The sequence below is a fragment of the Bufo gargarizans genome, chromosome 3, assembly GCF_014858855.1.
Source record: "Bufo gargarizans isolate SCDJY-AF-19 chromosome 3, ASM1485885v1, whole genome shotgun sequence".
In the NCBI taxonomy this organism is placed as follows: Eukaryota; Metazoa; Chordata; class Amphibia; order Anura; family Bufonidae; genus Bufo; species Bufo gargarizans.
In genome coordinates, this window is record NC_058082.1 from 618,464,289 (window position 1) to 618,608,467 (window position 144,179).

Below are 144,179 nucleotides of genomic sequence, written 5' to 3' on the forward strand. Positions count from 1 at the left end.
CACAGAGTCCCATGTAAATAACATCACCTCCTCCCCAGTCGCCTTCAACATACAGTCCCAAGTAAATAACACTCCCTCCCACCGCCCCCATCAACATACAGTCCCATGTAAATAACGTCACTCCCTCCCCCAGCCCCTCCATCATACAGTCCCATGTAAAAAACATACCTCCCTCCCATAGCTGCCATCAACATACAGTCCCATGTAAACAACATCCCACCCTCCCCCAGCCTCATGTAAATAACATAACTTCCTCCTACTGCCCCCATCCTACATTCTGTCCCATATTAATAACATGACCCCCTCCACAGCCACCTCTAACACACAGTTCCATAAATAACATCCCTCCCTTCAGCCCTAACATGCAGTCCCAGTTAAATAACCACAACTCCCAGCATTGCTCTGCCTCTCCCTTCACTTACCTCTCCTCCTGTAGCAGACATTACCACAGCTTCTTCCCCCAAGACTTCTACTCTTCACTTCCGTCCTCTCCTGCACTGGTCACATGATGGTGACATCATCACAGGTCCTTCTCAACTACTTCCTGGTTTACTGGTCACATGACCTGGGATGTCACCACGGGTCCTTAAGATCTTCCACTGCATTAGATTCAATTGTATTGCCCTCCTGAGGAGGGCAATACAGTTACCGTATTTTTCACCCCATAAGACGCACTTTTTCCCCCCAAAAAATGGGGGGGGGGGAAATGCCCCTGCGTCTTATGGGGCGAATGCTGACATTTTTACATCGCAGGCTGCGATGTATGAGCGAGCGGGGAGGGACTGGGAGGAGGAGCTGGGGGCCGGCAATTGCGGCGGGGCGGTGCAGTCACTGTACTGTAGCCCCGCCGCTCCAGTGCTGCACTATACAAATATAAAATGTCTCATTCAGTTAAAAGTGATTAAACATGCCCCCCCACTCCTAATATTACTGTGCACCCTAACAGCTTCTGTAGAATGCAGGCAGGCAGTCCGGGCGGCCGGCAGCGTAACTCCCTGATGTCACGTGCCTGCACCACCTACTTTATGAATGAAGTAGGCGGCGCAGGCACGTGATGTCAGTGAGTGACGCGCCAGCCGTCCTGCTTGCCTGCCTGCCTTGTACAGAAGCTGTTAGGGTGTACGGTAATATTAGGAGTGAGGGGGCATGTTTAATCACTTTTAATTGAATGAGACATTTTATATTTGTATACTGCAGCACTGGAGCGGTGGGGGGGGAATCTGTGGATGACAGTTTTATGGGGGACATCTGTGGATGGCACTGTTATGGGCTGGGGGTCTGTGGATGGCACTGTTATGGGGTGGGGGGTCTGTGGATGGCACATATATAACAGTGTCATCCACAGATCCCCCATAACAGTGCCATCCACAGATCCCCCATAACAGTGCCATCCACAGATCCCCCATAACAGTGCCATCCACAGATCCCCCATAACAGTGCCATCCACAGATCCCCCTATAACAGTGCCATCCACAGATCCCCCTATAACAGTGCCATCCACAGATCCCCCTATAACAGTGCCATCCACAGATCCCCCTATAACAGTGCCATCCACAGATCCCCCCCGTAACAGGAAATTCGGGGCCTGGGACAAAACATCAGGGGCCCAGGCCCCTAATGTTTTGACCTAGCAATGCCCCTGGGTAGCAGTCTCACCCAGGTGCCTCTGGGGTATTCCGTGTGTGTGATGGCACATTACCTATTTTACTTATAAGGCCTCATGCACACGAACATATTTTCTGCGGACCGTATGCGGAGCGATTAACTTCAATGGGTCTGCAAAAAAAAACGTAAGTTACTCCATGCACATTCTGTCCTATTATTGTCCGCATTACGAACAAGGATACGACTGTTCTATTAGGGGCCAGCTGTTCCGTTCCGCAAAATATGGAATGTACACTGACGTCATCTGTATTTTTTGCGGATCCGTTTTTTGCGGACTGCAAAATACACATGGTCGTGTATATGAGCCCTAAATATCAGTTTTTATTTCTATTTGTAATTTTTCTGCACTTTATTACACATAATGCACCGATTATTATTGAGTGCACACATTTATAAAGAACTCTGCCGATGGCGTCACCTGCCTGAGCCGCAGGATCATTTCTCATTGGTGAATAACGGATCCTCACTTTTTCACCTTGAGCTCAGAGTGCAGTTTATTAGATTATATTGTTGGGGGTTCCAGGATTTGTACAGCTGTTTTAGGAAGGGTGCTGACTTCTTGTATTGTTTAATTTTAGAGAAGACAGAGAGTAGATAGATAGACACATCCAAGTGTGTGTGTTCTTCCGCTGCCCCCTGTGTGTAGGCACTGACCCCTCAGGCTGGCGGCACGGCTGGGTGGCAGTGGTGCTGTGTGTGGGCAATGACCCCTCAGGCTGGGTGGTAATGCAGTGGGCTCCTCCTCAGGCTGGCAGCACGGCTGGGTGGCAGTGGACCTCTTCCAGTGCTGTGTGTGGGCACTGACCCCTCAGGTTGAGTGGCAGTGCAGTGGGCTCTCTTCCTCAGGCTGGCAGCACGGCTGGGTGGCAGTGGGCCTCCTCCTCCTCCAGTGCTGTAGGTGGGCACTGATCCCTCAGTGCAGTGGGCTCTCTTCCTCAGGCTGGGAGCAGGGCTGGGTGGCAGTGGGTCTCCTCCTCCAGTGCTGTGTGTGGGCACTGATCCCTCAGTGCAGTGGGCTCTCTTCCTCAGGCTGGCAGCACGGCTGGGTGGCAGTGGGCCGCCTCCTCCTCCTGTGCTGTGTGTGGGCACTGATCCCTCAGTGCAGTGGGCTCTCCTGCTCAGGCTGGCAGCACGGTTGGGTGGCAGTGGGCCTCCTCCAGTGCTGTGTGTGGGCACTGATCCCTCAGTGCAGTGGGCTCCCCTGCTCAGGCTGGCAGCACGGCTGGGTGGCAGTGCAGTGGGCTCTCTTCCTCAGGCTGGCAGCACGGCTGGGTGGCAGTGGTGCTGTGTGTGGGCACTGATCCCTCAGTGCAGTGGGCTCTCCTCGTCAGGCTGGCAGCACGGCTGGGTGGCAGTGGGCCTCCTCCTCCTCCAGTGCTGTGTGTGGGCACTGATCCCTCAGTGCAGTGGGCTCTCCTCGTCAGGCTGGCAGTGGGCTCTCCTCGTCAGGCTGGCAGTGGGCCGCCTCCTCCTCCAGTGCTGTGGGTGGAAGGTTGAGCGCCGTGTGCTGAGTGGCAGGCGGTGGGAGGGCCTGTGTGCGGTGCCGGGTGAGCTGGAGGAGGACACTCAGACATTGCAGCAGAGCCCTGAGCCTCACACAGGAGGAGGACTCTGCAGCCGCTGCTCCCTGCAGGTCGCACTCTGGGATTTGGGGGACAATGTGGATGCTTGGTGTGCTGTTCCCTGGACATGTGAAGACCTGAGGCCTGGCTCTGGGGTGAGTAGTAGTCCTCCTGCTGTATTGTTACCAGGGAATGGCCGTGACTGTGGTGCTTCTCCTGCAGCCCAGTGTCTGGCTCAGGAGGAAGGAAGGGGCGGCCGGGGCTGCCAGCATTATGCCCCCGGAGCACCCCCTATGTCCCCGGAGCATCCCCCCTATTGTCCCCCGGGGCTGGGGCAGGAGCCCGTGTCACCAGCAGATTTCTGGGTTTGTCATCAGACCTCTGGCTATGAGGTAATGCTCCACCTTGGGATCTGGCACAGTGACATGACACCGGCCCCCCAGGATTAGGCTCACACTGGAGGGGCTTCTGCTGGTTACTTACAGGAAACAGGGGGGAGAGCAGTAGCCTCAGGGCCACCTACCTGAGCTGTCACAATGGACACTGGCTGGGCAGGGTGGGGGAGTAAACTAGGCTGCAGACTTTGTTATTGGCAGGATGTGAGACTTGTGTGTTATACATTGTATCTCCAGTAACTGAGCAGTACCCCGGGGCGCCGACATAGGCGGCAGCGCTGTACAACGTGGAAGGGACATCGTGTAGACATGGCGCCAACATAGACCGGAGCGGTTTATATCCAGAAGGAGCGATGACAGTGATTGTGTATATTAATGTGTCACCGTCATAGTAATACCAGTATGTTGTGATGGCACCAACATATACTGGAGAGCTTTATATCAAGAGCGGCCAGTGATAGTAATATGGTGTAGTAACGTAATACTAGAGTATTGCTATGGCACAACATATACCGGAGCGGTTTATATCAAGAGAAAGCAATGACAGTGATTATGTAACTATATATTAATGTATCACCGTCAAAGTAATACCAGTATATTCATATGGCACCGGCATATACCCGCGGGCAATAATAGTAATATTGTATATTATATAAAACCGGTGTATTGATATGGCACCAACATATACCAGAGAGTTTCCCTATCAAGAGGGAGCAGTAATAGAAATATTATACATTAATGTATCACCGTCATAGTAATACCAGTATATTCATGGCACCAACATATATTAAGGAGCTTCTCTATCAAGAGGAAGAAATGATAGTAGTATTGTATATTAATGTAATACCAGTATATATATATGGCACCAACATAGCCCAGAGAGCTGTACTATCAAGAGAGAGCAATAGTAGTAATATTGTATATAGCACCAGCACAGTAATACCAGAATATATATATGGCTCCAACATATACCAGAGAGCTGTACTATCAAGAAGGAGCAGTGATAGTAATATTGTATATTGCACCAACATATACAGCAGAGCTTAACCCTCTGGCGACATAACTGTATTGATATGGCACCTACATATACCAGAAAGCGTCGCCATCAGGAGTAATGTCAATCATATTGTGTAGACACTGTAGTGCCGTACCATCGAGGGAAGTAATAACCCTATAGTGATATGGCACCAACCTATACCAGACAGCCTTACTGTCGTACATGTGAGAGTCGGCACTGACAGAATGTGGCCGATCAATCCTCCGGCAGATGGTTCCTACTAGTAACTGACCGATCAAACCTATCAATGCGCTTGCGCAGAGATGATCGGCCGCATTTGAGCAATCATGCCATAAATGTGTCGTTTCAGCCAACTACTTCCAAACTTTTCAGCCTGACAGATCACATCTTCATCTGCCATCGCCCATCATGGACAATTTGCATACAATTTTCAACCGATGGTCAGCCGGAATGGGCAAAATAAGCCAGTCTGGCCAACCTTATCTACTAGGTCTATGCATCTCAAGAGGGAGCCATGACAGTAGTCATATATATTAATTAAGCAGCGATGTATACTGTTGCGCCCTAGCGGTATATAGATATGGCGCCAACATATTGCGGTGCTGTACAATCAAGTGTAGGTATATGTAACGCTGCATACAGCGCCCATATAAACCACAGGGCTTTACTACCCAGTGGAGTCATGGTCATTATGGATAATACCGCAATCATTACCATTTAAAGTGAATGTATGTATCACCACCATACACCAAGGTGCTTAAACATTAGGACGAGTAATAAGAATAATACAGAAATGTATAATGCCTAAGTGCTGGCTCAGCTGTATGTGATAGATTGCAAGCTCTGCAGGCCAGACCGCCCTTTCACAATGTTTGACTGTTCAGCTGGTGATTTATTGCATGTGGTAGTCACAGTTAATCTCCTCAGTGGGGTGATGGGGGTTACATAGTACAGACCGACCTCAAAGTCATGTAGAGGAGGGAAAATGACTGTTCCAGTGACTCACGCTGACGGCCCACTAACTGGCAGCTCTCCCAAGTTATGGTCGTAATCATCACACAAGTGCGGTTTACGTTAACCACAGCTGGCTTCCCCTGCATTGTTTTGACCTTATATTGCAATTTAAGATGTCACATTTCATGTAGCACAAATGTTGGAGACAGAACAATTGGTCCTTATTTTTACCTTGGAACAATTTGTGATCTGTCCTTACCAAAAATAGTAGTGAGCACATGGCCGTTCATGTTCACATCACTTCTCCTAGCCAATAAATATTGCATATTTGCTAAGTGGGATATTTGTAGGACATGATATGGCGGCACTTTTTAATTGAGATCTATGGTGTTTTACCTAGGACTATGTGTAAACCTACTTAATTTAGATACAAATATAGTTTATGTTTTGGGGACAGGCGGTGATATTAATGCTTCTCAAGACTATTGAATGGCAAACCTACCTATATATAGTGAGATTTCTCGGACAAACTGCATATCTCCATAGTTATGGCGTTCAGGAGTCTGGAAAATCTAGGTAGAAGTCCATGTTCTGCAGTGGAGACCTTTTAGTTGTTGTCCCCTTGGAAAATCCAGCTTAGACCAGCCTTTACAAAACTACAATTCCCAGTATGCCCAGATATACTACAGCCTACACCCCTGTGTTAGCATCGCATACACATAGGATTCTGGTCCACCACAATGTGACGATCAGTTGTGTTCCCACCAGCAACCTAACAGACTAAACCAGCTAAGGCAGTGATGACTAGACTCTAGCTGTGGTGAGACTAAGACTCCCATCATGCTCCATTCATTTCTAAGGAGTTCTGAGAACAGCCAAGCAAGTGTGCATCTTGGGAGTTGTAGTTTTACCACAGCTGATAAATCAGAGGTTAGCCATCACAGGGCTTGGGACTCCATTTAAAAATGGCCTTCCTGTTCCTTGCCACAATTGACAAATGATCGGTAGAATTCATCTAATTACGTCATACACTTCCTGCCAACCTTCCTTTCTATAACCTGATGGATCACATTTTTATGTGAATTTTCTTGGTAGAATTTTCAGATGATAAGTTGGCCAGAATGGCCAAAATCGGCAATGTCAGCTGACTTTTATCTGGTGTATCTGGTTAGCTTAACTCATAATGGGTGAAAAGAAAGGGCATTTTACCCATATGCTGTCCTTAGACATACCAGAAGATGGCATTGATGGAGGCGTGGGCACCGGGATCTACTCTGTGTTCTGCCTCTCCAAGCTATACTATTGGACTGCATGGTATGGGCCCCAAGGGACCTTGTAATTGGAAGGACCTTATGGTCTCATTGTAGATATTGGTGGGGGTTCTGCCGGGATCCTCACTGAGGATATGTCTCTGTGACATATATATCATATATACCTCCTTTGAAGCTCCTTTTGTAGGAGGTCCTATATTTGAAGCTCCTTTTGTATTGAGGTCCTATATTCTCTATTGCCCAGTACAACTGTTTCATATTCTGAGGAACCACAGATCACAGAAAACTCTCTAAGGTGTTGGCTGACAAACTTTGCTTGGACTTGTGGTTCCCATGAATCAGGTAGGTCTTTAGCTGTGATATGTGATGGGCTTTTTATAGTTGTTTTCCCTGTACATATATAGGTGTTTTTGTAATCTAAGATTATGAATGTGGGATGATTTACGTTATCTCGGAGACCATTGGCCTTCTGGAGAACATGATCCCATCACTGAATCGTCATCTCCTTAGTCAGTGTTTGTTGCCCTCTAAATAGCACTCGCCAAAGTGATGGGCAGTTACATTTGGGGTCTTCGTTCGTGCATTTGAAGGAGTGTATCGGGTATCAGACTGTGTGTACGTCAGGAGGGGATTAAGACTTAAACCCCTAAAAACAACAAGGGAACAGTATAAATGACATCTCGATACACAGCCCTGCATGTCCCCATGCAAATAATTGAATTAGATATGTGTAGTATTGTCAGTGATCCATGTCCTCCTGCTGGACTTTGTGCAAGGAGATTACAGCTGATGGACTAGTGTTTATAGAGCGTTAACTCCTTAATGCTATTTTGTGTGCCCTGGTTTAAACCACTGTCCCCGTATAAGGCCACATACACCTTCATGATTGTGGTGGCACAACGTTGTCTTCGTGCTGCTTCATAAGATCAAGTGTTCTCTGACGTGTTCCTCAGGTCATGAAATGTTCTGCTATCTTATCTAAGAGATTCCTATGTATTCTTGATTAGAAAGAGATAGCAGTATACTTTATATACCGGGATATAACCAGTAGCCAGGCTGTGGGCTGACGGTCTGGCCTTTGCTTTATGAATCATGTGCAGGATCTTGTGTGCTTGCATTTGACGGTTCATATGAGATGGTGGCAGATATTGATCCATGGTGAGAAGGGTCTTCTGGTTACCGTATTATTATTTCCTATTTTTGCTTCTTGACTGAGATCCACGGGGCCTTCATAAAAAGAGCGACCTGGGCTCCTGAAATGTCCAGTTGTATGAATGGGGAACGTATCATTAGAGAATTCCTAACCTGGACACAAAGACCTGGATTTGCTAATCCTAAAGATGGTGTAACCATAGACCGGGTATCTAGACCTGCACTAGATTTATCACATGGGTTCATGATACATGTTGTGCAGGAATAGACACTTTTCTCCGACTCTATACCAACTATTGGTTGGCTTACTTTGAGACAGATTTTTACGCCAGAATTTTGACACAAAATGGTGCAAGCGGGTGGTTTGGCCTCAAAGCTCCACAACTCCCTGAGCATATTGGAAAAAAGTGTAGGACTGCTAGATGAGTCAAATTGTATCGATTTGAGAAACTTCTAAGCCAGATTTTTGGTACAGATGTATTCTTAAATCTGGGTCAAAGAGTTGTTTCATCTGGCTCATCCCTGATCATAGCCACTATTAGTTCTCCTAGACCACCTAGATGGACCCCATTTGAGGCCTCCTTTTCTAATAGCCTATTTGTGTGTTTAATTTATATTTTGCACACAAAGCCATATATGTGTGTGAAGCCCTACAAATATTATATATACCTTTTTATATCTCCCAGTTGTCCAAAGCTTCCTGTGCTTTTCAGGAACCCTACTGATATGACCTGACACTGACTGGCATGACTTTATAGGCACCACATCGGGACTTATGCACAATTTGGTCATGTGTCTGAAGTCAATGTTGCAGGGTGACGTGGCGTGCAGTGGTTTCCATTTTTCATGGGAGCCACCATCTGTGGTTGCTTCCATTGTGGCTATTGACTTTGCTCGCAGGTTGCTGTAATAGGAGAAGGCTATTTCATCACCTCCTGACCTACACGCTTTGTTGTGGCTGAATGTGCAGAGTTTTCATATATTTCATTTTGTAGACTCATGTTGAATCAGCTTGAGAACACTGGTCATACTAGATGTTAGAGTCTCAGATGTAGCAGAGCTGAGTGAGTTATCACTGCACACAAAATCAACAATGTATTGGCAAAATTCAGCTCTGCTACATGTGTACACCATACCCTTTGTCAGATGGATGTCAGATTCTACTGAACCTTTTATGGCTCAATGTATTGTCTTTTCGTTTTGCAATATAGAAAATAAGATTGCACCAAGGTGAAGTGTGCAGCTCCCACGCGTGCAAATGGAGCAATAAACCAAGTTCTGTGGGAGGCTTCTTCGCTAAATTATGTAAAGGATTGCATGTGCTTTGACATAATTTGTCCTCTGTCAAATGTTTGTTCAGCTAAGCGTTGCCATCATAAAAAGTGACCTCTGTGACTGTAAGGCTGGCCACGCTCATTAGATAACTGTCTCTCCCGAGCCCTCCATACACATGCCCGTCTGAAAGGGGAGAGGGGAGAAAGCTGCCACCATAATCCTCTGGAAGCAGCTTCTTCCCATGAAAGAAAGGATCAACGTTTCCAAATCTTACTGGACGATCTGATATTGAAGACCCGTCCTGAGGATAGGTCAGTAATATCATAAAATTGGAATTCCCCTTTAAGGCCTAATTCAGATGGGTTTATAGTGGCCTGTGTTCTACAAGTTACATCTGGACCCCATAGATCCCTATGATGCTGTAAGCTCGCTTCAGCAGAAGTGTGGGCTGTGGGTGTGACGTCAGGAATACAGACAATGGGAGTGGGCAGTGGGAGGCACCGCCACATTTAGGGTTCAGTATCTTATAGTAGATATCTCCTATAAAGGCCAAGGTGGCAGATCCAGAGTCTGAATAGATTAGACTGTTGCGGCGCTGCCTACCCCCCCATTATGCTTAGCATGTCCTGCAAATTGGCCATTATTGACCGGTCTTCTAGTTAGCAAAGATTTTCATTTGTATTATTTAGCTGTAGAAAGGCTGTAATTCGGTTAACCTGTACCTGCTCGGCTTATTATCTTTATGGTTTGTGAGTCATAAAATTATCAGTAGATATTTGCAGCGCTAAGCACTTTGCCCTTGGCTAGAATTGAGCTGCAGTGCTGAATGCAGACCCTGACTTACGTGCGCGCCGTATACGCAGAAATATCCCTCATTCCAGACTCGCTTTTACCTCCAGGAGAGTGAAATGTAAGGACTCTGAACACAAGGCATGAGCAGATAACTCCGGTGTGAATTCTTCGAATTTAAATGCAACTAATAAAACTTGCTGTTGTGTTTTATTAAACTTGAACGCTCTCATATGTGAGATCTTGTCACAGGCGAACACAGGATTTTTAAGCGGGGGAAGGGGGGGGGGTTCCAAATGCATAGGAGCCTCTGGCAAAAATTGCAAAGTTCCCCTCTACCACAGATTTTATGCAAAGCTCCAAATCTTCTCCAAATTCTGACTGCCTGCTGCCATCACTAGGGGGAGCTCTCTGTGTATGGTGTGTATTATGCACAGATTTTCAGTGAGCAAAATCCAAAAAGTAGTAAAGTACCAGTAGATAAGATTTTTCGAAATCTCGTGTACACTGTGTGGAAATTTTCAGGTTGGAAATTGACCTGCAGTGTGGCTTTTGAAATCTGAAGCGAGTCAATTACTTGATTTTCAGTGCAAAGCAAAAGGGTCAGATTTGGGGCATGTTCGCATCAAAATCTGTGACCAAATCCGCAAGTTAAAAAAAACATGGATTTTAATCTGGATTCGGTGCGAAAACTGTACAAAAATCTGTGGAAAATCTGCAAAAACGACTGTCACTCGATAGATTTTTGGTGCTGTGACGAAAAACCCACCAGTGGCTGCCTCCTTTCCGCCTCCCTAAGGATCTCGGAGCGGCTGTTTTAAAGCGGCAGCCGCGCCGAGAAGAGACATGCCCCCTATCGGCGTAGCTGCGGTTGTCCGCGCTGTACAATCTGTCGTGTGAACGTCCCCTAAAGGCTTCATTCACATGTTGGTTTAAAAACTGATGTGTATTTCTTTGGAAGAAATCCGAGACTGACCCTTGGATTTTTGCCATGGATTAAGCGCGGACATGCTGCAGTGTGTGCAGCAGATGATTAGTCCTGTTGTCGTTTCTGTCTGAAATAAGATGTTTTGTGCCCCGTAGACAAATGTCTACGTGTAACATTTAAGGCTGCATGTGAACGATGCTGCAGAAAGCCCATTCAAATAAATACACGACATGTGGATTATTGTTGGATTTCACGTAGATTTTAGCAGGAAATCAATGTTAAAAAACACATCAAATCTAACCCATGTGAACAAGGCCCGAATTGGCTTGCAGGGAGCTTCCCCTACTGACGACAGAAAGACCTTTTTAATTTATTTAACCCGAAGCTCAGTCTAAGGCTACTTTCACATTTGCGTTCGGGGCTCCGCTTGTGAGTTTCGTTTGAAGGTTCTCACAAGCGGCCCCGAACGGATCCGTACTGCCCTAATGCATTCTGAGTGGATGCGGATCCGCTCAGAATGCATCAGTCTGGCAGCGTTCAGCCTCCGCTCCGCTCAGCAGGCGGACACCTGAACGCTGCTTGCAGCGTTCGGGTGTCCGCCTGGCCGTGCGGAGGCAAACTGATCCGTCCAGACTTACAATGTAAGTCAATGGGGACGGATCCGTTTGAAGTTGACACAGTATGGCTCAATTTTCAAACGGATCCGTCCCCCATTGACTTTCAATGTAAAGTCAAAACAAATCCGTTTGCACTATCATGAACAAAAAAAAAAAAAATAATTTTTTTTGTTCATGGTAATGCAAACGGATGCGTTCTGAACGGATCTAAGCGTTTGCATTATAGGTGCGGATCCGTCTGTGCAGATACCAGACGGATCCGCTCCGAACGCAAGTGTGAAAGTAGCCTTAGCTTTCTGACAGAGGTTCAACCTGCAAATTATTTAGCAGATTTTTTCCGAAGAGTATTTTGCCCATCGGAGCCTCCTTTGTTGCCCATAGCAACTGAATCCCCGCAAAACTTAAATTTTTTTGAGAGCAGAATCTGAAATGAAAGCTGCATTGTGATTGGTTGCTATGGGCAACAGAGACGTAAACCTCTCCTAATGTTTTCTCCTCAGCTGCTTAGGGTACTTTCACACTAGCGTTTTTCTTTTCCGGTATTGAATTCCGTCACAGGGGCTCAATACGGGGAAAAAAAATGATCAGTTTTATCCTAATGCATTCTAAGGCTACTTTCAGACTCGCGTTTTGTGCTGATCCGTCTTGTATCTGCACAGACGGATCCGCACAAATAATGCAACCGCTTGTTTCTGTTTCGAGGTACCAGGAACCCTCCTCATAAAAAGGGTGTTGTCCCTGCAGTCCTCATACATAGACCATGACACATAGCGTCTATGTTTGAGTGTATTACAGATCCCTTGGCTGTCTCTATAGTGCCTCCAAGAGGTGCTGTATATTCTCCTCTAAAAACCATTTTTTGTAGCGGAGAATACCCCCCAAAAAAATCTTCATTAAGGAGTTTTGCCTTTGCGACAGAGACTTGCAGCGTGCATGCTGAGAGTTGTACTTATTCATGCAGATCAAAACAGGTGTAAAATAGAACTGGCTGAGTTGCCCATAGCAAACCAATTAGATTCCACCTTTCATTATTCAGAACTCCTTTGGAAAATAAAAGGTGAAATCTGATTGGTTGCTATGGACAACTAAGCCAGTTTACACCTGTTTTGATAATTCTCCCCCAAGGTGTCTGAGCCATCACCGCTTTATCCTATATCTGCATTTCTGATAAGACAGGTAATAAGTAGCGTTCGCTCTGCATCTGCTGGGTTCACGCAGTTTACATGCGATCCTCAGTGACTACGCTTTATGGGTAGCTTGTATTACATTTTACCATTACCTTTATCCTACACACACATGATGTAGGAGATGTACCACATGGAGTCAACTGGAGAACAGGAGGACCTTGCCATACTGATCCATATTCCAGTAGTGCTGGTCTATAGCTGTGGTCTTCAACTCCCAGCTTCCCGGGAATGTCTGTGGCTGGCATGATGGGAGTTGTAGTTGCACAATAGCTGGACAGCCACATTTCTAAGTTCTCTAATATCAGTTTCTACACTACTTTAGGCTCCATTTGCACAGGATAACGGAAACCGAAACACGCTGCCTTCTCCTGAGGGAAACCACCCTTGGTCAGCAGGCCATTTTGTCTTAAAGAACATCTGTCAGCAGATTTGCACCTATGACACTGGCTGACCTGTTACATGTGCACTTGGCAGCTGAAGACATCTGTGTTGGTCCCATGTTCATATGTGCCTGCATTGATGAAAAAAATTGATGTTTTAATATATGCAAATGAGGCTCTAGGAGCAACGGGGGCGTTACTATTACACCGCCCTAGAGGCTCAGCTCTCTCTGCAACTGCCGCGCCCTCTACACTTTGACAGGACACGGTGTGATGACATTTTCACGGTCTCCTCCTGTCGAAGTGCAGAGGGCGCAGCAGTTGCAGAGAGAGCAGAGCCTCTAGGTGTAATGGTAACGCCCTCGTTGCTCCTAGAGGCCTATTTGCATATAGTAAATCTTCATTTTTCTCAGCAATGAGGACACATTCGATCATAGCACCAACACAGATGCCTTCAGCTGCCAAGCGCACATGTAACAGGTCAGGCAGTTTCAGGCTGGGTTCAGACCTGAGCGTCCTGACCTGAGCGCTGTGTATGCGCGATTCTCCAGCGTCTCACATACGCGGCTCCGGCAGTATGCGAACGCCCATTGTCACGCGTTCCCGGAAGTCTATGTACGGGAACGCGCGACAAGACGCCCTGTAAAACGCCCAGGTGAGAACCATGCCGATAGGGAAGCATTGGTTTCTCCCTGTTGAGCGTTTTACAGCGCGTAGGAACGCGCTGTAAAACGCTCAGGTCTGAACCCAGCCTAAAAGATGCAAAACTGCTGATAGATGCCCTTTAAGGGGTTAGTCAGTTTCTGCTGTGTTTTTTCAGTGAACTGCATTGCATTCATCGTTATCCTTCTCACCAATTCTAATGAAGTCTGCAGCAGATGTGAACATTATCTAAAGGCCCCTCTTCAGGGGCTAACAGATCAGGCGATAACTGCCTGCTAGGTAGAGGAGGTGAGAGCTGCATAATTTCCATGCAGTGATCATCGACTCTATGAGGGAAGTTGAGATTTCTCCTGTGATCGCTCATCCCCGAAGAGAATCCTTGTTTCTTGGCAGTAGATCCCTGTTTAGACAGGACAATCTGCAGATTAGAAATGATGGGTGCCATATCAATCATCAGCAGCTACTTTACACAGGCCAATTATCGGAAATAAACGTTTGGACGAATATTCGCTCCTGATAATCGGCCCGTGTAAAAGGGCCTTAAAGGGTTTTTCTAGGAGTTTAATGTTAATGACCTATCCTCAGTTTAGGTCATTAATATCTGATTGGTGAGGTCTGACTCCTGACACCGCCACTGATCACCCTTTTTGAAGAGGCTGCGGCGCTTGGGTGAGTTCTCTGCGCTTCCTCTGGGGTCGTGGCGCAGCGAAACTTACGCCGGGGTTTGTCCTGTGCTCCCCAGGTCCTGGTCTGTATGTCTTTTCTTATCTTTGCCGTTTAAGTATTGTATCTTTTGTTATGCCATAGTATTAGCCCTCCCTTCAGGAGGCACTCCGCATCCATAGTTGGTGTATTGTTATTACCAATGGGTTTGAGTCTCCCGCACGCTCGCAGGTGCAATGGGGTGATTTAAAGGTGGCGTGTGTGTTGCAAGCTTCTATACTTGTGCATAAGATACAGGATACGGTGGGAGTTTATTTCTTACCTCATTACAATTATATGTCTATCAGTGCGACATACATTGGACCTAGGTACTGGGGGGCTTGTACTATCACAGTACCTTCTGCATTGACGCTTGTATGTGTATTGTATGTCTTTTTTTACGAGACTCAATAAAGATGCTTTTTGTACTGCATGTGTGGAGTCTGTAGTTTGGGGTTATAAATGGACTAGTATCAAAGTACTGACGGCTGGTGAGATCGCAAATAAGGTCGCTTGCTTCTTAAAGGAAAATGGAAGATATCAGGATGCCTTCCAAATGTGTCATCTTATTGGTCCATATGCTCCAAAAAATAGATTCTGGCTCTCACAAAGCATCTAGTTTTAAAATACGAGACAGAACGTAAATTTTTGTGGATTGTGTAAATATGGATGATGTGCAGACATCTTCAATATCAGCAGGACTCTATAAGCTTTGAGAAAAGGAAGTACAGGCGTGAGTGACAGCAGGGAGAGGGGACTGACAAAAAGAGCTAATGGACCACAGTTCGTTTTTAATATTTTTTTTATCCGAAGTCTAGTTGGCAACGGCAGTGTGCCATATCACACGGTGCACCCACTTACTTACAAACCATCTGCTCCGGAGAAGTTGTTTTTTATTTCCTGTTGCTCACACCCTTTACTCTCGTCCCTCTCGTCTTTTATGTGTTTGACGCATAGTAAACTTTGTTATATTGAACTTGAACTTTTACCCCCCTACAGTTTTTACACTAAAGACATTTCCTCTTTTCTGAATGTCTATGCTTGAACTGCTTGATTTATGCACCGGAGTAAAAAAAAAAGCACAAGAAATTGACTTTGAACTTGTGAGCTGAACTTGACTTGCATGAGAACTGTATGGTATGATATGAAAGACACGACCTGAGGATCATCAGCTACTGGAAAGAAGTCCCCAGTCTGTGGGGTAGCACTTATTGTCGACTGAGGGTTGATTTCAGGAAATAAAAAAAATAATAGTTGCCTATTTATGTCCGGTGAATGTGCCCATGACCTTTCATGGAAAATGAGTCTACTGATAGATGACCAACCAGTAGTGCCACCAAAAAGATGCCGTACTGTTTTATATACCTCCCAACCTTTCAAAAGCCCAATGATTTTTTATTTTCTATATTTTTTTACTCTAAACCATGCCTTTTATTCCACCCAGTGTTTGTCTATACATGCCCAATCCCACCCAGTCCTCTTTTTGCCCCCACACAGTAATTCTTCCCCCTTAATGCCCCCACAATGTAGTTATAGCCCTCCTACAGTGCAGTAATGCTACCTTCTGTCTTTCAGAAATTCCACCTAAAGTTCTGTGCGTTTCTGTACGAAATCCCCACTAAAAACCTTATCTGTTACTTGGGTTTTTTGGTGCGGATTTGATCCGGTTTTGCAGCAGATCTCTCCCTTGCATTGAAAATGGTGAAATCTGCACAAACAATTGACATGCTCCTTATTTCGAAATATGCAGATTTCGCATTGTAATAAAACACAAAGTGTACATGAGATTTGTGAAATCTGAGACACTTTGATCGTACTGTATGGCAGTTTTTCTGCATGAAAACCCACACTGGAAAAATAGGCGGAATCGGCAACGTGTACAGGTAGTCTTAATGCCCCCATTACAATAATGTTGCTTCCTTAGTGTTTTTATTATTCTAAAAAAGTTATACTCCCCTACCCCCATTGCACCAATGAATGGACCACATTATGCTCTGCCCTGCAGAAAGTGCTATGTGGCGACATCATTGCGCATTCTGGGCTGAGCAGGAGAGCGCACAAGCAGATTTCCTGGCCGGGGATCCCTGTCCTTGCACTGTTCTGTGCAGATACAGTTGAAGTCAGGACATACCTCAGCCCTCCTGTGACTGTGGGAAAGCTGCCAAAATCCGGGACTATCCCACCGGATACGGGATGGTTGGGATTTATGATAGAATGTTGAAATGTGTCTAGAAATGCAAATGAGCTCTTAACAAGCTCTGCCTCTAATGCCGCCAGATGTAAGGCAGCTATCCTATAGTCAATGTGAACTTGTTAGGAGCTCATTTGCATTTCTTCCCTCCCAGAATTCGAGGAGCATGTATGGCCTATAAGTCTCCTCACACTGATTAAGGTGCTCTCTCCCTAAGGAGAGTGTACACCTAAAAACTGAATTCCCATAAAACTGTCCAGGTGCTCACTTTCATGACAGCTGTCCTCCTCATAGTGTTCATAAACAGTTTAGGCTACTTTCACTTTAGCGTTTTCAATTCCGCTATTGAGATCCGTCATAGGATCCCTATAGCGGAAGAAAACGCTTCAGTTTTGTCCCCAAGCAGCGTTTTTCTGTCCGTGATGTGGTGCGGAGCAAGACACAATAGAAAACGGATCCGTCCCCTATTGACTTTCAATGCTGTTCAAGATGGATCCATCTTGGCTATAGAAGACCTAATACAACCCGATCCGTTCATGACGGATGCATGCGGTTGTATTATTGTAACGGAAGCGTTTTTGCAGATACATGACGGATCCGCAAAAAACGCCAGTGTGAAAGTAGCCTCACACAGTACTCTGCTTGAGTTGGTCTTTTAGGACTTAGTTGTTTCTCCAAAAGACCACCCCCTTATCCAGACCATATTTTCTATGATAGATTTTCAGCTCCATTATATTGTGCATACTGTTAATTTTCTTTGAGAAGACCACCACCCTAGAAGAGGACTGTTTTTACTGTGCTTATTCTTGAAGATGTAAAACTGCCCGTGCAGTGTGTCCTGTTGGGACTACTACCTAGAGCTAATGAACAGGTAGGTATTAAAGAGGACCTTTTATCTGTTTAGCCTTAGTCTACTTGGGGTCTTACCTTATAGGGCGGCCCCCACTGATGTCACTTTTTTTTTTTTTTTAAAGACTAGGCGGAGCTCAGTCTCCCTGTCTATGAGCGGTGCGCTCTGATTGGATGCGCTCACAGCCAGGGAGAAGAGAACCACTCCAGTCTCCGCCTAGTATAACCAAGTTGGCTAATTAGAATATAAGGTGCCGAAATCAACAGGGCACAACAGCGGACGAACTTTGAAAAAAAAATAAAAGTGGAATGACATCAGTGGGGGCTGCCCTATAAGGTAAGACCCTAATTAGACTAGGGTTAAACAGATGAAAGGTCCCCTTTAAGACTGAAATGGAGGAGTATGTGTGAAAATATTCTGGATTTTCAAGATTGCTAACAGTGAGATGTTCAGAAGTGCAGGAGTTGGAGGCTTTTTCTTTCATCTCCTCCCTCTTTCAGCTCTTCCTGGCAGACCGTCTCAGTGAACGAACCCCTCCCATCCCTATCATTGTGTAGAGAAACGCTTGTATGTAAAGTCTGAAAAAGTGATCTTGATTCCCTGGCCAAATGTTTGTCTATCAGACATATGTCAGATAAAGCAGAGCCTTTAGCCTAATTTGCAGCATTAAAGATTAAAAGACTTGATCTTATTGTGAAACATCCCAGCGTACCATAAAGGGTTTGACCGGGATAATAAAAAATTTCACGCAGCCCCTAAAAAAAATTAAAAAAAATGACATGCTCCCCCGTTTCTCCAGCGCTGGTTCTGTACACCCGATTTCAGACAGCAATGGTGACGTTCCTGGATAAAGCATGTGACCACTTCAACCAATCACTGTCCTCAGATGTAGACCAGCTGGAGAAACGGTATAAAGTGTATTTTTTTAAATTTATTATTATTATTATAAGACATCTTAGGGTTGTCCAAGATTTTTAATGTTCTCGGACATCCTTTTAACTTCTTGGCCTAATAAAAGTGAGCACTGTGTGATGCACATATTTAAACTTGCAAATCGGTTTATTCACAGTATGTTTGTGCCAGCTGACGTCATCACTGATTCACCTTCGAATTTATAGCTCTGCTACATCCGAGTTTGTCTTTACTTAAAGGGAACCTGTCATCAACTTTATGCTGCACATACTAACGGCAACATTAAAGGGCTTCTGTCAGCCCACTAAACCCTTTTTTTTTTTTCCCCGTTAATATTAATCCCTACACTGCAAGCTCCCTGTACATATGCTAAATATTAATTTTCGTTCAGTAGATATTGTTAAAAATCAAGTTTTATCATATGTAAATTACCTTGCTACCAGCAAGTAGGGCGGCTACTTGCTGGTAGCAGCCGCATCCTTCTCTCATAATGACGCCCCCTCCGCCGTTTGATTGACAGGGCCAGCGAACGGGTTCGTTCTCTGCTGGCCCTGTTCGAATTCAAAATATCGCGCCTGCGCCGTACCTTTCTTTAATCGGTGCAGGCGCACTGAGAGGCGGCCTCTCTCCCGGCCGCTCCATCCTCAATGCGCCTGCGCCGATGACGTCACATCTACACCCGGCGCAGGCGCATTGAGGATGGAGCGGCCGGGAGAGAGGCCGCCTCTCAGTGCGCCTGCGCCGATGACGTCACATCCACACCCGGCGCAGGCGCATTGAGGATGGAGCGGCCGGGAGAGAGGCCGCCTCTCAGTGCGCCTGCACCGATTAAAGAAAGGTACGGCGCAGGCGCGATATTTTGAATTCGAACAGGGCCAGCAGAGAACAAACCCGTTCGCTGGCCCTGTCAATCAAACGGCGGAGGGGGCGTCATGATGAGAGGAGGATGCGGCTGCTACCAGCAAGTAGCCGCCCTACTTGCTGGTAGCAAGGTAATTTACATATGATAAAACTTGATTTTTAACAATATCTACTGAACGAAAATTAATATTTAGCATATGTACAGGGAGCTTGCAGTGTAGGGATTAATATTAACGGAAAAAAAAAAAAAAGGGTTTAGTGGGCTGACAGAAGCCCTTTAAGTTAGAGACAGGTGAGATGATTCCAGGGGTCTGTCATTTATAAGTTAAAAGTAAGTGGTTGTTGAGAACCAACATCACAATCATTGCAGACTGGGCCTGGAAAAGAGTCCCGGCCACCTGAGAAGAGTCCTGGTTATTCCTGCTCTCCTGCCCACCTGCTGATGACTGACAGTCTTCTACCGAGTTTTCTCCCTTTCTCTCTAGGAGAGAACTGCCAATCATCATCGGGTAGGACGGGGAGAGCAGGAGAATATGAATAACCAGGACTCTTCTCGGGTAGATGTGACTCTTTTCAAGGTCTGGGCTGCAATGATTATGATGCTGGTTCTCAGCAACCTCTTACTTTTAGCTGATGAGTGACACACCGCTGACATCAGCATTTTTGTCAGTATTTTATGCTGCCCTCAGTGATGACAGGTTCCCTTTTTTTTTTAAATCTAAATTTATGTTGTGATTCAATGTCTTACTATGTATGACTATCGAAGGTCTTATATCTCCCACTGCTCTGTCCTTAAGAACTCTAGATAAATGACTGTGGATTGGCCGTTGGCCTCTAATGAGCTCAGGATGACATCATGCAGATTAGTGAATCATGCCCTTCATCTTAAAATGGGAGAATTTAGATACCCTTATAATCTCTTACAAGTTGACCTAGAGACACATAATCCATACCGTCTAACTTGGTAATGTAGCTCCCGTCATTATACGGGTTGCTGGGAATATGTCCTTTCGTTGCTTGGTAAAGGATTTGGGGAATCGTCTCTTCAGCTATGCATCTAGACAAATAAGCTTCTTAGTGAACCAGGATTATGATGACAGGCGCTCTGTGGAGGTCTCGAGACATGAAAGCTCGTGTGAGTTGGAGTTTTTTTGAGAGTCGGTTTCCCGCCATATCTTTTCTTTCAATGTTATGACCTTGCTCATGCAAGTTACTGCATTTTGTGTGATTTTTTTTATTTTTTTGCTCCTCGTCAGTACAAAGTAGGATTCTAGTCAGTTGAGTAAGATGGCTTTGGTAGAGCTCTTGGAAGGCATTTGTTCTCCCTGTGAAGATTCAGATGTCTAACAGGCAATGCTCCCTGGGAAAAAAGTGTGCAAATTAGATGTCCTCCAGAAACGGCGGCTCGGATGCGACCCAAACAACGGCCGTGTGCATGAGGCCTTAGGGTGAAGGACGTCAGTGGAAACCAATGTCTGAATCGGGACCAGGTACAACCTTCTAATATATTCCGACTCCTGGGTTACTTGTGTCTAATGGAAGCCATAAACGTAGAGTAGATATCCAGCTAGCAACTATCCTCCTCCATGAACATTCAGATTGCACCAGAGTGCATGTATATTTTACTGGAGAAAAGTATTTGCCACGTCATCCAACGTCGTCTTCTTCTTTTCTCCAGTTTCCCCAAGAGTAGACATCTGGAGAAACCATGTGGTCGGCATTGTAGACTTTGCTGTGGATTCCACTGGCATTGCCATTATCAAATGACAAATATCTGGTGTCTATGTCCCTCTTTAGAGCAAGTTCTGAACACCACATCCATAAAGTCCTCTTCTATATGTGGGGTGACCTTTTCTATAGCATAGGCTGTTCTGTACACATGAGGGTGTTTTATGGCATCCATTATTGTGGTCCACCACCAGGCACTTTAGAGGCCTTGTGAAGTACACACCACGTTACCAGTAGCCGGACTGGGGAATAACAGACTTTTACTTCTATGATATTGATTTTTCCTAGTCACCGTAAGCAGTTCAGTTTTGCATTTTCTTCACCCGTTCATTTGGGTAGATTTTTTTATGTTTAGATCTTGCACAGATTCAACATCAGATTTACCTTTTGCCTTTTGAAATTGACCTCAGGGTTCATTGATTTTCCCGTAAATGTTCTATGCTCCTGTAATTTAGGATTCTAGGGAAGAAGGCATTTTAGTAAAGAGCACACAAAGGAGCGGAGCCGTCATCGAGCATAGTAGGTGTATGAAGGAGACGTGCAACGTGCTTCTTTATAATCCGCTTTATGCCTGAACTGTAACCTACATGACATGGCAAACAAAGCTTTCCTATCCTCCGTCAGTCACTGCACGCTGCACATTCCCCAATTAAGTTTATTTTTCTTAAGCATTTGAACTTCTGCTTGGTAGGGATAATAGAAGAGAACAAAAGGTCACAACGTGAAGACATGGCGTTAATTAGAGGAGTGCAGGAGTGTCTTCCCTGTGTGACAATTAAGGAGATTTCCCACAGTCCTCTTACTCTTCTGCTATTTTTCATGCTAAATGACTGTCTTGGAGTAAAGGGCAAAAAAAAATCTACCATGTTGACACGTGAAGTGTCCTTTATCATTTTCATGAGAGTAGATGTTTCCGTGTTGTATTGGTCGGAGCAGAATTTTAAAATATAAGCAAAATGCTGTTTTTATTCTTTATTTTATTGGAGCGATGAATTTTTATTTTGCTCACATATAGCGCTGACATATTCCGATGCTCTTTATAGACATTATCATCACTTGCTGTCCCCCATGGAGCTCACAATCTAAATTCCCTATCATTATGTCTTTGGAGTGTGGGAGGAAACTGAAGTACCCGGAGGAAATCCACGCAAACACAGGGAGAACATACACAGGGACTACATGAAAATATTGCCCCTGATTGGATTCGAACCTAAGATCTCAGCGCTGCAAGGCACCAGTGGTAACCACTGAGCCAGCATGATATAGAATATCAAACACCATGTAACAGCCCTCTGCAAACACACAATATATGAACTAATGCCATACTCGCCATATGAATAAACGTGAGGTTCTTAGCAAATATATTTTAATCAAAATCTTTTGTGCCCATCCGCCTCGGCAAGGTGACCTTTTTTTGGACAGGAACCTTAGCTAAATGCTACCTCCTTTGGTGCCAGCTGGCCTACAGTTAATTTAGGGAAGATAGTCTACACATATATACTGAACCCACTCTGATACTTTTCAAGGTGCCAGGAGAGCAGGTGGGGTTAAAATGTCCCCCTTTTTACTTTTTAAATGTTGGTTAGTATGTAGCGCTTGTATCAGTATGTATATCTTTTTGTCTGTGGAGCACATTTGGCATATAAGCTAGTTTAAAAGGGTATTCCCACCTTGGACATTTATGGCATAACCACAAGATATGCTATACACTGTACATGTACAACAGGGTGACCTCCTGACACCCAGTGGGCTCCAGAAAGTTAGGCTGGGTGCCTATGCACTGCAGATTCTGGCAAAAAAGGATGAAATGCTGCAGCATGCAGCGAGACTGTCTGGCAGAATGCTGGTACCCCTGCTGGTGGCCTGACAGACCCCATTATAGTAAATGGGATCCATTGGGTGCCGGCAGTGTCCGGTATATGCCAGATCCAGTGATTTGGTATTCTGTTCCTAGGTCAAAACAGAATACCAGAATTTTGGTGCATAGTCCGGTGAATGGACTACCCGTGATTTGTATACAGGTATATGTGTGCATTTACATACACTGATGTAGCAGATCTACATTTGGTATTTACGGTAACTTTTGAGGCTGTCTTCTTCCTGCATTGAGAGCACCATCTTGAGTCCACATAACGTGGTAGGTTTATCTTCTTATTCACAGCAAATGGCATGTATCATGTAGATTAATACAAGACACTAATGTATTGTAATTGTCCATATTGTCTCCTTTGCTGGATTCATTTTTCCACCACATTTACGCTGCTCGTATCCACTGCGCTGCAGGCTGACACCTTTACCTATAGTGTGCAAGCACACGCACTGCTGCTGGATTGCAGGGTGGTCCTAATGTCTGGAATCGAGCAGTGTATAATGTGATGGAAAAATGGATCAAACCAGCAAAGGAGGCAATATAGATACTAATATAATAACTAATACATTAGTAACTGCCTTATCTTAACTTTCTCTACATGATAAATGTCATTTGCTGAAGTGAGACAACCCCTTTAAAACCTGCAGATACCATTATGGTATCAAGGTCTTAGGCTGGGTTCACACCTGAGCGTTTTACAGCGCGTTCCTACGTGCTGTAAAACGCTCAACAGGCAAGAACCAATGATTCCCTATGGGAATGGCTCTCACCTGATCGTTTTACAGCACGTACGATTGCGCTGTAAAACGCCCGACGCCCCAAGAAGTACAGGAGCTTCTTTGGGGCGTCTTGTTGCGCGTTCCTGTACATAGACTTCCGGGGACGCGCGACAATGGGCGTTTGCTTGTTCCAGAGCCGCGATTGTAAATGCACATACAGAGCGCTCCATCCCGTACGCTCAGGTGTGAACGCAGCGTTAGGTGGTCGACCCAGCACTGCTGTATCTGTGTAAACAGGTTCTTATTTAGGTATCGTTTCTGATCACCGTTTCTACTTGGCTTTGTGATATTTTTGTTATTTTATGTTGTAAGATGGTATGTCTTTTACGTTCTTTTTTTTTTTTTTGCTTATGCATCCCATTAAATGTGTTTGTGTCCACCGCGTGACTCTCTGTAAAGTTAGAATTGAGTTATCTCTCGCAATTCGATACTATTAATAAAATGTTGATGAGAGAGAAAGCTGCCGGGGATAAGGTTTGTAGTTCATTTACAGTTCAAGGTTGTTCTCCGGTTTAATGTCAAGCGGAGGTCAGGCGGTGTTGTCTAATATTAACACAGTCTCAAGGACGTGTGATTGACTTGGCAACGAAGGGGAAAAAATATGTTGACTGTGAACATCAGAGGCGGTGTTTTTTTTTTCTTCTGCTGTTCTGGATATAAGCTGTCACACCCCTTCGGAAAACAGATCATTGACTTTGCTTGTACCCCTTGCCCCATACTTATTGTTAACAGTGAGGCGTTGTTCAGTATATGGCGCGCTCTAAACCAACATTGACATCTGTTACCTCACGGTCACCTCAGTGAGCGGGTTTTATGAGGTTCTTGGTTATTGTGCTAACGTTTATACGTGACGCGTACTGTGCAACATATACCAGTAAATCTGAATCACAGGAAGTAGGTGCGGATATCTGTAGAGACTGTAGCCTAGAGTTGTAGGGAAGCCGTCTGTTCACTTTCCATAAGGCCTCTTGCACACGAACGTTGTGTGCCTGTGGCCATATTGCGGCCCGCATACCGTGGGTCCGCAATACACGGGCACCGGCCTGTGTGCACTCCGCATGAACTTGAATGGGTCCGCAATCATGGAGAGGCGGAACGGAAGCACGGATCGGAACCCCACAGAAGCACTACGTAGTGTTTCCGTGGTGTTTCTGTCTGTGCCTCCGCACCACCAAAAAATAGAACTAGTTCTATATTTTTGCGGTGCGGACATTGCCCGTGCATTGGGGACCACAAATTGTGGCCCCCAATGCACGGAATAGATGCACAACGTTCATGTGCAAGAGGCCTAAGATGGATATGCAGCCAGAGACACCCATCTGAAGACCGCTGTTTCAGGGTCCTTGCCCCTCATCAGTACAGAGCAGACAGTAAAAAATTCTGTGGGTCTGGAGACTGTGATGCAGGAAATACCTACCTGTATTAGGTTTATTGTAAATCATAGAACTACTTTTATAGTTATACATTATGTATGATGCGGCATACTCTGAATTCTTTGCTACTGTATTTTTCCTTTTGTAGGCTGATAAAATATAGTCTTTAGGTTAGGCCTCTTTCACACTGCCGTCAGTAGTTCCAGCAGAGACTGTGCAGCAGTTTTTGTCTGGCCGAATTCCATCATATTTGCTGGGTAGCAGCCGAGTCCCATCCAGACCCCATTATAGTCAATGAGGTGGGCGGGCATTCCGGTAACATCTGGCAATGCCGGATCTAGAGAGCGCCAGCAGGCAGTTCTGTGCCAAAACAGCTTGCTGGAACTAATAAATAAAGCTTAAAATTTTAAAATATAGTCCAAAGGATCCTCTGGGGTTTTCATGTAACCCATGGAAGGAAGAGCGTGTCACAATTACTTACCTTACCATTGTGCCACCAATTCCAAAGTGCTTACTTGACTTACTGACTACCTGCAGGCTCTTCCGTTGATGTCTTGACAGGATATGCTCCTATGTCTTCCTGTTCAGTTGCATGTACATTATGTACCTGAACAAGAAGACCTAGGAGTATATCCGGTTGAGACATTAGTGGGAGAGCCTTCAGGCAGTCACATGTGCACAGACTAGATTGCAGAATCTGAGGCACATCAGAATGGTAAGTAAGTGTGAAACGATCTTCCTTCCACAGGTTGTATGAAAGCTAGAATTTTGTCAAAACCTTGGAGAACCCCTTTTATGCCTGCTTTTGGGAAAGCAGACTACCAGTAGACCACGGCTGTAGCTCATTAGTGGAACATCTACCTAGTTGTACCAAGGTTTTGGGTTTGGAACTAGACTGTCTAAAAACGCTCAGTCACAACCCCTGTGGAAGCTGTAAAGCCAGCCACCATATTGTCTGTCACACCATTTTCCCTGAAATATCAATGTAATGAAGAATGGCAAGCGACATTGTAGACCAAATCAAGGACTTATATCTACTATTTTGTATTTAGAAGAGAGTTCTGTGTGGTGTAGATGTTTCAGAGACTAGTAGTCCTCATGTTGTAGGATTGTTTAATATGGGATGCAGCCAATTATTTTATTTTCCTTTTGTTCATTAAAAAGCTTCGGTAACATTTATTTCACACACACGGATTGTTTGCCTTTGCCCATATGACCTTCCAGATTGGGAGGGTTATTGGAGGTTAATAGAGGTTAGTTTTCCATCTCTGATATTTTTCCAGTTCTGGAGGTCATGGGAGAATGTGCGATAAGGGAGTAACCTGACCTCTGTTCCACGACCCGGTAATTATTGCTGCTGCAAAGATATATGACCCATACCAGACTTGAGAGGCATCCATAGGAAGGTCTTCTTCATGTCAGGAAAAATATGTTTATGAATTGCGTCCAAGAACACAGGATTATATATGTTGAATATGCATCGCTGTAGCTACATGGCTTGCAAGAACACAAGGTACAATGTGTTGAAGTCCAACTTAAAGAATGAACCATGTGTAGAAATGTCATAGATATTCCCTGATTATTAGTTTTATGCAAATATAGAAATGATGCTGTCATTTTCTTTTGAAAAGTGAGATAACTGAATTTTCATACACTTTGGTTGTATATGAATAGAATATGCAATAAATTTCTTATAGGTAGGAGTCCAACTGTTGTGATGCTCACAGACGCCATGGTAATGAACATTAACCACATAAGTGGCCTCCTCTGCATCAGGAATGGGAGACCAGGCACCCTTAGTTCTAGGATTTGACAGAAATATCTGCAGGTGAACCCTATAGTTAGATATTTAAGGCCTCTGTTATCAATATGGTGGGAAAATCCTTTTAAGGCTACTTTCACAATTGCGGCACAGCAATCCGGCAGAGAACAGAATCTGTCCATTCGGACAATAATTGCTGCAAGCAATAGATTGTGTCTGGCCGAATACTGCCATTTATGCTGGGGAGCGGCTGGATCCCTGCCGGTTCCCACTATAGTCAATGGGCTCCGGCGGTGAACCGCTGTATCTGGCTAGGCCGGATCTGGAGAACTACTCTGCCAGAACAGCCTACCGGATTGCTTTAGCACAAGTGTGAAACTAGCCTATATTGCTCTGACTATGCTGTCATTTCACTGCACGCTGCTATATGTACTTAAGTAGGCAGGGGGAGTGCGGTTTGCTATACAGTAGACTGCCTCCACGGGCTTTGTTTAATCCTCTGCCGCTCAACAGGAAGGTAAGGAGAATGACCAGCAGAACTGCTGGGGCAACCAGAGAACATGTTGGATGATGATGTTGACCACTTGTAGCTGACTTACTGTCCTGCCTAAAACAATTATATAATCAGCCTATTAAGCACCAGGGGTTGTCTGATTTCTGCATAAATGTAAACAAAAATGGCATAAGAAATTTACTAAATTACTGCCCACAACACCCTTAGCTTCTCATGATCTCAGCTGTGGTCTCTAGGTGCTAAAAACTTTGGGTTCGGGTGCAGATGCAGGAGATACAAGGACTATTTTCAGCACCAGTGCAACAGAGGACACAGCCGCCATCATATTAGGATACGGACAAATTGTTTATTTCGGACCCCTTGAAAGCTGCCCTGGAGCAATGTAGCAGTTTCTTATGCCATAACACATCATTGTAGAGTAAAATGTATGCAGGAAGAGGACAACCGCTGGGGACTCCTTGTGCTGCCATATGGTTCCACTGCACGTCCCCTGGATGTGGCAGAATCAGAGGTCCAGTATTTGCCTATAGTAGAATAAGAGAACCATATTATGGATCCATACGACACAGATCTGTAAATACAGTCATGCCCATGATGCTTAATACTTAAAAATATATTTTTTTAAAATGCCCACCTACCCAGTGTTTTTACACGTGTTCCTCCTTGGATTGCCACCATTTTTCTTCCACCTCTAGTTCATTATAATTTGCTTGCATTTCTCAGAGGTGAGCACATTACTGGGGTGGAATTCTGTCCCTTGGTTCTCTCACAACATTATTTATATGGAGGAAGTAGGTGCTGGTATGTGAAGGTCAGTGCTAAGATCGGTCTCAGTCTACGGAGGCAATTTTACATTTTTAAAGAGTTTCAGCAAGACCTTGAAACGTCTGCGCTCTTCCCCTTGCCAAGTAACATTTGCAGCTATAGCTTTGGATATATTTTATCAACCTTGCCAGAAGCAAATCGTTGCCGCGTTTCCATAAGTTGCAAACAAAAGCCGTTGATCTTAAGATTATTTTGCTTTCAATTGTTTTAACTTGAAACAGTAATTGCGTATTTGCTGAGCATCACAGTATATGACACCTTCATTGTATAAACTGTGCACCCAAGGGTTCATGGGCTTCTTATTCTGCAGGCGCTTCATGCAGCAGCAATGTCTCAGGCTCTGCTTCACCAAGGGTACATTTAGCCAATGTAGAAGGACTACAACCTCTATCATGTTCTACCGAAGACAATTCCAAAGTTGTACTGATTGATTTCCTAAAAATTAATGTTGGGTTGTATGCATGGCTAAAGAGCATAAGAGTGAGCCGGCATGTAGGTGTTTTTGTTTTGAGACCCTGCGTGGTAGTCCCCCAAATTACTTTTATTTATTTTTTAGGTCTTGGACCACCCAAGGTGTTATCTAGTAGTCAAAGGGGCAGATTTATCATTAATAAATGAGGGTGGTAGTAGGTGGGGCCAGTGGCTACACCACATTTATAATCTTTTCCGCCAGTTTTTTGGCATAAAAGAGCACTGAAATCTATTCCAGCCAGTATAGGTGCACGGACTGCTGGATGCTGTGCCGCCGTTCTATGGTAAATCTGTCCCATAGAAACAGTCCGCTGCAGATGTGGCTGGACACAAGGCATTTGCGCTAGTGCAGTGTGTTTTGTTTTTATTTATATAATTTGCTGCTGCCATTTTTTTATTTATTTTTTTATAGATATTTTTCAGTTAGGCCATAACGGTTTGGACAGTGTGGTGTCTAACCCTCGAGACCCTGACAATGGGCAGAATCATGGGACCATGGTGTTCCAGCAAGCATGGCGGCCCCTGTATAGACAATGAAGGGGGATGCTAACGGAAACCCCTCTTAAGGTACTACTACTTCATCATTTGACAGTATATAGTTGACATACTTTTCCCGTATTGAAGTGCAGCAATTTGCAGATCATGTCGACAATGGGAATGCGCTTACAGGTCATGCTTGTCTGCCCTGTACAGGTCCTTCTCAAAACATTAGCATATTGTGATAAAGTTCATTATTTTCTGTAATGTACTGATAAACATTAGACTTTCATATATTTTAGATTCATTACACACCAACTGAAGTAGTTCAAGCCTTTTATTGTTTTAATATTGATGATTTTGGCATACAGCTCATGAAAACCCAAATTTCCTATCTAAAAAAATTAGCATATTTCATCCGAGCAATAAAAGAAAAGTATTTTTAATACAAAAAAAAGTCAACCTTCAAATAATTATGTTCAGTTATGCACTCAATACTTGGTCGGGAATCCTTTTGCAGAAATGACTGCTTCAATGCGGCGTGGCATGGAGGCAATCAGCCTGTGGCACTGCTGAGGTGTTATGGAGGCCCAGGAGGCTTCGATAGCGGCCTTAAGCTCATCCAGAGTGCTGGGTCTTGCATCTCTCAACTTTCTCTTCCCAATATCCCAAAGATTCTCTATGGGGTTAAGGTCAGGAGAGTTGGCAGGCCAATTGAGCACAGTAATACCATGGTCAGTAAACCATTTACCAGTGGTTTTGGCACTGTGAGCAGGTGCCAGGTCGTGCTGAAAAATGACATCTTCATCTCCATAAAGCTTTTCAGCAGATGGAAGCATGAAGTGCTCCAAAATCTCCTGATAGCTAGCTGCATTGACCCTGCCCTTGATAAAACACAGTGGACCAACACCAGCAGCTGACATGGCACCCCAGACCATCACTGACTGTGGGTACTTGACACTGGACTTCAGGCATTTTGGCATTTCCCTCTCCCCAGTCTTCCTCCAGACTCTGGCACCTTGATTTCCGAATGACATGCAACAGTCCAGTGCTGCTTCTCTGTAGCCCAGGTCAGGCGCTTCTGCCGCTGTTTCTGGTTTAAAAGTGGCTTGACCTGGGGAATGCGGCACCTGTAGCCCATTTCCTGCACACGCCTGTACACGGTGGCTCTGGATGTTTCTACTCCAGACTCAGTCCACTGCTTCCGCAGGTCCCCCAAGGTCTGGAATCGGTCCTTCTCCACAATCTTCCTCAGGGTCCGGTCACCTCTTCTCGTTGTGCAGCGTTTTCTGCCACACTTTTTCCTTCCCACAGACTTCCCACTGAGGTGCCTTGATACAGCACTCTGGGAACAGCCTATTCGTTCAGAAATTTATTTCTGTGTCTTACCCTCTTGCTTGAGGGTGTCAATGATGGCCTTCTGGACAGCAGTCAGGTCGGCAGTCTTACCCATGATTGCGGTTTTGAGTAATGAACCAGGCTGGGAGTTTTTAAAAGCCTCAGGAATCTTTTGCAGGTGTTTAGAGTTAATTAGTTGATTCAGATGATTAGGTTAATAGCTCGTTTAGAGAACCTTTTCATGATATGCAAATTTTTTTAGATAGGAATTTGGGTTTTCATGAGCTGTATGCCAAAATCATCAATATTAAAACAATAAAAGGCTTGAACTACTTCAGTTGGTGTGTAATGAATCTAAAATATATGAAAGTCTAATATTTATCAGTACATTACAGAAAATAATGAACTTTATCACAATATGCTAATTTTTTTAGAAGGACCTGTATATGTGCCTGTACATACAGGTGTACTGCGTGTAGGCACCCTGTAATTCTAGCCTGTCGGGCTTTCTTCTCCCGATGACATTGACGGTATCGGCATAAAGTCGCCGGCACTTTGCACTTTTTGTTGTTAATAAAGCCGATGCAGTTATTCACTATTTGTCCAGTTGCATGGAGGCGTTCACTCTTTTCAGAATGAATAGAAGTGCATTATCTCCTGCGTGGGAAGAGTTCTTTACAGAATAAGAAACAATATTTCTTTAATGATAACGGGCTCTTATGTAACTGTACTTTTCGTAGGGCCAAGGAGGGAGGTCGTTCTTAATGTCATGCCATAGTGCACCAAAAATACTACCATATACAATGTGCCCTTAGTCGTATTTAGTAATGAAATACAATTCTAATCAAGATGCCCTTTCTTTACTGGAAAATGGTTCTGCAAATATTATGCAAGCATACAAAATATTGTATCTGCACTTTGTAGGAAGGCGGATCGACCATTCGGTCATTAGATCAGTGCGTGAGGGCGTAAGAATGGAAAGGACGTGACCCTAGTCTTTTGTTACAGGGTCAGTTTTGTTAACTGCAGCATCTACAAAAAACTGAATTAATAAATGCCTCTCAAATGTAATATATTAACGCAGACCAAGTGTTTCAAGGGAACCCGTCACCTGAACATGGTGTCTGAACTGCAGGCAGCATGTTATAGAGCAGGAGGAGCTGAGCAGATTGCTATACAGTTTTATGGGAAAAGGTTCAGTAAAACCTGTAATTTACTAATTTATATCTGTATTCATCCTGGGCATTGAAGTCCAGGCGGTCCGATCAGTGATTGACGGCCTTTCCTCTATGACTGTATACAGAGAGAGCTGTCAATCACTGATAGGACCGCCTCCTGGACTTCAAGGCCAAGAATGAGCAGGAATTTAGGTGAATGAAATACAAGTTATACTGAATCTTTTCCTATAAACCTATACTGCTCAGCTCTTCTTGCTCTATAACATGCTGCCAGATTACTTTGCGCTTTCATGGTGACAGCTTCCCTTTGGGGGGGGGGGAGTTGGAAAACTTCTCCTTTTGGCCACACCTGTAAGGGAAGCCTACTTACCTGCATCCTGGCTTTCGCTCCTTCTGTCCCTGGCTTTAGCAGCTCTGCTGCACTCCCTGTAAGTAAACTTCAGTTTTTATGCCATCACAGCGGTGACCTTCTCCCCTTGCGTTTAGAGACAGCACGACGGAACAGCTCAGGCTAGGGAGAGAAGTAGGGAGCCAACTCCGGAAAGCAGGTAATTAGACTTCCCCTCACAGGACTGGCCAAGAGGAGAAATTTGCCAACTCTTCTCTCCCCCAACCCCCAAAGTTGCACACCCTCTAGTGTTTGGTAAAGGGCCCATAAGCTGTGATGATAGGAGTATTCTCCTGCTTTGGAGTATAGATGAGATATCTTCTTTTATATCGCTTGTGTATTATTTGGTATAGGTTGTGCAGTTACTCCAGCTGTTTCTGATTAATGATTAACACAGTGTTATGCAGCAGGTGTGTACCCACTGTGTCACTTGGCCAGATTTGGCATGTGGTCTCTGTGGACAAGCGGTCCAGTCCAAGTCGGACTTATTCCATTTAATGGGTGGTGAAAACCTGCCCAGGGATGTACTTGTATCATGGAGGAGTGGTGTTAGGTGTCAAGGGGTTGAATGTGTGGTGGTGTCATGGGGTGGGATTTTTATCTTTACCATGAGGCCCCCGATTCCCTATAAGCCAGAGTTTAAGTCTATTCTTTTGGGATCTTGTAGGTGGATAAACACATGCTCACATTACTCGACACGGATTGTGGTGGTGACATTTTGAAAGTGAACTTTGTGCCCAGATATTTCTGACAATTATTAGCTGTGAACATTTGTACGTGCATGAATTTGCTAATAATATTTCGGGCTTAAGAGTTCGTCAAGAAAATGCAGAACATTCTGTGCTATGCCTCAGTGATGTCATGTTATGAATATTTTTTAGGCCCCCTGATCTGCATTTAGACGGTGGGAGTACTTTATCTTGGATTAACCCCCCCATCACCCATTGTAATAGAGGAAGGTCCGAATTCGAGAACTGTAAACTGTAGGTTTTGCCAGAAGGGTTGTCGAGCCAAAATAGGATACTTGGCCTCAGACAACCTTTCAACTCTAAGCTTTTTATTAAAATACTTGTGGTTTCCAGTCACTGGTTGAGCGACACTGTTCTGCTTTGTTATTGGGTTGGCACCAGTATTAGTATCTGCATACTGAAATGTCCTTCTATAAACCACAAATGATTTTTTTAATCCGAGCCCCGGAGGCATGGTCTACAGATTCAAACTTTGACAACATAATACTAAAGGTCTGGTGGTTATGACCTTTCACCGCACAGAACGCTCAGTATGTTTTCTCAGTTCTTTTTTGCCTTTTTTCTTTGTTTGCTGTATACGTGATTTTTTTTTCTTTCTTCTACAAGTATCAATGGTAGATCTAGACATCATGATGTACAGTTTGTGTCTGCGCCACCACGAGGCCGAACACTAAGGCCCCTTTCACACGGGCGAGATTTCCGTGCGGGTGCGATGCGTGAGTTAAACGCATTGCACCCGCACTGAATCCTGACCCATTCATTTCTATGGGGCTGTGCACATGAGCGGTGATTTTCACGCAACACTTATGCGTTGCGTGAAAATCGCAGCATGTTCTATATTCTGCGTTTTTCACGTAACGCAGGTCCCATAGAAATGAATGGGGTTGCGTGAAAATCGCAAGCATCCGCAAGCAAGTGCGGATGCGGTGCGATTTCCACGCATGGGTTCTAGGTGACAGTCTATTTACTGTATTATTTTCCCTTATAACATGGTTATAAGGGAAAATAATAGCATTCTGAATACAGAATGCTTAGTATAATAGTGCTGGGAGGGTTAAAAAAAATAAAAAAGTTAACTCACCTTATCCCCATGATCGCCTAGTTCCCGGTCGGTCTCTTCTTTAGCTGTGACTAAAGGACCTGTGGTGATGTCAGATCACATGCTCCATCACCATGGTGATGGACCATGTGATTGGAGCATGTGATCTGACATCACCAAAGGTCATTCAGCCCAAGCCCACAGCTAAAGAACAGACCGACCGGGAACTACACGATCATGGGGATAAGGTGAGTTAACGTTTTTATTATTTTTTTAACCCTTCCAGCGCTATTATACTAAGCATTCTGTATTCAGAATGCTATTATTTTCCCTTATAACCATGTTATAAGGGAAAATAATAGAATCTACAGAACATCAATCCCAAGCCCGAACTTCTTTGAAGAAGTTCGGGTTTGGGTACCAAACATGCGCGATTTTTCTCACGCGAGTGCAAAACGCATGACAATGTTTTGCACTCGCGCGGAAAAATCGCGGGTGTTTCCGCAACGCACCCGCACATTTTTCCGCAACGCCCGTGTGAAACCAGCCTAAGGCTGGATATAAATACAGGCCCACAATCAGATGAAGCTTTGACTTTCGATGACTGCATAGTAGAAAGATGTTTCTGGAGTCATCCTGCTGATAAATGAATAATGAAAGTCAATTACTCGAGGAGGAAGCCCAGTCATTAAGTATTCAGTAAAAGCTCTTGATCTGTTGGCGATGGAAATGTTTCACCCTTTTTTTTTTTTCCCCTCCCTTATGAAATCCGTTAATAAATAACTTATTGCACGTCTGAACCCTTTTGTGACAGGCAATAAGGAGTCGGCTAACAAAGGGCTGTGTTCTTCTACTTACCCGTTTATTATGATTCACTTCTCTGTGTATTTTTACAATTATCTTAAGTCATCTGCTGTAACGGGAAGTGTTTTTGTTAATGGTTGATCATGATGCAATCTCCTAGGATCTCTCTTCAACATCTGAAACTATTTTATTTGATCTAGTCTTCTTATTATCATTGATTGCTTCTGTCTGAAGGGATACACCATACAAATTAATTTGGTTTGACCTGTCTTGGTGATGGGGTCTATATGCTATATTGGGTGAGGAACACCCCTCTATAAGCCGCTAATGAGTAGCAGCTCTCACTGTGGTGGTTCTGATCTGTCCATAGATGTCCGTTCAATTGAATGGACACATGAAATACTTAATTTGGCCTTTAGTGGTCAATGCAGGAAGAATGAACATTCTAGTGGTTAAAACTTTTTTTACTCATGTATCTGAAGGACTTTATTCCCTTTCTGTGGGTGGGCAGCAGCTTTTAGACACATAAGACAACCAAGCACCTGCATCTCCCAGAATGCACTGCAGTTATCTTTAAGGCAAGATCACATTGGCGTTATTGAATTCTGTTATAGGTTCCGTTATATCTGAATTCTACGACAAAATGCAAAACGGAAGTCTTTAAGAGGCATTCCATTTTGCTCCGTCCTAATACATGTCTATGGGGGCACACAATGGTTCCGTTATACATGACGGAAAAAATTGTCCTGTCGACAGGACTCTGTTATAACGGAATTAAATAACGCCTATGCCAACCCGCCCTTAGTTAACCTCTTTCCTTCCTGACATATAGCCCCAGAGATACACATGGCATATATAATGCCCCCACTGTTTGCTTCTGCACTGTCTAGAGAGAGATATACCGTAGCTACAGTATACATTTCTGTGAATTTAGAAGTAGGGATGAATGAAAGGTGACTGGGCTGCTTCACGTGCCTCATCATGAGATATTTCCCTGCAAACAAAAGTTAAGACCCTTATCTCCCCGGCATTTACCATCGGGTGTAGAGTCAGGACCCTTGGTGGGCTGGTCTCACTGAAATTGTCAGGTTCGGTTGACATTTATCTGTGCAGTAAGATAACTTTGTATAACCCCCAAAGACAGATGGATATGAGATAGAGATTTGATTTAATATACGGTATAATCACTGCTCATTACATAACAGGACACTTTAAAGAGGTTGTCTCGTCACAGATCACGGGGGCCACTGGGACCCGCACCTATATCAAGAAAGGAGCCCCAAAAGTGGTGAAGAGTGCACTGCGCAGGCGCAGCTACCTTCCATAAATTTTGTATGGGGTCACTGAAAATTTCCTTCGGGCCCATAGACGTGAACGGGAGCGGTGGCCGGTCATGCACGGTGCGCTCCTATTCACTTCTATAGGGGGGAGCTCTTGGTGGTGGCCAGACCGGAGTTTTCCAGCTACCACCTTGCAGGGCTCCATTCCTGATAGAGGTGCGGGTCCTAGTGGTGGGACTTGCACTTTTAAGACAATGGGGGCATATCCTAGCAGTATACCCCCATTGTCTGAGATGAGACAACCCTTTTAAGTGATGAACCTCTCCAGGAAACATTTTGACCTTTCTAGTGATCAGGTAATCTAGAAATCTAATAGAAGACAACACAAAAATTGTGTTCCATGAGCAACTTTCTCTGCTGCTTGTATCTTGCCCAGCTTCGGTGTGGTGATTTATGTAGGTGTTGTGTTTGTGCGTCAGTGCAAGTGGTCATTAAAGCCTTATTTTACTACTGCCTCCCTGCTTGGTGACCTTGGAGTCGCTGACTTCAGATTGGAACAATGTTATGAGTCATGTAAATAAATGAAATTAAGGAAATTCTTAACCAAGGTGTCTGCTGTTCTGTCCAAGGGTGGTATGGCTTATGTGACTGGATCAATGTCACCTGCCCTTCCGGGAAGATTTCTTGTTTTCCTGTGTGATGATAAGAAATTTTTATTCTGATGTATGATTGCAATTAGATAACTATTACTAATTCCAGATTAAACATCCCATGCGGTCTCTGAAATACATTTCTCACAGTGTTCTGGTCAATATCTTATGGTAGATTTACTATATTTTAGTATAAAATCAAATTTTGAATTATAAAATATATTCTGCTTTTGTTATTATGTGAACTTATAGATATTTTTAATGCAGTATTAAAGGGGTATTCCCATCACATACAATGGGGGCATATCGCTAGGGTTTCCTGGGGTCAGTCCACCACCAAGCGCTGCTCCCATACAAGTAAATGGCAGAGCACCGCGCACACGCGGCCCCTGCTCCCAATCATTTCTGTCGGGAAGACGGAATTAGCTGAGCCAGCTCGGCTATTTTCGGAGTACCCATTGAAATGAATGCGCCCTCCATTCATTTCCCCGTTCCGTTCTTGTCACCCCTGAGACCCACACCTATCAGACAATGGGGGCATATTCTAGCGATATGCCCCCATTGTATGTGATGTTAAAACCCCTTTAAAGGGCTTGTGCACTTGCAGTCTATTCCATCTTAAAAGGTTTGTTGCTTCATTCTAAAGAAAAAGTACCCCTAGCCCTGATCTGACACACCCCAACAAGTTTACTAGGTTGGCAGATGAAGGGGGATGTCAGTTCCGGGAGAGCACTGCTGCAGCCGGACCCTTCCTCTGCCAGTCAGGGAAATGTCAGCTCCAGTAAATTGGGGAAGAAGATGGCTAGAAGGTTGGAGGAGTGTTTAAACTAGGGACTGGGGGGAGGGTAATTACGCTATAGGATGGGAGGATAGTGCAGATAGAGACCGGGGGCAAGGTAGTGGGACTGGGGGAGGAATGGAAGGAGGGACTAGAACAGTTCAGAAGGAAAGGAGTAGGGTAAAAAATATACATAAACCTCTTAATTGTGTGTATACTAATGCCAGAAGCCTGACTAATAAAACTGGTGAACTGGAATTAGTGATGTGTGAGGAGGACTATGACATAGTGGGAATAACGAGAGAATAATGAGACATGGCTGGATGACAGCTAGTACTAGGCGGTTAATGTACAGGGTTACAGTCTGTTTAGAAAGGATCGTCAAAACAGGAGAGGACGAGGGGTCTGCCTTTATGTAAAGTCCGGTCTAAAGCCCACACTCCGTGAAGCTATAAGTGAGGGACATGAACATGTGGAGTCACTGTGGGTAGAAATACATGGAGGCAAAAACAATAATAAAATACTAATAGGAGTTTATTATAAACCAGAGTCCACAGAAATCTGCTACTAAATGAGATAGACGAGGCGGCAAATCATAATGAGGTCATTATTATGGGGGACTTCAACTACCCAGATATAGACTGGAAAACTGAAACCTGTACATCTCATAAAGGAAACAGGTTCTTGGCAATAACCAAAGACAATTACCTCTCCCAACTGGTTCAGGACCCGACTAGAGGGACGGCCATACTGGACTTAGTATTAACCAATAGACCTGACAGCAACAGATGTGCAGGTTGGGGGACACCTGGGAAATAGTGACCATAAAGTAATAACCTTCCACTTCCATCATTTAAAAGAGTGTTTCTTCAGGGAGGAACAAAAATACCAAACTTCAAAAAAGCAAAATTTAGCCAACTAAGAGAGGCCATAGGCCTAACTAACTGGGAAAAAGTCCTCAAAAATAAAATACAGCCACAAAATGGGATATGGAATACCTTATGGGAATAAAATGTTAAGGAACAAGAAAAAACAATGTGGATAAACAGAACTATAAAGAAAGCAATAAATGACAAAAATAAGCATTTAACTCACTAAAACAGGAGGGTAGCGAGGAAGCACTGAAAAACTGTAAGGAGAAAAATAGAATATGTTAAAAAATAAAAATAAAAGCAGCCAAACTAGAGACCGATAGATTAATTGCCAAAGAGAGCAAAACTAACCCTAAAATGTTATTCAATTATATAAATGGTAAAAAGTATAAATCTGAAGGTATCGGCCCTCTACAGTGTAATGAGGGGGGAGTTGCAGAGAGCGATGAGGAGAAAGCAAAGCTACTAAATATTTTTTCTGTACTGTATTCACTGAGGAAAATAAACAGTCAGATAAAAATGTGCACTCTGACCCAGGAAGAAGTACAGCGGCTTCTTAAAAAGATTAAAATAGACAAATCGCCAGGACCAGATGGCATACACCCCCGTATCCTAAGAGAATAAAGTAATGTCATAGCCAGACCCTTATTTCTGATATTTAAGGACTCTATACTGAAAGGAAGTGTTCCACAGGATTGGCGCACAGCAAATGTGGTGCCAAAATTAAAAAAGGGTCCAAAAACAGAGCCCAGAAACTATAGGCTGGCAAGTTTAACATCTGTTGTGGGTAAACTGTTTGAAGGTGCTATCTTGGAGCACCTCAATGAAAATAAGCAAATAACACCATATCAGCATGCCTTCATGAGGGATCTGTCATGTCAAACTAATTTAATCAGTTTCTATGTGGAGGTAAGTTCGAGACTTGACAGCGGCGAATCAATGGATGTTGTATATCTGGACTTCTCCAAAGCATATGACACTGTACCACATAAAAGGTTATTATATAAAATGAGAATGCTCGGACTGGGAGAAAATGTCTGTAGGTGGGTAAGTAACTGGCTCAGTGATAGAAAACAGAGGGTGGTTATTAACGGTACACACTCAGATTGGGTACTGTCACTAGTGGGGTACCTCAGGGGTCAGTATTGGGCCCTATTCTCTTCAATATATTTATTAATGATCTTGTAGAAGGCTTGCACAGTAAAATATGGATTTTTGCAGATGACACTAAACTGTGTAAAGTAATTAACATGGAAGAGGACAGTATACTACTACAGAGCGATCTGGATAGATTAGAGGCTTGGGCAGAGAAGTGGCAGATGAGGGTTATCACTGACAAATGTAAGGTTATGTACATGGGAAGGAGTAATGCACGTCACCCATACATACTAAATGGTAAAACACTGGTTAAGGGGTCATGCACACGACCGTATGTATTTTGCGTCCCGCAAAAAAATGGATCCACAAAAAATACAGATGATATCCGTGTGCATTCAGTATTTTGGGGAATGGAACAACTGGCCCTTCATAGAACAGTACTATCCTTGTCCGTAATGCGGAAGCGGAATGCACACGGAGTAACTTTGTTTTTTTTTTCTTTTGTGGACCCCTTGAAGTGAATGGTTAAGCATACGGTCCGCAAAAAAAAAATGAATGGACGTCGAAAGGAAATACATTTGTGTGCATGAGCCCTAACACTGACATGGAAAAGGATCTAGGAATTTTAGTGAACAGCAAACTAAGCTGTAGAAACCAGTGTCAGGCAGCTGCTGCCAAGGCCAACAAGATAATGGGTTGCATCAAAAGGGGCATAGATGCCGGTGATGAGAACATAGTGCTACCACTTTACAAATCACTAGTCAGACCACACATGGAGTACTGTGTACAGTTTTGGGCTCCTGTGAACAAGGCAGATATAGCAGAGCTGGAGAGGGTCCAGAGGAGGGCAACTAAAGTAATAACTGGAATGGGGCAACTACAGTACCCTGAAAGATTATCAGAATTGGGGTTATTCACTTTAGAAAAAAGACGACTGAGGGGAGATCTAATTACTATGTATAAATATATCAGGGGTCAGTACAGAGATCTATCCCATCATCTATTTATCCCCAGGACTGTGACGAGGGGACATCCTCTGTGTCTGGAGGAAAGAAGGTTTGTACACAAACATAGAAGAGGATTCTTTACGGTAAGAGCAGTGAGACTATGGAACTCTCTGCCTGAGGAGGTGGTGATGGTGAGTACAATAACGGAATTCAAGAGGGGCCTGGATCTACTAGAGAGAGATCGTTGATCCAGGGAGTTATTCTGATTGGCGTCGGGAAGGAATTTTTTCCCCCTTAAGTGGGGAAAATTGGATTCTACCTCACAGGGTTTTTTTTTTGCCTTCCCCTGGATCAACTTGCAGGATAACAGGCCGAACTGGATGGACAGATGTCTTTTTTCAGCCTTATAAACTATGTTACTATGCAAATGAGCATTTAAGTGCACTGAGGGGGGGGCCTAAGCTACTCTGTGCACCCTTGCTCCCACAGCTGCTTCTACCAGTTCCTCCCCCTCCTTTTTGATTGACAGGGACAGACCAGTTGACCATACACAAACCTGTCCTTTCAATTAGGAAGAAGAGGCAGTGCGGAGGAAGTAGGAGGAGCAAGGATGCACAGAGTGGCTTGTGCCTGCCCTGATTGCACTTAACTGCTCATTTGCTTGTAGCTTAAATGTGCTTTTCTCCAAATGAAACAACGAATGACTAAGTGATCCTTTTTCTCCATTGAAGGTGGATGGGCACTTTAAAGTATAACTATCATATTTTTTATTTTTTGGGGGGAGTATTGGATTGTGGTGATTAATATCACCTTGGTGCCCCTGTTTCAACTTTTCACTGTGTATTCAATTACCCCTTAATTCCACATTTGTGTTCCCTGTACTGCCTACTTTTACCTGTGCTTAAAATAGGGTTGCTAGGCATGGTCCGGAGCACACAGCGTGAAGGTCAGATTCCTGACAGCCAGGGACTGTAAGTAAATGAATACAGCCAGGTCCTCCCCAGCAGCTGATAACAGTGCCTGGGCTGTGTGCACTTCTCCCTGTCCCTGCGCTTGGCAGACGCTCCCTCACTCAGCAGAGCTGGAGAATGCAGAGTTGAAGCAGCGCAGAGCAGGGAAGGGAGATCTGCCGTCTGCTCAGTGTATAAATGAAAGCAACATGTGGTAAGAGGACCCCTTTGTGCTGCAGGTGATTAACCCTTTAGGGGGGGAGGGCTCTGGTTACTGACACTTTTGGGGGGCTATTGTTACTGGCTAGTGAGGGCAGGCGGGATTAGCCTCAGGGTGAGGGCAGTGGCGGCCATCTTAACTGAATAGTGAAATTGCAGTTTTATGCAGACTGGTTGCTTTGGGCTGAATCCTATTACATATGGGGTAAGTCAGTCTAATAGTAACTGATTCTAGAATATCATGTCATTAGTAACTACATATATGAAAATTGAAATTAGGGTCTAAATGTGACAGTTATCCTTTAAAGGGGTTGTCCGGGTTCAGACCTGAACCCAGACAGAACCTGATCTGCACTCATTCACCATGAATGCAATGCGTTTTTAACACAATCCGATTCACTTCTATGGGGCCAGCTTTGCGTGAAAAACGCAGAATATAGAACATGCTGCGATTTTCACCCAAACGCACAAGTGATTTGTGAAAAACAACGCTCATGTACAAAGACCCATTGAAATGAATGGGTCCGGATTCAGTGCTTTCGCAATGCATTCACATCATGCATTGCACCCGCACTGAAAACTCGCATCCCTGCCAAAGCCTTATCTATCCTGAGAGCAAATGTTTGACATGCTGGAAGCCAACACGTCTGATCCTTTTTCTTCTGACGTGTGCTGTTGGGAGAGAAAAATCGGCATGTTTGGTACCCAAACCCGAACTTCTTCACAGAAGTTCAGGTTTGGGTTAGGTATTCTGTAGATTGTATTATTTTCCCTTATAACATGGTTATAAGGGAAAATAATAGCATTCTGAATACAGAATGTATAGTACAATAGGGCTGGAGGGGTTAAAAAAAAAGGACCTGTGGTGACGTCACTCCGGTCATCACATGGTCAATCACATGATCATTTACCATGGTGATGGATCATGTGACGGACCTTGTGAGGAGCGTAGTGACGTCACCACAGGTCCTTTTCCTGCACACAGCAAAGAAGACAACAGAAGAGATGCCGGCTGCGCGAGCAAGTGGATTAAGGTGAGTTAAAAAAAATTTAAATTTTTTTAACCCCTCCAGCCCTATTGTACTATGCATTCTGTATTCAGAATGCTATTATTTTCCCTTATAACCATGTTATAAGGGAAAATAATAATGATCGGGTCTCCTAGCAACTGTGCGTGAAAATTGTACCGCTTCCGCACTTGCTTGCGATTTTCACACAGCCCCATTAACTTCTATGGGGCCTGCGTTGCGTGGAAAACGCACAATATAGAGCATGCTGCGATTTTCACGCAACGCACAAGTGATGTGTGAAAATCCCCGCTCGTGTGCACAGCCCCATAGAAATGAATGGGTCAGGATTCAGTGCGGGTGCAATGCGTTCACATCACGCATTGCACCCGCGTGGAATACTCGCCCGTGTAAAAGGGGCCTTAGGCCTCCTGCACATTGCAGGGTCCTGAGCCTGTAGGGAGGAACATGGAGATTTTACAGAAGGGCTTCTCGCTTGATAATTCCTATTTTGTTATTTTTTTTCTAAGAGCAGACTGACTGGTCGCACTGACCTGCTTATAACTCTGCTCGCCATTCTTCTGCTTCTCAGCCTCCTGTTTATATAAAACAACCTGATAATTTACAGATTATAAACTTGTATTTTTTGCTTGTCTTTATCTCCTGAACACACCAACTTTCTGCGGTCCTTCCTCTGCCGGAGGGAGCTGTTTATTTTCCTCTTTACCTCTCCTATAGATAGTTGTAGGTACATGGCCGTTATATGGAGGTTGACATTCTGGCTTAGCTTTTTATTTTTCTCTTCTGCGGGTCACTTACTTGTGCATTTGCTCTGGGTTTACTTATAGTTAAAGGAATTGTCCAGATTGCAGTATAAATGCTTGATGGGGCACTTGTAAAAACATTCATTGTGTCAAGTGTTTTCAATCTTGTAAGACCGCCATACTAGCTAGGCTAGGGCACATACAGTAGTAAATGTTTTTTAGCTGTTAAAAGTGGAGGTCTTCCTTTTGACACCTTGTATTTTGAAGGTCCAGTATTCTGTGCTGATTATTTCCGAATATATTTTTATAGTGCTTGCAGCTCAGTTTTTCTGATACAATTCTAAACTTCCTGCAGTGGCCACTAGGGGGAGCTTAAAGGGCATCTGTCAGCAGTTTTGTACCTATGACACTGTCTGACCTGTTACATGTGCACTTGGCAGATGAAGGCATCTGTGTTGGTCCCATGTTCATATGTGTCCGCATTGCTGAGAAAAATGAACTTTTAATATATGAAAATGAGCCTCTAGGAGCAACGGGGGCGTTACCATTACACCTAGAGGCTCTGCTCTCTCTGCAACTGCTGCGCCCTCTGCACTTTGAATAACTTTAGGAGAAGTCAGGGCCAGATGTATTCACGTTTTTACTCTCTGGCCCTGTCAATCAAAGTGGAGAGGGCATGGCAGTTGCAGAACCTTTCGGTGTAAAGGGAATTCCCCCCCCCCCCCCCCCCATTGCTCCTAGAAGCTCATTTGCATATATTTTTCTCAGCAATGTGGACACCAGGTCAGCCAGTGTCATAGATACAAATCTGCTGACAGATGCCCTTTAAGAGCTTGGCCTAGTTTCACATTTGCGGCAAGAGATCCGACAGACTGATCCGGCAGAGATTTTCGGCATATTTGCCGGGTAGCAGCCCAATCTCTGCAGAACCCCATTATAGATAATGGGGCCGCCGGGCATTACAGTACCATCTGCCAGTGCCGGACCCAGACAGCTTCGGCAGGCTGTACTCTGCTGTAACAGCCTGCCGGATCTCTTGCCAAAAGTGTGAAACTAGCCTTACTCTGCTTAGGCTACTTTCACACTAGCGTTCGCTGGTCCGCTCGTGAGCTCCGTTTGAAGGGGCTCACGAGCGGACCCGAACGCAGCCGTCCAGCCCTGATGCAGTCTGAATGGAGCGGATCCGCTCAGACTTCATCAGTCTGGCGGCGTTCAGCCTCCGCTCCGCTCGCCTCCGCACAGACAGGCGGACAGCTGAACGCTGCTTGCAGCGTTCGGGTGTCCGCCTGGCCGTGCGGAGGCGTGCGGATCCGTGCGGATCCGTCCAGACTTACAATGTAAGTCAATGGGGACGGATCCGTTTGAAGATGCCACAATATGGCTCAATCTTCAGGCGGATCCGTCCCCCATTGACTTTACATTGAAAGTCTGGACGGATACGTCCGAGGCTATTTTCACACTTAGCTTTTTTTTTGCCATTTTAATGCAGACGGATCCGTTCTGAACGGAGCCTCCGTCTGCATTATTATGAGCGGATCCGTTCAGAACGGATCCGCCCGAACGCTAGTGTGAAAGTAGCCTTAGATATCTAATATTGGGTTCTAAATGTAAAGTAAAGGGGTTGTCTCCTCTCAGACATGTCGGATAGGTGCATGACCCACCTCGGGGACTTGCACCTATCTCCAGAACGGGCCCCTGATAGTGAAGGAGATTTCACTGTGCGTGCACTCTCCTATTTCATTTCTTTGGGAGTACCGAAAATAACCAAGTGAGCGTGCTCGGCTATTTTCTGAAGCCCCATAGAAATGAATGGAGAGCCCACTCCCCTCCATTCACCTCTATGGGGCTGCTGGAAATAGCCGAGCTAGCACAGATTTGTAAAGCTACCTAGCCTTATCCATTCTGCAAGCATATATATTTCACATACGTTGGCACATAAGTAAAGACATAGCAGAACTCCCTGAGTGAAGTGATTAGTGGCCCTAAGGGCCTTATTCAGATCTGCACTTCTCTCCGCCTTATTCTGCTCCACAATGAAAATAGCACTCGATTGACCCCATTTCCATCAGGAACCCTGACATTTTACCAAATAGCACAGCATGGACAATCCTGTTCTATAAGAAAGGTTCCTGCACACAAGCCGATGACCTGGAGGTTCTGCTGTAATCTGCAGGGGAATTGATGTGGTTCATCCGATAATATTCAGATACTTTAATGACGGTGTATTATCACATACAATAACTGATCATTCCTAACTACCTCAATCAATAACCTTTGGATTTGTTTCCGATCATTTTGGTGCCGCAGTTGTAATGATTGTTGACCCCTTTGTTATTTTGTGGCCACCGAGGACATTGACTGCACGGTCTACCATTTCCTACAGCTACAGACACCTCTCATGTATAGTGACCTGAGATGAGTGTCTAGACTGTGGTTTACTCGCTTGTCTTCAAAGGGTTGTACGTGTTGTAGATGTGGCCTCCTCCTACACGGAATATCAAAGGTCTGTATTAGGCTACTTTCACACTAGCATTTTGGCTTTCCGTTTACGAGATCCGTTCAGGGCTCTCACAAGCGGTCCAAAACGGATCAGTTTTGCCCTTATGCATTCTGAATGGAAAAGGATCCGCTCAGAATGCATCAGTTTGCTTCCGTTCCGTCTCTATTCCGCTCTGGAGGTGGACACCAAAACACTGCCTGCAGCGTTTTGCTGTCCGCCTGACGAAGCGGAGCCAAACAGACCCGTCCTGACACACAATGTAAGTCAATGGGGACGGATCCGTTTTCTCTGACACAATAGAAAAGGGATTCGTCCCCCATTGAATTTCAGTGGTGTTGATGACGGATTCCTCGTGGCTATAGAAGACATAATACAGCCGTTCAAGACGGATGCATGCGGTTGTATTATTGTAACGGAGGCGTTTTTGCAGATCCATGATGGATCCGCAAAAACGCTAATGTGAAAGTAGCCTTAATGACATGCAAATATTACATGGCCAAGTGAATGGCCAAAAAATAGAAAAGTTCAAGTGAATGGGTCTGTATCCATGATGTGGTGCACAAACGGCCGGGGCCTGTATATTGTGGACCTGCTGTTCGCAGGCCGCAACAAGGGCAATGGCCGTGAGCATGAGACCTAAGAGACTATTTTCTGTGCAGGGGAGGGAGGGATTAAAGGGGTTTTACCATCACATACAATGGGGGTATATCGCTAGGATATGCCCCCATTGTCCGATAGGTGCGGGTCCCACCTTTGGGACCTGCACCTACAACGAGAACTGAGGGGGGAGAGCCGTGGCTGGAGGACTCCTATTTTTCCTGGAGTTCGTCCACCACCAAGCGCTGCTCCCATACAAGTGAATGGGCGCGCATTGCGGCCCCTGCTCCCATTCATTTCTATGGGGCAGATGGAAATAGCTGGCTCGGCTATTTTCGGCGGCCCCGTTGAAATGAATGGAGGGCGGCTGTGCATGAGCAGTGCACCCTCTTTTAATTTCCCCGCTCTGTTCTCGTTGTAGGTGCGGGTCCCAGAAGTGGGACCTGCACCTATCAGACAATGGGGCCATATCCTAGCGATATGCCCCCATTGTCTGTGATGGCAAAACCCCTTTAACAAGAGCTCACTGCAGTGCACTCCTGAGATATGCAGGTGCTTGATGGCCACATCAGTGATGATCTGCTGTCCGCCCATAGAAGAGGCAAGAGCTCTAGATCAGGGATGCTCAACCAGAAGCCCTCCAGCTGTTGCAAAACTACACCTCCCAGCATTCCCTAATAACTGTAGGCTGTCCAGACATGCTGGGAGTTGTAGTTTGGTTGGCAACAGCTGGAGGGCCGCAGGTTGGAGATCCCTGCTGTAGATAGTTTAGTAAAAGAAAAAAAAAATGAAAATAATAGTGAAGAGCTGCATTATTATATATTTTTTTGCATTGACCTAGTTAAAACAATGATGTGCATTACTCCAGAGTAATTTTTTTTTTTTTTTTTTTTTACCAAAGCCTTGTATTGGTTTTTTTCCTGCTACTCTGAAAAGCTGCTGCTATATTGCATGGAGGTCATTGATTGCAATAAGACATCTCCTTGACCTCTTTCTTCATTTTGACTTTTCCTCTTTCCCAGTGATGAAATGGCGGTGATCCTGTGTACAGTAGGTCGTTCTCACAGGACAGCTTCCTGCACTTGTTTGTCACTTGACTGTTTGGTTTGTGGCGGTCAATAGTGTCACTTTGGTTACAAAGGTCTTCTCCTGGACTTTAGCCTGGATGTGCAGTTAAAAGAACATAGAAAGCCTTTTGTATTTAAAAAATGAATGTCATACACACAGGTATGAATGTAATGCAAGCCATGCGTAAATGCACCCTAAATGTGTACTTCAGGAACAGGTGATTAAAGGGGTTTTCCCCCCAAAAATGTAAATTTTTCAAACCAGCGCCTGGATCTGAATTCTTTTGTAATTGTATGTAATTAAAAAATGTAGTATAGCCGCTGAGTTATTCGCTGCAATCTATCTGTATAGCGCCACCTGCTGTTTGCCCCCCCTTTTTTTTTATTCTTTGTCAAGCTCAGAGATGGAAGCACATGCTCAGTTCCAGCTACAAACTGCCACCAGCGGTAGCAGAAAGGACATGCCCCCTGAGAGAGGACACACCCCCTGAGCTGCCAGCTTGAAATACATCTAGCAGAGCAATTAATGGGGAGATCTCTGGACCCATGTGCAGTACAGGGCTGGTTCTAGCTTTGTTAGAAAGATACTGTTGTATACTATATGACATCTGATGTATTAATCATGAGATAACCCCTTTAAGGGCCATTTAGAAGAGCCCAGGTATTGCTGAGAGGGCAGCTAATACTGACTATTCTGAGGGTTAGAGGGATGTATGGCTATGTACTGGTTCCCCCCCACAGCAATGCGTGTTTGGCTTGGGCTAGAAGTGTTACAAAAAATAATGCTGCTTATCTCAGGAGAAACACTACCGCATTTGCGGATCCGCAATGCACAGGCACCGTTACGTGTGCATTCTGCATCACGGGTGCTGACCCATTCAATGGGTCCGCAAATCCGGAGATGCGGAATGGTGCGGAACGGAACCCTACGAAAGCACTGCCGAGTGCTTCCGTGGGGTTTCGTCCCGTACTTCCGTTCCGCAAAAAGATAGAAAGTGTCCTATGTTTTTGCGGAACGACCGGATCGCGAACCCATTAAGGTGAATGGGTCCGCGATCCGCTGCGGCTGCCCCACGGTGGGTGTTTGTGCATTGCAGCCCACAATTTGCGGGCTGCAGCACGGCCACCGGATGCACACGTCCGTGTGCAAGAGGCCTAAGGACACCGGATGCACACGTTGTGGATTAAGAAATTTTGCCTGTGCGTATTTTTGTGCGGGGAAAAAACGTAGCGCAATAAAGTATCAGCAACTCGAATGAGATTTGACAAATCTCATTTACACTTTTTTTTTTTTTTTTTCTTCCTTATGGAAATTGTCCTGTTGGGAGGATTTAGAAGTCCGCAGCATGTTAATTCTTCTTGTGGATTTATTGTGCGGATTTCACCCTTTGCAATGAGATGAGGGCAAAACGGCATCAGATTCTGCAAGTAACACATGAAGATTTTGGAAACCTAGAGAAATCTGCACTAAAATCCACGCAGAATTTCACACCTCCCATTATACTTAATTGGGCCGGCGGACATTCTTTCCGGATCCGGCAGCGCCAGAATGTCCACCGGCCCCATTAACTATAATGGGGTCTAGCGGAGAATTGGCCAGTTCAGCCATGCTTAAATTTCACACCGGAGGTGTGCAAGTAGCCCAACCGAAGGTAGGAAAAGTTGCAATGCAGCAATATAATGTCCGCAGCCAGCTTCACATGCAGCACCTACAGGGATGAGTACGTGGGACCCCGTCTGTAATGAAGCTTTGTCTACAAATAGATATTTGGTTTCCTATCTCCTATTACAAGGAGAGGTGTATAGGCCCCAAGTCAATGGTTGGATGACCCCACTAGGCTCTTGGATTTCAAATGCCCTTGAAGGTTTCATTAAGACTCATTTTAATACAAGCAATTTAAAGAACTATATATAGAGAACCTGATGATCTCCATTGTGTGGTTCTTCTGAATGAATTGAATAATTGGGCATTATGCATAGCAGGTCTGCAGTAACCTCTGTCCTGGTTCTTTACAACTTGATCACTTTTTAATTCAAAGAGCAAAAACACAGTAGGGCGGATTTACTAATCCTGTAGATGCCGTAAACTTAGGCCAGCCGTCTAGATCTGCACCAGATATATCCCGGGGGCCAGGGCCGGTTTTAGACAAAATGTGGCCCTGGACAAAAGCAAAAGTGGGGCCCCAAATCTTGTAATAATGCGCTAAACACACAGTCCGACACCTGACACCTCCCCCGTAGTGTCAGTATATAGTGCTCCTCCATTCCTCCCCAGTAGTGCCAGGTATATATAATTATCTCCTTGCCCCCAGCAGTGCGGACATTTAGTAATTCCCCGTCGCTGTCTGCGATGCAGACCACAGTGTTATCTGCGCCTCCCTTTATGGGTAGCGAAGTGGTGCCCTAGGCAGATGACTACCCTTGTCCCGGCCCTAATTCAGAGCACATTACTGCAGGAGGTATAACAGGAGAGGAGCATAACTCCCAGCATGTCCAATTACAAAAGTATTCAGATCCAGGTGCTGGTTTAAAAAAAAATTGAATATTTTTTTGTGGGACATTCCTTTAATTTTTTATTTCTTTTTATAATAATAATTTGCATATGGGCTATATTAGAGGACCCAGAATAAATTAAAGGGGTTGTGCAGCGACTTTTATTGATGACCTATCATCAGGATAGGTAATCAATATCTGATCAGCAGGGGTCTGACTTCCACTTCCACCGATCAGATATTGATGAGCTATCCTGAGGATAGGTCACAAATAGAAATTGCTGCACAACAACCCCTTTCATTTTGTAACTTGGGGGACTCCATTACTTGAATGAGACTTTTGCATACCCCTACCCTGAACTCCTGATATGTGTTTGTCGTTTCGTGCCTTTGATATGACACGTCAGAAGTTTCTTCACACCGGAGAACCACTTTAAATATGGTAACTGAAACAGCAGTGGAGGCTGAAATTTCAGTCACGCGTTACTGCTCCGGGAATATACCCCTGGAGGGGGTCTTCTCAGTATTAGCTTTCCGGAGCGGTCGGTCTCAGGTGCTTGTAAGGTTGATTTCTCCGGCCAGTCTTTACAGCAGTGAAGGGATATTTGGGGCTTTGCAGATCGCTCATAGCAGCTTTCTAAGTATCTCCCTCAACCGCAATTTGCTTTTGACAACACAGCAACATCATGCTAGAGATGAGTTTGTCATGTGGCACCACTTATCACAATGCAGAGACTAAAGAAGCACATTTCAGAACCTCTACGAGCATACAGACACCTGTAGCTGGTCTAGTAGAGTTTTTAAAAAATTCTCGTTCTCTCCTATGTATGTTGTAAATGCTCTCAGTAATTTTTGTCACGGGTTTCGGAGGACAAACCAACAAGGAATTTTATATAGGCCTGCAGATACAACTACTGAACGTACCAAAATGTATGAACAGCTAAATGCAATAATCAGCTGGTCTCATTTGGTCCGATTGCTAGTAGGGAATATGGACAGCAGATGTCCCATTGGGACACCCCCTTTAAGGCTACTTTCACTACTGTGTTTTTGCTGGATCCGGCAGGGATCAGCAAAAATGCTTCCTTTATGATAATACAACTGGCTGCACCCGTTCTGAACAGATCCGGTTGTATCATCTCTAAAATGACCAAGACGGATCCAGCACTAAAGCCATTGTAAGTCTTTAGGTTTCTTTCTTGTACGAGAAAATGGATCCGGCCCTATTGACTTGAATGGGGTCAAAACGGAAGCGTTTTCCTCCGGTTTTGAGATGTGAACGTAGCTTAGATGAGAATTCCAACTCTGCTACATCAAGTAGTTTAACCTTTTTGTTTCGATGCATAAATATTAAAAATTTAAATTTTCAAACAAGAGTCTGTTCCATGTCATCTACTTGACTTCTGCATGCCGTTATGCTGACTTGTGGCTTTTTTTTTTTTATCACTGTTAGGCAGGCTTGGACTGGCACACCGGGCAGCCAGGGAAATCCTCGGTGGGCCCCTGCCTAGTTACAGTCTACATATTGATCAGCAGCGGCAGGAAGCCCCAGCTTTCTGCTGTCAAGCGCCTCTGCCTGCCGCTTCAGTAGGAACAGTAGAGCTACACAGACACACAGAAGGTGGCAAGATGATCTTGATCATCTCGCCACTTAACTTGCCTTGCAGTGATGCTGGCGCTGCCATCTTTTAGGGGGTGGCAGTACCCACCTCTTGATACATGTGGTGCGGTGCCTGCGCTTCCTTCTCACAGCCCGCCCATATTCTAGAGTCTGCAGAGCGCAGCGGCGGGCTTTTACTGTGCTCCTGAGTGTGCAGACGTGCTGGTGGTGCTGCTGCTGTGTCCCCCATGAAACAGAAGCTGCCTGTGACTCAGTGGTGGACATCACAGGCTGCCGCTAGTCCCCAAAGACAGTATATAATATAGGTAAATCTATAGCTTAATAAAAATATTATTTCACATTTTACTGCATTCCCCTCTGGAAATTGCAACTCCTAGCATGCCCTGTGAGATGCAGACCTTCAGAACCTGCTGGGAGTTGTAGTTTTCCTGCAACATTGCTAAAAAGACATACACACTCCAACATACAGTATCAATATAGTACAGATCAGCCCCTCAAAAAATGAGTCCTCACACAGCTCCGTAGAGGTAAATGTAAAAAAAAATACAGTATTTTTTGTTTCATTTTGTGCGTTTTTTTTTTGTATTAACCTGTTGGATACCTAGGTTTCAAGTAAAAAAAAACGCAGCTTTCCCATAATAAAGTCATATAGAATTAGAAATAACAGAAAAAAAATGAAAAACAGACAAATATTGGGTATGGCTGAGTCTGTAACGACCTGCTCTCTAAAAATATGACACGATCTATCCCCTCAGATAAATGCCATAAAAAAACTAAATACAACAGTGCCAAAACAAAGTCTAATGCCAAGCCATCTAAAAATCGTATGTGCTCTGAAATGGTACCAAAAAACAAGCTCCTACATAAGACAATCGCCCGGGAAAATTTAAAAAATATGGCTTTCAGGAAATGGTAACACAAAAATATATTTTTCACTGTGTAAAACTTAAAGGGATTGTCTTATCTCAGGCAATGGGGGCATATGGCTTGTCTTATAGATGTGGGTCCCACCTATATCAGTAAGGCTGCTTTCACACTAGCGTTCGCTGGTCCGCTCGTGAGCTCTGTTTGAAGGAGCTCACGAGCGGACCCGAACGCAGCCGTCCAGCCCTGATGCAGTCTGAATGGAGGCGGATCCGCTCAGACTGCATCAGTCTGGCGGCGTTCAGCCTCCGCTCCGCTCGCCTCCGCACGGACAGGCGGACAGCTGAACGCTGCTTGCAGCGTTCGGGTGTCCGCCTGGCCGTTCGGAGGCGTGCGGATCCGTGCGGATCCGTCCAGACTTTCAATGTAAGTCAATGGGGACGGATCCGTTTGAAGATGCCACAATGTGGCTCAATCTTCAAGCGGATCCGTCCCCCATTGACTTTACATTGAAAGTCTGGACGGATCCGTACTAGGCTATTTTCACACTTAGCTGTTCTATGCTAAAAATAATGCAGACGGATCCGTTCTGAACGGAGCCTCCGTCTGCATTATTATGAGCGGATCCGTTCAGAACGGATCCGCCCGAACGCTAGTGTGAAAGTAGCCTAACGGAGCCCCGCAAGGTGGTCGCTGGAGGACTCCGGTCTGGCCACCACAAAGCGGTCTCCCCATAGAAGTGAATGGGAGTGCACTGCTCATGACCGGCCACCGCTCCAATTCACTTCTATGGGTCAAACAGAAATAGCCGAGCCAGCGCACGGGTATTTGTGGCGGCCCCATAGAAAATAAATGAAGGGCGGCTGCGTATGCGCAGCGTGCCCTCCACCACTTTCAGGGCTCCGTTCTCAATATAGGTGCAGGTCCCAGCTCCTATAAGACAATGGGGGCACATCCTATCGATATGCCCCCATTGTCTGAGATGAGACAATCCCTTTTAATAGAAGAAAAAAAAAAAACATATTAGGCATCGCTGCGTCTGTAACTACCTGCTCTATAAAAACATGACATGACCTATCCCCTCGGGTGAATGCCATAAAAAAAATGCCATTTTTTTGGTCCCCTTGCCCCAAAAAAGTGTAATATTGAACGATCAAAAAATCATTTGCTCCCAAAAAATTCAACAATAAGTATGTCAACTCTTCCTGCAAAAAAGGGGCCCCTACACAAGATCATTGGCAGAAAAAAAAAATATATATATATATGGCTTTCAGAAATGGAAAAATGATTACATAATAAAGCTTTTTTTTTTTTTAAGAAAATCAAATAGACATATTGTCGCAGTGTAGTTCACCGTGACACTGGTTACCGTGTTGCTTGCTTTAGTAGCTCCTGAGCGTAATGGCTGCTGTGGATGCCGTGTAGGCTGATTACCTGATGAACGAACGAAACGCTCATTCATCGGGTACCGTAATTCGATCGTTTGTGCGCTCATAAAAATGATCATTTCCTGGAAGTAAATTGTGCTGTGTAATCCCGATCTGCGGCCGGCAAGTATGGGGAAGAACATTGACAATGGTGTTCACGGCTCCCCATACAATGGAAATCACTGCATGTAAATACAGCGATCTCCTCCGGTAAAGAGCAGGCAATTGTCGGGAAGGAACGCTTCCTTCCCAACAATCTCCTGCTCTGTCGCCCTGTGTAAAGGGACCTTAACAGATTAGGTTATCCTCTACAATGAGCTGCTTAATGAGAAACAATCTGATATAGAGCAGTGCACAATACCGTTCTATTTTGCACACTGTATTGTGCGCTAAACTGCTAATATTCATGTGCATGAGCCCGAAAAATGAACAAGTAATATTTCTTTTTGGTAGCTGTAGGGTGGGCCCCTAGAATGATTTCCACTGGTGGGCCCTAGGCACCCCAGTCCGACACTGCTGATGGGTGTCGCTTCCTTCTAAGGGTCCATTCACACGTCCGCATGAATGGGTCCAGATCCGTTCCGCAACGTTGCAGAACGGATCCGGACCCATTCATTTTCAATGGGGCTGGAAAAGAAGCGGACAGCACACAGTGTGCTGTCCGCCTCCGCATTTCCGGTCCACGGGTCAGCAAAAAATAGAGCATGTCCTATTTTTGTCCGCAGCTGCAGATGAGAATAGAAGTCCTCTATTAAGTGCCGGCGATGTGCGGCGTCAGTGTTTTGCGGACCGCAAAACACTGCGTACGTCTGAATGGCCCTTAACTATGCAGAGGTGTTCAAAATAGATTGTATGATGCATGGTGAGTGAATGCGATCACTCTGTAAGGCAGTATTGGTCTCTTTCACCTCTTCTGTCCTCCCCCAAGGACATCTGTGACCTATACTACGCACAAGATGCTTCAAGGCATTGTCATAGTGAGCTTTACTCGCTGGAATTCTCCCGCTCTCACCACACAGAACCAGTGCTGCTACTGATGCTCGGTATGAGAGATAGGATCAGAGCCCCGCTGCAGGAATGGATTCCTACTTATTTGCTTTATATATTCGCTCCAGCCTATTATTTCCATCTGTTTGATGCAATCCAAGTCAATATTAGCTCTGGCTGAAGATTTAAAGGTGAATTCCTTAAGGTCAAAATAATAATTTCTTTCAGATTCCCAGTTCACATTTCAATTAATGAAATTTTTCTTTTTTTTTTTCTTTTTTTTTTTTTCTTATGCTTAAGTCAGAAAAGAAACAGACTCGTGCATGAATAATTTGTCCCTGGAGTCTATGCTTTTAAAGGGCTTTTACAAGATTTTTATATTGATGGCCTATTATCCTTAGGATAGGTCATCAATATCTGAATGGTGGGGAATCCACCCACGTTCTGCCAATCAGCTGTTTTCAGTTAGCTATGGCGCTGGAGATTGGCAGCGGGGATACGCGGCTCTCTCTATTATGTAGCGGACAGGACGGGCTGCAGTAACGAGCTCCATCCACTACAAAATGGATGGAGCTGTGCAGTTCCACCTATTCCAAAACAGCTGATTGGTGGGGGAGTAGGGTGTTGGGTATACTCCAATCAGGACAGGCCATCAATATAAAAATCCTGGAAAACCCCTTTAAATAGTGCCAGTCTGCGCTTTTCAGTCCATATCAGTACATTTTTAAGGGGCATCTGTCAGCAGATTTGTCCCTATGACACTGGCCGACCTGTTACATGTGCGCTTGGCAGCTGAAGACATCTGTGTTGGTCCCATGTTCATATGTGTCCGCATTGCTGAGAAAAATGCTTTAATAAATGAGCCTTTAGGAGCAACGGGGGCGTAGCCATTACACCTAAAGGCTCTGTTCTCTCTGCAACTGCTGCGCCCTCTGCACTTTGATCGACAGGGCCAAGCTGTGTAAATGTTATCACACCTGACCCTGACTTCTCCTAAAGTTATTTAAAGTGAAGATGCAGTGGCAGTTGCAGAGAGAGCAGGGCCTTTAGGAGTAACAGCAATGCCCTCATTGCTCCTAGATGCTAATTTGCATATATCAAAATTTTTCTCAGCAATGCGGCATATATGAACATGGGACCAAAGTATCCTCCAGTTTCCCTAACAGTCAGCTTCAAGATTACCTTTATCACCTATCCAGTGAAGCAGCAGGTGCACTAGGTCTTCATTCAATTCTATGGTGTATTGTAAAGTTATTGCAGAGCCTTAAAGGGGTTGTCCTATGAAAAGTATTCAGCATTTTTCACACCATCATCTGGATCTGAATACTTTTGTAATTGCATGTAATAAAAAAATTTGTATAGCCACTGAGTTATTCAGTAAAATGTATCTGCATAGCGCCACCTGCTGTTTATTTTTCTTATTTCTCTGTCCACCTCACCAAGGCGGACGCACATGCTCAGTTCCAGCTTTGACTGCCTCCTGAGCTGTGATAAGGAGAGAGCTGCAACAGTAAGGACACGCTTCCTGAGCTGCCAGCTTGATTTGATGCAATGAATGGGGAGATCTCTGCATCCATGTGAGGTACAGGACTGGTTCTAGCTTTGGTAGAAAGAGATTGTCATGTGCTATATGATGTCTGATTTAAATTTTCTTTCTCCATTAATCATTGGATAACCCCTTTTAAAGGAGTTGTCTTAAAGGATGGAGTCCCTCTATGAGAGAAAGCGGAAAGTTGCTCTGTAAGAGCTTCTACTTTGCCAGATTTTATGGACAGCCATCTCTCCGAATGGCAGCCATCTAATATTTCTTCTACCCTGCCAGGGTCAGTGGTCCCAGAAGCTGGCTGTACCTCTATGTGTGGTGTTGTTTTCAAAGGGTACCATAGTGATATGTCATAGGTCTTGGTCAGTGGGGGGGGGCTCCTTTTGTCTCTGATCTGCTCTGTTTTCCTTGGAGATCTCAGCAAATGGTGAATGGACTTGTAGAACGTGGCCGCATCCAGACATGTCACCACTCTACAGTTTTTAAAATTATTGGCGACCTTTAAGACACTTGCGTTAACTTAGTCTTGTGCTAAGTTACCCAACTTTTATGTGGAGCACATTTTATAATTTTATTGTAGTATTTCGAAAAGTCTTCTCCTGTTCATGCGTCCACCGTAATTGTTTTTTTTTTAATCAATTTTGAAAAATATCTGTTGTTCGCAATTTTAATTTAATAACTTTTCCTTCTTTTAACAACTAACATCATCGAAGCACATTGTGTTTTATGCCTCATTGAAGTCCTAAATTGCTATCCTAATATTATTTTCAATTGTTTTTGCCTTGTATGTCCCAATAATGTTACTGGCTTCTAATGATACAGTAGGTCCAACGAACGAAACGGCAGATGTTGCGGCACATTGGTTTTGGGCAGGTTCATAATCAGTGGGTCTGTCACGTAATCTGTCGTCCATTAGAATGTAGCAGGTCCGTCATAAGCTTGTTGCATTGCTACACATGGTGTTGTCTTTGCCCGTATCGGGATTTTGTCAAAAATTATTATCACAACAGTGAAAGTTATGACGGCCCGAAAGGGTTAAAAGGAGACCACATGCCTGTCAAAGACCTTGTTTTTCATTTTGCCTTTCATACTGGCACAGATCCGGCTAAGAGCAGCCCAGATTAGTTCAGAAAACCTTTGAAGAGATTTAAGATGTCCTTCAGCCAGTTTGAAGGTTTTTGTCTTGTAAATCCAGTACAAGGACGCCTGCAGGCATCTCGACCCTTGCTGTGTTGCTGATGCATCTCAAGGTCAATCTAACCCGCCCTGTGACATTCAGCACACACAAAATTATGCAGTGAAACTGCTACAGCATCCAGCCAACCAAAACTTCTCCGCTCATCAGTAATCGAGGTGCTTATTTTATTCCCCTTTTCCTCGTGTTCTTTTCTTTTTTCTTTTTTTTTCCCCGCTGTTAGACATAATCCAGGATTTCTGCTGTGTGTGATGACAAGGTCATTTCTTACTTAATTAGAACACATGTAAAGAACAAAGCTGGACTGCTTCAAAACGGCTTTGTAGTTGATGGAGATGATTTCAATTATTTAAAGGGATATTCTTCCACTGTAGAACAGAATCTTAATTCTTGTGACCGTTCCTTTTAATCTTTGATCTTCCTGGTGTGGTAAGGTGGTCACAGACACATCAATAATTCTGCCGATTTCATCAATAATGAATAGTTGGAGCTATGATTGATGCATATGTGGCGACCATATCATTGATTGAGACAGATAGGAATCTATAGAGTTGGGCAACATAAATGTATTGGACCATCTGAAAAGGAAACTCTTAAGCTATCCATACACATTAGATGTTCATTGGCCAAATGGCAGGACCAGATGATCATCTAATACAGGGTTCCTCAACTCCAGGCCTCAGGGCCCACCTGCCGGTCATGTTTTCAGGATTTCCTTAGTATTGAGCAGGTGATTATAATTAGTGTCAGTGCATCAGGACTTACCTCAGGTATTTATCTGTGGGATATTCTCAAATCATGACTGGTAGGTGGGCCCTGAGGACTGGAGTTGAGGAACACTGGTCTAATACACATGGGAGCCACCCGACTTGGGAGATAGGTTCCTATAGCTGTGATTGAACACCCCAATCCTTTTCTTCTCAGGAAGATAAGCCAACACCATAGGTGTCTGACAACGGCTTACACCCCTCTCCCTATTCAGAACGCATTCATGCTCAACCGAGCCAAGCGGCCATAATATGTATAGCTTTCGGGCGTACAAGAGTTTGGCCAACAGATATCTCATGTGTATGGCCGGCTTATTCACCTTCCAGATTCCATCTGATTACTTGTCTCCAACTTTCTTCAATCACCTCCCAATGGTTGAACATTTTAAGCCCCATCCCAAACACTTCCTAGAAATCCCAATCTCATTACGGTCCCATTTCCATGACAGTCCCACCAATTCAAGCCTAAACCTTGGCGCTAGGTTAAAGTATACTGGGAATTGTGCACAATGGAGAGGAGCTCCTGGTACATCACCCATTGTCTATGATTTGTCTTGTTTATAAGACATTGGGGCCCAAACTACAGTTTTATTTATTAGGAAGTCTGAGGGACTTATTACTAGGAATCTCAGCTGCTTGTCTCCAGCATTGCACCCACAGTGCCATTGTTAACATTATTAAAATTCAAATGAGAATCTGCGGCATGTCCACGGCATTAAAGTGGAATGAAATCTACTACGGTTGAAAAGGTTTTACTATGGGAACGTCGTTTTAGTCATTGCAACAATTTTTGCTATATCCAGGCTGCATGCATTTATAGCTATCTCCAGCACTGTGGTGGATTTTAAAGAAATACTTTGCATTCTTGGTGAAATATTTAGACCATTACATGAATACTTGTGCTACTGAAGAAGGACCCAAAAGTCCTTGCAGTCATTCCTTCCCAGTACATTCACTAGATGTCTTCCGTAATGCAATATGTTCTGCATTGAGTTACTGTTGTGTAACATAATTGAGACCCATTAGCCTTCAGGTTTTCCCATAGGTACAAGATGCAATACAGTGAAATCACCCCATCGGAGATATGTCAATCTGAACTGAGTTGTTTGTTCTGCTGCCACCTAGGTTAGCGGCTATGCAGCTACTTAAAGGAACAGATCTACATCTGTGTGTAAAGACATCAGTTCTGGTCTCCGGTTTTTCCATAAGTTCATGTCCTGGCTTCCATTAAATGGATCTTCTTTGCTGAAAATGGAGGACGGGTTTCTTGGTCTACATACACTTAATGAAAATAAATTGTTAATCAGACAAGGGGGCAATAATGTCTTCTTCACCACTCCCCCAAGCATATTAGATGTACCCTACACATGGGGATTGTTCTACACATGGTGCATTGCACTTGACCAATGATTGACCATTGAGCCCCCTTAAAAACATTTGATTTACCGTATATCATTATTAGGACATCCTAGGTTATTGGGGCCCGATTTGTCAGGCAGAGTGGTGAAAGGCGGCACAGAGTGTTTCTGCCGTAGTAGGATCCGAGACCTCCTTGTATTACATGAGCAGCTCATTGATTTCAATAGGCAACTGTAATGTTTCATTTGGCCTGTGGTGGCGCTGCAGAGAAATTGAACACTTGCTGCTGAGTTCCTGCTCAGATGGTGGCTAAAGTCCTAGCGGTAATGCAGACTGTGAATAGCTTTTTGTCAAATGGCCCTTCTTAGAAACAATAATTGTCATAAGTGAGCAATCCCTTTAAAATGAATGTGTTCTGCCAGTTAAAACCAGAAAGTAACACGCATACTTCTCCTGAACACAATTATGGGACGGCCATCTTGCCTGATCTGTTCTTAAAAGCATTCAGACAGCATTTCAAGCATTGCTTTGCGGCAGCCCCATGGACCATAGACACAATGGTCAGGGACTATGGGAGAGTTGTCTAAGCATGCTCTGTGACTTATGCAGAGGTCAGGAGGAAGTACATAAGCTTTGACAATCGCCTAATGTGAATGAAGGATCAGGTGTTATCTATACACAGAGGTGATATGTCATTCTAATCCTGCATGTGATGATAAGCAGATAAATGCAGTAAAGTGATCTGTAGAGACCAAGAATTGGCGCCTAATATTAGGCCTAGTGGCCAGTGCGAAATGTGCAGGATTTTATAGTTTTTGTTTAAATATAGATATTGACATAAAAAATTAAAAATAATATCAAAAATTCTTTCAAAATATGTTTAACATAAAAACAATAGATCGTTTTCTAATGGCACATTCCCTTTAAGGCAACTGCTAAACAAAGAAACGTGTGACGTGTACTGCAGTGTATACTGTATGAGTAGCACTGACTGATATATGGGATATGTGCAGAATTAGTATTTAACTCTTTCCCCATCTGTCAATTATAATTTTTTTTTATTGCACTCGCATCTTTTCATTGCATGTCCGCGCTCTTAGCTGGTCATACATGGTGTGATTTTTCACAATTTTGGGGCCAGTCATTGTCCGCACGGTCGCAGTCATCACAATGGACAAACGGTTGCGTCTCTCAATATGACATCTGTCTCAAGGGGACCATCTGTCAGACATTGTGAAAAATCATTTCGACAGACGTTTGCTATTTCGATCAGTCGAAGCGGTCATTTACACTTGTGTGCTGGTTCCGTAATTAATAATGCTCCTCACTACTTCCTCTTCCCCAAACTTGGCGCAATCTACCGGTGATGCTATCTGCAGATATATTTTACGTATTACGTTAACATACTGTATTTTAAGGTAATGCTCTTATAATGTACTAAAGTGCCGCTGTAGAACTTACTAGGAAACTGCACAGTAAATTATTCCGTCATATGTACTTTATATGACTTCCTTTACAGTGAGTCTTTTTATGATAGGGCAGATGGCGACGAAGGAGCTAGGGACATGCACAGATATCATAGGACCGCAATTAATACCTAGTAGCCCCCCTATGATACTTCTGATAAATTTATAATTTGTTTTAATTAAGTGGAATAAATTTAAAGTAGTTATCCGACCCCTGAAATGCCCCAGCCCCTCACACACAATGTACTTAACTTGCTCCCCGGCACCCACGTAGCTTCTGAAGCCCACATGGCCGCCACTGCAACATCCGGGGGTGGGGGGAGGCGGAAGGTTACCCGCGATGCTAGGGAGGCTTGTCCCCCGTCACCGCTTGCTATTCGCTGCCCCTCTCCAAACGCCACATATTTTCATCCGCGCGATGGGGAGATGCAGAGGCGCCCGGGCTTCAGTAGCGACGCAGGAGATAAGTACATTGTGTGTGAGGGGACCGGGCATATGGGGGTGCATTTCAGGTGTCGGATAACCCCTTTAAATTAAAAACAAATAATAACACTCCCCATTCACCCACTTTACCCGACTTCTATGCCAGAAAAAGAGAAACAGGTGCTATATTAATATGTGGTAATTCTGAACATTATATTTCTCTGTGTATTTACACCTGACATCTGGCATAAATACATTTTTAAATCTTCTCCATACAGATCTATGGGGGGGATTTATTGAGACCGACGCTTTTTGCACTGGTCTTGATATCTTTTGCGCTGCACGCCTCGTGATAAGTTAAGTGCATCCTCCGGCAGTCCGTGCAACTAAACAGAAATCTACGACCTCTCATTGCTGCTGTAGGTTTCTGACTTCATTTGCACCAGAAAACTGGTGTAAATGAGGATAAATTTGCCTCAGCTGTTGGCCACACCCTCCCCCCCCTGCCAGACATCCATTTGGAAAAGTGTCGAGAACGGTGTAAAAAAAGGCACTTGCGCTTCCCCCCCCCCCAAAAAAAGTCACAAACACATGACTTGCGACTTGTTAAGGCCACATTTCTCGCACAAGGGAGAAGATAACCCCCCCCCCATGTCTTTTGCTTTCCTTCAGTTCATGATAAAAGTGTCTGCCTGCTGCCACCACTAGGGGGAGCTCAGTGCACAGGGATGTATACAGTTACCATTGAATTGGCAGCTGCAAAATCTCTTTGCACTGAGCTCCCTCTAGTGGCAGCTGCAGGAAAATGCCATGGGTCTATGTTGGGGGGCAGAAGAAGTGCAGCGCCTGGTCCCCCACTTCCCATGGGCCCCATAGCAGTCACATGTTCTGACTTCCATGGTAAGTAAGCCACTGGAAGGAGCAGACATAGGCTGCCATTGAATAGCAGTTTTGTGCCAGAAGTGGATCCAAGAAGATGTATGACTCCTTCCTTTATATTTTCCATTCTTTTTGAACCCAAGCAAAAAAAAAACTGCACTAACAATGCACCAAAGAAAGATATATAAATCATAGCTATAGATGAGGGAATAGTTCCAGTAATTAGTGTAGGATCACCTGAGGTACATGTAAATAATGATGAATTTGAATTGTTAGTCCCAAGTTCCCCCTCACGGTCACATCTGTCCACAGCTGTTTTGTCTCTTGGCTGTCTGGAAGGGGAAATGGATCTCTGTGTATCTCAATGCAGCCAAAGTTTTCCAGGATCTCCTGCCGTAAGCGGAAAGTTTGCCAGTTCCATGCTTTGCGTCCTTCCCAGTGTCCGATATTTAACTGCTATGTGGACGGAAATCCATTGACCTTTTCATTTGTAACATAACTGTGACCACTACTTCTTTTGCTTTTTATATAGAGCAAAATTAAAATGTAAAATTTGAAAATTTCTGAAATATGTCAGTGTGCACAATATAAGAACTAGGTTTTTTTGTTTTTTTTTATCAGCATTGCAAATTTTTTTTACAGTCACCTGCACTCAGTGAGGTTAGTATGACCGAGATTTTATCTATCTATCTATCTATCTATCTATCTATCTATCAGTGTAGATGCCCTCAAACCCTCTTCTATCTATTTCATATCTATATTTCTATCTAATATCTGTCTACCTGGTGAAGGTTCCTGAGTTGATCACTGATATCATACTGGTTCTGTGAGTGATCTGCCCCGACACTTAGTTTACCAGTACATTACCTAACACAAAGGCAGTGCTTTTAACCCCGTAATTGTTGTGTTTGTGCCTCCACAAGGACCCAAGTTCATGAGGGTCATTGAGGAACATTGTGTCTTTCAGTGACCCTCTGGGCATGGCCATGGTCATTTCACATTACTGCTCCAGTTCAATGCCATGTTGTGACATTCTCCCCTGTAGTTTCTGTCTGGTTTCCGGCAGCCAAAGGGTGGAAAGATTGTTGTAATTGGCACCCGCAGCTGCTCTTTCTTTTGACAGGGGATAATTTTGCATCCAATGCTTTGTGTGACAGCTGCCTAATTGGGCATTCTCTCCTTGTAGCAAGCATGCCTCCTTCAAGCCTCCCCGCTGACAAATGGTGGCGGATTATAGATGGGGACATGCTGACCCATTCGACCTTGCTGAGACAGCAAGGAGGAGCCTCCTGCCTCATGCAGGAGGCTTCGGGTCATCTAAAGGACAAGGTCACAAGCCAGGTGGAGAAGCGACTCGGTATCACATGGCGGCGATCCAATGTCACCGTGTCAAGGACGAAGGCTTGCGTTATTGATTATTGTCCCTTTCATGATGTCTCATTGCGGCTGCTTATATATTGGATGTCAGTGATTAAAGTACGGTGCAGTGAGCAAGCCATGGAGAATGGAAATGATAACATGGAAAAGCCTGGGACATTGATCTACAAATGTGGGTGTCCCTGGGGAGCAAAGGGCTCGTCTTAATTTCTACATCCAATTTGCTAAAAGTTATAGACAGGGAAACATAATTTTTTTTATTTTTATTTTTTACTTTTTGCCCAGTGATGGTATCTCACATGGCTTTCGTGTCACATCAGAAGTATCTAGGGTAGAAGGTTCTGTGGGCTGTTAGACGTTAACTCTTCTTTCTTTTCTTCCTCCTTCTTTTGAAAGGTTAATAAGATGTTTCATGGCTGAGCGCGCCTCTCTGACTGGTTTTCTAGATGTAGGTGCTCACTGAAGGGGAATAGCTTGGCAGATTTTGTGTCTGCCCTCAGACGTCTCTGGACAAAGAGGTTACCTGCTGTTTGATGCTATAGCAGCATAACAAACCGCGCACGGGCAGTTGCGTTGGCGCCCGGGTGTAGTGACATGGATCGAATGACATTTTTATTTATTTATTTATTTTGTTGCAATAGGACCTCTGTAAGTACACCCAACGAAGTGGCACCTGCAGCGCACACTAATTTTAAATCTTCTATACTATCCCTACCCTAAGACGTAGTTTGCAATCCCCGGAGGTAAAAGTCAGTCAATGGCAATGAGTGATGAATTAGTGTACTCAAGTCTACTTGCGTGTGTGTGTGTGTGTATACGTGTTTAACGCTGACCTTGTTCTGCATACGCTTAGCTGCTTGGAGTGATTTCAGGCGTAGTAAAAGGTTTTAATCCTATGCCCTGACACGCATGCTGTTGATTAGCACCAGTAGGTGTCTTAGAGGATATTCTCTCCCTCCTTTCGTACTGGTCAGGACCTGGGCACCGGGGGAGTCAAGTCGAAGGAGAAAGAAGGTTGTATTTTCATTAGTATGCTAAGGAAGCCGTTGTGTCTGCAGAACAAATTGATTGCCATGCCGTACCTGCGCCGGGCACCAGTGCTTGCAGAGAGCGAGAGAGAAACACAGAGGTATGCTTGTAAGCTGTTACCGTATCACAAATCGAGGCGTTCCAAGATTATTTTCTGTCGTTTACGTCGGGAAGATTGAATTATAATTAAGGATAAGTGAAGTGCAATCTTGTTACGGCATTAGGTCTATCATCTCCGTAGTCCTCGGTTATATAGAAAGTTGCGTTGTTTACTGGCAGACGATGTCAAGTCTTTGTATCTCCTCGTAGATAACCGCGCTTAATGTGCTCGAAGTCCAAGTCGATGTCTTCTCCAGCACATCTTGTGAAGTGGCCCGAGATGGGCTCTCCTTGTGATTTTTGGCTTAACATGTGAAAGATACCCTTGTTGCATTAATACTAGAGGCAGCACAAGTATTTGGTCCACTTTCACAGAAGAGACATTACTGGGCAGGTGGCCGACGTACATGAGTTTTAAATCTGCATGGGAGCTTATAGTATAATATGAGGAGGGGGGAGGGAAGGTATCTCTGAGGGAAAAGACCTCAGAAGACCTTTCTCCACTGTGGCCTGCAGTATTGAGTACGTACTATGCATAAGGTGAGGAGAATTTGATGTAACATTCAGATACCTATGGTGCATGCATATATAGGGATATTACATAGTGTATCTTCTCCATTCTTCAGGCATCATAGGTTTTTAGCCTGCCATAGAAATTTATGAGGCAGGAACTTCCACAGGATTATTGTTATTGCTGCTGACTATTAATAGGGAACATAAATTCTGTTTCTGACTTTAGGAACTTTTTACATACAACAGAAACCAACCTGAGTGTATGAAATAATATGCCATTTATTCACCCACATTGACTGTAAACTATTTCCTTCTCTGAATATCTTACAGTGATACTTTTGGTATTATTACACTTTAAGGGCCCATGCACACAAACGTATTTCTTTTCCGTATCCGCACCGTTTGTGGAACCATTCACTCAAATAGGTGTGCAAAAACCCCCAGAAATTACTAAGTGTGCATTCCGTGTCCGTATGTCCGTTGGCCGTTATGCAAAATAATAGAACATGTCCTATTATTGTCCCTATAGGACAGTTCTATAGAGGCCAAGATGGTCCGTTCTGCAAAATGCGGAATGCACAGGGCTGGTACCTGTGTTTTGCGGACCACAAAACACCCTAAGGACATGTGCATCAGCCCTAAAGGAGACATTACACACTAAGAGGGCATTCACACAGCCGTATGTATTTTGTAGTCCACAAAATATGGATGATGCCCGTGTGACATCTGTGTTGCATCTGTATTTTTGCAGACCCATTGACTTCAGTGGGTCAGTGAACCGCATTTTGTGGCCCAATATAGGACTTGTTCTACCTTTTGCGGAACAGACAGGGAAAGCACACGGATATTTCCGCCTAAGTCTTATTTATGAAGACAAACAGAGACAAACATATCATTTAGCCATAATACAGTCTCATTTTAACATCCACAATGGCCGCAAAATCTAGAGTCCTCTCTGTTTGTGTAGAACCCTATGGTGGCTGGATTATAGGGGCAACTATATGGCCCTTAAATGAATCCTCATTATGACCACTTTCTGACAGTTGTTAGGCTACTTTCACATAGGGTCTCAATACCGGAGAAAAACGCTTCCATTTTGTCCCCATTCATTGTCAATGGGGACAAAACGTAACTGAACAGAATAGAGTGCACCAGAATGCATTCCGTTCCGTTTGGTTGCGTTCCCATACCAGAGAGCAAACCGCAGCAAGCTTCTGTTTTCTTTCCGTCGTGGGATGCGGAGCAAAACTGATCCATCATGACCCACAATGCAAGTCAATGGGAACGGATTTGTTTAACTCTGACACAATAGAAAATGGATCCAACCCCCATTGACTTTCAATACAACCGGATCCGTTAATAACGGATGCAGACGGTTGTGTTATCGGTAATGGAAGCATTTTTGCTGAGCCTTGCTGGATGGTGATGCTGTATTACAAGAGCAAAATCCGCATCTTTATACAAGTCTATGGTTCTCCAACTCTAATGAACCAGTGGTGGTGTCCATAATGTGACCAATATCAGATTAGTGAGGGTCCAACTATCAACACCCCAGAAATCAGCTGTTTGAATGGGCTCTTGTGCGCAATGCGGCCTTTTCATTGTATACATGGGGCTAATTAACTTGCATGCCATCTACTTTGTATCATCCAGATATTGTAGTTTTTCCCCATTCCCGTGATTTTTAGGAAGCCGCAATACCCTGCACCACCGCTACTATATGTACACTGAGGTAAACGCTGTAGAGGCTGCAGCGATCACATGAGCACCTCTCCTGACATATCTGTTGTTGTTAAAGAGGTTGGTCCATCTCCTATATTGATGGCATATATGCCACCAATGTCTGATAGGTGTGGGTCCCACCTCCGGGACCTGCACCTATCTCTAGAATGGAGCATGCAAAGTGAAGGAGAGAGGACTGCATATGCGCGGCCGCCCCTTCATTCATTTCTGTGGGACTGCCGAAAGTACGTGGGCGCAGGCACATCTATTTCTGTTAACCCCATAGACATGCATGGAGTGGTGAGCGTGCTTCCCATTAATTTCTATGGGACTTCCATAAATAGGTGAGCACGCGGCTCAGTTATTCTTGGCAATCGTATAGAAATGAATGGATGCGGCTGTGCATGTGCGCTCCACTCTCCTTCTCTTTGCAGGCTCCATTCTAGAGATGGGTGCAGGTTCCAGAGGTGGGACCCGCACTGGTGGCATATCGTAGTGATATGCCCCCAGTATACGAGATGGGCCAACCGCTTTAGCTACATTTTTCATTACATAACAGTTCTAGAGCATCTTTGAATATGACTCTGTGTTTTGCCATTCCACCATTATTCCTACTATAAATTTATGAATAAATTGACAACTAGGTGTTATCGCATTTAGCATTGTCAAGGGGGCATGTCCCTTCAGTCTTCCACTGATTGGACAATGTCACACTGTGCAGGGACACAACCCCAACTGATAACACGCCGCGGTCAATTTATTCATAAACATCTAGTAGGAATAGGACCAGTGCAATGTAATAAGGAGAAAAGCTGCTCTAAAACTGTAATTTCATGTGAAATACAACTATTTAATAAAACGGAGAGGTCCTCTTTAAATGGCTCTTCCAGTTGTGAGACATTATGTCTTATCCTGTGGATTGGAAATAAGGTCTCACAACCGGAATACCCCTTTAAGCCCATGAGTGGAAATCCACTTAAATGTAACTTGAAAGCAACGGAGGCTCAAAAAATTCTGTATTTTCATAATTTACTTGAATCCCATGTACATCTGAATGCAGGTGAGTGTTGTGCAGGATCCATGCACATTTCTCATGATGTTGTACAGTGATATAGTCATTGACAGAAACTTTTACACAGTAAGGTCCCATTCACATGACCGTATTTTTATTCCATATCCGCTTTGCATTTTTTCGGAATAGATACGGACCCGTTCATTTCAATGGGGCCATAAAAGATACGGACAGCACAGTGTGTCCTGTATGTATCAGGATGTCCGTTCCGTGGCCCTGCAAAAAGATAGAGCATGTCCTATTCTTTTGCGTTTTGTGCCGTACGCTGGGCTATGATAACCCGATGTGCTGCCAGATGCTGCACCTGGCCCTCAGCATTTGGCAGTCCGTGCGCCTGTACTAAAATCTAGCTTTCAGTGTTCTTCTATGCCAGAAGACTGGCATAGAAGATGATAAATGTGGCCACCCGCCCTCGCCACACCCCATTTTTGTGAAAGTTCCAAAATCGGCTGAGAGACGGCACTTGCACTAAATGTTTTGCGCATGTTCTGTGAAAAAAGCTGCAAACCCGCTGAAAACTGGCATATGATAATAATAAATTCCCCCCATAATGTTATAATATAGGAGGCTGTGACTCAGAAGACATCACCAGATAAAAACGTACAAAGCACAAAAGCAAAATACGTTGTTGATTCAGTGACATGGCCGGTACAGTGAGCGCATTGTTTTTAGCCGAGAGTTCATTTATCGGGTCATTTAACTGCTTTAAGTAGGTACAGCATTGTACTGAATGCCTTGATGCCAAATTAGCCGAGTGGCTAGAGTTTAGCGTGAGGTCATGGACTTTAAATAAATGTAAGCTTTGTTCAGAGGGAAGACTGCATGTCAGGTTTATGCAAATTGCATTTCTAGCAAACACCAGGAGGTTTGCTTCTTAATAGGCCACTGTACCTGGAGGTCCTCGTCTAGAATTGCAATCTGCAGGAAATAAACGGAATTAACTTTTTTACCGAGGCAACGTTCCGATTGCTGTCTTTGTCTAAAGCGTCATAATGGAGGAGATCATTGGAGCAATTAAACGGGGTACAAGAACCCCACGGAACGACCAATATAATGTCCCAACTAGTACGTAGCCTGTGTCACACGGTCCGAATTTGTAAACCAAAATGGGAACCTACGGAGAAAAGGTATAATTGAAATGTTTGTGCCTCTTCTGTGTTTGGGACCCACTCCTGGTTATGGTCTTACAAATACTGATGCAAAAATACTAACCATGTGAAAGAGGCCTTATAGCCATTCAGTTGGCCTGATCTGGGCACTTATAGAAGCCATGGTGCAATAGTTGTCTGCAGTGATACAGTCCGAGCGGAGAGCACGGAGCTTGTGTAGCGGCTCATGGAGTTCCTGTAGTTCTATACTACAGAGCCATAGGCATAGTGCAAAAGTATGGAGCCTCCATACTGCACCGTCTTATGTGAATGTTTTTCTATATGGTTGTAAGGAACAATATCTCACTTATATTGCATCTGACGGACCACGTCACAAGTTGTTTGCCTGTATATGAAATCAGAGGCTTACCTCATTATTCAAAGTGACACCAGTGGAACCCATTGACTTATAATGGACGCTGTTGGGTTTCATCATGGTGTCACCGATGCACGGTGCATGTTTTTTCGGGAAATATGGCAGAATCTGAGGCAGATCCTCCAATGCAGATGTGAACATAGCCTAAAGTAAAGTTTGTCATCTTTCTCTGATTTGGGACTTGCGTGATCTAGTGTTAGTCATTATGACTTTTTGGAGATGATCTGTGGTTCATAGAGTAAGGGCCCTTTTACATGTTTGCTGATGATTTGGATAATTTATGAGGAGGAACATTTGTCGGAATGTTCATTCCTGATAATTGGCCCTTGTCAATGGGCCACTGATTGCATATTTTATGTAACACCTAAAATCATTGTTTGTCGGAAACACAAACTGGGATATGCTGCCGAGAGACACTGAATCTGTATGGGGATGAATGGTCACAGTAGCGATTGTTCATCCCCATACCGAGAGAACGAGCCGGCAAGCATAGGGAACAAGTGGTTCACCAAGTATTAGGCAAAAGGATATCCTTTGGCATATGTTCTGTTAATGAAGTCAGGAGGTTTTCCATGCCGGACATACAGGTGAAAGATGGTGGGAACCTAATCTTACACAAGCTGGAAAGAAAAATGGCTGAATGATTAGTTGCAATCATATTTCTTCATGCATGGTGCTCCTTATTATCCTCGGTTACAGTACGTTGTCAGACATTGGGCAAAGACTCAATGTTGGCTCTAGGGCGTTGCTTACTCCTCAGGTTTTATTGAAGAAAGGAGAAGAAATTTAACTTTCTGTTCTGTTTGCTGATTTGGGACTTTCGGGTTATTAGAAAAGTCTGCATTGTTGCTACAAAGTTATTGCCTTAATGATTACAGGAATCTGATATTTACACTTTCCAAGAAATCTGTCTCCGCTAGAAAAGTCGAGCAGTCTTCAGAAATTTATATGCGGCATCAATTAACTGTACACAGGGAGAACCTTCCGTCAATAGGTGTATATCCAGTGATCCAGAAAGACTCAGTGTATTCAAAAATAAAATCTAGAGCAAATAAGTCATCACTTTCTTTCACACTATGGTAAATTAACTATGAGGAGCAAGGCATGAAAGATTTATTTTATTAGAAAGAACAAAATGGAGTCTGTGGGTAGCCTCGTACCCAGCTATTAAAAAAATATAATAAATGGAGATCGCATCAGCCCACCTGTCTTCTTGAAAAGCATGAACAAGCTGGGCCGGCTCTCAGATTCGATAAGATTTCCAGCACACACAGGTTATTATTTCACTACACATAACATATTGAGATGCAAACCTCTTATGCATGTCTAGAAAGATCTATGATTAAGAGTGAGGTCTTGCTCGAAACGCATAAGTGGTTTGATTTCAATTAGTTATATGGGTCGACGTGGTTTATTTTTGTAATGGTCAGGTAATCTCCAATGTATGGGCAATGACATACCTATTGAGCTGTGAGCGGAGGTAAGGGTTGCAACTAGATCCAGGTGCCTTACGAGAACCAAAGGCCTTCTGCCACAATAGAGTATACCAGTACTAGATATAGCACTGATTCATTTCTTAAAATATCTCGGTAGCAGCCAGAGTGCCATATTTTTGCTACAAAGCTCCATATATTTTCTGAATACGCATAGAGATGGACTATAACATTATGGCTGCCTGCAGCCACCACTAGATGGAGCTTAGGAGCATAGCGTGTACTGTTTATGTATTGGACTCATGGTGGTCTCCACAAGGAGAAATGTTATCCCAGACCAATGTCAAAGGCCTCTCATGAAGCCACTCAGTCCTGCTCTGCATACAGGAGGGGCAAAACCCACAAAACAGCTGTCTGCAGATGGGCTTTTTTCTTATGGAAAATATCCTAGTTTTTACCTTTTATAACCCAAGTCATGTTCTAAGACAGGGATGCTCAACCCTTGGCCCTCCAACTGTTGCAAAACTACAAAGTCAAAAGTTGAACAGTTCTGAATGCCGGGGCCTATTATTTTAAAGGTGTCTGTGGCCATTTGGACATAATTTAGTCATTCATGGTCAAGTAGATGTTATAGGAGAAAACAATACTCATCAAATGTCTTAAATATAGTTCTGAAGCCTCCAATCCATTTGATATTTTTCCGGCATCTTGCCTTTTAATTTACCGGTAAGTCCTTTTTAATTTTAGCACGAGGATGACTGGCATGGTTGCTGATGTGCTGTAATTAATGATACAGTGCTTTGTTCCAGTGTTTTATTTTCTTCTTTGGTTGCTGGATTTCTGATGGTTTACACAGAAAGTCACGCAAGGCTAAGTATTTGGCCGTCCTTAAGCGTGCTAAACACTTGTGATACAATGTACAGTATGCGTAAATGGAGTGTGTGTATGTTAAGTGTATTCTAAACCCCAGGAGCCTGGATCAAATGCCAGCTGTTACATCAGTCCTGGTTGTAATCTTGCATACTACTCTGTGACCTTGACATTGTCGTTGAGGGCTTACCCTGCGTTACATCTATTTTTAAAGGTGATTTAAGTTGAATGTGTGGTGTTTAACCTTCCAGCACTTTTTAAGGATATATACAAATATTATACATGGTAGATTACAAAGTAGAGAGAAAAATAATAGTTTCAGTTTTATTTCCTAATTAATGATTGATTGAAGTGGTTTGTCAGAGCTAAAGGTGTCCATACACATTAAATAAAGGGGTTGTCCCACAAAAAATAGTCTACAGTTTTTAAACCAGTGCTTGGGTCTGAATACTTTTGTAATTGCATGTAATTCAATTTTTTGTATAGCCACTTGTTCCCTGAAATCTATCTATATAGCGCCACCTGCACTTTGTCCTTTTTCTAACTTCTCTGTCCAGCTCACTGAGGTGGACCTACTTGCTCAGTTCCATCCTTCCTCTGAGCTCAGCTTTTGAAGAAAAATCTAGCAGAGCAATTGCTGGAATGAATGGGCAGATCTCTGGATCCATGTGAGGTACAGGGCTGTTTCTAAGTTTGCTAGAAAGAGACTGCCATCTACTATATGATGTCTGGTTTCCATTTTTTTATTTCACTCATGGTATAGCCTCTTTAACTTCTGACCATTCCTGTTCAATTCAGCAGGATCAGCCTACCATCTAGGGTGTACGGGGGGCCTTCTGACTCTCCTCTGACGGCCGATGTCGAGGAAATAAGAATTGGACAATTGAATCTCAAATGCCTGATTCTTTTCTTCTTGGGGAGACAATCCACCGCCAGAGTTGTTTAGCCATGGCATTCTCCCCTCCCCCATTTATGACATATGCACGATGAGCCATGAGGAAATCTGAAGAGCTAGCTCTCAGTTGAACAAGCTTTTGGCCAACAGATATCTCATGTATGGTCAGTCTTGGTGTACACCTATTCTATCATTACAATTGACCATTAAAGTTTGAGAGTTGACTACGAAATCCCTGGGACTTTTTTGATCATCAGAATTATGACCTCAACTTCAATACTTATCCTAACACAGTACCATATGTATTTGGATGAAGATTAGTGTTGCTTGAACCACCACCAATCAACACTAATGGCCTATGCTAAAGTTAAGCCATCATTTTTTATGTCCTGGAAAACCATTTTTAGTTGGATGGTACCAGTCAAAGGGATTATGTGCATATGAATGGTTTTAAGTACCTGCTAGTTGCTCATGCATGTAATTAATTCTATTTTTTTATCCATTTATAATATTTACGTTTAATATTACATTCCTATGTTAGATTACCTTTTTCTGTTGAGTAGTAATGATTTTATTAGGACCAGTTAAAATGGCATTGTAACTACTTCTGATAATTTAATACTTACACTTGTTTTCTTTTCTTTGATTTTAAGGTGATCGATTATTGAAGAATTAAAGCCCTGTTTCCATGGATAAATTGAGAAGATTGTCTTATGTGAGCAGAGTTCTGACAGATTGATACACACCATTTCAACATGTTGCCTCAACACTAATTTGATGGAACATTCGTACTCTTGGCAAAGATTCTTCAGAGGACATCTGTTTGGAAATTAATCGAGAAATGATTTTAAAAACAACATAGATATCTGCTTTAGAAAATTTAGCTTAAATCTTCAGCATTCTCTAAAGTAGGTAAAGACATAGCTTCTACGCATACGTTTGTTGAACATGACTCATGGAGAAGAGCTTAGCTCTGAAATGCAACAGGATCCCATTGTTTTAACGTATCTAGAAGGATTACTAATGCATCAAGCAGCAGGCGGTTCTGTAACAGCGGTGGACAAACACTCGGGCCGTGTAAAAGCAGATGACCACTTTAAGATTTCTGGGAATGTTTTTACGAACTGTAAGAATAATGCCCCAGTGCACAACAGCAGTCAGTCATCCGGCATGTTGCATCTCAAGAAGGCCAGGCTCTTGCAGTCTTCAGAGGACTGGCATGCTGCAAAGAGGAGAAGAATATCTGATTCCGTCAATGGAAATGGCCAGAATGAATCTCTCTTAGCTGGGATGGTTGAAAATGTTCCAAAAGGGAAACAAGATAGCACGTTGCTGGCTTCTTTGCTGCAGTCGTTTAGCTCTAGGCTGCAGAGTGTTGCACTGTCTCAACAGATTAAACAAAGTCTTAAAGACCAAGGATTTTCCCTCACTCAGCAGGGAAACCTGGAAGAAAAGGATAACCAGTGCTATGGTTTGGCTTCAAATCACCTAAAGACTATCTTAAACAAAAGCAAATCTAAAGATAACACAGTGGACAGTAATCTGACTGGTCTGACCAAAGGTTCCATTCAGGAAAAGTTTGTTGAACCTTCTCTTTCTGCACAAAGTAGCACTAAAATAGTAGGTGAGCCAATTTCATGTGCTGCAAGGCTTCAAGCTGTTGCAAATATGGTGGAGAAAAGGTCAAGTCCCACCGCTTCGCCTAAACCAAGTGTGGCCTGTAGTCAGCTTGCTCTTCTGCTTTCCAGCGAGGCACACTTGCAGCAGTACTCCAGAGAACATGCCCTTAAAGCACAGAGCGCAAGTCAGTTAGCAAGTGAAAGGCTGGCAGCAATGGCAAGATTGAAGGAAAGCTCGGAGAAAGATTTTGGTAGGCTTCAACTGTCATCAAATGTGCCAGCTAGTCTCAATACTCAAGCAAGGACAGTCACCAATGGAATAAGCAATGCAGGCAATAGCTCTCCTTTCTCAAGCACACTTAGTGTTTCAAATTCTCCTCTGAAAACAGTTGGATATAAAAATCATTTGGAAAGGAGCCACGGAAAGCCGTCGCCCAACAACAGTTTACTTTTGCACCTTCTAAAAAGCCAAAATGGTGCAAGTGTTGGAAAAAATCTTTCACACAATGAAAAATATGCAGCATTTGACGAAAGTGCTACACCTACAACTATAGATGACTGTTCTGATAACAACCCTAGCTTTACAGAGGAGGAGAGCAGTGATGATGAAAGCACTCATTCCAACTGTGTACCTATAGATCTGTCCTTCAAGAACAGAGCAGACAAGCCTCAGATATTACATTCTGCAGCTTCTATTGAAAATTTAACCGAGTCGTTGCTTCACAACTGGGATCCAAAAGTCAATGGAATTGATATCAGCAAAGAAACTAAAGACTCCTCAGTGGATACTACACTAAAACCATATCAAAAGGTTACACTGTTACAACTATTGCTCGGGCATAAAACAGAAGATGTTCCATCAACAATTGAAGCTCTTCAGACCCAACAGAAGGCTTCAGATGTGTCTAAGTTCAGTTTCTCAGCTCCTGGTCCTCTCTCCGAAAGTCCAGGTATACTCAATTCCTCTCCATTAAATGCACTGTCTTTGCACACATCTACAAAAGCAGATTCTCCAATGAACCTAACTCACCAGCCCTTTCCAGCCAAGCCTCCCTTTACTTCTTTCATAAACAACATTCAGACAGAAAGGGTCATAAACTCAGCATCAAGCCATTTGATAGAGCTTACCAGAAACAAAGCAATTCAAACAACTGTCCCACTAGCTAACGAAAACGCACAAAATTCATCTTTCAGTGCTAGTAAGTTGTTACAAAATTTAGCTCAATGTGGAAAGTCAACACCCGCTCCTGATGAACTAAGGCAATCTAAATCAGTAGGCCCAACCAATTCCAAACCTTTAGGGTTAATTGAAAGACTAAACAGTCCCTTAGTTGCAAATTCATCACAGACATTTGAAGAAAGCAGAGTATTTAGTAGTCCATCTACTCCCATGGATTCTGCATTTCCTGGCTCCGAAATTGAAAACCTTCTAGAACGTCGCACTGTACTTCAGCTGCTGCTAGCCACACCCAACAACAAATGTAAAACTGAAAAAGTACAGAAACCCATCATAAAAGATGAAGTCAACATAGACAGGACTGAAAAGTCTCCAAATCAGCAAATTGTGGCTTTCAGAATTAAAACTGAGCCTGAAGATGACATCAGTGCTGCTGACCAAGAGATGAGTACTCCAAGCCCCTCAGCGGCCTCGGTGCACAAAGCTGCAAGACCGGGTCCAGAGGATGTCAGATCTCCACACTCTTATCCACAGGATTTTTCACTTTCAAAAAATGGCCTTTTAAGTCGCCTGCTACGTCAAAACCAAGAGGCATATGATACCAGTGATCTAGATGTAAATAGTAGACATTCTGAATCCAGACAGACAGACTCAAAAATATTTTGTAATGTGCCTAAAAAAAGAAAAATGCACCAAAATGACCCCGTGGAAAGCCAAGGAAAAATGGCAAAAAGGAATTCACCAGAGGCTGGAAATTTGCAGTTCTGCACTTCACCCTCTTCAGGTGAGGGACCCATTCTCCATGAAGACAAAGTCAATGGCACAAAGACTGATCATGATAACAAGAACCTTACGGGTCAGAATTCCATGAATGGGAATAAAAACTTGAGTTGGACAAGAGAGAGTAAAGGTTTTAATGTGCTGAAACAGCTCTTGCTTTCAGAAAATTGTGTCAGGGACTCTCAGCATAGGAACAATACGCCGGTTGATGAACTTATAAGAGGAAACAGAAGTAACTTGTCAGGAAACTCCGATTTTATGCTTCCTTCTCTAAATATGTTTATGGGAAAGCATTCTCATCAAAATAATTTAGGTCAAATGCCATTTCAATATCCATCCCCTTTAAATAACTCTCCTCATTCCTCCCCAGATATTTTAAGAAATAACCTTCCACAAACTGAGTCCGGACATATGAATATGTGCCCTCCCCCTAATGACAAAGGTCCCATTAAATGGGTTATCACAGACATGGAAAAAAATTACTTTGGGAAAGATTCGCCTAGACTGACGAAAACCAACCCTATATTGTACTATATGCTACAAAGGGGGGCACATACAGCTGCTAGTCAGGACTTAAGAGATCGAAACAGCTGGACTGAGTCACTGTTGGGACAAACGGCAGAGATGGCCTACAGAAGGGAATCTGCCCATAGTAGAGGAACAAACGGGATCGGTTTTACCAAACCGCCCAATGTTGTAAATAACACTTTGCATAATTCCAATAGCAGCAAATATGGACTGCTTGATATGCTTACCATAAAGAAGGAGCCTGAATAAAATGCTGAGAAATTTGCAACAGATTGTTTCACATTTTAAAAAATCATGTTTTTTTTTTTTCCGTTGTATCATGCATGATGTAATAAATGGCATGATCTTACGGACATGTTATCATTTTGTGGACTTAGGTTGCTCTTGCTTGTGGTTCTAGTAAATGTACTGTTATTAAAACTTCTTATTTTTTACCTTTTAATATTTTATGTTGCTCCTAATTTAGCAGCTGGGTACATTTTATAATACGTGTTACAGATAATGTCAGCAGTTTCAAAAAATTATTCTGGTTATTATGGGCGTTTTCTTCTGGGGTACTTGAATAAAGATTTTTAATATTGAACACTTTCATTACGGGTAAACTATGACATGACAACTCTAACCATACATCTATCATTGCCCAAAAAAAATCACAAAATTTTTGTTATAAAAATTAATCTATGTAATAATAATCATCGTACAAATTTGGATGGTTATTTAGGCAAAATACCCAAAAGTAGCCTTTAGATTTTCTCTGTATTTTTAAGCACATAAGTGACCAGATGGCGACATGTAATCCTTATTGTGATTACTATGGTTTTTCTTTTGGATACTTTTATGTTCTCGGCAGTTTGTCTTTAATGTAAAATCAATCCAGCAAGCACAGTGAACCTGGCCGGTTACCACAAGGTCACAGCCGTGTAACCCAGTGGTAAATGGAATACTTAGTCTTTTTCCCAAGGTAACAACATTGCCTTTAAAATGACGCATTGCTTTCCATTTTGACACAGAGAACAGTGTGAATATCCATTCTGATGACATTTTGTTATGACCATGATGGTAACTATTATGTGTTTGACTGATTGTCATTTGGGTTGCTGGTTTTATTTTTATTTTATTTTTTTAAATCCCCATATTTTAAATTTTTGTCTCAGTGGTACACATTTACATTAGAGATGTTTTCAAGGGAACAAACATTAAAGGGGTATTTCCTGTTACTTCAAATGATTCCTTATCCACAGAAAAGGGGATAACTATTATAATTGGTGGGGGTCTGACTGCAGGGGCACCCGTTGATCATAAAAACAGGAGCCTGGTATGACATGGTGACCCCTAAAATGGAGGAAGCTGCAGGTCGAGCATGTGCACTGCCTCTCCATCTCTTTGGGAGTAGTGGAGCTGAGGACAAGCAATTGGCTACATTCAGCAGTCACCTAGAAATGAATGGAACGGCAGTGTGCATGCTTAACCTGCTGCTATATTCTGGGGTTATTGGGCCCCCATTCTCATTATTGTGGGGTCCACAGTGGTCAAACCCTCACCACTTCAAAAGATATAACTTGAAATAAATGGAATAACCCTTTAATGGTCTATGCTTATGATAGGCCCTCAACGTGTGACCAGTACTCTCCTTATTCAGAAGACTACATTGGCTCCTTTAATGTTTTTCCAGGTGCAGCAACTTGCCCATGCCACTGTGATGATAATGCAGCTCAGCCTTATTCACTAGAATGGAGTTGAGCTATAGTATCCGTTATAGACTCATGTAAGAAGCCACTGTGCCTGGGCAAGCAATGGAGGAGCCATGACACACTTTCATTCTGCTGATGGAGGGGGTAGTTGGAGGTCAGTCCCTAATCATTCCCTCAGTGATGCCCTACCTTATCGTAAAAGGAACTTGTCACATTGAACATGCAGTCTGAGCTGCCCACAGCTGAAGGAGCTGAGCAGACTGATATATAGTTTTGTTGACAAAAATTCAAGGCTTCATGCGTATCGCGAAACACTGTTCAGCAAAATACAGAAGATAAGATGTCCGTGTTGCATAATTTTTTTGGTGGACCCATGGTTCCCATTTTGCGGCCAAGATAGAACATGTCCTACTCTTGGCCGCAAAATGCAGGCCAAGAACCGATTGAAATTAATGGGTCTGCAAAAGAAATGAATGCAATGCAGACGTCATCTGCATTTTGTGGACTGCAAAATACATATGGTTATGTGCATGAGGACTAACTTGTACTATACTGTTATAAGAGTTCAGTGGGCAATCCTAACTTAGTTTGTCCTTCAAAACGTTATATCTGCTCAGCTCCACCTGCTCAATAAAATGCTACTGACAGGTCGGACTGGATGTTCAACACAACAGCGTGCCTTTACGGATAGGCTGTGAATGTTAATCTTCTTGTTCTTTCAGAATATGCATAGCATTTTGTAGTTCAGGCCCCTTCACTCCAATATGGTCATGATAAAGCACAGTACTATCAATGCAAATACATATATTCCAGCAGGAATCCAACTCCTGGCACTCCCTCTGATCAGCTGTTTGAAGAAACCATGCAGTCGGTGTGTGCTGCAGCCTCTTCCCAGGTCACGCTCGTCGGTCATGTGGCCTAGGCGCAGCTCAGCCCTATTCAATTAAACAGGGGCAAGCTGCAGTACCAAGCACCGCTGCTGTCCAACGGATGGTCTAGTGCAGTGCCCACCACGATGCTGCGGTCTCTTCAGACAGTGGATCGGGGGGACTTCTGGTCTCAGACCCCCTCCCCCCACCGATGTGATATTGATGACCTATCTGGAGGATAGGTCGTCAATATTAGGCTACTTTCAAACTAGCGTTTTTGCTGGATCTGGCAGGGTTAGCAAAAATGCTTCCATTACTGATACAGATCCAGTTGTATTATCTTTAACATACCCAAGATGGATCCGCATCCCAGGATGGAAAGCAAACTGCAGCTTGCTCTCCGGTATGAGAACGGAACGGAATGCATTTTAGAGCATTCCGTTCTGTTCAGTTACGTTTTGTCCCCATTGACAATGAATGGGGACAAAGCCGAAGCATTTATTTTTTTTTTCGGTATTGAGACCCTATGATGGATCTCAATACCGGAAAATATTAACGCTAGTGAAAGTAGCCTTAAAAAAATCTAGAAAACCTCTTGAATGTAGCATCTTTTTACTTGTTCTACCTGTTTCAGCAGCCTCTGTGTAGAACACATATGCTGACAAATCTACGTATAATATACTGTATGAATGAGAAGAACTAGGAATATACCAAAAAGTATAATAATCAACGTACTGCATTGAAACATTTCTGTGTTCATGGCATTAAGTAATGTTCCGTGCCTGGATCGTCTTTCTAGCTCTTTAATTAATCAGAATCAAAATGGGTTCAAAATCCATACTGCTGTGTATCACCTAGGGCCTCGTACACACAGCAGAGCTATCTACATAGAGCCCACTGGGTCCCTGTATGGCACCACATCTCTAGTAATGACTCTAGGGGACAATACCTCTGTGATACAGCAGAAAATTAATCCATATGCCTCTGTATAAAATAATTGGCATACAGGCATATCTCCTAGAATTTTGTGGGTGCCATCTGCTCCATACATCTTTGAGATGCTTTATATTGCACCATAATATGTTCTTGGTCATCCTAAGAAATGTAGAAATCCTGATAACATAATGAAAAAAAAAAAAAAAGTGCGCTGCCACTTTGATATTTCTTATTTATTTGTTATTGCACTGCACATTTTTAGCAACCTAAGTTATATTTATTTTAAAGAAATTTATCATATCCAAAATACAGTATACAGTAATCCTTCTGAAATAAGAATTTTTTTGTACTTGGAAAAGAAAAATTTAAATATATAATTTTAAAAATGTTTTTCTACCTTTTGAACATTGTATAAATTCAGATTGCTTTAGCTACATTAGACTTTTTTTTTTAATAGTAAAAATATGTTTTTCTCATATGGTAAAATAAGAGGCACAAAATAAATACATCATTTATAATTTACAGATTTTAAAGCCAATAAAACAGAAAATTTATTATTTGTTTCTCCGGACACCTGTTACACAGGTTGCTGGGATCCCAATTAATTGGCTGGGATTTTGCCCTGCCTATAAGAAGGGGAATCAGTTTTATTTGTACATGTCATGAGAAAGGATCCATATGTTTGCGGTCTGAAACGCGTAGACTGTAAACACTGTACATATAATTGATGTCTGGATTTTATTCCTAATTAATAAAGAACTTCTTTTATGGGAAGCTGGACTTAAAAAAAAAAATTGGGGGGGGGGGGGACTTTGGTATGACCGCGTCCTGGTCTTTTGTCCGTGCCGCCCAAGAGGTTTTACAGGTGAGCGCTGCGGTTTTTACACTTATCTACATTCTTACAATGTATTCTTAATGTAATGAAGCCTACTAAAATCATGACTGAGATGTATATGGTTCTGTACTATTTCTGCATTTACCGGTATTTTCTTTTTATACTGGCTAAGCGAAGCCTGACTTTAAGGTTATTTTAAGTTGAATGCTGACTAGCTGCTACTGAAATGATCGGAAGCTAAAGTTCCATTATATGATTTCTCCTAACTTATTTTATGGGTGATTAACTTTAAACATCTTGTTTACAGTCTGCCAAAAAAAAAAAAAATTGCATTCATCTCCAGACTAGTGGCCCCCACCTTTTACAATTAATTACAAACCCATAATAAATCAGTACGCTCCCGTGTGAACAGATTAATGCTTTATTCGAAAGAGAAACTTTTTTCTCCTTACACTGAGTTATTTACTTCTTTAAGAGGCAGCTAATGAAGTTTACATGTTAATTACAGAAGAGAAGATTTCACTATAGGAGTATCTCTGCCCTCACTTGTGTGCCTAAAATATGTATATAGATACATGTTGTGTATGTAAATAAGAGGCGATACGATACATATAGAGACATATAAATCTGACTTCAGACAAATATAATTGTTCTGTTCTATAAGGCATCTCTGACTTTTTTAATTCTACAAAAATTACACAATGGGTGAATTTTTGTTTTTAGTAAATAAAATAAATTACCTTTTGTGATGAGCTGAAAATTCTGGGGGGAAAAACTGCAAAACAAATATATTTTAATGCATTTTGTTTTAGTTTGTCACTTCCAAAACCAGTTTCAAAGTAAACATACCGCCATGTAAGGCCAATTTCTACAAATCCAGTGTTTGATCAGTGATTTTTATCATTGATTGTGGGTCAAAAATACCTTATACCTTATTTCTGTATAGGCTTGACTTATGGTTGTGGTTCACAATCACTGATGGAAATTACTGATCAAACACTGTGTGAAAGGGGCCCCTAAAGATAATCATAGCTTTAATGTGAAAATCCAGTCCTCTAATCCTGAGAAATGTTTATTTACATTTTTATGCAAATATGGTTTTCGGTGCACTGTGGGTAGGGCCACTCATTTCAGTGCACATGGCTCCCCCATGTGCGTCATCGCTACCAGCTCTGTAATCTGACTGATGGTGCACCTAATGGTGTGGACCCTGTCCATGGAGCACTGAAAAACTTATTTGCATAAAAATAAAAAGGACCATTTCTCAGGATTAGATGACTGGATTTTCACAAGAAAAGTATGGTTATGTTTTTGAGGTTACAGACTCCCTTTCTACTGCAAAAATAAGTGTTGGTGAATTCTTACGGCTCCCTACTACAGAGACGTATATGCCATGTGCCACCCTTAGGTGCCTTTTATTAGGCATTGTTTTAAGAAGATGCAAATATTTCCTTTTGCGTTACTCTGTTGGGTATCAATTATTCTATATGTGTATGCGTGAGAATGTATCAAATTTGTATCATTAGAAATCAAAATCCCTAATATTCTCAGAAAGGTAAAGGTGAACATCTGTATCCTCCCCTAGAAGCAAATACATCTGTTATATACCATTCAGTAAAGCATTTATTTTCTGTTCTGATATCAGAGGCATACAGAGATCCAGTATGGCCCTGTTTACTTTTATACATCTCAGAGGTGTATATGAGGCCATACTCCAGCATTTTCAGTCAGTGCAAGGTATAAAATCCTCCAAAAGATGCAATTATGGACCATTTATATTTAAAGAAATTGGTAATTCTTTTCTAAACCCAAGGAAGAATCACATAAAAAGTAATGTGTGAACCCTGACATCTTTAACCTACATGTATGTCCAAACCTGTTGCAACAAATTTCTTCAAATTGCCCCGCTAGACATAGCGTTTAATGATAAACTTCGGTCGGCATAAAGCCACCACTAGGGGGAGTTTTTGAGTCTGTTGCCTACTGAATATACATTGAAATCAGTAGTTAACCAGTATGCAATAGACGGCAGACATCCTCCTAGAAGTCTATAATTTAACTCTCTTGTCTATGCAGGCAATTTGGAGATTTGAAACAGATATAAAATTAGATTTGACCACTTCAAAGATATAAGAAGACATTGATCAGCACCGAATATCGGACCTCAGAAGGGCATGCTGTTAAAAGATGTATATTCACTTGATAAAGGTTGGCTGCTTACTTTTGCAAGGTCTAATTGTTTCGTATGCTAGCATGGTTTGCCTTATCACATCATGCACTGGCCTGAAATGCTTTTTTCTCCCTGCAAAAATCATGAAGCGAATTCAGATTTAAAATGTGTTTATTTTCGCAAAATTAAGAAATTGTGAGTTTTTTTGGGTTGTCAAACAATATTTAAATTTATGTAAAAAAAATAATAATTTGGAGAACATTTTAAAATATATTGTATGTTTTTTACAAATGAATAAAAATGATTTTCTTCCTTTGTAAATATCACTGTAAATAATCAGTTATGCGTTGGTATGTTAGCATTTTTTTAAAGAAAATGGCTGTAAATATTGTTTTCCATAAGTCAACCTTTTTGTATTGTTTTATTGAAACCTGTTTTTGGGTTCTATACAGTCTATAAATATATATGAATATGTATATAGAAGCAGATGGGTTCTTGGCCTTCTTGTTTTGCATGTATGCATATCATTGTACCTTGGGAAAATGTACAGAAATTTAATTTTATTTAAAACTGTAATTAAATTCTGCATGTACAATGCATGGGAAGATGTCCTGTGCATTACGACTTCACAGTCAGGTCAGAGACTAATAAAAAATAACAGTATTGTGGGTTTTTTCTATAGTCCCCTTGGATAGTCTACTGAGTGGAAGGTCCCATTTAATGACACAATATTAAATTTCAATCTGGGGGCCCGCAACTGCAATGTGACCGATTTTAGTTCATATATTTTCATTTTATAAAAAAAAACATGTAAATGAAGTAATTAAGCATTGCAATATGAAATCTTGTTTCTTTGCCATCCAGTTATGGATTATAAGGTTTACAGAAAACTGTTTTGTGTTATTTTAATGAGAAATTTCTCGTTTTCCTGTGGTGTCACAAGCCTTGTATATAATGCAGTGTGATTCTTTTATTATTTTTTTTTAATCTTAGTGTTCATTTCCTGATGAGGATTTGAATAAATATTAAAAATGAAAAGTGTTTATGTATTGTTTATTATTTTACCTAATAATAATTTAAAATATCATAATTTCACCTCAGTACCTATTGTTGATGTGGATCCACTGTGTCACCAATAATGGTGAATTTGGCCGACTTGCTAATGTGTGTGGGGAGCTCCGGACTCTCCACTGGCAGATGATGTCTGGAGAGGCAAGAATCAGGCGCAATGAATATTGTTGTCCCAACCAAAATTTCTGGCAGCGGCTTTCTCTCCTCTCCCCATACAATACACAAACATGTTTGGCCAAGCCGAATGTGTATGGGGAAGCCCGGAGGTATTTGGGAGAGAGAGCTGTCAAACGATTGTTCAACCGACAATTATTGAATATGTCTAGGCATCTTAATGGCCCCTCTTGCTGCACCTTTTAACCAATATACAAGTACTGTGCTGCAGGGAAACTACCAGGCCACCACCTCTTGGAGTAGTCTCTGCTCAAGTGACTACTGACCCACAGGAGTCAGGAGACACTGGTGCAGAACACGGAGGGATCAGGCAAAACCATAGTCAGGGACAGGCCAAGGTCTGTGCAATCTGAAAAACAGTGTAAAGTCAGGGATTGCAGCTCAGGGTCAGAACGGAGATGGGGCAGAGGTGAAGTCAGGCAGTGAAGGATCAAATCGATGCACCTTTACAGGACACTGATGAACTAGAACCTGAAATGAGAAGCATTGCCAGCAAGAAGCAGACCACAACTTATGTGGGAGAAACAGCAGAAGTACTCCAGAGGCTGGGCCCGCTGGGAATGAGGAGAGAGAGGTCGGCGAGTCCAAGCCATTGGTGGCAGAGGAGCAGGTGCAAAGAGTGGCAGTGGGCACAGATTGCCACCAAAACGATAGCTAATGTACAACAAAACATACTTCATATTATGCTAGATATTACGATAAGTCAGACTTCACTGTGTGCTTCAGTATTGCTGTCATTTATGAATAGATAGATTAATAGTAAACTGTTTATCCTAATAGTTAACTATTATGTCCATACACTTTCAATAGCTGTCAGCCAAAAGTTAATTTAGCTGTTCCTCACACATGTACGCTTGGTTCAACCAAGTAGGCATGTATTGTCAGTGGGGAGTAAGCTGCTGCCGGCCACACGTGGTGGCTTATCTCTCCTGAGAGCAAAAGGGTGACATAACATGCATGATCCTTGCCCTGACTTGATCTGTCAGGGGAAAGTCAGGAGATAACTTGACAACTTCTCATTGTTTGCATTCAGGAGGTAAGTGTACAGAGGGTTTTGTATACCATCACATTGTTTGGGGCACTGACCTGCCCCTTTCTCCAAGATCACACCCCATTTATCAAAGGTCACACCCTTTTTTATAATACATGGCACCCCTTTTTGTCATACTTCCTCAGTTGAATGTATGTGCATCGGGGCTGTCTCTGATGATGCAGCATCCCAGTGCCCCATACAGTGACCGTTCATAGTGAGCTGTTTTCCAGGAGAAAGCAGCCCTCCATGTGGCATCTGGTATATTTGCCTAATCTCCCTGGAGTCTTTGAGGGTCTTCTCTTTTTCTGGGAGCCTCCTGAAACATGAGCATGAATAGTTCTAGAGCCTGGATATAGGTAAGTAATCCCCTAGACAACAATTCTGGAATGCTTATAGGATACCCTTCACTTCCCTAGACCAGTGTTCACCAACTCCAGTCCTCAGGGCCCACGGACCAGTCATGATTTGAGAATATCCCACAGAATGAATACTTTTGGTAAATCCTGATGCATTGACACTAATTATATCCCCCGTGGAATACTAAGGAAATCCTGAAAACCTGATTGTTAGTTGGGCCCTGAGGACTGGAGTTGAGGAACACTGCCCTAGACCACCACTGATTGTAATTTTTATCACAGTGATGATTAGACAGCTTCTATCACACAGTTACAGTTGCAGGAAAAAGTATGTGAACCCTTTGGAATTATATGGATTTCTGCACAAATTGGTCATAAAATGTGATCTGATCTTCATCTAAGTCACAATAATAGACATTCACAGTCTGCTTAAACTAAAAACACACAGAATTAAATGTTACCATGTTTTTATTGAACACACCATGTAAACATTCACAGTGCATGTGGAAAAAGTATGTGAACCCTTGGATTTAATAACTGGTTGAACCTCTTTTGGCAGCAATAACTACCACCAAACATTTCCTGTAGTTGCAGATCAGACGTGCATAACGGTCAGGAGTAATTCTTGACCGTTCCTAGCGTTCAGCAACATTCTTGGGATGTCTGGTGTGAATCGCTTTCTTGAGGTTATGCCACAGCATCTCAATCGGGTTGAGGTCAGGACTCTAACTTGGCCACTCCAGAAGGCGTATTTTCTTCTGTTTAAGCCATTCTGTTGTTGATTTACTTCTATGCTTTGGGTCGTTGTCCTGTTGCAACACCCATCTTCTGTTGAGCTTCAGCTGGTGGACAGATGGCCTTAAGTTCTCCTGCAAAATGTCTTGATAAACTTGGGAATTCATTTTCCCTTCGATGATGGCAATCTGTCCAGGCCCTGATGCAGCAAATTAGCCCCAAACCATGATGCCCCCACCACCATACTTCACAGTTGGGATAAGGTTTTGATGTTGGTGTGCTGTGCCTCTTTTTCTCCACACATAGTGTTGTGTGTTTCTTTCAAACAACTCAACTTTGGTTTCATCAGAATATTTTGCCAGTACTGCTGTGGAACATCCAGGTACTCTTGTGCAAACTGTAAACGTGCAGCAATGTTTTTTGGACAGCAGTGGGTTCCTCTGTGGTATCCTCCCATGAAATCCATTCTTGTTTAGTGTTTTACATATAGTAGATTCCTAACAGGCATGTTGGCATATGCCAGAGACTTTTGTAAGTCTTTAGCTGACACTCTAGGATGATTCTTCACCTCATTGAGCAGTCTGCGCTGTGCTCTTGCAGTCATCTTTACAGGACGGCCACTCCTAGGGAGAGTAGCAGCAGTGCTGAACTTTCTCCATTTATAGGCAATTTGTCTTACCGTGGACTGATGAACAGCAAGGCTTTTGGAGATACTTTTATAACCCTTTCCAGCTTTATGCAAGTCAACAATTCTTAATCGTAGGTCTTCTGAGAGCTCTTTTGTGCGAGGCATCATTCACATCAGGCAAAATCTTCTTGTGAAAAGCAAACCCAGAACTGGTGTGTGGTTTTTATAGGGCAGGGCAGCTGTAACCAACACCTCCAATCTCATCTCGATTGGACTCCAGTTGGCTGACACCTCACTCCAATTAGCTCTTGGAGATGTCATTAGTCTAGGGGTTCACATACTTTTTCCACCTGCACTGTGAATGTTTACATGGTGTGTTCAATAAAAACATGGTAACATTTAATTCTTTGTGTGTTATTAGTTTAAAGAGGACCTTTCACCAATTAGGACACTGTGAACTAAGAATACAGACATGGAGAGCGGCGCCTGGGGATCTCACTGCACTTACTATTATCCCTGGGCGCCGCTCCGTTCTCCCGCTATTCCCTCCGGTATCTCCGGCCACTAAGTTATAGTAGGCAGAGATTTCAGTCACTAAGTTATGGTAGGCGGAGTCTGCCCTTGTTCTGCTCTAGCGCTGGCCAATCGCAGCGCAGAGCTCACAGCCTGGGAGGTTATTTTCTCCCAGGCTGTGAGCTCTGCAATGCGATTGGCCAGCGCTATAGAAGAACGGCAGACTCCGCCTACCATAACTTTGTGACCGGAGATACCGGAGGGCATAGCAGGGGAACTGAGCGGCGCCCAGGGATAATAGTAAGTGCAGTGAGATCCCTGGGCGCCGCTCTCCATGTCTGTATTCTTAGTTCACAATGTCATAATCGGTGAAAGGTCCTCTTTAAGCCGACTGTGATTGTCTATTGTTGTGACTTAGATGAAGATCAGATCACATTTTATGACCAATTTGTGCAGAAATCCATATCATTCCAAAGGGTTCACATACTTTTTCTTGCAACTGTATAATGTCTCCTCTTCTGTATGCTTTTATGTTTTCTTAGTTTACTTAGGAAAAGGGAAGGGTAACAGGAGCTACAAGAGCTTGGAGAAGAAAGCAACAGGAGTCTGTGACTGCCACATAGGTCTCACCCCCGACACTCACTAGGGCCAATTTCTTAGAATGCCGATTTACCTGGGCTTATTTTTGGTGAGAAAGAAAGCATGAATCTTTTAGTAAACCCATGCAAACACATGGAGATGATACAAACACCATGCAGATAATGCTCTTGGTTGGTTTTGAACCCAGCACCCCAGTGCTACAAGGCAACAGTGCTAATCACAGACTCGCCCTACTGCACAGGATATTGGGTATTGTTGCCAACTGTAGGGTGGTTGGTGCAAGTATTGCATTTATGGTCTTGTCCAAGCAAAAACAAATTTAAAATCATGATAAGATTGCAGAGCTAATTGTGTAAACCTTGAAAAAATTTTGGGGATTTTATTTCTGGTGTAGACTGCCAATAGACCCTATGGGGAAAATTCCTGGTGGGTCGGCACTAGTGATTTCAACAAAAAAAATATGTATCTTAATCGGGGGACATTTTTATGCATCTTAAAGGGAAATTCTCTGAAAATGTGCCCTTTTGGAGCCTAGAATTTTATTATTTTTTTATAGGCCACGGGAGTACGGGCCCTAAAAATTAGGCATTCATCTGACAGAAAAGATCAAGTGATTATGTGGCCGGAGGTATATTACATGGCCAATGGATATCAATTTTACTCCAGGCCAGTACAAATATAGATAACCGATTGAAGGAGTAAGGTAAGTAAATATAATTTAATTTAGAAAAAATATATACTACAATAGTACAAAAATACTCAATTTTATTAAGAAAATCACAAAAGACACATGATCAGCACTGGTCACAAATAAGACAATACATACAGGTTACAATACATGTTAAAAACCAAGTGAACCGATGGTGGGCTGCCAATACATATATCTAAGGTAAAGTGCGAGTGCATAATTGTACCCAAAAGGTCATAAGTAGTGGACATGTAGTATCCAAAAGCTGTAGCTATTAGACACCACAAATATCCACATGTATATATGTGTCAAAATTTGCCACAAGCCGGTGTAAATGTATACACCAAAAGTTATCAAGATTAGGGCAATACCAAAAATCACAATTGTATTTGACACATGATGGAAACTATTGTATATACTGACCAATTGATTCAATTGTATCGTGCAGCAATACCACCGGTCCACTCCCCTTCAATCGGTTATATATATTCTAATTAGGGGTAAGCCCGCAATCTTGTTAGGGCTATATATAGGTTTTTCAGTACAAATATAGGTCAAATACATATGTTTAAAATAACTAAAAATATAAATTTGGATTAAAAACATGGGTAACGAAATCTCCCCTCTTGAAAAAAAAGGTCTTTTATGCCGCTGAATTTACCTAAGACGGGGACCAATATTTGTTCTGGGTGGTGGCGGATATTTGTGGGCTGGCATGAGGAAATTCAATTAAACGTGGTCGTCACAGGTGTTGAATTCCTCCGAGATCCATGCCTCATTAATTTTTAGAAATATGAGGGAGTCCACACTGTCGTGAGCTAGGCGAGTGCGCTTATCGGTCACGATCCTCCCCTGCTGCGCTGAACATCCTTTCGGACAGGACACTGGACGAGGAGCAAGCCAACAGTTCCATTCAAATTGTGCCAGCTCTGGCCACAGGTCAAGCCTGCACACCCAGTAGTCCAGGGGTTCCTCGCTTCTCAGAGCGTCCACATCGGCTGTTAACCCGATGTTGTCGGACACCTGTCGGTCTAGGTGTTCCGTGAGGCTGGATCCAGAGGGCGGCTGTCGATGGGTTGGCTGCAAGAATGATCTCATATTCGAAGTGACCAACAACTCTTCAAACCGCCCTCTTCTTGCATGTTCTGTTGGATTGGAACCCGCAACAGTTTCTCTGTGAGTGGAAATTCCTCTGCCAGCACCCGCAAAAGCAGAATGCAGTATTTCTCGAAACAAGGCCTGGGAAGTGCTGCATTCTGAAAGCCCTCTGTGATGCTGGTGACATGTCTGTCTTTTGTGTTTGTACCAGGGGTCTAAGAACATTGCCACCCAGTACTGGTTCTTGCCCTTTATGCTTTTTATATGGGGGTCCCTCTTCAAACACTGGAGCATGAAGGCCCCCATTTGCACTAAGCGGTGGAGTGGCCTGGCTCCTGCTCATCGTCCCGGATAATGTCGTCTTTGGTCTCCTCCCCACAGCCACGGACAACACCAGGGATCTCAGAAACGTTTAAAGCATGCTCTTCCTCCGCCCCAGCACCATCCTCCTCTGACTCCTCTTCAGACTCCTGTTGACTTGTCTCAGATGGAGTAGCTCCCACTGGGAATTTATTCATCATTGCGACTTCCTCATCTTCCTGCTCCTTGGCGGCTTGATCAATGACACGACGCAATGCATGCTCCAGAAAGAAGGCGTAAGGTACGATGTCACTGATGGCGCTCTGGCTGGCTGCGACTAACCAGTTTGGTGATCTCATCAAATGGCCACAGAAGTTTGCATGCATCGCACATGAGCAGCCACTGGCGCAGTGAAAAAAAAAACAAGCTCCCCAAGAACCTGTCCTGCCACAGAGTTCGTACAGGTAGTCGTTATCGGCACATTTCTGCTGGAGCAGCCTATCAAGCATATACAAGGTGGAGTTCCATCGCGTCGGGCAGTCAGAAATCAGATGTCTGACAGGCAGGTGGTGTCGCCACTGAACATCAGCAAGGTGAACCATGGCCGTGTAAGATCATCTAAAATGGCCAGAGATTTTCCTAGCCTGCCGCAAGACGTCCTGGACCCATGAACTTATGCGTTGACAGCACAGGCTGCAGATGGCAACACTATTGTCAGCAGCGGACACGTTAATAAAAGCCCACTCTGCGGAGCCATGTGTCAGCGTCCTGGGAGCGCCAGATGTGACCGTGCATGGTGGATGGCTCGTTCCAGTTACATTAGCAGTCTGCTTTTTGCCTCTTGTGCACTGCAAGTTCTGACTGCTTCTCCTCCCTATCTGCTGCTCCGTCTCTCCCTCTGAACTCCCCTCCTCTTCCTCTCTTGTGGGCACCGACGTGACATCCATAGACACGTCATCATCGTCCCCTTCACCACCACTGACATTAGAGATCTTGGACTAGGCAGCAACAGCGGGGACCACCCTCCTTGGGCTGATCTGGGTACTGTCGTCAGACTTCTGGGTGGCGACCGTTGCTACCTCCTCTTCCTGATCCGATGCCAAGAATGGCTGCGCATTGGTAAGGTCTTGAAATGGAAGGGAAAATATTTCCTCTGACTCGAGCGGGGGGGATATGGTTTTGGGGGTGCACACAGCAGAGAGTGAAGAGGGTGCAGATAGAGAGGATGAGGAGGGTACAGAAGTGGAAGGCTGAGTGAGCCACTCAACCAAGTCTGGTGCGTCCTTTGATGTAATCACACGCACCTTCTGCAACTTCCCACTTAGGCTCCAGGCTGGTGCACCTGCCCAACCCCTATCACCCCTGCGGAATGGCCTGGCCTGCTTCTTCTTCTGCCTGTCATTTTCAAAATTAAACTGTGACAAAAGTACCTATAGAAGAGCAGTATTTCTGGAAGAAGGTATATCACACCCCTGCTTCAATCAGTTTTTTGGGGGGGCAACTTTGGTATATCACACCAGTAGAAATTATTTGTTCTAATGGCGTTTGTCACTATCTGTAGCAGAGGTAACGCAGCAAAACCGCAAATAAATGCTGCACTACCCAAATGCACTATACACCCTGGTCTAAATTATTATGCAAATTTTATTTTTCTCATTTACCTAAATAATTGATGTAAATAACAGCATAATTCTCATGTTATCAACTATTAAGAGTACAATTCAAATTTTATTGAACAAACCTCCTAATGATAACAGTATTTTTTTTATGTAAAAAACTTACAATGCACTGTTCCAAATTATTACGCACAGTAAGTTTCAAAACACTTTATAGGTTGTAATTAACTGAAAATTGTCATTTGTTGTGTTTGCAGCATATTTACTGAAATCAAAAGCTATTTCAATCAAACTTTTAACAACATTTTAACTTTTTAAACATTTTAACAGGACACGTTACATTTTAACATAGGGCCCCTTATTTGATAGCAGCGTCACAAGTCTTGCATCCATTGAACTTGTGAGTTTTTGGACAGTTTCTACTTGAATTTGTTTGCAAGATGTCACAATAGCCTCCCAGATGTTTGGATGTAAACTGCCTCACACCCTCATCGATCTTTCGCTTGGGGATCCTCCAAAGGTTCTCAATAGGATTGAGGTCAGGGGAGGATGAAGGCCACACCATGACTTTCTCTTCTTTTATCCCCATAGCAGCTATTGATGCAGAGATATTCTTTGCAGCATGAGATGGTGCATTCTCATGCATGAAGATGATTTTATTATGGAAAGCATAGTTCTTCCTTCTGTACCAGGTAAGAAAGTGGTCAGTCAGAAACTCCACATACTTTGCAGAGGTCATCTTTACACCTACGGGGACCCTTAAGGGGCCGACCAGCTCTCTTCCCATGATTCCGGCCAAAAACATGACTCCACCACTGCCTTGCTGACGTTGCAGCCTTGTTGGAACAGGGTGGCCGTTCACCAACCATCCACTACTCCATCCATCTGGACCATCCAGGGTTGCACAGCACTCATCAGTGAACAGGACTGTTTGAAAATTAGTCTTCATGTATTTTTCTGCCCAATGCAGCCCTTTCTGCTTGTGAGCATTGGTTAGTGGTGGCCGAATAGAAGGTTTATGCACAGTTGCAAGACTCTGGAGGACTCTACACCTTGATGTCCGTGGGACTCCAGAGGCACCAGCAGCTTCAAATATCTGTTTGCTGCTATGTAATGGTATTTTAGCAGCTGCTCTCTTGATCCGATGAATGGATCTGGCAGAAATCTTCCTCAATGTGCCTTTATCTGCACGAACCCGTCTGAGCTCTGAATCAGCCACAAATCTCTTAATAGTGCGATGATCACGCTTACGTTTTCGTGACATATCTAATGTTTTCATACCTCGTCCAAGGCATTGAACTATTTCTCTCTTTTCGGCAGCAGAAAGATCCTTTTTCTTCCCCATATTGCTTGAAAATGATGCTCTACTTAATAATGTGGAACACCCTCCTTTAGTAGTTTTTCCTTAAATTGGGGTCAACTGCCAATCTAATTATCACGATGTCCAAGATTGTTTTCAGTTATCAAAAGAGCCCCGAGACACGATGCCATCTATGAGTTAAACTGAAAAATGAAATATTTATTTTTGTGACAAATAGATTTTGCATAATAATTTGGAACAGGGTGTATAGAAAGTATATAATTGGTATATCGCACCCCTGCTTCAATCAGTTTTTTAGGGGGGCAACTGGTATTTCACACCAGTTGAAATGATTTGTTCCAATGGCGTTTGTCCCTCTGTGTAGCTGCAGTGTCGCATCGGAACCGCACACAACTGCCGCACAATACAAATGCACTATAATATACTTGCTATATAATATACACCCCTCAGTATGTCACACCTATCGATAGCACACCTATACCAGTCCTGAAAAGGACTTTTGTGGCACTATTAGCTAGCGTTTGGTGTCCCTAACAGCCTGTCCCTGCTCCACACAGCAACCTCTCCCTACACTGGTAAAAGACTGAATTTAAAATGGCGGCCAGATCAGGTTTATTATAAGGTAGGGGGTATGTCCATGTGCTGAAACGTCTCAATTGGCTGTCCTGTACCACCTGATGGATAGAATATGGCACTGGCGGATATTGCCATAAGTTCGCCCGTTCGGCGAACTGCGAACAAGCAAAGTTCACCGTAAAACGATCGCCGGGCGAACCCCAAGGCCTTCTCTAGTCTGCACCCTCCTTATTCCTTCTTGTTATTAATACTGTAATAGATCTGTATCACGCTCCCTGATGTTCAGGCAGTGTGAGCATCTTAACAACATCTCTGGGAAGAGCAAGGATTCACCTACACTTGACAGGTCCACTGTGGAATTTATCCAGTGGAAAATCTGCAGTTTATCGTGCCAATACAGATTTCACCCTTTGCATTGCATCCATGGTGAAAATCCTCAGCATGGAAATGTAATTTAAAGGGGTTATCCCATGAATAATGTAAAACATGAAAATCAGACATCATATAGTGTATGACAATCTAATTCAGCCTTGTACCTCTCATGGATCCAGAGATCTCCCCAGTCATTGCTCTGCTAGATTTATATCAAGCTGACAGCTCAGGGGAGTGTCTTTTCTGCAGCAGCTCAGAGGGGCGTGTCCATGTTCTCCCTATCACAGCTCAGGAGGCAGATGAAGAATGAAACTGAGCATGTGCGGCCATTTCAGTGAGCAGGTCAAAGAAATAAGAAATTAAGTGGCACTATACAAATACATTTTATTGAATAACTCACTGGCTATACAACATTTTTAATTACTTGCAAATACAAAAGTATTCAGATCCAGGTGCTGATTTTAAAACTGTAGAATATTTTTGGTGGGACAATCCCTTTAACCACCTCAGCTCCCATAGCTTAAACACCCTTAATGACCAGACCACTTTTTACAATTCTGCACTACACTAATTTCACAGTTTATTGCTCGGTCGTACAACTTACCACTAGGGATGAGCGAACTCGAACTGTATAGTTCGGGTTCGTACCGAATTTTGGGGTGTCCGTGACACGGACCCGAACCCGGACATTTTCGTAAAAGTCCGGGTTCGGGTTCGGTGTTCGTCGCTTTCTTCGCGCTTTTGTGACGCTTTCTTGGCGCTTTTTGAAAGGCTGCAAAGCAGCCAATCAACAAGCGTCATACTACTTGCCCCAAGAGGCCATCACAGCCATGCCTACTATTGGCATGGCTGTGATTGGCCAGAGCACCATGTGACCCAGCCTCTATTTAAGCTGGAGTCACATAGCGCCGCCCGTCACTCTGCTCTGATTAGCGTAGGGAGAGGTTGCGGCTGCGACAGTAGGGCGAGATTAGGCAGATTAACTCCTCCAAAGGACTTGATTAACTGATCGATCTGCAGCTGTGGATCATTGAGCTGCTGATCCTCAATTGCTCACTGTTTTTAGGCTGCACAGACCGTTTGTCAGTCTCATTTTTCTGGGGTGATCGGCGGCCATTTTGTGTCTTGTGGTGCGCCAGCACAAGCTGCGACCAAGTGCATTTAACCCTCAATGGTGTGGTTGTTTTTTGGCTAAAGCCTACATCAGGGTGAAGCTGTCACACCAAGTGCATTTAACCAGCAATAGTCTGTTCATTTTTTGGCCATATACAAAATCAGGGGCAAGCTGCGCCTGTCACCAAGTGCATTTAACCCTCAATGGTGTGGTTGTTTTTTGGCTAAAGCCTACATCAGGGTGAAGCTGTCACACCAAGTGCATTTAACCAGCAATAGTCTGTTCATTTTTTGGCCATATACAAAATCAGGGGCAAGCTGCGCCTGTCACCAAGTGCATTTAACCCTCAATGGTGTGGTTGTTTTTTGGCTAAAGCCTACATCAGGGTGAAGCTGTCACACCAAGTGCATTTAACCAGCAATAGTCTGTTCATTTTTTGGCCATATACAAAATCAGGGGCAAGCTGCGCCTGTCACCAAGTGCATTTAACCCTCAATGGTGTGGTTGTTTTTTGGCTAAAGCCTACATCAGGGTGAAGCTGTCACACCAAGTGCATTTAACCAGCAATAGTCTGTTCATTTTTTGGCCATATACAAAATCAGGGGCAAGCTGCGCCTGTCACCAAGTGCATTTAACCCTCAATGGTGTGGTTGTTTTTTGGCTAAAGCCTACATCAGGGTGAAGCTGTCACACCAAGTGCATTTAACCAGCAATAGTCTGTTCATTTTTTGGCCATATCCCAGTCTAATTCTGTCACTAAATCCATACCGGTCACCCAGCGCCTAAATACTAGGCCTCAAATTTATATCCAGCTAAATCTGTCCCTAGTGCTGTAGCTGGGCGAGTTATTTAGTGTCCGTTCAAGCACATTTCTTGTTCTGGGTTGAAATACAATTCCCAATTTAGCAATTTCATAATTTAGTGGTTCCTGCTATATCAGAGCTATTTGAAATCTATCCCAAAAAGGGTATATAATATTGAAGGTGCACATTGGGTCATTCAGAATAACTTCACACACACCCGCTACTGTGTATTTCCAAGTCTAATTCTGTCACTAAACCCATACCTGTCACCCAGCGCCTAAATACTAGGCCTCAAATTTAAATCCCTCTAAATCTCTCGTTACCCACCGCTGTACTGTTGTTGCTGGGCAAGATATTTAGTGTCCGTCAAAGCACATTTTTTGTTCTGGGTTGAAGTACAATTCCCAATTTAGCAATTTCATAATTTAGTGGTTTCTGCTATATCAGAGCTATTTGAAATCTATCCCTAAAAGGGTATATAATATTGAAGGTGCACATAGGGCCATTCAGAATAACTTCACACACACGCTTCTGTGCATTTCCAAGTCTAATTCTGTCACTAAATCCATACCGGTGACCCAGCGCCTAAATACTAGGCCTCAAATTTAAATCCCTCTAAATCTCTCGTTACCCACCGCTGTACTGTTGTTGCTGGGCAAGATATTTAGTGTCCGTCAAAGCACATTTTTTGTTCTGGGTTGAAGTACAATTCCCAATTTAGCAATTTCATAATTTAGTGGTTTCTGCTATATCAGAGCTATTTGAAATCTATCCCTAAAAGGGTATATAATATTGAAGGTGCACATAGGGTCATTCAGAATAACTTCACACACACGCTTCTGTGCATTTCCAAGTCTAATTCTGTCACTAAATCCATACCGGTGACCCAGCGCCTAAATACTAGGCCTCAAATTTAAATCCCTCTAAATCTCTCGTTACCCACCGCTGTACTGTTGTTGCTGGGCAAGATATTTAGTGTCCGTCAAAGCACATTTTTTGTTCTGGGTTGAAGTACAATTCCCAATTTAGCAATTTCATAATTTAGTGGTTCCTGCTATATCAGAGCTATTTGAAATCTATCCCTAAAAGGGTATATAATATTGAAGGTGCACATAGGGTCATTCAGAATAACTTCACACACACCCGCTACTGTGTATTTCCAAGTCTAATTCTGTCACTAAACCCATACCTGTCACCCAGCGCCTAAATACTAGGCCTCAAATTTAAATCCCTCTAAATCTCTCGTTACCCACCGCTGTACTGTTGTTGCTGGGCAAGATATTTAGTGTCCGTCAAAGCACATTTTTTGTTCTGGGTTGAAGTACAATTCCCAATTTAGCAATTTCATAATTTAGTGGTTTCTGCTATATCAGAGCTATTTGAAATCTATCCCTAAAAGGGTATATAATATTGAAGGTGCACATAGGGTCATTCAGAATAACTTCACACACACGCTTCTGTGCATTTCCAAGTCTAATTCTGTCACTAAATCCATACCGGTGACCCAGCGCCTAAATACTAGGCCTCAAATTTAAATCCCTCTAAATCTCTCGTTACCCACCACTGTACTGTTGTTGCTGGGCAAGATATTTAGTGTCCGTCAAAGCACATTTTTTGTTCTGGGTTGAAGTACAATTCCCAATTTAGCAATTTCATAATTTAGTGGTTTCTGCTATATCAGAGCTATTTGAAATCTATCCCTAAAAGGGTATATAATATTGAAGGTGCACATAGGGTCATTCAGAATAACTTCACACACACGCTTCTGTGCATTTCCAAGTCTAATTCTGTCACTAAATCCATACCGGTGACCCAGCGCCTAAATACTAGGCCTCAAATTTAAATCCCTCTAAATCTCTCGTTACCCACCGCTGTACTGTTGTTGCTGGGCAAGATATTTAGTGTCCGTCAAAGCACATTTTTTGTTCTGGGTTGAAGTACAATTCCCAATTTAGCAATTTCATAATTTAGTGGTTTCTGCTATATCAGAGCTATTTGAAATCTATCCCTAAAAGGGTATATAATATTGAAGGTGCACATAGGGTCATTCAGAATAACTTCACACACACGCTTCTGTGCATTTCCAAGTCTAATTCTGTCACTAAATCCATACCGGTGACCCAGCGCCTAAATACTAGGCCTCAAATTTAAATCCCTCTAAATCTCTCGTTACCCACCGCTGTACTGTTGTTGCTGGGCAAGATATTTAGTGTCCGTCAAAGCACATTTTTTGTTCTGGGTTGAAGTACAATTCCCAATTTAGCAATTTCATAATTTAGTGGTTCCTGCTATATCAGAGCTATTTGAAATCTATCCCAAAAAGGGTATATAATATTGAAGGTGCACATTGGGTCATTCAGAATAACTTCACACACACCCGCTACTGTGTATTTCCAAGTCTAATTCTGTCACTAAACCCATACCTGTCACCCAGCGCCTAAATACTAGGCCTCAAATTTAAATCCCTCTAAATCTCTCGTTACCCACCGCTGTACTGTTGTTGCTGGGCAAGATATTTAGTGTCCGTCAAAGCACATTTTTTGTTCTGGGTTGAAGTACAATTCCCAATTTAGCAATTTCATAATTTAGTGGTTTCTGCTATATCAGAGCTATTTGAAATCTATCCCTAAAAGGGTATATAATATTGAAGGTGCACATAGGGTCATTCAGAATAACTTCACACACACGCTTCTGTGCATTTCCAAGTCTAATTCTGTCACTAAATCCATACCGGTGACCCAGCGCCTAAATACTAGGCCTCAAATTTAAATCCCTCTAAATCTCTCGTTACCCACCGCTGTACTGTTGTTGCTGGGCAAGATATTTAGTGTCCGTCAAAGCACATTTTCTGTTCTGGGTTGAAGTACAATTCCCAATTTAGCAATTTCATAATTTAGTGGTTTCTGCTATATCAGAGCTATTTGAAATCTATCCCTAAAAGGGTATATAATATTGAAGGTGCACATAGGGTCATTCAGAATAACTTCACACACACGCTTCTGTGCATTTCCAAGTCTAATTCTGTCACTAAATCCATACCGGTGACCCAGCGCCTAAATACTAGGCCTCAAATTTAAATCCCTCTAAATCTCTCGTTACCCACCACTGTACTGTTGTTGCTGGGCAAGATATTTAGTGTCCGTCAAAGCACATTTTTTGTTCTGGGTTGAAGTACAATTCCCAATTTAGCAATTTCATAATTTAGTGGTTCCTGCTATATCAGAGCTATTTGAAATCTATCCCAAAAAGGGTATATAATATTGAAGGTGCACATTGGGTCATTCAGAATAACTTCACACACACCCGCTACTGTGTATTTCCAAGTCTAATTCTGTCACTAAACCCATACCTGTCACCCAGCGCCTAAATACTAGGCCTCAAATTTAAATCCCTCTAAATCTCTCGTTACCGCTGTACTGTTGTAGCTGGGAAAGTTATTTAGTGCCCGTCAAAGCACATTTTTTGTTCTGGGTTGAAGTACAATTCCCAATTTAGCAATTTCATAATTTAGTGGTTCCTGCTATATCAGAGCTATTTGAAATCTATCCCAAAAAGGGTATATAATATTCAAGGTGCACATTGGGTCATTCAGAATAACTTCACACACACGCTTCTGTGCATTTCCAAGTCTAATTCTGTCACTAAATCCATACCGGTCACCCAGCGCCTAAATACTAGGCCTCAAATTTATATCCCGCTGAATTTGAATACAATACATTGGGCCAAATAATATATTTGTTGTTGTGGTGAACCATAACAATGAGAAAAACATCTAGTAAGGGACGCGGACGTGGACATGGTCGTGGTGGTGTTAGTGGACCCTCTGGTGCTGGGAGAGGACGTGGCCGTTCTGCCACATCCACACGTCCTAGTGTACCAACTACCTCAGGTCCCAGTAGCCGCCAGAATTTACAGCGATATATGGTGGGGCCCAATGCCGTTCTAAGGATGGTAAGGCCTGAGCAGGTACAGGCATTAGTCAATTGGGTGGCCGACAGTGGATCCAGCACGTTCACATTATCTCCCACCCAGTCTTCTGCAGAAAGCGCACAGATGGCGCCTGAAAACCAACCCCATCAGTCTGTCACATCACCCCCATGCATACCAGGGAAACTGTCTCAGCCTCAAGTTATGCAGCAGTCTCTTATGCTGTTTGAAGACTCCGCTGGCAGGGTTTCCCAAGGGCATCCACCTAGCCCTTCCCCAGCGGTGAAAGACATAGAATGCACTGACGCACAACCACTTATGTTTCCTGATGATGAGGACATGGGAATACCACCTCAGCATGTCTCTGATGATGACGAAACACAGGTGCCAACTGCTGCGTCTTTCTGCAGTGTGCAGACTGAACAGGAGGTCAGGGATCAAGACTGGGTGGAAGACGATGCAGGGGACGATGAGGTCCTAGACCCCACATGGAATGAAGGTCGTGCCACTGACTTTCACAGTTCGGAGGAAGAGGCAGTGGTGAGACCGAGCCAACAGCGTAGCAAAAGAGGGAGCAGTGGGCAAAAGCAGAACACCCGCCGCCAAGAGACTCCGCCTGCTACTGACCGCCGCCATCTGGGACCGAGCACCCCAAAGGCAGCTTCAAGGAGTTCCCTGGCATGGCACTTCTTCAAACAATGTGCTGACGACAAGACCCGAGTGGTTTGCACGCTGTGCCATCAGAGCCTGAAGCGAGGCATTAACGTTCTGAACCTGAGCACAACCTGCATGACCAGGCACCTGCATGCAAAGCATGAACTGCAGTGGAGTAAACACCTTAAAACCAAGGAAGTCACTCAGGCTCCCCCTGCTACCTCTTCTGCTGCTGCCGCCTCGGCCTATTCTGCTGCTGCCGCCTCGGCCTCTTCCTCCGCCTCTGGAGGAACGTTGGCACCTGCCGCCCAGCAAACAGGGGATGTACCACCAACACCACCACCACCACCTCCGTCACCAAGCGTCTCAACCATGTCACACGCCAGCGTTCAGCTCTCCATCTCACAAACATTTGATAGAAAGCGTAAATTCCCACCTAGCCACCCTCGATCCCTGGCCCTGAATGCCAGCATTTCTAAACTACTGGCCTATGAAATGCTGTCATTTAGGCTGGTGGACACAGACAGCTTCAAACAGCTCATGTCGCTTGCTGTCCCACAGTATGTTGTTCCCAGCCGGCACTACTTCTCCAAGAGAGCCGTGCCTTCCCTGCACAACCAAGTATCCGATAAAATCAAGTGTGCACTGCGCAACGCCATCTGTAGCAAGGTCCACCTAACCACAGATACGTGGACCAGTAAGCACGGCCAGGGACGCTATATCTCCCTAACTGCACACTGGGTAAATGTAGTGGCAGCTGGGCCCCAGGCGGAGAGCTGTTTGGCGCACGTCCTGCCGCCGCCAAGGATCGCAGGGCAACATTCTTTGCCTCCTGTTGCCACCTCCTCCTTCTCGGCTTCCTCCTCCTCTTCTTCCACCTGCTCATCCAGTCAGCCACACACCTTCACCACCAACTTCAGCACAGCCCGGGGTAAACGTCAGCAGGCCATTCTGAAACTCATATGTTTGGGGGACAGGCCCCACACCGCACAGGAGTTGTGGCGGGGTATTGAACAACAGACCGACGAGTGGTTGCTGCCGGTGAGCCTCAAGCCCGGCCTGGTGGTGTGTGATAATGGGCGAAATCTCGTTGCAGCTCTGGGACTAGCCAATTTGACGCACATCCCTTGCTTGGCGCATGTGCTGAATTTGGTGGTGCAGAAGTTCATTCACAACTACCCCGACATGTCAGAGCTGCTGCATAAAGTGCGGGCCGTCTGTTCGCGCTTCCGGCGTTCACATCCTGCCGCTGCTCGCCTGTCTGCGCTACAGCGTAACTTCGGCCTTCCCGCTCACCGCCTCATATGCGACGTGCCCACCAGGTGGAACTCCACCTTGCACATGCTGGACAGACTGTGCGAGCAGCAGCAGGCCATAGTGGAGTTTCAGCTGCAGCACGCACGGGTCAGTCGCACTACAGAACAGCACCACTTCACCACCAATGACTGGGCCTCCATGCGAGACCTGTGTGCCCTGTTGCGCTGTTTCGAGTACTCCACCAACATGGCCAGTGGCGATGACACCGTTATCAGCGTTACAATACCACTTCTATGTCTCCTTGAGAAAACACTTAGGGCGATGATGGAACAGGAGGTGGCCCAGGAGGAGGAGGAGGAGGATGAGGAAGAGGGGTCATTTTTAGCACTTTCAGGCCAGTCTCTTCGAAGTGACTCAGAGGGAGGTTTTTTGCAACAGCAGAGGCCAGGTACAAATGTGGCCAGCCAGGGCCCACTACTGGAGGACGAGGAGGACGAGGATGAGGAGGAGGTGGAGGAGGATGAGGATGAAGCATGGTCACAGCGGGGTGGCACCCAACGCAGCTCGGGTCCATCACTGGTGCGTGGCTGGGGGGAAAGGCAGGACGATGACGATACGCCTCCCACAGAGGACAGCTTGTCCTTACCCCTGGGCAGCCTGGCACACATGAGCGACTACATGCTGCAGTGCCTGCGCAACGACAGCAGAGTTGCCCACATTTTAACCTGTGCGGACTACTGGGTTGCCACCCTGCTGGATCCACGCTACAAAGACAATGTGCCCACCTTACTTCCTGCACTGGAGCGTGATAGGAAGATGCGCGAGTACAAGCGCACGTTGGTAGACGCGCTACTGAGAGCATTCCCAAATGTCACAGGGGAACAAGTGGAAGCCCAAGGCAGAGGAGGAGCAAGAGGTCGCCAAGGCAGCTGTGTCACGGCCAGCTCCTCTGAGGGCAGGGTTAGCATGGCAGAGATGTGGAAAACTTTTGTCAACACGCCACAGCTAACTGCACCACCACCTGATACGCAACGTGTTAGCAGGAGGCAACATTTCACTAACATGGTGGAACAGTACGTGTGCACACCCCTCCACGTACTGACTGATGGTTCGGCCCCATTCAACTTCTGGGTCTCTAAATTGTCCACGTGGCCAGAGCTAGCCTTTTATGCCTTGGAGGTGCTGGCCTGCCCGGCAGCCAGCGTTTTGTCTGAACGTGTATTCAGCACGGCAGGGGGCGTCATTACAGACAAACGCAGCCGCCTGTCTACAGCCAATGTGGACAAGCTGACGTTCATAAAAATGAACCAGGCATGGATCCCACAGGACCTGTCCGTCCCTTGTCCAGATTAGACATTAACTACCTCCCCATAACCATATATTATTGGACTCCAGGGCACTTCCTCATTCAATCCTATTTTTATTTTCATTTTACCATTATATTGCGATGCTACCCAAAGTTGAATGAACCTCTCCTCTGCCTGTGTGCTAGGCCTAAATATATGCCAATGGACTGTTGCAGTGGTGGCTGACATGAAGCCTGATTCTCTGCTATGACATGCAGACTAATTCTCTGCTGACATGAAGCCAGATTGTCTGTTACGGGACCTCTCTCCTCTGCCTGGGTGCTGGGCCTAAATTTATGACAATGGACTGTTGCAGTGGTGGCTGACGTGAAGCCTGATTCTCTGCTATGACATGCAGACTGATTCTCTGCTGACATGAAGCCAGATCGTCTGTTACGGGACCTCTCTGCTCTGCCTGTGTGCTAGGCCTAAATATATGCCAATGGACTGTTGCAGTGGTGGGTGACGTGAAGCCTCATTCTCTGCTATGACATGCAGACTGATTCTCTGCTGACATGAAGCCAGATTGTCTGTTACGGGACCTCTCTGCTCTGCCTGTGTGCTAGGCCTAAATATATGCCAATGGACTGTTGCAGTGGTGGGTGACGTGAAGCCTCATTCTCTGCTATGACATGCAGACTGATTCTCTGCTGTCATGAAGCCAGATTGTCTGTTACGGGACCTCTCTGCTCTGCCTGTGTGCTAGGCCTAAATATATGCCAATGGACTGTTGCAGTGGTGGGTGACGTGAAGCCTCATTCTCTGCTATGACATGCAGACTGATTCTCTGCTGACATGAAGCCAGATTGTCTGTTACGGGACCTCTCTGCTCTGCCTGTGTGCTAGGCCTAAATATATGCCAATGGACTGTTGCAGTGGTGGGTGACGTGAAGCCTCATTCTCTGCTATGACATGCAGACTGATTCTCTGCTGTCATGAAGCCAGATTGTCTGTTACGGGACCTCTCTGCTCTGCCTGTGTGCTAGGCCTAAATATATGCCAATGGACTGTTGCAGTGGTGGGTGACGTGAAGCCTCATTCTCTGCTATGACATGCAGACTAATTCTCTGCTGACATGAAGACAGATTCTCTGTTACGGGACCTCTCTCCTCTGCCTGTGTGTGTGCTGGGCCTAAATATATGCCAATGGACTGTTGCAGTGGTGGCTGACGTGAAGCCTCATTCTCTGCTATGACATGCAGACTGATTCTCTGCTGACATGAAGCCAGATTCTCTGTTACGGGACCTCTCTCCTCTGCCTGTGTGTGTGCTGGGCCTAAATATATGCCAATGGACTGTTGCAGTGGTGGCTGACGTGAAGCCTCATTCTCTGCTATGACATGCAGACTGATTCTCTGCTGACATGAAGCCAGATTCTCTGTTACGGGACCTCTCTCCTCTGCCTGTGTGTGTGCTGGGCCTAAATATATGCCAATGGACTGTTGCAGTGGTGGCTGACGTGAAGCCTCATTCTCTGCTATGACATGCAGACTGATTCTCTGCTGACATGAAGCCAGATTCTCTGTTACGGGACCTCTCTCCTCTGCCTGTGTGTGTGCTGGGCCTAAATATATGCCAATGGACTGTTGCAGTGGTGGCTGACGTGAAGCCTCATTCTCTGCTATGACATGCAGACTAATTCTCTGCTGACATGAAGACAGATTCTCTGTTACGGGACCTCCCTCCTCTGCCTGGGTGCTGGGCCTAAATATATGCCAATGGACTGTTGCAGTGGTGGCTGACGTGAAGCCTCATTCTCTGCTATGACATGCAGACTGATTCTCTGCTGACATGAAGCCAGATTCTCTGTTACGGGACCTCTCTCCTCTGCCTGTGTGTGTGCTGGGCCTAAATATATGCCAATGGACTGTTGCAGTGGTGGCTGACGTGAAGCCTGATTCTCTGCTATGACATGCAGACTGATTCTCTGCTGACATGAAGCCAGATTCTCTGTTACGGGACCTCTCTCCTCTGCCTGTGTGCTAGGCCTAAATATATGCCAATGGACTGTTGCAGTGGTGGCTGACGTGAAGCCTCATTCTCTGCTATGACATGCAGACTAATTCTCTGCTGACATGAAGACAGATTCTCTGTTACGGGACCTCTCTCCTCTGCCTGTGTGTGTGCTGGGCCTAAATATATGCCAATGGACTGTTGCAGTGGTGGCTGACGTGAAGCCTCATTCTCTGCTATGACATGCAGACTAATTCTCTGCTGACATGAAGCCAGATTGTCTGTTACGGGACCTCTCTCCTCTGCCTGTGTGTGTGCTGGGCCTAAATATATGCCAATGGACTGTTGCAGTGGTGGCTGACGTGAAGCCTCATTCTCTGCTATGACATGCAGACTAATTCTCTGCTGACATGAAGACAGATTCTCTGTTACGGGACCTCCCTCCTCTGCCTGGGTGCTGGGCCTAAATATATGCCAATGGACTGTTGCAGTGGTGGCTGACGTGAAGCCTCATTCTCTGCTATGACATGCAGACTAATTCTCTGCTGACATGAAGACAGATTCTCTGTTACGGGACCTCTCTCCTCTGCCTGGGTGCCGGGGCCTAAATATCTGAGAATGGACTGTTCCAGTGGTGGGTGACGGGAAGCCAGATTCTCTGCTATGGAACCTCTCTCCAATTGATTTTGGTTAATTTTTATTTATTTAATTTTTATTTTAATTAATTTCCCTATCCACATTTGTTTGCAGGGGATTTACCTACATGTTGCTGCCTTTTGCAGCCCTCTAGCCCTTTCCTGGGCTGTTTTACAGCCGTTTTAGTGCCGAAAAGTTCGGGTCCCCATTGACTTCAATGGGGTTCGGGTTCGGGACGAAGTTCGGATCGGGTTCGGATCCCGAACCCGAACATTTCCGGGATGTTCGGCCGAACTTCTCGAACCCGAACATCCAGGTGTTCGCTCAACTCTACTTACCACCCAAATGAATTTTACCTCCTTTTCTTCTCACTAATAGAGCTTTCATTTGGTGGTATTATATTGCTTGCTGACATTTTTACTTTTTTTGTTATTAATCGAAATTTACCTACATTTTTGCAAAAAATGTCATTTTTCACTTTCAGTTGTAATTTTTTTTAAAAACTACATTTCTATATAAATTTTTCTCTAAATTTATTGTTCTACATGTCTTTGATAAAAAAAAATGTTTGGGTGAAAAAAAATGGTTTGGGTAAAAGTTATAGTGTTTACAAACTATGGTACAAAAATGTGAATTTCCGCTTTTTGAAGCAGCTCTGACTTTCTGAGCACCTGTCATGTTTCCTGAGGTTCTACAATGCCCAGACAGTAGAAAACCCCCACAAATGACCCCATTTCGGAAAGTAGACACCCTAAGGTATTTGCTGATGGGCATAGTGAGTTCATAGAACTTTTTATTTTTTGTCACAAGTTAGCGGAAAATGATGATTTTTTTGCATTTTATTTTTTTCCTTACAAAGTCTCATATTCCACTAACTTGTGACAAATAAAAACTTCCATGAACTCACTATGCCCATCACGAAATACCTTGGGGTGTCTTCTTTACAAAATGGGGTCACTTGTGGGGTAGTTATACTGCCCTGGCATTTTAAGGGCCCTAATGCGTGAGAAATAGTTTGAAATCAAAATGTGTAAAAAATGCCCTGTGAAATCCTAAAGGTGCTCTTTGGAATGTGGGCCCCTTTGCCCACCTAGGCTGCAAAAAAAGTGTCACACATGTGGTATCGCCGTACTCAGGAGAAGTTGGGCAATGTGTTTTGGGGTGTCTTTTTACACATGCCCATGCTGGGTGAGATTTAAATATCTTTGTCAAATGACAACTTTGTATAAAAAAATGGGAAAAGTTGTCTTTTAGAGAGATATTTCTCTCACACAGCATGGGTATATGTAAAAAGACACCCCAAAACACATTGCCCAACTTCTCCTGAGTACGGCGATACCACATGTGTGACACTTTTTTGCAGCCTAGATGCGCAAAGGGGCCCAAATTCCTTTTAGGAGGGCATTTTTAGACATTTGGATCCCAGACTTCTTCTCACACTTTAGGGCCCCTAAAATGCCAGGGCAGTATAAATACCCCACATGTGACCCCAATTTGGAAAGAAGACACCCCAAGGTATTCAATGAGGGGCATGGCGAGTTCATAGAAGATTTATCTTTTTTGGCACAAGTTAGCGGAAATTGTTTTTTTGTTTTTTTTCTCACAAAGTCTCCCTTTCCGCTAACTTGGGACAAAAAGTTCAATCTTTCATGGACTCAATATGCCCCTCAGCGAATACCTTGGGGTGTCTTCTTTCCGAAATGGGGTCACGTGGGGTATTTATACTGCCCTGGCATTTTAGGGGCCCTAAAGAGTGAGAAGAAGTCTGGAATATAAATGTCTAAAAAAATTTACGCATTTGGATTCCGTGAGTGGTATGGTGAGTTCATGTGAGATTTTATTTTATTTTTTGTCACAAGTTAGTGGAATATGAGACTTTGTAAGAAAAAATAAAAAAACAATTTCCGCTAACTTATGCCCAAAAAAAATCTGAATGGAGCCTTACAGGGGGGTGATCAATGACAGGGGGGTGATCAGGGAGTCTATATGGGGTGATCACCACCCTGTCATTGATCACTCCCCTGTAAGGTTCCATTCAGACGTCCATATGTGTTTTTCGGATCCGCGGTGTCCATGTTTTGCGGATCCACGGATCCTCAAAAGACATACGGACGTCTGAATGGAGCCTTACCCCCCATATAGACTCCCTGATCACCCCCCTGTCATTGATCACCCCCCTGTAAGGCTCCATTTAGAGGTCCGTATGTGTTTTGCGGATCCATGGATCGGATCCGCAAAACACATACGGACGTCTGAATGGAGCCTCACGGGGGGTGATCAATGACAGGGGGGTGATCAGGGAGTCTATATGGGGTGATCACCCCCCTGTAAGGCTCCATTCAGAGCCGTGGATCCGTAAAACACATACGGACCTCTGAATGGAGCCTTACAGGGGGGTGATCAATGACAGGGGGGTGATCACCCCATATAGACTCCCTGATCACCCCCCTGTCATTGATCACCCCCCTGTAAGGCTCCATTCAGAGGTCCGTATGTGTTTTGCGGATCCGATCCGTGGATCCGTAAAACACATACGGACGTCTGAATGGAGCCTGACAGGGGGGTGATTAATGACAGGGGGGTGATCAGGGAGTCTATATGGGGTGATCACCACCCTGTCATTGATCAGCCCCCTGCAAGGCTCCATTCAGACGTCCGTATGTGTTTTGCGGATCCGATCCATGAATCCGTGTATCCGTAAAACAGATACGGACGTCTGAATGGAGCCTTACAGGGGGGTGATCAATGACAGGGGGGTGATCAATGATAGGGGAGTGATAGGGAGTCTATATGGGGTGATCAGGGGTTAATAAGGGGTTAATAAGTGGGGGGGGGTGTAGTGTAGTGTGGTGCTTGGTGCGATCCAAGCAAAAGGGACCACCAGAGGACCAGGTAGCAGGTATATTAGACGCTGTTATTAAAACAGTGTCTAATATACCTGTTAGGGGTTAAAAAAATCGCATCTACAGCCTGCAGGCTGTAGATCCACTTGCTTACCTGCAATTCCTGGAAATGTCGCGTCTCGCAAGATGACGCGCCGATGCGTGACTGTGCCTGAGTGAGCCGCCTCCGGAACATGATCCTGCGTTAGGTGGTCCGGAGGTGGTTAAGATCCGTACCTTATGTCAAGTTATCTGAAGATTTGGTTGCGCAAACTTTGCTACTGCTTTAAATGCTGTGGATTTGACCTATGGTGCGTATTTTAAATCCACAGCATGCAAGTTTAGGATGCCGATTTCTTCCGGTGCAATGCCTTGCTTACTGGTGGATTACCCCACCTACCAGCAATGTGACCATGCTTACTAGTTTGCGGACCCACCTACTCCATGTTGGCAATGCCTTCGGCCTGTTTGGACCTACCAACAACAGGGGGCCACTTTAAGTTCCCATTCCATCCTTATACCCTGTTTCCATCTCAAGGAAAACACCATACTCCTCGAAGATTTTATTGATAGAAAATGTCCATTAGTAATCCCTTACAACTGTTTCCAGAACATTTGCTGGAGTTGGAGGAAGTACGGTGCCAAACAAATCATCAATCATTTGGTCTAGAGATGTTTATTATTCCAGGCATCCTGAAGTTCTCATAGCCCGAGACATTCCTCTCGACTTCCATAGAAACACTTGGCAGCATCAGTTAAAAATCCTTGATCTTTAATGTATGGAAACACGAAGAAGGTTGGCTAGTTGTTGCCCCGTTGTAATAGTTGGGTCTTTTATGGACTGTGTTTATGGACTGCCAAGTCCAATTCTTCAGGATTTGACCGTAATCCCGAACCCCAGCCTCAAATGGCTGCTATGACTATAGTTAATTAGAGAAGTTGAGAGAATCAAAACTTCCTGTTTAGTGTCGCTTTTCGATGACTTGTGATGTTACATTAGATTTAGTGTTCGCTGTGCACGTTATAGTTTTTTTGCCTATCAGTGTTATTATTTCTACTGGCAGCTGCAGGGTCCATCAGGAGCTGGCTGTCAGGTTAGAAGCAAATCTCAGCTAACAGTGGTGACCTTATCTGAAATATTTACTGCTATGATAAGCTGTGGAAAAGTTTCATTCTACATCTGTGAAATTAATTAGTAGATCCTCTTTAAGGCCTCATGCACACGACCGTATGCAAAAAAACGGATCCGCAAAAAAAAAAGGAAAGCTAGCCCCTAATAGAACAGTACTACCCTTGTCCCTAATGTGGACAATAATAGGACATGTTCTATTTTTTGGCGAATGGAAATACGGAAACGGAATGCACATGGAGTACCTTCTGTTTTTTTTGCGGACTCATTGAAATGAATGGTTCTGTATACGGGTTCGCGAAAAAAACTGAACGGACACTGAAATAAAATACGTTTGTGTGCATGAGGCCTAAAGGGAATGTGTCATCAGAAAATGACCTCTTGTTTAAAACATGTTTTTATGTTAAAAATATTTAAAAATAATTTTTGGTGATTTTATTTTTAATTTTCCATGTCCCTATCTATGTTAAAACATAAAATTCTACCACTTTCATACTGGCCACTAAACCTTTATTATAGGAGCCACTTCTTGGTATATACATTTCACTTTACTGCAGTTATCATTATAGACAGGATTAGAATGACAGATATCACCTAGATATACCGATAACACATGATCCACCATTCATAATATGTGATTTTCAAAGCTTATCCTCCCTTTGCTTACAAAATGACCTCTGCACAGATCACAAAGCATGTCTAGACAACTCTTTTCAATAGAAGTCAATGAGGTCCCCCCCAGACCATTGTGTCTATGGCCCATGATGGAAAGCATATCTCTAAATGCTGTTAAGAACAGCTCATGCAAGATGGCCGCCCCCATAATAATATTCAGGATATAGAATTAAGAAAATCTTCAATCGGACAATTTAAAACAGATTACGAAAAAGGATATCTGGTTTTAACTAGCAGAAAAATCACATTCCCTTTAAAAGTGAACTTTCAGTTTGAAGGGACACTTCCATCCAAATTTTTTGTATGACATATTAACAACCTATATGTGATTATTTTATGTCATGTTGTTTTATTTTAAAAAAAAAGCAGGTAGATGGTTTTCTAAATATAATTTTTGAGGTCACGCTATATATTCTACTTCCTGTCCTGGCTCTTAAAGTTTAGCTTTGATTACTGAAGTGTAGGTTAAAATAAGTACCTCAGGTGATGACGTAGGACAGCTGTGTCGCACTCCTCCCCTCTCGCTCCATCCACTCACGCTCGCACATCCTGCTTGATGCTAACCGATGCGGGGACGCTACCCTCTCTCTGACCCGTGAGCCTGCGAATGTGCTGGGATCATCTGAGTGTCCTCCGTGCGCCTGCGGCATGAGGCTTTGGTCTGCGTTTGGTGCCTCGTGCTGCCTGATACCCCCGATATCCCTTTGGCTCCCCTCCTGGTCTCACCCCTCTCCGCTTAATTGGTCATCTGTAGGGTTGAGCGAACCCGAACTGTAAAGTTCGGTTTGGTACCGAACTTTAGGATTTTTGGACCCTGGACCCGAACCCAGAGCAGAGCAGCCAATTTAACAAGTGTTTAACTGTGTGACCTTAGAAGCCATCACAGCCATACCTACTAATGGCATGGCTGTGATTGGCCAGAGCAGCATGTGACCCAGGCTCTATATAAGCTGGAGTCACGTAGCGCTGCACGTCACTCTGCTGTGCTTAATGTAGGGAGAGGATGCTGCTGCTGTGAGAGAGAGAATAGGACAGAATCTTTAATCAGAACTGCAATTGAACTCAGCGATCTACATAGATTTAGTTGTGTGGGTGCAGTGCACAATCTTTTTACCCTGCTCTGAGCCCAGTGAAAAAGAAAAATAACTTTTATCTGTCAGCTATGTGGGCGGCGGCGGCCATTTTATGCAAGCTCAGTGCACCAGCACTGCATATGTGATTTTGTGACATTCAAATCCAAACTTGAAATGCTGCAATAATAATATGGTTTTAAAAAAACACAATTTTTTGGCAATATCCTACATCTGGTGCCTTTGCAGCATTAGTCAGTGTGCAATTTAAGGCTACTTTCACACTAGCGTTCGGGCGGATCCGTTCTGAACGGATCCGCCCATAATAATGCAGACGGAGGCTCCGTTCAGAACGGATCCGTCTGCATTATATTAGCAAAAAAAAGCTAAGTGTGAAAATAGCCTCGGACGGATCCGTCCAGACTTTCAATGTAAAGTCAATGGGGGACGGATCCGCTTGAAGATTGAGCCACATTGTGGCATCTTCAAACGGATCCGTCCCCATTGACTTACATTGTAAGTCTGGACGGATCCGCACGCCTCCGCACGGCCAGGCGGACACCCGAACGCTGCAAGCAGCGTTCAGCTGTCCGCCTGTCCGTGCGGAGGCGAGCGGAGCGGAGGCTGAACGCCGCCAGACTGATGCAGTCTGAGCGGATCCGCCTCCATTCAGACTGCATCAGGGCTGGACGGCTGCGTTCGGGTCCGCTCGTGAGCTCCTTCAAACGGAGCTCACGAACGGAAACCCGAACGCTAGTGTGAAAGCAGCCTAAGCTAGAAATACAGCTATAATTTTCTGGGTTTTAAAAAACACCCTTTTTAGGCAAAATACACAATTTTACAGCCCTTGCTGCATCTGCACGTGTGAAATGTAAGCATTTTTTGTGTGCAAAATACTTAATATTGCAGCCCTTGCTGCATCTTTTATTGTTAAAAACAAGTTTGAAATACTTCAATAATTTTCTAGATTTGAAAAAACACCCATTTTTGACAATAACCTTCATATGGGGCCTCTGCTGCATTAGTCAGTGTGCAATTTAAGCTAGAAATACAGCTATAATTTTCTGAGTCTTAAAAAACACCCTTTTTGGGCAAAATACACAATTTTACAGCCCTTGCTGCATCTGCACGTGTGAAATTCAAGCGTTATATACTGCTGTTGTATTCTGTTCTTAAAAATACACCCATTTTGGGCAAAAAACGTAATTTTGCAGCCTTTGCTGCATATTTCATTGTGAGACACACCCTTTACATACTGTGGTTCTTTTCTGCTATTAATAAAACTCTTAGGGCAAGATCCTAAATTTGAGAAATATGAGGAGAGCTCAAATAAGGGACGTGGCCCAGGTCGTGCTGCTGGTGGAAGTCCTGTTGCAGGGAGAGGACGTGGTCGATCTGTGCCAGCTACATGCACAAGTGAAACCCCTTCCTCAGGTGCGAGTAGGCCACAGAACCTGCAGTGGTATTTGGTCGGACCTAATGTGGCTCTACGAATGGCGATGTTAGAACAAGTACAGGCGATAGTAGATTGGGTTGCTGACAGTGCCTCCAGTTCCTTCACATTGTCTCCCACCCAGTCTCCTGCTAAAAGATCAGAGTTGGCACCTGCAGCTGATGTCCATCAGTCTTTCACCTCACCCCCTTGCAAATCAGCCATGCAGTCTGAGCCCCAAGTCATGCAGCAGTCTCTTCTGCTTTTTGATGACTCTGTTTGCAGGGTTTCCCAGGGCCATCCACCTATCTCTGCCCCAGAAGTGGAAGAGATTGAGGGCACGATGCCCAACTACTTATGTTTCAAGATGAGTACATGGGAGGACCATCGCAGCACGTCTCAGATGATGATGAAACACAGGTGCCAACTGCTGTGGCTTTCGAAAGCGTGCAGACCGACAAGGAGGGCAGGGGTTAAGACTGGGCGGAAGATGATGTGGAGGTCCTCGACCCCACATGGAATCAAGGTCATGCGAGTGACCTGTGTAGTTCTGAGGAAGAGGCGGTGGTCGCTCAGAGCCACCAGCACAGCAGAAGAGGGAGCAGGGTGCAAAAGCGGAGCGGCCGTCCCCTAGACAGTATGCCTGCTACTGCCCACCGCAGCAAGGGCCCGGGCACACCAAAGCCAGCTCCAAGGAGTTCCCTGGCATGGCAATTCTTCAGACATTGTGCTAACGACAAGACACGAGTGGTTTGCACGCTGTGCAATCAGAGCCTGAAGCGAGGCATAAACGTTCTCAACCTGAGCACAACCTGCATGACCAGGCATCTAAGTGCAAAGCACGAGCTGCAATGGGGTAGACACCTCAAAAACCAAGAAAGGTCTCTGGCTCCTCCTGCTTCCTCTTCTGCTGCAGTCTAGGCCTTTTCATCCACCTGCCACTCCGTAAAGAGAGGATCTGCCAGCAACACCACCATCTGGGTCACCAAGCATCTCCACAATGTCCCACAGAAGCGTTCAGCTCTCCATCTCCTAAACACTGGAGAGGAAGAGGAAGTACCCCCCTACCCACCCGCGATCCCTGGCCCTAAATGCCAGAATTTCAAACTTACTGGCATTTGAAATGCTGTCATTCCGTCTGGTGGAGATGGAGAGTTTTAAAAGCCTTATGGCGGTGGCTGTCCCACAGTACGTTGTGCCCAGCCGCAACTACTTTTCCAGGCGTTCCATCTCTTCCCTGCACAATCAAGTGGGGGACAAATTCAGGTGTGCACTGCGCAACGCCATCTGTGAGCCGGTTGCCCTTGGCAATGGCACATATCTGCTATTCATCGGATTCTCCAGGTACACAATTTGTAGCATTTTCTCCGCTCCACAGCTGCCAAAATAATGGGAAGTCTTTGCCAAGCACAACCTCCACTTCCAGGGTCTCACATTTTAAGAGCTCCAATTGCACAGGGCCATAGTCTGTTATAAAGGTAAGTGACACCTTAGTTGTTGTCTCTGGCCCTCTTGTCACAAAGTCCAGAATTTCGGTCAGGACCTGAGACACTTGTTGGCGGGAGTCTAGTATAACCTCCAGCGGGATCCCCCCGATCACCATCTCACAGGACTTTTCCCACGCGCTCCACCATTTGGCAGCCATTTTGACAGGTCAGTTTCTTTTACTGTGGCCTTTAAATCCCTGCACACCTTGCACCTCAGAAAAAAAAAGTCCAGATTAACCAGCAGTTTTCCAGCAGCACCTGCTCCAGCTCCAGCGAACAAGCAGGCTTCCGGCCCTTTAAATCACTGCACAGCAACACAGCAATTCCTTGGCAACACTCAGCAGCACCTGCTCTTTTCCGTCAAGTCATTGCCCCTAGCAACCTGCTGTTGTTATTGCCCGCATCCTCCACCAATTGTAAGGGATCGCCTCTTATTTGGGGGTCATTGTCACAATGATCTTCATAACCACTGGGTCTCAGGTCCAAATAGTGCAATTTATTTTACACTTTTCATACACAACATGGCATAAAACAAAAGCCTGCCCGTCTGGGCTCTACCTAAACATAATAAACATTGTATCCCTAACCCGGCTATATGATAGCGTTCCCACATAGAACCAAGTCCAGGCTATTGCATAGCCTCGTGGCCCCTCAGCCTTGCCTAGCTGAGACCACACTGACAGAGCCTCACCAGGCCTCTGTCTGCACACTCTCCAGACTGAGACACACCCAGGATCCAGTAGCAGGATTATATAGGATCCCTGGACATGAGCATGCCCTAAGTCCCGGACTGGAACCTGGGGAAACAACACCTCAATGTTCACATTGCCACAACAGGTAAATAAAATTCACTAATTTGTCTGTTGCATTATCTGGTGAAATTCACAAATTTTTGGGTGTGATATACCACTCCTATACCTAATATTCAGGTAAAAAAATTAACTAATTTGTCTGTTACATTTTCGGGTGAAATTCACAAATTTTTGGGTGTGGTATACAACTGCTATACCTAGTAGACAGGTAAAAAAAAAATCACTAATTTGTCTGTTACATTTTCAGGTGAAACTCACCAACTTTTGGGTGTGATATACCCCTGTTCTACCTAGTTGACAGCTTAATAAATTTCACTATTTTTTCTTCTACATTTTCAGGTGACATTCAACAATTTTTGGCTGTAATAGACCCCTAATCTACCTAGTAGACAGGTTAATAAATGTCACAAATTTTTCTGTTACATTCTTGGGTTGACGTTTTACAATTTTTGACGTGAATAAACCCCTGCTCTGCATAGGTGACAGGGACCTAAATTTTTAAAAGTAATCTGTTCCATTGGTGGGTGATATTAACCCATTTCTTGCGATGAAAAACACCTTCTCTGCATAGGTGACAAGAACTTAAATTTCTAAAATTCTTCTTTAATTGGCCATTTCCTTCGATCCTTCTGCTTTAATAATTTGTCCCACATTTCACGCTTCATCCCATTGCAGCCATTGACCTCCCTTGGATGAGGTCTTCCTTTCTTACGCTCCCTCTCTGGCGTGGAACCCTTATTCGCCGATAACCATGATCAACATGGTAGGCTCAGAAAAGAACATCGAAAGTTGATAGAGAAGATATCCAAATGGATGGTGAATGTCACAGGGACGTGCAATCAGGCAGAAGTTATCTAGAGTCAACAAAGCGGCAGCAGGGCCTCTCCTGGCTAACGTTTCCAAATCCAAAATACCCCAGTGACATTCCCTATAATTTTTTATTAATCATTCCAATAACAGGGCATCTTAAGAGTCCTGTATTGTTATTTATCGTCACTACCTCCCAGAGTCGGGAGTGGGTAATTGTCACGCGCCCCCTCCCTTCCTTCAATTCTTACTTTTAATAGCTTCTCCCACATTTCTGCTCGATCACAATTAAATTTCATCCCTTGATCTCCCTTCGATGTGGTCGCTCTTTCTCGCGCTCCCTCTCCGTTGTGGAACCCTGATTCGCCGCTAACCGTGATCAACATGGTAGGCGCAGAAAAGAACATCGAAAGTTGACAGAGCAGATATCCAAATGGATCGTGAACATCAGTGGGACGTGCGACATCGTGGGGCAGTATTTTTGCACGTGCCTACACAAACTGACTGATGGTTCTGCCCCCTGCAACTTCTGGGTCTCCAAATTGGGCACATCGCTTGAGCTTGCCCTTTACTCCTTGGAGGTGCTGGCCTACCCTGCAGCCAGTGTATTGTCTGAACGTTTAGCATGACTGGAGGGGGTTATCACAGGTTATATTTCCCAATGTTTTGGGGTGTACTCTAATTTAATTTTTTTTAAATAAATTTAAAACCAAAAAGCAGTGTAGGCTACCTCCTCCTCCGCCGCTTCCACCTACACTGCCACATCCACCGCCTCCTCAACCTCCTACTCCATATGGACCTCGTCCTCCTAGATTAAGATTATTATTTTTTATTTTTACGTATTTTATGTTATTTAAAGTCATTTCCCTATCCACATTTGTTTGCAAAGCACTTGCCATGCTCTTAACCACATTTTGATGCCATTTGCAGCCCCCTAGCCCTTTCCATGACATTTTTACAGCCATTTTAGTGCTTAAAAGTTCGGGTCCCCATTGACTTCAATGGGGTTCGGGGTCAAGTTCGGGTCCCGAACTCGAACTTTTTTGTGAAGTTCGGCCGAACCAGTCGAACCCGAACATCCAGGTGTCCGCTCATGTCTAGTCATCTGTGCAGCCTACCTTCATTCTCTGTCTCCTTTTGGATCATCCCCGTTGCCTCCACTCCCGGTCTCCCTCTGAATCGAGGTTTGAATTGATGTTCCCTCCTGTTTGCCCTCGTGTGGATGTTTAATCCATCCTCCTCCCTGCTCCCTGTGTATTTTTTGTCGATCCTCCTTTGCTTGGTCTGGAATTTCTGAAGTCTGTCTTTTGTGATATCTCTCTGAGCCTAACTCCGGATCTATACTGATGTTGTGTTTCATAAACTGCTCTGTTTTGGTTTAAAGAGACTGAGACCGAAAGTAAAGAAAAGAGGAAGGGTGTAGGGGAGGAGAGTAAGACGAAAGGAAGGAAGCAGGGGGAAAAAAAAAGGGGGGGAAAAAAAAGGGGGAAAAGGAGAAGGAAAGACAAAGGAAGTAAGAAAGAAGGGGAAAAAACGGAAAAGGAGAGAGAGAAGAAATTATAAATAAATAAAAATATATGGCTCCCAAGCAAAATAGGCGATCTGCTAAACATTCATCCTTCAAAACGGGTCAGAAAGCGGTGGAGTCCGAAAAAATTTAACATTTCTCTAAATCCCCAAATGTCAGCACAAGATCAGGTCAAAAAGGCATGTCTGATCTGAACATTTAAACAAATGACGGATCCAGAGTGATGGAAGTTTTGGAAGATTTTACCCAGGAGGAGGAGGCAGAGAGAGATGAAACAAATTACTAATCTAAGGAGCAATTCTCCCCATTAAAGGAAATTCTCTCTGCGGTGAAAAAAAATGGTGATCTAATAAAAGATATTTCACTACAACTTGGGGGAATTCAGTCTGACGTGGTCCTGATAAAGGACGACCTCACAAAGATACGGGACAGAGTCACCAACACAGAAAATTCTGTGGTCTTGGAGAAGGAACTTAAAATGGTTAAAACCGAAATCCTAAAGTTGAGTTTGGAGAGTCTGGAAGACAGGTCGAGGCGATGTAACGTGAGAATTGTGGGCCTACCAGAAGGCATGGAGGGAGACAATCCTGCTGACATGATTCAGTCCTTAGTTTTGGAGAAGTTTGGAAAAGAGCACTTTTCTCCATTGTATTTTGTAGACAGGGCACTTCAGGTTCCAGCTGGTAAATTAACATTCAAGAAAAGAGACATTGCTATAAGGAGATTCAAAAACGTCTCCAAGAAAAGGACATTAAGTATTCGTTTATTTACCCGGCCAAACTGGTGATAATAGTTGCGACTCATTTTTTGATACTCCCGACCTCGTGGTGGACTGATTAGACCAGAACAACATCTGAACAGTTACTACTTTGTTGAAGTTTTAATTTCTTCTTGTTGATGGCGGTGGGGTGGGAGGAGTGGTCTGGTGCAGTAATTTGGTGGATCAAGAGGATTGGGGGGTTTATGGGAGAGTTTGTGGTGCGTCTCTTAGGAGGAGGAGGAGGGTGGCAGCGAGGTTTTTCTGGGACTCTATAGGTTGAGTGGATGTTGACCAAAATATTAACATAGAATGTTCGGGGCCTGGGGTATAGGCTTAAAAGACAAGCGTTTTTTGTTCTGATACACAGACATTTGCCTGCGATTGTGTGTTTTCTTGGAGACCCATCTCACTGGGACGCGGCCAGGCGGCTCAATAGAGGATAGGCCGTGCAGACGTATCACTTTACCTACTCTAGTTTTTCTAGAAGGGTGTCCGTTTTAGTTCATAATCTGATTGATTTCGTCTGCAGGGCATCCTCTATTGATAAGCTGGGTAGATATGTTTTTCTTTATGGAAAGCTTGATGGAAGATTGTGTATTCTGGCTTTTATTTAGATTCCCCCACCATTCTCTCTTGAAATACTTAACCTTTTGTTAACTTTCATGGATCGTTGGCCTGAGTGTCCCTCATTAGTTAACAGGGATTTAAATTGCGTTATAAAACCAGGGGTTGATAGGATTTCAATGAGGGCTAATAACCAGATTCCTACACAAGGGTCCCCCCTGGCACGATTCTGTCAGGAATCGGGCTTTGTTGATGTATAGAACCTTGTTGGGAGGATGGAAAAGAGTGTACTTCTGTGTTAGTAAATCAGAGAATTCCATGTCCAGGATAGATCTGAATTTGATAAATAAAAACCATACTAGATGCATAAAGTGGATTAAATATGAGGCTGAGACTCTGTTGGACCATGTACCGCTTTCTCTTGAGGTATCTATGGTGTATAATATGCCTAGGGTAAGACCCCTCTTGAGATTAAATCCCCACTGGATTTATTTAATGGATAATCATAACATTATTGGACAGGAGATTGTTCATTTTTGGGACATTAGTTATGGGATGCATTTATGAGGGGGGTATTTGTCAGCAATATTTCTTATTTGAGAAAGGAGTACGGTATAAAATAGAGGGACCTAAAAGAAGCAGCGGCAGGTGCCATGATGGAATTTTCCAGAAATAAATCCGAAGAAAATAGGGGAATTATGAAGAAAGCAAGTCAGGAATACTCCAACTTCCTTCTGGATAAGGCTCAGCAGAGACTCTTTTTTTTTTTTAAGGACAAAAATATTTTGCCGAAACCAGGTCACCCAGGGAAATTATTGGCTAGGGTGATTAAGAAACAGGAAAAAAAAATGAGATATTAAGTATTCGATCAAATTAGGGAATAATTGGGGATCATGAGCATATAAAAATAATCTTTGTTAGGCACTTTGCGGGTTTATACAAAGATAATATTCCCGATGAAATGATAGATGCCTACCTAGATACCATCTCTTTACCAGCTCTTACCGATTCCCAAAGGGAATCTCTTGATCTTGATTTTTCCTTTCTATGAGATAGAGGCAGCAATAAAAGTCTGCTCGGGAAGTTCTTCTCCTGGCTTAGATGGATTTCCATATGAATTTTATCATAAATATAAGGAGCTTATTCTCCCTTATTTATTGAGGGTATTCACTGAATCATTGGAGGAAGGTATTATTCCGGAGTCAATGTCAGACGCTGTGATAATATTAATATTAAAAAAAGGAAAAGACCCCCTAGATACAGAGTCATATAGGCCGATCTCATTACTAAATAAAAATGTGAAGATTTTCTCAAGGCTTCTGGCTACGAGGCTTGCTAAGGTCATTACTTTAATTATACATCCTGATCAGAATGGTACAGAAGGGTACACATATTAATCTCCATTGTTTGTTTTCAAATCTACAATCTTCCGGGGGGTTGCTCGCTCCATCCTGTCTCTTGATGCCTCGAAGTCCTTTGAGTGGGTGGAGTGGAGATTCCTCTGCAAGGTTCTAGGAAAATGGGTTTTGGTTTTAGGTTTATAAATATGATCAAACTTTTGTATAAGTCCCCCAAGGCCAGCCTGAATACTAATGGGAGTTTGACAAATAGCTTTTTACTGAGTAGAAGTACCCGTCAAGGGTGCCCTCTGTCCCCATTATTGTTGGATATTTATATTGAACCTCTTGCAGCTAGGGTAAGGCAAGATTCTGGGAATGAAGGGTTTGGGACATCGGGTTTAGTGGATCGCATCTCGTTATATGCAGACGATGTGCTATTCTTCTTACATAATACTAATGTTACATTCCCAAGAGCTATTCAGATAATGAACTCTTTTAGTCAAGTCTCAGATCTTGATATCAATTGGGCAAAAACTACTCTTATGCCTGTGGAAAGATTTCAACTTCCCAGAGAGGGGCCCCTGACTATGCTTAAGATCTCTGATTCCTTTGACTATTTGGGTATCGTGATATCTTCTAAGATTCAAGAATTCCTGCGCCTTAATTTGAACCCATTAATAACAAAATTGAGGTCCAAAATAGGGATATGGCTGAAACTCCCTCTATCAAGAGCCGATAGAATATCTCTAATTAAGATGGTGATTTTACCTCAGCTTCTTTATATCCTCATGAATTCCCCAATATGGATTGAGGATAAGTTTTTCAAATAAATTGAGAGAATTATTAGTGATTTAATTTGGGGGAAAAAAACGGGTAAGACTCAAGGTGGAATATCTCTATAAGCCGCTGGAAAAAGGAGGGTTGAACCTTCCATATTTTATGGCGTATTTGATATCTGCACAGTTATGGCTATATTGTCAATGGAAGAAAAGTCCACTATGTAGGACATTGGTGAGTAGATCTGGTTACGATTTACTTTATTGGAATCTGGACAAACATTTACTGTCCCGCAGGAGTGTAATGACACAGGGAAACTTTTCAATAACTCCTGGCGCAGTATTAGAGCATGGCTGGGAATAAGGGGATCCTTGTGTTGCATACCCCTTTGGCATAATTTACCATCAACGAGTTTTAGATGAACTAGCAGGGGATTAATACTGGCAAAAAAAAATTTTTTTTACGTTGCACAGGTGGTGAGCAACGGTGACATACTTTCGTTTTTGGATTTAGCACAAGGAGAGAACATACCTAATTTATCATGGTTTAGGTATTTTCCAGCTTCGTTCAGCACTTTGTAGTCTTGTAGAAAATGTTTTGTTGGATATAGACACTTCTACACCTTTAGGCCTCATGCACACGGCCGTTGTTTGGGTCCGCATCAGAGCCGCCGTTTTTGCGGCTCGGATGCGGACCCATTCACTTCAATGGGGCTGCAAAAGATGCGGACAGCACTCTGTGTGCTGTCCGCATCCGTTGCACCGTTCCGTGGCCCCGGTTAAGTGAAAAAAAATGGCAAATTGGCCATTTTGAGTTTGTTTCCGTTACACCATTCGCCATATGGAATAAGTATTGTTATATTTTAATAGTATGGGTGTTTTCACACGTGGCGATGCCCATTATGTTAAAAAAAAAAATTTATTATGTATTTTGATTTTGGGGAAAGGGAGGAGATAGTAACATAGTACAGTCGTGGCCAAAAGTTTTGAGAATTTTATTAGTTTTCACAAAGTTTGCTGCTAAACTGCTTTTAGATCTTTGTTTCAGTTGTTTCTGTGATGTAGTGAAATATAATTACACGCACTTCATACGTTTCAAAGGCTTTTATCGACAATTACATTACATTTATGCAAAGAGTCAGTATTTGCAGTGTTGGCCCTTCTTTTTCAGGGCCTCTGCAATTCGACTGGGCATGCTCTCAATCAACTTCTGGGCCAATTCCTGACTGATAGCAACCCATTCTTTCATAATCACTTCCTGGAGTTTGTCAGAATTAGTGGGTTTTTGTTTGTCCACCCACCTCTTGAGGATTGACCACAAGTTCTCAATGGGATTAAGATCTGGGGAGTTTCCAGGCCATAGACCCAAAATGTCAACGTTTTGGTCCCCGAGCCACTAAGTTATCACTTTTGCCTTATGGCACGGTGCTCCATCGTGCTGGAAAATGCATTGTTCTTCACCAAACTGTTGTTGGATTGTTGGAAGAAGTTGCTGTTGGAGGGTGTTTTGGTACCATTCTTTATTCATGGCTGTGTTTTGGGGCAAAATTGTGAGTGAGCCCACTCCCTTGGATGAGAAGCAACCCCACACATGAATGGTTTCAGGATGCTTTTCTGTTGGCATGACACAGGACTGATAGTAGCGCTCACCTTTTCTTCTCCGGACAAGCCTTTTTTTCTGATGCCCCAAACAATCGGAAAGAGGCTTCATCGGAGAATATGACTTTGCCCCAGTCCTCAGCAGTCCATTCACCATATTTTCTGCAGAATATCAATCTGTCCCTGATGTTTTTTTTGGAGAGAAGTGGCTTCTTTGCTGCCCTTCTTGACACCAGGTCATCTTCCAAAAGTCTCCGCCTCACTGTGCGTGCAGATGCACTCACACCTGCCTGCTAACATTCCTGAGCAAGCTCTGCACTGGTGGCACTCCGATCCCGCAGCTGAATCCTCTTTAGGAGACGATCCTGGCGCTTGCTGGACTTTCTTGGATGCCCTGAAGCCTTCTTAACAAGAATTGAAGTTCTTGATGATCCTAGAAATTGTTGATTGAGGTGCAATCTTAGTAGCCACAATATCCTTGCCTGTAAAGCCATTTTTATGCAACGCAATGATGGCTGCACGTGTTTCTTTGCAGGTCACCATGGTTAACAATGGAAGAACAATGATTTCAAGCATCACCCTCCTTGTAACAGGTCAAGTCTGCCATTTTAACCCAATCAGCCTGACATAATGATCTCCAGCCTTGTGCTCGTCAACATTCTGACCTGAGTTAACAAGACGATTACTGAAATTATCTCAGCAGGTCCTTTAATGACAGCAATGAAATGCAGTGGAAAGGTTTTTTGGGATTAAGTTAATTTTCATAGCAAAGAAGGACTATGCAATTCATCTGATCACTCTTCATAACATTCTGGAGTATATGCAAATTGCTATTATAAAAACTTAAGCAGAAACTTTTCCAATTTCCAATATTTATGTAATTCTCAAAACTTTTGGCCACGACTGTACATAAGGCCGAAAAAAGACATTTGTCCATCCAGTTCAGCCTGTCATCCTGCAAGTTGAGATTTTAAATTTTTTTTAAAATTTTTATAGTTTTAAAAACTTTTTTACTTCTACATTTTTTTAATCACCCTGGGTAACTATAACTGGCAATCATTAGATTGCTCATTGTGTTCTGTGATGGCTATATATACAGTATACCATTACAGTGCTGCCACCTGCTGGCCTATATTAATATATTCTAGTAATAGCTATTGAAGTCTGCTTGAGGCTTTGGGCTATTACTGTAAAATAACAGTTTCCCCAATCTCAGCCGCCTCCCGCTTCTGGACTTCTCAGATGCCGCGGTCACATTTGATAGAGCATACATCCGCCACGGGTCTCTGCTATTTGAAACAGCAGAAACCCGGTGGCTATGGCACCCGTTACATAAGTGAGCTGGTGCTATTCTTAAAGTGGGGACTTCTACTGTACGGCGGAGGTCGCCAAGGGGTTAAAGGGAGTCTGTCACCAACGATAGTGCTTTAATCAGTCAAACTACTGCTATGTGTCATAATCCTAATAATAATAATCTCTATTTATATAGCGCCAACATATTTAGCATCACTTCACAGTTCAGGGGTTCATGTACAAACAGAAATAACATAGCAACAGACAAAACAATAATTACAACAAGAGGAATGAGGACCCTGCTCACAAGTGCTTACAATCTATGAGGAGATAGGGGTGACACAAAAGGTAAAAGTGCTTGTTTTGTACAATGGTCCGGCCATCTTGGAAAAATAGGGGAGTATATATATATAAAGCTGCATGAGCCCGGTCACCAGTCAATATTTGTAGTTCTTCTGGGTGCATGGTTGCGGTGGAGAGTTTAGTGGAGGTTCATGAAATGATAAATGGGCTATATATGAAGAGAAGTTAGATTAGGGGATGTGATAGGCTGCCCTAAAAAGATGTGTTTTAGGGAGCGCCTAAATCTGTGTATATTGTGATTTAACCTAATTTCTTGGGGTAGAGCATTCCAGAGAACTGGTGCAGCTCTGGAGAAGTCTTTGAGATGGTAATGAGAGGTTCGATTACTGCCCATAGTGAGGACAGTGATACAGTTGAATTCGGGAGGGCACCTGGGGTTGTTGGCCAGGTGCATATAAGTAACTGATGCTTCTGAGAAATGTTCTTCAGATCTTCACCTGGTCAGTGGCCATAAGGAGTGCTCAGGTGTCCCCCTAGGCATCAAATTCCCCTGTAGGGTCTATGGCCAGTCCACCCCTGACGTATTACATAAACATAATCTAATACCAGTCTTCCACTGTCTGGGTGACCATGGCTTTTCAGGCAAAATGAACTATTTACTGGGGTTTTAGGAGTTGAATCTGTATTGATTGGCTGATTACCGATGGAGATTTTAAGGGCCATTGTTTTGGAACCCTAATATGACATATATGGAAAAACAAATATAGAGAAATAGATATAACAATATCTAAACAGATATGATATTCATATCATAGAGCAGTGTTCCTCAACACCAGTCCTCAGGGACCACCTGCCGGTCATGATTTGAGTATATCCCACAGAATGAATACCAATTGTAAGTCCTGATGCATTGACACTATCTATATCACCTGCTGAATACTAAGTACATCCTAAAAACATGATCGGCAGGTGGGCCCTGAGGGCTGGAGTTGAGTAATACTGGCATTGAGTGTTTCTTCAGTGCATAGGAAGCTTGTAGTAGCTAATATTACAAGGTCAAGATCCATAACCTTGTGAAGCCTTGGCAATGCACAGGGTTTTGCAGTAATCTGAGTATGTTTATTGCAGGTCGTGGCATGTTCTATACGTGACATCCTGCAGTAATGCACTTGCCTGCTGTGTCTGCATTTAACATAAGTAAACGAATGCAGAAGAAGGTAATAGCTGAACACGAGATTTCAAACTTACTTTGCTGTTTAGCTAAAGATATCTCACACATGGATTCGGATTTGGCAAAAAATCTAACTGGGGTCTTGATATGTCTGGAATGCGACAATTATTTGACAAGGTCATTTACATACATGCCTTGATAATTTAACCCCTTAAAGCAGATGTCCAGGATGTTTATATTTATGGCCTATCAATATCTGATCAGCGGAGCTCCAAGTAGCCCACCCCCTGTGGATCATCTCTTCCCAAGTGGCTCTGGTGCCAGAAGTTCACAGCTCCATCCACTGTGTAGTTGTCGAAGCTGGTTGCACTGAAGTGAATGGGATCAGAGTTGCAGTAACCATTCGCTACAGATTTGATGGAGCTATAGTAATTGTGGCACCAGAGCTACTCGGGAGCAGCTGATTGGCGGGGGTGTGGGCTGCTCCAACCTCCTCTGATAAGATATTGATGGCCTATTTTGTAGATTTGCTATTAGTATGAAAGTTTTAGACATCCAATCTTTGTTTTACTGATTTTCGTTGTTTCATACTTTCATTTCAAAGCCCATAACTTTTCATTTCTGTGAGATTAATTTTCACAGCTTTTTTTGTGAGAAGAGTTGTATTTTTTTAGTGGCACCATTTAATGTGTCATATAATATATTCATAAACTGAAAAAAATATATACTTGTGGTGTGGAAGGAAAAAAAAGATACAATTCCTCATTGTTTCTTGGGCTTTTATAACATTCTCTGGTTGGTAAAAGAATATTTCAGTAATCGAGTATTCTATCAATTATTTTTTACAATTAATCGAGTATTCTAATAAGAAAAAATGAATTAATAGACTGTTTTCCTTTATAAAAACTCACCAGACCCCCTGCCATCAGTCCCCAACACCCTTCATTCCCCCTGTGTGATCAGCCCAAGTGCTTCAGTTCCCCCCAGTGCCATTGACTCCACTATCCCCAGTGCCTTCAGCTCTCCCCCACCCCAGTGCCATCAGCTCTCCCCCACCCCAGTGCCATCAGCTCTCCCCCACCCCAGTTCCATCAGCTCTCTCCCACCCCAGTGCCTTCAGCTCTCCCCCACCCCAGTGCCATCAGCTCTCCCCCACCACAGTGCCATCAGCTCTCCCCCACCCCAGTTCCATCAGCTCTCTCCCACCCCAGAGCCATCACCTCTCCCCCACCCCAGAGCCAGCAGCTCTCCCCCTTGTGCCAGCAGCTCTCCCCCTTGTGCCAACAGCTCTCCCCCTCTTGTGCCAGCAGCTCTTCCCCCTTGTGCCAGCAGCTCCCCCCCTTGTGTCAGCAGCTCCCCCCCTTGTGCCAGCAGCTCTCCCCCCTTGTGCCAGCAGCTCTCCCCTCCCTTGTGCCAGCAGCTCTCCCCCTCTTGTGCTAGCAGCTCTCCCCCCTTGTGCCAGCAGCGCTCCCCCCTTGTACCAGCAGCTTCTCCCCCTTGTGCCAGCAGCTCTTCCCCCCCTTGTGCCTGCAGCTCTTCCACCCCCCTGTGCCAGCAGCTCTTCCACCCCCCTGTGCCAGCAGCTCTTCCCCCCCCTTGTGCCAGCAACTCTTCCCCCCCTTGTGCCAGCAGCTCTCCCCCCCCTTGTGCCAGCAGCTCTTCCCCCCCCCCTTGTGCCAGCAGCTCTTTCCCCCCCTTGTGCCAGCAGCACTTCCCCCCTTGTGCCAGCAGCTCTCCCCCATTGTGCCAGCAGCTCTCCCCTCCCTTGTGCCAGCAGCTCTCCCCCTTGTGCCAGCAGCTCTCCCCCCCTTGTGCCAGCAGCTCCCCCCCCCCTTGTGCCAGCAGCTCCCCCCCCCCACCTTGTGCCAGCAGCTCCCCCCCCTTGTGCCAGCAGCTCTCCACCCCTCCTTGTGCCAGCAGCTCGCGCCTGGCCTTAGTCGCACCAACTTACCTTTACATCGTTGCCATCGTTCCGCGCTGCTTTACGTCTGATGTCACACAGCGCGTCAGGTCACAGCATGCGTACATCAGAAGGTCAGTGCAGCACGGGACCATGGATGTACTGTGGAGTTTCCGGAGGAAAAGATGAGTATTGCAGGCCAGTGGGAGACCACAGAGCGGGAGTAATAGCAAGTGCTTCACTCCCGCTCCATGGTCATGTGACACAAATGAATCTTCGATGCAAAAAATTTGCATCAAGGATTTTTGGGGGTCGAATTACTCAATTCAATCGAGTAATCGTTTCAGCCCTAATTAATATAAATATATATATATATATATATATATATATATATATACAAAGGGTCTTGCAAAAGTATTCACCCCTTTTGACTTTTTTCGTATTTTGGTGCCTCACAACCTGGAATTAACATGGATTGTTTGAGGATTTGCATCATTTCATTTACAGAACATGCCCGCAACTTTGAAGATGTTTTATTTATTTTTTTTCTATTGTGAAGCAAACAACAAATAGGACAAAATAACAGAAAACGTCAATGTGCATAACTATTCACCCCCCCTAAAGTCAATACTTTGTAGAGCCACCTTTTGTGGCAATCACAGCTCCAAGTCGCTTTGGATAAGTCTCTATGAGCTTGCCACATCTTACCACTGGGAATTTTGCCCATTCCTCCTTGCAAAACTGCTCCGGCTTCTTCAAGTTGGATGGTTTGCGCTTGTGAACAGCAATCTTTAAGTCTGATCACAGATTTTCTATTGGATTGAAATCTGGGCTGTGACTAGGCCATTCCAACACATTTACATGCTTTCCCTTAAACCAGTCAAGTGTTGCTTTAGCAGTGTGTTTGGGGTCATTGTCCTGCTGGAAGGTGATCCTCCGTCCTAGCCTCAAATCACACACAGAGTGGTGCAGGTTTTGCTGAAGAATATCCCTGTATTTAGCACCATCCATCTTTCCCTCAACTCTGACCAGTTTCCCAGTCCCCCCAGCATGATGCCGCCACCACCATGTCTCACTGTGGGGATGGTGTTCTTTGGGTGATGTGATATGTTGGGTTTGCACCAGACATAGCGTTTTCTTTGATGGCCGAAAAGTTCAATTTTAGTCTCCTAAGACCAGAGCTCCTTCCTGCATACATTTTGGGAGTCTCCCACAAACCTTTTCACAAACTCACAACGTGCCTTTTAGTTTTTAGCTGAAAGTAATGGCTTTCTTCTGGCCACTCTGCCATAAAGCCCAATTCTATGAAGCGTACGGCTTAGGCTACTTTCACACTGGCGTTTTGAATTCTGTTTGTGAGATCCGTTTCAGGGATCTCACAAACGATTCAAAATGGATCAGTTCAGCCCCAATGCATTCTGAATGGATAAGGATCCATTCAGAATTCATCAGTTTGGCTCCGTTCCACCTCTATTCTGCTCTGGATGCGGACACCAAAACGCTGCTTGCAGCGTTTCGGTGTCCGCCGCCTGGCGATGCAGAGCCAAACGGATCCGTCCTGACTTACAAGGTAAGTCAATAGGGATGGATCGGTTTTCACTGACACAATATGGTGCAATTGAAAACGGATCCATCCCCTATTGACTTTCAATGTAAGTCAGGACGGATCCGTTTTGACTTAGACTTAAAAAAAAAAGAATAATGCAAACGGATCCGTTCTGAACGGATACAAGCATTTGCATTATATGTGCCGATCCGTCTGTGCAGATACCAGACGGATCCGCACCTAACGCAGGTGTGAAAGTAGCCTTATTGTCGTCCTATGTACAGATACTCCAGTCTCTGCTGTGGAACTCTGCAGCTCCTCCAGGGTTACCTTAAGTCTCTGTGCTGCCTCTCGGATTAATGCCCTCCTTGTCTGGTCCGTGAGTTTTGGTGGGCGGCCGTCTCTTGGCAGGTTTGCGGTTGTGCCATGTTCTTTTCATTTGGTTATGATAGATTTGATGATGCTCCTGGGGATCATCAAAGATTTGGATATATTTTTATAACCTAACCCTGACTTGTACTTCTCAACAACATTGTCCCTTACTTGTTTGGAGAGTTCCTTGGTCTTCATGGCAGTGTTTGGTTAGTGATGCCTCTTGCTTAGGTGTTGCAGCCTCTGGTGTGTATATGTAATGACAGATCATGTAACATTTAGATTGCACACAGGTGGACATCATTTCACTAATTATGTGACTTCTGAAGGTAATTGGTTGCACCAGAGCTTTTTATGGGCTTCCTAACAAAGGGGGTGAATACATACGCACATGCCAATTTTCTGTTTTTTATTTCTAAAAATAGTTTTTATTTATATATTTTTCTCATTTCACTTCACCAACTTATATAAAATATATGAAATATTGTGTTCTGGTCCATCACCTAAATTTCAGATTAACAAAACATTGAACTTAAGGCTGTAATGTAACAAAATACGAAAAAAGTCAAGGGGGTGAATACTTTTGCAAGGCACTGTATATACACTGCCTGTCCAAAATAAGTCATCACCTGGATTTTATTAAGCAAATAGGTATGAGCCTCCTATTAGATAAACTTACTGCATGGGGGATTATCTTTCAGCTGGCAACAAGTTATTTAACCCCAACTGGTGCAATGAGTTGCTTCTCATTTCTTAAACAACCATGTCGAAAGACACATCTTGGGGTCGTGGAAAAGATGTTAGACTGTTTGAGAAGGGTCAAATCATTGGCATGCATCAAGCAGAGAAAACATCTAAGGAGATTGCAGAAACTACTAAAATTGGGTTAGGAACTGTCCAACGCGTTATTAAAAACTGGAAGGATAGTGGGGACCCATTGTATTCGAGAAAGAAATGTGGCTGGAAAAAAATCCTGAATGATCGTGATTGGCGATCACTTAAACGTTTGGTGAACTCAAATCGAAGAAAAACAGTAGAACTCAGGGCTATGTTTAATAGTGAAAGTAAGAGCATTTCCACACGCACAATGCGAAGGGAAAAAAAGGCTTTGATTTGCTAGGGAGCATAAAGATTGGACTCTGGAGCAATAGAAGAAGGTCATGTGGTCTGATGAGTCCAGATTTACCCTGTTCCAGAGTGATGGGCGCATCAGGGTAAGAAGAGAGGCAGATGAATTAATGCACTATTATGCCTAGTGCCTACTGTACCAGCCTGTGGGGGCAGTGCTATGATCTGGGGTTGCTGCAGTTGGTCAGGTCTAGGTTCAGCAACAGTATGTGCTCCAAGAATGAGGTCAGCTGACTACCTAAACATACTGAATGGCCAGGTTATTCCATCAATGGATTTGTTCTTCCCTGATGGCACGGGCATATTCCAAGATGACAATGCCAAGATTCATCGGGCTCAAATTGTGAAAGAGTGGTTCAGGGAGCATGAGACATCATTTTCACACATAGATTGGCCACCACAGAGTCCAGACCTTAACCCCATTGAGAATCTTTTTTTTATTTTTTATTTTTGGTCAGGCAGTGTATATTAACCTCTTGGGGACATATGACGTACCGGTACGTCATGATGTCCTGGTACTTAAGGACACATGACATACCAGTACGTCATGTGTAGTTTCGATCACCGCCGCACGGCGGGCGGTGATCGGAACAAGGTGCCTGCTGAAATCAATCAGCAGGCACTCTGGGACAATGCGCGGGGGGTCAATTCAGACCTGCGGTTCGCGGCGTTTACGGGTCGTTGCGGCGGGTATCGGCGGTGCCATCGGGTCCCCGTGTTACTTTAATGGGGACCCGATGGCATGGAAGGCACACTGTATTACTCATACAGCCAATGCATTTCAATACAGAAATATTGGAATGCATTGTAAAGGGGATTAGACCCCCAAAAGTTGAAGTCACAAAGTAGGACAAAAAATAAAGTGAAAGAAAAGTCAAAAAAATTAAGTTTTCCCCCCAAAAATTTAAAGTTTGAAGTAAAAAAAAAAAAACTGTGCTAAATAAACCATTTTTTTTGTCACCTTACATCACTAAAAGTACAACAGCAAGCGATCAAAAAGGCGTATGCCCACCAAAATAGTACCAATCTAGCCATCACCTCATTCCGCAAAAAATGAGCCCCTTCCTAAGACAATCGCCCAAAAAAAATTAATAATAACTATGCCTCAGAATATGGAGACACTAAAATATAATTTTTTTTGTTTTAAAAAAGCTCTTCTTGTGTAAAACTTAAGTAAATTATAAAAAAGTATAAATATTAGGTATTGCCACGTCCGTAATACCCTGCTCTATAAAAATATCACATGACCTAACCTCAGGTGAATACCGTAAAAAAATTAAAATAAAAACGGTGTAAAAAAAGCCATTTTTTGTCACCTTACATCACAAAAAGTGTAAAAGCAAGCAATCAAAAAGTCATATGCACCCCAAAATAGTGCCAATCAAACCATCATCTCATCCCGCAAAAAATTCGACCCTACCCAAGATAATCGCCCAAAAACTGAAAAAACTATGGCTCTCAGACTATGGACATTTGTTTAAAAAATGAAATCATTGTGTAAAACTTACATTAAAAAAAAAATCGCCGCCTCCGTAATAACCTGCAGTATAAAAATATCACATGACCTAACCCCTCAGGTGAATACCGTAAAAAAATTAAAGTAAAAACGGTGTAAAAAAAAGGCTCAAAAAGTGTAATAGCAAAGGATCAAAAAGTCATACGCACCCCAAAATAGTGCCAATCAAATCGTCATCTCATCCCACAGAAATCATACCCTACCCAAGATAATCGCCCAAAAACTGAAAAAACTGCCTCTCAGACTATGGAGACACTAAAACGTTTTTTTTTTTTGTTTCAAAAATGAAATCATCGTGTAAAACATAAATAAAAAAATAGTATACATATTAGGTATGGCCACGTCCATCACAACCTGCTCTATAAAAATACCACATGATCTAACCTGTCAGATGAATGTTGTAAATGACAAAAAATAAAAACGGTGCCAAAACAGCTATTTCTTGTTACCTTGCCTCACAAAAAGTGTAATATAGAGCAACCAAAAATCATATGTACCCTAAAATAGTACCAACAACACTGCGACCCTATCCCGTAGTTTCTAAAATGGGGTCACTTTTTTTGGAGTTTCTACTCTAGGGGTGCATGAGGGGGGGCTTCAAATGGGACATGGTGTCAAAAAACCAGTCCTGCAAAATCTGCCTTCCAAAAACCGTATGGCGTTCCTTTCCTTCTGCGTCCTGCCGTGTGCCCGTACAGCAGTTTATGACCATATATGGGGTGTTTATGTGAAATACAGAATGAGAGCCTTAAATATTGAGTTTTGTTTGGCTGTTAACCCTTGCTTTGTAACTGGAAAAAAATTATTAAAATTGAAAATCTGCCAAAAATGTGAAATTTTATCTCTATTTTCCATTAATTCTTGTGGAACACCTAAAGGGTTAACAAAGTTTGTAAAATCCGTTTTGAATACCTTGAGGGGTGTAGTTTCTAGAATGGGGTAATTTTTGGGTGGTTTCTATTATGTAAGCCTCACAAAGTGTCTTCAGACCTGAACTGGTCCTTAAAAAGTGGGTTTTTCAAAATGTTAGACAAATTTCAAGATTTGCTTCTAAACTTCTAAGCCTTGTAACATCCCCAAAAAAATAAAATATCATTCCCAAAATGATCCAAACATGAAGTAGACATATGGGGAATGTAAAGTAATAACTATTTTTGTAGGTATTACTATGTGTTATAGAAGTAGAGAAATTGAAACTTGGAAATTTGCTAATTTTTCCAAATTTTTTGTAAGTTTGGTATTTTTTTTATAAATAAAAATATATTTTTTTTACTTCATTTTACCAGTGTCATGAAGTACAACATGTGATTAAAAAACTATCACAGAATGGCCTGGATAAGTCAAAGCGTTTTAAAGGTATCACCACATAATGTGACACTGGTCAGATTTCCAAAAAATGGCCTGGTCCTTTAGGTGAAAATGAGCCCGGTCCCTAAGGGGTTAACATCAGTACAGTCACTAAGGGGGGGTCATTTACTAATCTGAAATACGCCTAAATTAGGCATATTACAGGTGCAGATGGTGGCGCAAAGGTTAGTTGTGTCGTTATCTGCAAATTTTCCCCGCTCACGCAAGGTCTAAAATTGTGGCTATGGTCCAGGCGGGGAAGGGGACGGGCCGGCAGGCCTGTCTTATTCATCATTTTCTATGCCTGTTTTAGGTGTAGAAGATGGTCTAAGTGTAAGACATTTGGAACCGGATGCGCTGAAGTTATGGAGATATAATTTCGGCTGATCAGATATGAAACGCTGGTCTAAAACGCCGGTCTTAATAAATCTGCCCCTAAGTTCGTATGGTGCAATCCCTCTGGGACCCCTAGGCAAGGGGTCCACTATGAGACCCAAATATAGAAAAATGAGGCAGCACTCCAAAATACAGTGAACAGGGTGTTGGACCTGGTTTATTCACCAGCGTTTCAGCCCAGCACAATCAGGCCTTTGTCACACACATTTGAACCCCGCTGGGGATAATGCCTGTAACGGCTGTAACGCTCTATCAATATGTCAGTGCCATAAAAATTGTAGGTCAGTACACTTTTTGTTTTGTTTTGTTTTTTTACCTTTAAAAAATATATATATATTTTTTTTAATTTGTTTTGTATTACCATATTCTTACTCCAATAAGTTTTTTATTTATTTTTTGTCTTGTGGACAAATCACCTGAAACCAGTTATTGGACCATGCCTGTGCTTGGGAGGAAGTAAACAAGCTTCGGTCCAGAAGATGGACATGATGCGGGAGCCAGTGCATAGGACTAGAATGGCAGGGAGCAGGTGAGTATGATTCATAGAAGAGGCAAGCTATGGGCATCCGGGAAACATTATTTATTCCTGGACAACCCCTTTAAGAAACTGCTGAATACAGTTTGCAGTTTGTTACGATCTGATGGAAGAGAAAATAGTCTATTAAATGGTGATTTATTTTTCTTTATTAGCACATTTTTGGGACTGTATTTCAAACCAAGCAAAAATTTTTAGCGCATTTTTTCCCCCATACAAAATGGCTACAATTTTTTTCTTCTACAGTGACACCGCTAATTGTTGGGTTCAAAGTGTGCTATTAAATTGGCCAACTTTGTACATTAAGGTTCTGCCTGGAGACCAGCACTTATCTTATGATGACTGAAGAGCTTGTTTTCATCCCGGGAAGTCAATATTTCACCAATTTAACTTCTTTCATACGTTAATTAAGAAATATTGCACGCTTGGTTTTGCTCATGACTGGACCCATTTGCCCTTAGGCTATGTAGTTCAGATGCTGGAGTGCTTGTTCTCTTGCTTTCTAAGTGATCCTTTACATCCTAGAAGCCTGTAAAACTGTGTCTGGAGAAGTGGGGACACCTCTTGTCTCCTTTCCTAAGGCACTCCATCACTGCCTCCAACTGCAGAGTAAGGATCTTAATTAGATTCAGACGCAGCTCATTAACTTTTTACCCTGCCCCCCCCTCATCAAGATCTCTTCTGAGATTAAGTCAACGGTTTGGTTAATTCTATGACAGATACCGCTAAAAGCCATTGACGTGTCCTTCTATAGAAGGCAGAATTCTTAGTAATCTAATTAATCAAAAATGTAGAGCTCCAGTATATTATGTATTGCATATTTTGGTGCCTTACAACCTGGAATTAACATGGATTCTGTGAGGACAAAACAGAACATGCCCACAACTTTTGAAGATGTTTTTTTTATTATTGTGAAGCAAACAACAAATAGGATAAAATAACAGAAAAAGTCTATGTGCATAACTATTCACCCCCTAAAGTCAATACTTTGTAGAGCCACCTTTTGCGGCAATCACAGCTCCTAGTCGCTTTGGATAAGCCCAATTCTATGGAGCGTATGGCTTATTGTCGTCCTATGTACAGATACTCCAGTCTCTGCTGTGGAACTCTGCAGCTCCTCCAGGGTTACCTTAGGTCTTTTTGCTGTCTCTCTGATTAATGCCCTCCTTGCCCGGTCCGTGACTTTTGGTGGGCGGCCGTCTTTTGGCAGGTTTGCTGTTGTGCCATGTTCTTTTCATTTGGTTATGATAGGTTTGATGGTGCTTCTGGGGATCATCAAAGATTTGGATATTTTTGTATAACCTAACCCTGACTTGTACTTTTCAACAACATTGTCCCTTACTTGTTTGGAGAGTTCCTTGGTCTTCATGGCAGTGTTTAGTTAGTGATGCCTCTTGCTTAGGTGTTGCAGCATCTGGGGCCTTTCAAAAAAGGTGTGGATATATAATGACAGATCATGTGACACTTAGATTGCACATAGGTGGACATCATTTCACTAATTATGTGACTTCTGAAGGTAATTGGTTGCACCAGAGCTTTTTATGGGCTTCCTACCAAAGGGGGTGAATACATACGCACATGCCAATTTTCTGTTTTCTATTTCTAAACAATAGTTTTATTTATATATATTTCTCATTTCAATTCACCAACTTAGACTATTGTGTTCTGGTCCATCACGTAAAATTCAGATTAACAAAACATTGAACGTAAGGCTGTAATGTAAAAAAATACGAAAAAGTCAAGGGGGGGGTTAATACTTTTGCAAGGCACTGTATAAAAAGTCTTCTCAATGTAAGTAGATGAGGAATAACCAAAAAAAGGCAAGAAGGGGGTGGAGGTGTTGGCAAGCCCCCTACTTAGCCAGATCTGTAAACCGAAGCTTACCTGCTTTCCGAAACTGTCTCATCGTTTTTTCTCCTCCCAGCCTGTGATGCTCCGCTGGGCACCCTCACTGTAAACATCCAGTTTGACATCAGCACAGCCAATCTCTGGCCACAACCGAGACTGTATCCTCTTACCTCATGTGATCATTTGACATAACGGGAGCTGATCACCGCCATGGCCAGTGATTGGCTGCGGTGATGTCAAACTACATGTGAGGGATCCTAGCGGAGCATCACAGTCTGGTAGGAGAAAGAGTGGGGAGCCACCAGTAAACCCCCCCCCCCCCCCAATTCTTTCACAACCCATTTAAAATAATAAAAACAATTTGAGGCTGCGTTACTGAGAGATTCTCATTTCATTTGCTTCTCACGGGCAGTGTGGTGAAGGAAATCTATGGGTGCAAATGACCTAATGCAAACATATCTTGGCTATGGTAGGTGGTGGGGGAGACACATAGTTAAGCTTATCTGATATGTAAGGGCTGATTCACATGACCATCATGTGTCACGGCTGAGGATGGGGAAAACCCTCAGCCGTGTGATGCCAGAAAATGTTGGTCGCTGCTCGGCCAGGATGACAGAATTAGGGAGCAGGTCACCTCCTATCGCGTCCCTAATCTGACCCTGACTCCTAACCATATGAGCCAACCCTGATGGTGGGAGGGCTCATACACCGGAACCTATAATCCCTGCTAGCCCTTAGTATTGCCCTGGAACAAGGAGCAGGGTAAGACGACCTGTTCCTCCTAGGCACGGAGGAACAGGAGTCTCACTGGCCAAGCTGCAAGGAAAAGGGGAACACAAACAGACATATGGATATGGCAGGTGAACTACACTAGTTCCAAACCTACCTGCCACAGCCTTGCTGACTGGATCCCGTGCACACAAGCTGATGTCCACACCAAACATAAATGGACACAGCACAGACACACACACACACACACATATACACACAGGAACCCAGATCCATAGCTGCATAAAACATAGAAAGAAAAGCAACATCAACTAAACATCACATATAACATTTATGACCACAAGGGTGGCCCTCACTGGCAGATGGTATAAGGATACCAGGAGGATGACTCCAGCAACATGCCTGGAGTACCCCTCAGACTTCTGATCTCCACAGAGGCTTTATAGCCCATGTAGCCACACCCACACAGACACACCCACCCAGTGCTCACACACTAGGAAGGGAATTAACCCTTCCAATACCAGACAAGGGAAGACAAGCAACTTAAAGGGGAATACACACACAATAAACCCTGTGCACACCAGACAGACAAAAGCACACCTAACAAAGACAGGTTGCCAGGTGCAACTGCATGCACATTACAGCAAGCTGCCTAGCATCAGCTCAGGCTGCTATGCTGTCACATAATTAATGTTGCCAGCGGCAACCACAGGTGAGGCAACATACTTCAGCCCTCACCTGTGATTGACAACCAGACCAGACCGCAGACAACTGCATGCAGTTACAGGAGTCACGACTGTGACCATGGTCGTGACACTCCCACCCCTCAAAGCCCCCCCACCAAAAAAAAGGGGAAAACTAGTGAGGGACCCATCAAGAGGATAGGAGAAGGGGAATCAGCGTCATAACATGAGCGTCTCCCCAGGACTGCTGCCGGCCCCTGGAGCAACACACAGGAACCAGAAGTCGACTGCCAGGCTCCGGAGCAACACACAGGAACCGGAGACCAGCAAAGAAACAGCCCGGGGAGACCGTACAGACACTGCGTCCACTCTCCACTCACGTCCCCACTCCAGTCGTTGCCAGCAGACACTCCTAACCAGCACGCAGCCGGAACACTAACGGAATGCTGCCAGCAGACGACCAGAGATAGGAACATGGAGAGGGACGAGGGATCACCAACATGGACACGGAAGGTAGGGTGGCGGGGAATAAGCCACCAACCGCGCCGTTAACGGTGATCCACAAAACGCTCTCCCTCCGGAGAACGCGCATGCACCCCACAAAATATGGCGATGCATGCTGCACACTCTTCCGAAGGTGTGCAACCGTACACCAAACAAATAACGGTGAAGGAATAAAAGTAAGGGGACACAAAAACAGGCAACGGTGAAGGAATGGCGGGGAAATGCCACTCACCGCGCCGTCAGCAGCGAAACCCCCAAAACGCTCTCCCTCCGGAGAACGCGCATGTATGCTGAAAACGGCTGGCAATACATGCTGCACCCTCTTTCGAAGGTGTGCAATCACACACCAAACAAACAACGGTGAAGGAATAAAAAATAAGGGGACACCAAAACAGACAACGGTGAAGGAATGGCGGGGACTAGCCACTCACTGCGCCGTCAACGGTGATCCCCAAAACGCTTCTCCCTCCGGAGAACGCGCATGCACCCCACAAACATATGGCGATGCATGCTGCACCCTTTTCCAAAGGTCTCACGTGAGGAGCCTTTGTGGTCATACTGTCACGGCTGAGGATGGGGAAAACCCTTAGCCATCCGATGCCAGAAGATGTTGGTCGCTGCTCGGCCAGGACGACCGAATTAAGGAGCAGGTCACCTCCTATCGCGTCCCTTATCTGACCCTGACTCCTAACCATATGAGCCAACCCCGATGGTGGGAGGGCTTATACACCGGAACCTATAATCCCCACATATACACACAGGAACCCAGATCCATAGCTGCATAAAACATAGAAAGAAACGCAACATCAACTAAACATCACATATAACATTTATGACCACAAGGGTGGCCCTCACTGGCAGATGGTATAAGGATATCAGGAGGATGACTCCAGCAACATGCCTGGAGTACCCCTCAGACTTCTGATCTCAACAGAGGCTTTATAGCCCATGTAGCCACACCCAAACAGACACACCCAGTGCTCACACACTAGGAAGGGAATTAACCCTTCCAATACCAGACAAGGGAAGACAAGCAACTTAAAGGGGAATACACACACAATAAACCACTTGCACACCAGACAGACAAAAGGCACACCTAACAAAGACAGGTTGCCAGGTGCAACCGCATGCACATTACAGCAAGCTGCCTAGCATCAGCTCAGGCTGCTATGCTGTCACATAAATAATGTTGCCAGCGGCAACCACAGGTGAGGCAACATACTTCAGCCTCACCTGTGATTGACAACCAGACCAGACTGCAGACAACTGCATGCAGTTACAGGAGTCACGACCATGACCATGGTCGTGACATCATGTGAGTACAGTATAATGGTCGTTAACAGATAGGAACTGACTGTATCATAAAACACTATTATGCAGTCAGTTTGGGTCCGGGGAGCCACCGTTGGTCTAGGAGATTTGACCGACACAGTATTTTTCTCAACCGAGCACAGTCGTGTGAATCAGCCCTGTGACTACTCTAGCCAGTTAGGTAAGATGCATGTATTGTATTATTTCATTTTATTAAATTGTGGCACAACTTTGGCGCAAAACATTGCATCCTAGGCCATACTCCTCTCAAATCCAAGCCCTGTCTCACTATGCCCCATTCCTTTTTAGGCGAGTTGAACGAGTTGGAGAACCCCTTAGTTGCAGCAATTGGTGCCACTTTTTAGAAAGATTCTAAGCACTAATAACTTAATAAATCTGTGTCACTGTGTTGAAGGGGTTGTCTGAGTTTTTTTTATTTAATTTTACCAAAGTTCTGGGAGCCTGGTAAAATAACAAAAATATCTTTCCTTACTTTCCTGCGCCCCCTCTCATCAGGTCACTCTTCCCTTTTCCTGTTGCTGCAGCCAGTGACATATTGTTTTGGCTTCAGCAGTGATTATCCCTATACTACCGCAGCCAATACATTATACACCGCTGAGGCTGGTGATCATCACTGCAGCCTGGGAAGAGGTGTGGTGGCAGAGTGGTGGCACATGAAGGTAAAATGAAGAGATAAAGTTGCAAGAAAAAGTATGTGGACCCTTTGGAATGATATGGATTTCTGCACAAATTGGTCATAAAATGTGATCTGATCTTCAGCTAAGTCACAACAATAGACAATCACAGTCTGCTTAAACTAATAACACACAAAGAATTAAATGTTACCATGTTTTCATTGAACACACCATGTAAACATTCACAGTGCAGGTGGAAAAAGTATGTGAACTCCTAGACTAATGACACCTCCAAGAGCTAATTGGAATGAGGTGTCAGCCAACTGGAGTCCAATCAATGAGATGAGATTGGAGGTGTTGGTTACAGCTGCCCTGCCCTATAAAAAACACACACCAGTTCTGGGTTTGCTTTTCACAAGAAGCATTGCCTGATGTGAATGATGCCTCGCACCAAAGATTAAGAATTGTTGACTTGCATAAAGCTGGAAAGGGTTATAAAAGTATCTCCAAAAGCCTTTTCTGTTCATCAGTCCACATTAAGACAAATTGTCTATAAAGTCTATATGGAGAAAGTTCAGCACTGCTGCTACTCTCCCTAGGAGTGGCCGTCCTGTAAAGATGACTGCAAGAGCACAGTGCAGATTGCTCAATGAGGTGAAGAAGAATCCTAGAGTGTCAGCTAAAAACTTACAAAAGTCTCTGGCATATGCTCACATCCCTGTTAGCTAATCTACGATAAGTAAAACACTAAACAAGAATGGATTTCATGGAAGTATACCACAGAGGAAGCCACTGCTGTCCAAAAAAACATTGCTGCACGTTTACAGTTTGCACAAGAGCACCTGGATGTTCCACAGCAGTACTGGCAAAATATTCTGTGGACATATGAAACCAAAGTTGAGTTGTTTGGAAGAAACACACAACACTGTGTGGAGGAAAAAGAGGCACAGCACACCAACATCAAAACCTCATCTCAACTGTGAAGTATGGTGGTGGGGGAATCATGGTTTGAGGCTGCTTTGCTGCATCAGGGCCTGGACGGATTGCTATCATCGAAGGAAAAATGAATTCCCAAGTTTATCAAGACATTTTGCAGAAGGCCATCTGTCCACCAGCTGAAGCTCAACAGAAGATGGGTGTTGCAACAGGACAACGACCCAAAGCATAGAAGTAAATCAACAACAGAATGGCTTAAAACAGAAGAAAATAGGCCTTATGGAGTGGCCCAGTCAGAGTCCTGACCTTAACCCGATTGAGATGCTGTGGCATAACCTCAAAAAAGCGATTTACACCAGATACCCCAAGAATATTGCTGAACTGAAACAGTTCTGTCAAGAATTACTCCTGACCATTGTGCACGTCTGATCTGCAACTACAGGAAACATTTGGTTGAAGTTATTGCTGCCAAGGGAGGTTCAACCAGTTATTAAATCCAAGGGTTCACATACTTTTTACACCTGCACTGTGAATGTTTACATGGTGTGTTCAATAAAAACATGGTGACATTTAATTCTTTGTGTGTTATTAGTTTAAGCAGACTGTGATTGTCTATTGCTGTGACTTAGATGAAGATCAGATCACATTTTATGACCAATTTGTGCAGAAATCCATATCATTCCAAAGGGTTTACATACTTTTTCTTGCAACTGTATATAGCATGGAAGCATACGCAAGCCATTTAGTTAGGAAGTGCGAATGTATAGCATGGGGTATGCATTTTCTCTCTCTTCACACACAGAATAAATATGGTAATACAGTAATACAATAATTGTATTGGAGAGCTTACTGCAAGCATCCAAAAACAGTTCCAAGCCTCGAGCATAGAGATTGTAATTGTACCAAAACCATTCCTCAGTGGCAGTAGTAAAAATAAATAAATAACAAAAGAAGGAGTTGTCCCATGAAAAATATTCTACATTTTCAAACCAGCACCTAGGTCTGAATACTTTTGTAATTGCATGTAATTAAACATTTAGTATAGCCACTGAGTTATTCACTGAAATCTATCTATACAGTGCAACCTGCTGTTTGCCATTTTGTAAATTCCCTGTCTAGCTCACGGAGGTGGACGTACATGCTCAGTTCCATCCTTCAACTGCCATCAGCTGCAGCAGATTGGACAAGCCCCCTGAGCTGCCAGCTTGAAAATAAATCTAGCAGAGCAATTTCAGCAATGTATGGGAGGATCTCTGGACCCATGTGAGGTGCAGGGCTGGTTCTAGCTTTGTCATGTCTGATTTTCATTTTTCATATTACGGGCATAACCCCTTTACAACATGCGCCTCTGCACACCTATGGGAAAGTATTATTCAAAAAGTATTGACTATAGATGAGTGAGTCTACTTTCACAATAGCGTTAATATTTTCCGGTATTGAGATCCGTCATAGGGTTTCAATACCGGGAAAAAAAAAACGCTTCCATTTTGTCCTCATTTATTGTCAATAGGGACAAAATGTAACTGAACAGAACGGAATGCTCCAAAATGCATTCCGTTTGGTTGCATTCTCATACCGGAGAGCAAACCGCAGCATGTTGCAGTTTTGCTTTCCGTCATGAGATGAGGAGCAAGACAGATCCATCATGACTCACGTTGCAAGTCAATGGGGACGGATCAGTTTTCTCTGACACAATCCAAAACGGAACCGTCCCCCTTTGACTATTAAAGGAGTTCATGACAAATCCGTCTTGGATATGTTAAAGGTAATACAACTGGATCCGTTCATAACGGACGCAGATGGTTGTATTATCAGTAACGGAAGCGTTTTTGCTGATTCCTGCCGGATCCAGCAAAAACGCAAGTGTGAAAGTAGCCTGAATCGATTGAACCTAAATTTTGTAAAACTTTAAATTGCATCCGAACCTAAATTTTTGGTGATTTGATTCTGGACAATTTTGTGAGAAAGAGAGAGAAATATAATATAATTTTTTGGGTCAAAGTGAGAGACAAGAGAGAAAAACAATATTAGTCCCAGGAGACCTCAGAGTGTCATACACAAATTTTCCTGATTCCTGATTGAATCGTCTGCCCGATTTGCCCAAATTTAACTTTGAGCAATTCGCTCATCCCTAGTTTTCACTTACATATAGTTTTTAACAGCACAATTGCATTTCTGCTGTTAAGGTGGCCATACAAATTGGACAGAAATACAGATTAGATTTTGGTGGAAATGGCTGACTAATGCGGTTCTCCTGCCTTTTCACAGTGGATGTCAGGGGAAAGAAATTTTAGGCATTTTGGGTTTATTTCAACGGGAAATATGCCACTGAAGCTACATTTTCTCTCCACCAAGCTGAGCATGCATGTTAATAGTCGAGTCGGCAGGAGCTGCCTCTTCCCTGTGATACTTTGTGTATGAGCAGCTAAACATAATTTGCTTGAGTGATGCTTGAGAACCCACAGGCTCGAATTTTAAATTTTTTGCAATGGGTCAGCTATAGGACAGCTGGATATACTGTAGCACATTGTTGTTTTTTTGTCCTTATTCCTATGTGTAACTGGACAGTCCTACATTAAAGACCTGGAGCAGAAGACAATTTCCACCACCGGCAAAGACACAAGATGGATTAACAAAGTTTCAAAACACAGCGAGCTTAGGATGCTGCTTAATGTATTTAACAGGATTTAACCTAAAAATACAACTTAAGACTGTAGCGTGGTTTCTGGGTTAACTCTGCCTGATTTAGACAGCTTCATTAAACGTTCAATGACATAAAACCAGGTGGCAGTTGACACACTAAACCACTCTAAGCAGGTCACAGTCTGCCTCTGCG

At 43.7% G+C, this 144,179-nt stretch overlaps 1 protein-coding gene across 1 annotated transcript; it reads left to right on the forward strand.

The window, feature by feature from the left end:
* The first annotated feature begins 3,207 nt into the window (after positions 1-3,207).
* On the forward strand, positions 3,208-79,923 carry NRIP1 (nuclear receptor interacting protein 1). The gene is made up of 2 exons (XM_044284539.1): positions 3,208-3,382; positions 73,607-79,923. The coding sequence occupies exon 2, from the start codon at positions 73,902-73,904 to the stop codon at positions 77,304-77,306; it is 3,405 nt and encodes a 1,134-aa protein (XP_044140474.1). The 5' UTR covers positions 3,208-3,382; positions 73,607-73,901; the 3' UTR covers positions 77,307-79,923.
* The last annotated feature ends 64,256 nt before the right edge of the window (positions 79,924-144,179 follow it).

What these genes read in the sequence shown, in the direction of transcription:
- NRIP1 (XM_044284539.1), top strand. Translation starts at nt 73,902, where the DNA reads ATGACTCATGGAGAAGAGCTTAGCTCTGAAATGCAACAGGATCCCATT.